Source organism: Dermacentor variabilis, chromosome 3 (genome assembly GCF_050947875.1).
Source record: "Dermacentor variabilis isolate Ectoservices chromosome 3, ASM5094787v1, whole genome shotgun sequence".
Lineage (NCBI taxonomy): Eukaryota > Metazoa > Arthropoda > Arachnida > Ixodida > Ixodidae > Dermacentor > Dermacentor variabilis.
Window position 1 is genome coordinate 129,556,792 of NC_134570.1, and position 125,134 is coordinate 129,681,925.

General features: G+C 44.6%; 4 protein-coding genes and 1 pseudogene across 4 annotated transcripts in view; all 5 read right to left on the minus strand.

The window, feature by feature from the left end:
• The window catches only part of LOC142574744 (glutathione S-transferase 1-like), an 11,172-nt gene extending 2,731 nt beyond the window's left edge, over positions 1 to 8,441 (minus strand). The window contains exons 1-4 of the mRNA XM_075683764.1: positions 8,301 to 8,441; positions 7,360 to 7,418; positions 3,339 to 3,480; positions 1,309 to 1,479 (exon numbers count right to left, since the gene is read on the minus strand). Coding sequence (XP_075539879.1) covers positions 1,309 to 1,479; positions 3,339 to 3,480; positions 7,360 to 7,418; positions 8,301 to 8,441 — 513 coding nt within the window. The remainder of the gene's footprint in view (positions 1 to 1,308; positions 1,480 to 3,338; positions 3,481 to 7,359; positions 7,419 to 8,300) is intronic.
• Positions 8,442 to 15,206: 6,765 nt separating this feature from the next.
• On the minus strand, positions 15,207 to 47,505 carry LOC142576284 (glutathione S-transferase 1-like). The gene is made up of 5 exons (XM_075686338.1): positions 47,365 to 47,505; positions 46,438 to 46,496; positions 40,797 to 40,938; positions 20,234 to 20,404; positions 15,207 to 15,441 (listed from the first exon to the last, which is right to left on the minus strand). Exons 1-5 carry the CDS (start codon positions 47,503 to 47,505, stop codon positions 15,304 to 15,306), a joined length of 651 nt encoding a protein of 216 aa, XP_075542453.1. The 3' UTR covers positions 15,207 to 15,303.
• A 15,995-nt stretch (positions 47,506 to 63,500) lies between these two features.
• Positions 63,501 to 81,072, minus strand: LOC142574745 (glutathione S-transferase 4-like). Its single transcript, XM_075683765.1, has 6 exons — positions 80,932 to 81,072; positions 80,030 to 80,088; positions 76,835 to 76,954; positions 68,144 to 68,270; positions 67,773 to 67,943; positions 63,501 to 63,638 (listed from the first exon to the last, which is right to left on the minus strand). The coding sequence occupies exons 1-6, from the start codon at positions 81,070 to 81,072 to the stop codon at positions 63,501 to 63,503; spliced, it is 756 nt and encodes a 251-aa protein (XP_075539880.1).
• Positions 81,073 to 104,054: 22,982 nt separating this feature from the next.
• Positions 104,055 to 111,127, minus strand: LOC142574746 (TOM1-like protein 2; annotated as a pseudogene).
• Positions 111,128 to 111,515: 388 nt separating this feature from the next.
• On the minus strand, positions 111,516 to 117,507 carry LOC142574747 (glutathione S-transferase 1-1-like). The gene is made up of 4 exons (XM_075683766.1): positions 117,367 to 117,507; positions 116,436 to 116,494; positions 113,569 to 113,683; positions 111,516 to 111,713 (listed from the first exon to the last, which is right to left on the minus strand). The coding sequence occupies exons 1-4, from the start codon at positions 117,505 to 117,507 to the stop codon at positions 111,516 to 111,518; spliced, it is 513 nt and encodes a 170-aa protein (XP_075539881.1).
• Positions 117,508 to 125,134: the final 7,627 nt, after the last annotated feature.

The window sequence follows — 125,134 nt, forward strand, 5'->3', positions numbered from 1 at the left end:
GTCGTACTTTAAATTTTTTCTGACGTATCTTACCTTGGTAACTTCAATTAGTTTAGCAACTTCTTTGCGCTACGTGGAGCGCCTGCGTGGTTGGCTATGCGTAGTACAAAATGCTTTATGCAGCAACGACGGATGACGCTGGACGCCGACGCCGGATTTTGTGCGACACGGGGCCGTTAACGCTGTCGCGTTAAAATTCCCCTCGTCGAGTATTCCGGGGGGGGGGGGGGGGGGGGAACCTGCTCGAATTTCTTGTACCGAGAATGTTCTCGGCAGGTTTTGTTGCCTTTTGATTTTAAAGATCTGCAAGGATGGTGACGTACTTTGGTCCAGGAATCAAATATTTTTTCTCCATTTTTCCAAGCACAAAACCTTCGAGAACATTTTCCGCTTTCATCCACAAGAAAAAAAAGTAAGTTGGTGACATAGGATGTCTGAACTACGTACGGTCGCAGAATTTGTTGCGGAGACAAAGCGAAAACTTTAACGGCAATTCAAGTTCAATTTCCCCCTTCGAATATGTATAGAAAATAGACATGCTCACTATCAATAGTTTGATCTTATACGATGCCTTCAGAAGTGCGCTCTCTCCAGAGATTTGAAAGAAATTTCCTGTCTTCAAAAGAACACCGCATGAATTTCTATAAAATAGCGCTGTTAGTTCGCCCTAAAATATAAAAAAACTTCAGATATTAAGGCAATTTTGGCAGAAAGATTGTAGCAGTTCTCTGAAACGTGCTTGGCTTGCATTAAGTTGAGACACCGTAAAACTATAAACTGCCGTACTGAAGCTTAAGTGCTCCAGTACTACTTTTATCTGATATTACCAATAATTTTTAGTCTATAGGTAAATGTAACTTTACATCTGGTATGCAAGAGAAATAGTCCGTAATGTACATTGGCCTAATTCCGACTTTGCACCTGTTGGTTGCGATAGACAATGGTAATGCCTATTCCTATTCCTCCCTTGCATTGTTGGAAGGTCTAACCCCCAATTGTTTAAAATGTTTTTCATGTTTACTCATATTGGTCAAAAAGCAGATATTTTCAAACTGAAGAATGCCGGTAAATTTGACACAAATTACTAACGTTGGATCAATAAAGACATTTCCAATATACGTTCACATGTGGTCAATATAAATAATTTGAGCATTTCGCGCGCTTTATAATTGGTGCAGCCCTCCGGATTGCGTCCTGGAAATATTACCTCGCGAATGTGTCGCAGTTGAAACTGGGCTCGTGACCGACCATGTTTATGAATCAGCGCGAAATTGTGACTGAGGCGGTGCAAGCACAAAAGACCATCACCTCAAGGGGCACAATGATGCGTGCGGTCAAGGCGATATCGGCGAGTGTGAAGTTGTCGCCGACTGCGAACTTGCCATCACCGATGAGGTGCTCCAGCCCTCTGATGACGTTCTCTTCAAATGCGGTAAGCTCCTCTGCCGTAGGCTTGGTCTTCTGGTGGACTCGAGGACGCTGCACCAAAAAAAAAAAAAATGTTCACATCCTTCGCTTTATGGACAACAAGGGATCATGTATGCGAGTGAGCGCATTGCCGACTGCTCGTTATCTCACGATCGGAAAATGTTCGATACTCGTATTCACATTGTCCAGTACACATTACAGGTGCAGTAAAACCCGTTTGTTTCAAATATATTTGCGTGACGCTTACGACAAGACTATCTCTGCGATTTAAAAATAGACGGGATACGCATCACTAATACATTATGAGACTCACACCAGCAACGGGAAAAAATACGCATGAGAATGAGTGCTTGTCCACTTGTTCTGTTTCAATTTTTTCTATTCTAAGACAAATTGTGAGATTTCCTTACTTGAAATCCCACCGTAGGCAATGGCAGACGCCTTAGTGGAGAGCTCTGAACTAACTTTGGCAATCCAGTGTTCTTCATTGTTTCCATAAACCTAAATACCCAGAAGCGTCCTATTTATTTTCATTTTTCATCCATTCAAATGCCGCAGCGGCGGTACTTGAACTGAACCCGCAACCTCGTGCCCAGCATCGCAAGGAAACAATCGCTGACCCTGCGTCGCGCATGTTCCAATGCACCTTAACTCTTTTTAAAAAAGATTACGTCCACAAGGTTGCTAGTAAATTGCTAGCTAGCCTAATATTAGTACACCCCGCATGTATTCATTCATGAACTTTGTTTCAGGCGTGAATGGGAAAAACGCAGCTTGTACTTTCATTCACCGCTGTCACTGCCAATGTTATCAGAAACCACGAGTACATTTCCACTTTGTCCTGAGCATTAGATTAGCAGCTCCAAAATGCGTAGCACGTAGAATATTCTTATATATAAATAGAAGTCCATATTTACAAACCCTATTAGGCGAACGCAACATTTATGCTTATAGTCATTTTCAGCTGGCATATTGATTCTTCAAGTTATGAAGCAATATAAATGCAAATATTCAATTACGTCTAGTGATGCTTGCTTGCCTGCACGCTTTGTGCCGTGGCTCGAAATTGGCAGCGTCCCACAAATTTATTTATGCAGGGTGCTTGGACATCCATATTCTCACAATGAGAATAACTCACGGCTCTGGAAATTCGCCAACACCCTTCCAAGAGGAATTCCTCAACTGTTGCAAATAGCGGACGTGGACGCTATGGCGTATAACTTTAAACTACCTGCCACATTTAACTCACCGAGGACACCGGACGATTGCGCGCTAAATTACAGAGCCCCATATAACGCCCTATACACAAGAAAAAGTTTACCTACCAATATTCACTTAGGCCATAAGAAACGTCTCAACCTTAAGGTTTTCCCCACATCGTTTCTCGATTCTTTCATATTTAAACTGCGTGCGTAATTTACTTCTCAACGACACCGCTAAGACATGCCCGTAACACTTTCGAGCGCCACTACTCCTGCTTGGAGATAGAGAATCTGTGAAATTATTGCTTGACCTAAGTTATTGCGTGACCTATTCAATATGTATACGTCCGAGCTCTTCAACTGACAATATATTCGAGCTATCTTAATACCCACACAAGACGATTACACCCAGGATATATAGGCACATTACAATTATCAAGCGAATGTAGGTGAAAAATGGGTAATCCACAATGCTGGCATGGTTGCATTGGCGATAGGATGCTAAACGCGAAGGTGCGGTATCAAATCCCTGACGCGATGGCCGCATTTCGAGGAACACGAAATTTGAAAACGCTTTTTACCGCGCCTTGGGTGCGCGTTAAGGAACCCAAGGTGACCAAAATTAATCCGGAGTCGGGTATTAAGGAGTGTCCCGTAGTTATATCGAGGTTTCTGAACACAATAACGGAAGAAAGATAGAGTACTTACGACGAACACTGCCGACTCATTGTGGATTGTAGTGGCGAGGGATGAAAGAATCTGGTCGATGTGGCTGCGAGTCTTGATGCAAGCCGGGTAGAGCTCGGAATCGGGGGCGTACTTGCGTAGCAAGTAGTATGCAACGGCATTGCTGTGAAAGTAAGTACATACGGTGTGTGTGTGCGTGTTTGCATTTCGCAATTGTAGATCGCAAACTACAAGAAACCATTGGAATTTAGAGCTTAGGGCACATCTTGTCATGATCAAATTGAAGACTAACTGTAAAGTGACTAGTGCCTCGTCGGAGGCATCGGTCGCCCAAATCTGCTAAAAATGCATTCTTGTGAGAGTTAAGATCATCCTTAGCTTCTTGACGCATACATTTAGGAGAGTGTTCACTCAGATGTCAATGTATTAACAGCGCACTTTCAATGTTGGTATTTCTAAAACAGTGCTACTATTACGATTACTGTTAAGCAAACTTCACACCACTACTTGTTTACTTCAATTTCGAACGTGCGAAATCTGCTTATAAAGAATAAAGAAATAATTTCGCTAGAAAACATCTCACGAATCATGTCAAAGGTGATGATATAATCATTGAAGCAACATAGCGACACACTGTATAGCCGTCGCCAAAATGCATCATTTATGCGACGTGTATGCTTATGTGCATATGCCTATGTAGCCACAGTCAATGCCTTCAAGGCATTGACTGTGGCTTGGGCTGTGGTTACCCGAACAATTGCTGCTTGTCCATGTGTTTGTAAACTAACCAAGGTCTCTGGTTGGAAGGACGTTACGTCTAACCCACTTTTTGTACTTCCTGTAAAGCCCTTCCTCGTAGAGACGAACGATACCTCTGTCAGCTACATCCAAAATACGCCTTCCAGTGAACCCGTGACTGCGACAGCACCGCCTGTGTGTCGCCTTCACTATGCGAGAATCCTATAATCTCGTGGCCCTGGTCAACTTTACGCGATTCAAACGCATGATGCCCAATGCAAACGGGATGAACTTACACTGACCTCATGTGTGCATGAAAGTGGGCCATAACGACAATGAGATAGTGTGCGCGATGATATTAAAAAAATGAGAGGTAGTGGACACTTTCCAAAAGGTCGATGGTATGGGTCTAACTCAATTGGCTACTCAGGCAGGGCACAGGTCTTCTAATCCCAAAAAGTTTGGATAATCTCACGGTGGGTTCAATGAAAGAGCTTCAACGCCAAACGCACTCGTGTGGCCGTTCCTGAGTGGAAAAGTGTGGTCAACGTATTTCAAATATTGTAACGGTGGTTACAGGCTTTTCCAAAGAGAGCCCTTTGTAGTCTAAATTACTGCTTTTGGTCTTGTCTATACGAATGATGATTGAATTTTCCGCAAATTACAATAAAACTGGGAACAACGCTGGACAGCAAAGAGAGATGCAGTCTATATTTTGCCTTTGTGCTCGTCGCACTCAGGAACACATTCAAAATGTATGTAAGAGCATAATGCGAAGACTCTTTTATTTTAATGTGTAGAATAAAGCTGTAATACTAAATTTCCAGGATTCGGACAATTTTTCAAGTGTAATGCGCTGCATGGAAGCCGGACAGTTAGCCCAGGCGATCGCTTTTACGTACCACGGCGGCCGCAAGACAACCTCGCAGCTGACAGAACGAACGTAGCACTAGTTTTTCACGAGCACTGTTATCAAACGACGCTTGAGAGTAAGAGACATGTTCCCCTCGCCCTCTATATCCTCGGCGCAAGTGAGAAGCGGTGTGCGACGGCGGCGGCAGCGCCGCGATAGCGGAGTGCAGCCGCTGCCTGGCCGTTCACTGCGGGCTCAAGTTTTTGACCCAGTCTGTACATCGATAGATATCGAGAAGTGCGCAACGTTTCGTAAGAACAGTTGCTTTATTTCCCCACATGTAGTACATTTTAGTTAGTCACAGAAGGCTGTTACAGCTCTTCCATATGTGCACTTCGGAGCGTGGAATACCACTATCACAGACGACTGCATAAAATTCTGTTCGAATAGAATAGGCTAATAAAGTGGACAAAATTGAAATCGGACATAAGGCTGAGAAAACCAACCAGACTATAGAAACCGGAAATATTTTTAATTGCTCCGTAGTCTAACGCTGCTCCTCAGTTTAATGTGCGGCTGTTTGTCATCAAAGATATACGTTCTTAAGCAGCTTCTCTGTTGGTGAAGAGACCTTCTATACGTATTAGGGCTGGTGGCAACAGAGATATGCATCAGCTGCATGTAAAACTGCGTCCCGGGAATGTTTTCCACATTTTTTTCCAGCGTGATTAGTTCGATGGAGAGGAACAAGGCCACGCGGCCCTTCCCGGCTGAGAACAGTAGTCGAAAAAAAATTCAAAAACCCGAATAAGGCAATGACATTGGGATCACAAAGAAACATTAACCAGGAACGAATCCATTCCTTTCTTTATGTTCAAGCTGACAGGTGCACACAACTTTACCTGAGCCGACACCTGGAAGCTCGAGACACAAGTGGGCAAGAAGCGTCTTAAAAGTAAGACATTTTGCCTGTAGGCACAAGTCCTGCACTATCACCTTCATGCGTGAGGCAAATTAAAGATATCGCTTTGGATCTTTCATCTTTTTTATGCTGTTTTTTTGCTTTCTCCATAAATATAAAACATCTGCTTGCAAACGCCGCCCTTTTATTATTCCAAGTGCATCAGGGGGAATTGGAGAAGTACAGCATCTTCATTGCCCACAAAGAGAATCCCTGTCAACCCTGTGCTTGGCTTTTTCTGCGGCACGGTCTTTATAGTAGTCCCAATACACAGGCTTCAAAATTTTGGATTGTGCACAAGTAACTGGGCGGCATGTTTAATAACATTAAAAAGCCACTTCAACGCCTTTGCATTGTTCTCATCGTTCCTCACTGGCTCCCACGTAGAGACAAATATTTGCAAGCAGTCATGGCCACAATAAACACTGTGAAGCTGAATGTTGTCCACCACTTCACGTTCTTGGCGTTCTTCACTTTTCTTGGTAGAACTTACGCGCACTTTTATTTTTCTGCTTGTGACGCTTGGGGTGCCTATGCGACTGAAGCTTTTCCGATCGCGCGTGGTACACCTGTGAACATAGTCTCTTTGGCTCCATTAGAATGCCCACACTATATACAGTCGTAAAGGAATTGATTTCTTGACAATCAGAGCAAATTTGATGTACTCTTTGCTAAGCAAGCTTTCTGGCAAAAGGAAAGATTCTGCTGCTCATTTTCTAGGTTGCTTGTTGTCGTTCTTAAATAAATGACGAATTCACTGTTTGTTGCATTTGCACATTTGGGAATTTGTAATATGAATGATGGTTTTCAGGATCTAGACGGGAATTCTATTTAAAACCTTTATGACAAGACCGATTGGTGCGAGGTAGTAATCTCTCTTCTGTCAAACTACATTCTCAGGCCATTGTGCTAGGCCTTTCGACTTGTTTAGAGAAACACGCCGTTATTATTTGGTTCTATGTCAAGTTGGCGAAATATGTGCGCTACCGTTTGAGCGGAGACAACAATATGCCCCAAATTTTAGCTCCAGCGCAGAAAAGATCGGTTCTGTTACTGTTAAAGTAAGCGCTGAAAACACGTTGAAGAATGAAAGGTAATAAGAGATATAGTGAACGTAAATTATATCACATTTCTTGGGAGGAAGGATGTAGATGCTCAAACATCCCATACATCACTTATTATATAGTAAAAAATATATTATGGGGTTTAACGTGCCAAAAACACTTTCTGAATATGACGCACGCCGTAGGGGAGGACGCCGGAAATGTCGACTACGTGGGGTTCTTTAACGTGCACAGAAATCTAAGTACGCAGGTGTTTTCGCATTTCGCCCCCATCGAAATGCGGCTGCCGCTGGCGGGATTCGATCCCGCGACCTCGTGCTCAGCAGCCCAACACCATAGCCACCATTATATTGTTGTGCTACAGTTCATTGGCCGCCAAATCAAGAACAATTCAGCATAGTCTACACATATTGTCTGAAGACTTACCTTTCGTAGACAACAAAGCCTTCATCGTCAAGTGCAGGAACTTTGTGGAATGGATTGATCTGGAATACCGAGAAAATAGATATCCGTCAGCGCAATTGTCTCAATATTCGTATCCAAATGCGTAGATTGAAAGAAGCAAAATGCATTACTTTACGGTGCATTTTCATTAAAACGTGAAATTTTCTTTTAAACTCATAACAAGTACACACCCTGTTGACAACGCGTTGTGCACAAGTTTATTAATTATACTGTAGTGACAACAGTAATTTTTACAACATTTTCAGGTTGTCACACGTTCATGAACAAACATTCCTCGGACTCACGGACTCTGCTATTCCTTTTCTTAGGCCACGCTTATCAACTATCAGTGAATTATTTAAATATTTCGTGAAACTTCAGTGGCACTTAAGTGTAGGAACGCCACAGTCCCAATGAAATACATGCGCTATAAACATTCAAAGGAAAACTACCACAAATTCCAATGACAGCACCTCATTCCCAATGCACAGGCTCCATCCAAACCACGTGCACACCGAAGGATTATCAGTATCTAATACTACGATATGTGCAGAACCACTGTGTAACAACACAAATTACAGCAATAACATAAAAAAACGTTACCTAATGGGGTTGTATTATTTCAGCAGTTGTTTACCAAAAATGAGAACGAAGGAAAAGGAAATCAGGTACTTCTTATCGAAAATATAGGCCCATAGGTTGTAGTGTATTGAAAGTAATTTAATCCACTGCAATGTGAAGAAATTATGAAGTGGAGAACGAGACAGTATTGGAACTTGTGTTTCCTTTATTTTAGATTGCAAACGAGAAGTTCAAATGTAGCACTATAAGCAGGGAAAACAATCTTTGCAGGAACCGGTCATATAGGATGACGCACAAGTGACTAATATCTACCTACACTTAAATGTCTCATTGCGGCATACCTTGAGGTATTCCTCGCTGAACTGCTCCTTGTTGGCGTAGTCCAAGTTCTTGAGCTTCACATCGATGCCCAAATGCTTGGCGAGTGTGCGTACAAAGTTGCAAGGCGGACTGCCAATTATATTGTACAGAGTGATGGCCATGACTAAGATCAAGTGTACGTGCGACCTTCCTTCCACTGCAGATTTACAGCGAATGATGCGAAATTATTTGGACAAGCCCATTTAAATACCAGAAACCCAGGGCTGCAGCAGGCGTAGCACCTGCCTGGCCTTGGTAATACAGGCCTTTAAAACAGCACACGTATCCTGTACAGTGCAAAAAATAGCAAAGCGGCCATTTGCCGGTAACAGTGCTTGCAAAATGTGCAGGTGCTTAAGGTAGAAACGTGGCAATCGCACCGTATAAAAGGCCTGTTTATAGCCATTAAGAGAAATTGAACATAGGCCTCTCAAAAGCAGAGAAAGCTGAAAGCGCCCAACTCGAGCCATACATGTGTTTACCAGTAACAATGCTTTAATTAAAATGAAATTTTAAAAAGCAACTTAAGTACATAGCTGTTTAGGGTGAGAACATGGCAATCGCGAAGTAGAAAAGGTCGGTCTATAGGCATTAGGTGTAACCCAGCATTCGCCTTTGCACAAGGAGGGGAAACAGAAAGCACTGAAGTCGAACAATACCGGTTTTAGCGGTAACGGTGCTTAAAAAAAAACAAAGTAACTAAAGTGTATAGCTGCATAGGACGAAAAGATGGCATTTGAGCAGTTTAAAAGGTATGTTTAAAGGCAATAAACTTAAAAACATTAAGCAATTAAACTCATTAAAGTAACAGAAAAAACAAGCGAGATCTATAGGTGCTCATTGTGCAAACATAACAATCGCCAAGCCTAAGTTGTTCGTTTGTAGGCACATAGCGAAACCAACCATATTCATATGCTAGCGCCAGCTTTATTATTTTTTTTTTGTCAGTGCCTGCCAGATGCGGCCGATGCAACCATTCAACACCCTCTCCTATCATCCTCTCCTACTCTCCCCATCGGCTATCATTCGCGCCTGCTTTACGGTCGGGGCGAGAGTAATATCTACTTGGCGTGTTACGGCAGAAGTTGGAGGAACACTGACACGCGTGATAACCTCAGAGACGCAGGGACGGAGCGTCTACCATTGCACCACCGGAACGGCAGTGGTGCGCCCATGACGCAAGCAGTTGTACATTTACTGAGGGGCTTTAGTCGTGGTATCCAAATAGCGTCGCATCACGGCAACTCACTTAACTTTGTCGCACCAACGGTTTCCATTAGGGAGTGAGCCATTGCACTGCGATGCCTATGAGCCCGCAAAGGAAGTTTAACTTACTGAACCCGAGCCATACACCCAAACAAACAAACAAGCAAACCAACAAAAAAGTTGGAGGACGCTTAAGATTTGCCTTTAAGAGTGAGCACAACAGCATTCAAAGATCCCCGTCTGCTTCTCACGCTTCCTGGCAACTGCAGCTTATGCAGCTGTAATGTTTTCCTGGAAACATTGGCGGCGAATTCGATATACGAAGGCTAGCTTTCTCGTTCTTTTTTCCTACCCCCCTAGGGCGGGCGCCACTGCTACCAGGGATGCGCGGAGGTGAGCGCCATGCAGATGATGTTGCAAGAAACCGAACGGGTCGCACCGTTCCTACTAAGACAGACCTCAAACATCAGCTGGAAAACAGGTTTGTGTATAAGCTTGCGCGTAACAGAATTTAGTTTTCTCGTATATTCAAATTACAATCCTACGCTATCAGGTCTGTAAGTTGTGTGTAAGTAGTACTTTATGAATTTTCTGGCAAATGTTTCTTTGAGAAATTCAGTTAGATCACTAACGCCTATGCGCCACGCGCAGGTCTTGCATAGTTCTGGTGCATGGTTCGGCCAGATCTTACAGCGAAGCTGTGTGTCGGTAGAGTTCAATGGCAATTTTTTGCGTGCGTCGACAAAAGTATCATCATCAGTAGCTAATACCGCCGAAAACATTCATGCCCCCGTAAGCCGTCATGAAATGCAATGGCACGTAGGCCCGCAATGAAGAGGCTAGAAGTGTTGTTGCGTACTCCAGGGTAGCGTATCGTACTACTGCCGATAAATAGCGGCGCCTGCCTATCGAAGCTCGACCGACATTACTTACTGGGTAGCGTGGCGTTGTCGGCGGGCTGCAGGCATCCGGTAGACCATGGCGACGAAGCATGGGCGAGACGATTTCTGGTGCGAAACTTTATTCAAAGGTAGATGAAAGAAAATGAGAAGAGCATGAAGTGATCAAAAGTACATTTCGGAGCCCCTTAAATAGGCTCTCTACAATCGTGGGCGGGATCTTGCTTCCGTCGACGTCACGTGACCGGCACAGAAAGAGGGCCCCTCCTCCTCTGTTTATAACGAGCTTGTTGAAAGGAGAAAGTCGTCAGGCCTTTCCCTGTCCGTCTGTCCGTCTCTTCGGCACGTTGCAGGTTCGTACAAGTTCTCCTCTAGGTCCAATTCGAGGAAAGGGCCTCTCTAAACTCGCGCGCGCACGCGCGCACACCCACACACACTCTCACACACACACACACACACACACACACACACACACACACACACACACACACACACACACACACACACACACACACACACACACACACACACACACACACACACACACACGCGCGCGCGCGCGCGCGCGCACGCACACACTCGAAATGCAGACACTCGAAATGGTCATGGCGAATTAGGAATTGGGAAGGAATTAGAAATTCCTTTCAACACGTGGTGCCAGACGCCAACCCTAAGAGTGCTCAGTGAAGTGAAGCCAGGGGTGGCGCACTCTCAAGCTCACCAAATGGCCACATAGGCCGAAAATATTGACCGCATGGCGCTGGAAATAAAACAGGCATAGTACAGCCATTTGAACTCTGCCTACGTGAGCCTAATATATCCCACTAGAGACGGTACATAAGCATATTTGCAATCCAAAAATTTTATCCCACACTTATCGATGCGTTTTATTACGCCACAAACAATACAAAATTAGCGTTCCTAAGTATACACTGTACTCTTTATTATTAACATGGTTTTTTCTATTATAAACGCAAAATAGGATTCAGCATAATCGACCTCCCACGTGACCTCTCGCCTGGATTTAAATTTTTTACCGGTACGTTCGCGCGCACGGCAGGTACGGACTCATTGGATCGTACACTTCAGCTGGGTGCTTATTTTCTGCTAAAACTACTTTATTGCACTTCGATAGCTTGCGGTATATAACTTGGGCTGAAGTGACGTGATGCGAACCGTGATGTAAGCCCAAAAGCTAGGTTTCGGTCGTGAGCTATGCGGAACAAGTCTGCATCAAAGCGGGAACCGAAATAGGCTGTGACTGACGACGGAAACACCGGTGAGGCTTTTAACATCGCCACTTGAATTCTTATGTAATATTCGTCTCTTTAATTTGCAGGTGGAGACAAGTTTTACATATGACATTATATGGGCGGTCAGACATTACACAAGGCGTCACACATGGGCAGTCAGGACCCTCCTTCGCTGTATTTGAAATAAACCTTTATTTGCGAGGCGATCGTTATACACACAATCAAGAAAGAAAGAGAGAGCAACATCGGAACGCGCGTCACAATTTTCATCTTATTGTAGCCATGACCATGGACGACTGAGTACGCATATCAATATCATACAACGTGTCCCAGCTAATTTTAGCCAGAGTTAAAAAATATGCCAACATCACGTAGCTGGACAAAACCAAGATAATGTTCTTTTCCGTCGCTTGCAGGTACTCAAATTATGTATTTCGTTTTGCCTAATTAGATATTTATTCATAACTAAACGATTAACTTCTAGAATATAATTAGGTGAAAAGTGACAATGAGAAAATTAAAGGGCGACATGAAAAACTCCAGGTAAAGCTTTCTGTTAATCAATACATACTACATAGAAGTGTTTTTCCGAGCGTGAAAGCAGCCCGCGAATACACGCAAAGTGCCTCGAGCGGAAAGTCGCGCGGCAGTTTTGCGTGCATTTGCGGGCTTCTTTCACGCTCGGAAAAACACTTTGATGTAGCACGTATTGAGCAACAGGCACTGTATCGGGAGTTTTTCGTGTTGCCCTACAATTTTCTCATTGACACTTCTCACCTAATTGTAACATTTGATAAGTTGATTCGTTAATTAGGACTAATTATTTAGTTAGGCAGAATGAAAATCATAATTTGAGTATCTCCAAACAACGGCAAACAACATTAATTTGGGTCTGTCCAGCTACGGGCATTCACATATTTTTAAACTCTGGCTAAAGTTAGCTGCGACACCCTGTATATTATTTTCCAGTCTGCTGGCAGCTTTCGTCGTCCACAAAACCAAATAACCATTTTCTAAATTAAAGTGAAAGTACTGAATGTGATGCATTAAACAGTTGCACGCATAATATTTCACTCATAATTCGTACGTGCCGGTTCCAAAAAGTCTTGCCATTCAGTTTGATTCATATTATGGCATTTTTTTTTTCAGCAGCGAAGCAGTGCTTCACGTTCGTGCCGAAAAGGAATAGATCATTTCCAATAGATTCATGTCTTTCCGGCATTCGTATGTGGAACCAGCAGTGGTACTCTTCTATTATATGAATCAGAGCACAGATCTTCTCAGTCGTGAGCTCACTAATACTTCAGCTATTCGCATGCATTGTAGTTAGATAGACATCACTTTTATTGAGAATAGCAATATTTCTTTCACACGCTACGTAAGCAGCCTAGAGCAAACCGTGTACATTTACATGTTTTGTAAAGGGACAAACCATTAGAATAAAAAATTTCATACCTTTTTTGCATTTCATATTGCAAAATTGTGATTTTTCAATTTCTCATGCAGTGAACATTTCTGTTCCAGACATGCATTAAAGAGGACGGCACCAGTGTAATGCAAAACACCCCACGTACTACAGAGAAGCAACTGCTGCTACAACAAGGCGATTTTATGCACTTTGACTGATGATAAAGGTAAACAACACCGGGTTCAGAAATAAATACGCTTGGTGTATGCTGTATTGGCTTGCTTGTTTTGAGAGGCATGTCATTTTTTGTCGCAGATGACATGAATGTTTGTTCGAATTTCCGGCTCAGCATAATTAGTTCAAACAAAAAGGAAAACACTACAATAATTTCGCTAATCTGCCCTGTATCTCATGTGTTACTGTTCTGCCCCAGCAGAGTCTGCACCAAGCACACGTTGCTCTACACCAACAGAAAGAGGCTGGAGCCGAATTGCCAAGGTTCTTACAACAGGAACAAAAAAGCGCATGCAGAAGTATTTAGATGGGATATCAAGTCTATAGAGAACTGTCAAGACTGAAATGAGCTTCAACCATCATTCCACCAGCAAATATATTTGCCGAGTCATCGATGTACCTTAAGAAACATTTTCTAAAAATTTTCGCGTTCAGATGCACCTACGACCTCTGAACAAGCATGGATCACGCTGGCCAGGAGTGTTCCAGTAGTTTAGCCTTCCTTAATCAAGCCTCTGGGGACGTTGAATGCCATTTATGCCAAGCATAATTTTTTCTATGAATGCAAGCTTTTTTATTGCGCATTCTTATTATAGATCATTCATTTTCACACCCAAACATACAGGTCAACGGATTCTTCGTTCGTACCTAATATCAGTCTCTGTCTAGCAGTATAACATATCTGTTGCAAAATTTTCTAGTGTGCGTTATATGGGCAATCCCTCTCCTGAAATAGCTGATGTGGCATGGGCATGTGTATTCTTTCAAATGGGGCCTGAACAACACCTCGATCTTTGTGAAATAACACAGGCCGCCCGTAGCATACGTTCTTTTGCTGTCGTACGCGGAGCTCGCAAGCGGATCGCGAAGTAACATTTCCCTCAAACGCTCTTTTCAACAGACGGTGCTGCCCTCACTCTCTTCTAGGCACATTATTTCGTCATCGTACGCACTATTTCGTCATTCCCTATCAGCTACTTTTGGCCGACAGCTGATATCGAGCTGCTGTCGGATACATGGGATAGATACCACGGCCGCCGCGGGATGCCGCCACGAGTCCACTGGCCAAGCGCCCTGCGGCTCGCTGAGGACCACCGCATTTATCATATGTTTAGCCCGTCAAAGGCACCAAAGGCGGAAGTCGGGGCGTCTACGTTAACCTCCAAGGAGAAATTTGAAGTGTGCCACCTTGTGGCACACTTCAAATTTCACCAGTTTGCATTTCACCAGTTTGCTTCAGAAAGGAGCAGCGACTAGAGAACGTACCATTGATTTGCATTTGGATCTTATTCCTTTTTGCTATGTTTGGTCAAGACGCTCCTGTCTAGAAGCCGAAGTACTTCCCGCATGAGAGTGTTCAGTTCAGTCCCCGGCTATTCGCCAAAAAAAAAACTTGGCCTCGTGGACCGAACGAGCAACTGAGAGCATGTGCTGCGCTAGGTTAGTATAGCAACTGTTCAAAAAGTGTTCTGCCAGGGTGTGAGGACGGCCACTGCTGTGAAGAGTTTCGTTCATTTATTTTAATTCCTGTCACTAGAACTCAACTCCTTCCTTCAATACCAGTACACTTACAAAATTTCCTCTCTTATTCCTCACTATATTTTTCCTTCGCCGCCTTTTAGCTTATTCTACATAAATATTTACCCCTTTATAATTATGTAGTACAAGAGATGCACACTTTTAAAGGAATATTAGCGTCCTCCGTCATTCTCTTATGACCAGGTATTCATTTTCGTTCAAGCAGCAGGTCGCCATGCCGTGTTATTTATTTCAAGGTGGTCGACCACATCCATGCAGTGCTTCGCCTGGAGCCTATGTCCGACTCAGCATGCTAAGAAAGAAAGCACAAGAATACAGAGAAGCACTTTAGAAAGTGCGCTTGTTACCAACATAGCTTGTAAAGATTGCTGCGAACGAATTGGAACGTATGTCTGCTTCATCAACCACAACAGTACTCGGTCGCACTTTATTAGCGTGTCTGGGACTATTTCAGATCAGCCAACTGCCCCTTGTACTTGTCTATGGTTGGCTTGTAAATTTCCTCAAAGTAAGGCTGCTCGCGCTTGACTCGGTCGTAGTAGCTTGCCAGCTTGGGAAATTTCGAAGGGTTGATAAAGATGTTCTGAAATGTAAAGGAGTCAGACAATGAATAGCTTGTTAGGTCAACTGTATGGGCAGCAAAAGTTCGCAACTGAGAAAGACAGTTCGCAGGCACTGGTAGCAATATACATTTCATGCCAACCACGGCCAGACAAAGGCAAAGTAAATTATGTGTGACGTAAAAGAGCTGCACGCTGGAAAGACCGCCGTGTTGTGTCTGCTGAAGAATATGTAATTTTTAGCTACACACCAAATGACAAAACAGGCTTACTTGCTAAACAAGGTGGCGTTGCAGTTTCGTCGATTACAAGCTGCAAGTAGCTACTGCAATAGCAGGCACCTGATATAAGCGAGATTGCTATTAAACTGGAAAGGCTTAGGATTGTGGATCAACGGCGAATGCCTCTACAACATTCGGTTAGCAGACGAGACTGTGCTGTTCAGCAACAGAGTGGGCGAGTTACAACAAATGATTGAGCACCTTAACAGTGTAAGTGTAAGAGTGAGGTTTAAGAATACTATGCAGAAGACAAAGATAATGATGAATAGCCTGGAAATGGGAAAAGAGTTCAGGATCACCAGCCAACCTCTAGAGTCTTAGAAGCAGTACGTTTACCAATGTCAACAGGTAAAGTGACAGAGGACTCTGCTCATGAGAAGGAAAATTACAGTAGAATAAAAAAGGTTGGAGTTCACATGACAGACATTGTCAGATCCTGACGGGGAGCGCACCACTACCTTTGAAGAAATAGGTGTGCATTGAATGCATTGTACCCATGGTAACATATGGGGCAGAAACTTGGAGGTTGGCAAAGAAGCTTGAGTACAAGTTAAGGACCGCGCCAAGAGCGGTGGAACGGATACTTTTAGGCGTAACGTTAAAAAACAGGAACTGAACTGTGTGGGTGAGAGAACAAAAGGGGATAGCCGATGTTGTAATTGACTATAAAGGAAAACAATGTAGCTGGGCAGGCGACGCATTCCGTAGGTCAGATAACCGGCGGACTATTAGGGTTACGGAACGGGTGCCAAGAGAAGGGAAGCGCAGTTGATGACGGTATATAACTAGGTGGTGGGATGAAATGAGGGAATTCACAGGAGCAATTTTGCCCAGTGAATTTGCCAACGACATGGTTGCCCACGACATGGTTAATTGGAGATCACAGGGAAAGGCCTTCGTCCAGCAGTGGACATAATATAGGCTGATGCAGAAGACAAAGATTACGATAATGGGAATGGCAAGACTCAGGTTTTGCTGCATCTTGACCCTAAGTCTTAGAGAAAACGCAGGGGCCAAACAACAGCCCCAGTGTACAGATTGTGGCCTACGGCACAGACCAATCTCATTCTTTGGGAACACAGTTTAGCATAGGTTTTACTGCAGAAGTGGGTTTTCTCGAGGTTTCTAGCATACTTCCATTTCAAGGAAACTACATCATCACCCGACATGCCTTAATGCAGCAATAGTCTTGCCAGAAGCATGACATTGTAACTGCATAAAGGTCCCGTAATTGTTCTCGCAATGTTAACATGCTGCTAAGTGGATGTCGTAAAATATAGGCCGCCTTTGAATAGTGCCAAGACGTAGTAAATATGCAGATAGGATGTGGATTATGTCATCTGCGTGCTGGAGAGATCACATTACTCGTGTTCTCTTGGATCGTCCTCCATCTGTAAACTCACAATATAAATGTAAACGCAGCATTTGAGCTGTTATCATTCATTTTAAGTATATTAGCACAGCAAAGGCCTAATACACACTGCCAGTAAGTTAACTCTTATTCCTAACCGATACGGACCCACAAAAACATAAGACAATAAGGCAAATGGTTTATGATAGATAAGTTTATAATATAACATTATAAATTGCCTACGTTTTCTAAAATTTGCTCCCAAGCTACATCGACAATTTTAACGATATTCCAAGTACGCTGGCGCACATTTAGGGACTTTTATGTAATTGTAGCGGGTATTTTCAAAGAATGTTGTAATACTGCACATGATGCACAAATACGTTGAACTTGCGTATGAGTGTAATCATCTGTACTACCCTTGCAGATGTGCCGGTCACCAGTTACATTTTCTACAAGCTTACGCAAGGAAACAACAAACGCTACCTAAATATCTTTACTGCAACAAAGACTATACGCCTTCAAGCGTGTCATTGTTTTGCTAAACCGAATTTATTTATTTCATTTGTCCTACCGTTTCAAAGTAAGTAACCAGTTTTGGTTGCTCGTTTTTGGTAACTGATGAGAGGCGCTCGTCGCCGAACGCTAATTCTATCTGCCAAGTACCTTGCAGCATTGCCGAAGCCGTGAGGCGTATACACTTGTAATATGCTTACGCAGTGGCATATAGTTCCGGGCGTTACTGTCTGATTATTGCCGGGGGTAGATAGCTTACTTTTTGCTTTGTAAATGATAATTTACAGCGACACGTGATATGTAAATCTACCTTCACCGTGATAATAATGCAGCGCGGAGTCCGAAACTGCCTTCTGAGAGGATTAGCTCACCTTAATGTGTAACCGTCTGTGACACACGGTCACGCCAGCATTTTACTGCCCGTCTCTGCTTCGAACGTTCGCTACCATCACCATATCAGCACTGACACTCACAGACAAAATGGCGCAATGCGTTGACAATACGAGCCTGTTTGTCATCTGCTACCCACACTGGTAGAAACTGTGATGTAGAAAGTGTAGTTTTCATGCTACGCTAGTGTCATCAGAAAACGGCTTTGTGTAGGCAGGCGGAGCTAAAAATTTTCTACACCAGTTGAAGATAATGACGACTTCCTACACTAGCTACATCGTGTAGCCAGTGCAGGAAACAAACTAGCCCTTCTGTGACGGTTTCCGCCGGTAAGCGCAATGAACACGCTTAACTGGATTACGTATCAACATGACAGCACTGACACAGCACAGACCGCCCGCTCCGATCTGTTTTAAAGCTAGAACTACGTTTCAAAATCCGCCATGGTTTAGTCTCATCTCACGCTGTGGCCAATGCATTAGCTATGTTTGGTCGTGAGTATTGAAATCAGCATTTTTGTGTTGATTCCGCTAGGACTACAGAGGAGGCGCCGAGCCATAAAGTTGTTTGACTTCCATTTCGCAAATGGCGCCGCAGCATTAGCCGTGGTGATGCGTTGGCAATGCAGAACGCTATGAAGGCCTAATTGTTCATTGCACCATTCATTTAGTACCCCGCTGTGGTATGGTGCGTGATGACGGTACCGAGTAAACGTCAAATAGGCGCCGTGCAGACGATGCGGTGCGGGCGAACATTTATTTTGCTCGTTGGCCTTTACTATTGTGAAAGGAGGATGGAATGAACTGCCCAGAAAGCATGTGGAAGAAGCAAGGCGCCGTTGCTGCATTTATGCAAACGCCACTTAGGGTGACAACACCAGAACATTTGTTATGTAAATCCACCGACCGTGGAGTATGTACCGACAGGATGGCAAGCAGACGTTGAGCAGACGACGCCGTGAAAATAAACACATATTCAGGAGAATTCACCCTTGCTATTGGCTAAGGAGTCCTGCAGCTTAAATATCGCTGCAAGAACACACTGATAATATAGCTCCTTAAGACGCATGTGCTGTTGCATGAGAGCTTTGTGGTGACTCGCAGTGAGATGCTGCGCTTTTCGCGTTTTTTTTTTTGCCTTCTTATCCATGCTCTCGAAATTTACTCTTCTACCGCAGTTAATTAATATTTGATTGTAATTATATTCTAACCGATCTTTTACTACTTTCTTTGTTTCTATGACATTCAGCCACGGCAGCTTATACTGCGGCTGCAACAGACGCCGTGGAAACCTAGGCTGGTTCAGAAGAGCAGATGTTGGTTGATTTTTCCGTGGAGGCATAATGAATGCAAGAGCTTTACCACTCTATATTCACACGAACAATGATGATTCAAAAACAAGGTTCAGTTCAATAGGTTGTTCTGCAATAGAAAAAGGGAAATTTGAATTTGATGCAAAGTGCAATTTCTCACTCGCAATACGTTTGGTACGCAGACCTGCATTCCTTTAGCAGTTTGATCCTCTAGACTGTTCAGAACTACACGCACTGAACCGATTTGACAACAGTTGTCTGCCGTAAGGAATTAACATGGCTCGTATTAGTACGAAAGCAGCACTGTTATTTAGTCCTGTAAATACTTAATGCGCAAATTTCTATACTATGCATGCGCCCGTTCCTTAAAACCTACTTCCTTTAAATCAAATTGAGACGTAGAAAAAGTGAAAACTACACCATAAGCTTCATCATATCTGCCCCGTATCTACATCATACACTACATAATATATATATATATATATATATATATATATATATATATATATATATATATATATATATATATATATATATATATATATATATATATATATATATATATACATATATATATATATATATATGTGTGTGTGTGTGTGTGTGTAGGACTAATACCTAGAAATGTAGATGTGTACCTCAGTTTGCCTTTTTCCATGCCTATAACGATAGACGATTGTGATACCTATACTTATTGCTCAGTTCTGAAGTCGGACAGTTGATGCCTCCGTTCCTTATTGTTCTTTCATATGTTGATCATTGTAAAAAAAAGCTACTGATTACGTAAACCTCAAATGCGCCACTGACATTTCCAACAACTGATTATCTCTAGTGGAAGAAATGCCTTTGAAATTTCAATACGTCGGTTGCCAACGTAAATCATTTCTGCATTAGGCAGCTCTATAACAACAGGGGCCGTAGAGATTACTTGCAATTGAGGTGGTCATAACACAGTGAAGCATTACCTCGAGTACCGCAGGGATGCGTCCGGCCAACGCCATATCGGCGACGGTGAAAGTGTCGCCAGCCGCGAACTTGTCGTCACCGATAAGGTGTTCCAGCCCTCTGGCGACATTCTCTTCCAATGCTGCAATCTCTTCCGTCGTCGGCTTGGTCTTCCGAGTTAATATAGGAAGCTGCACCAAAAAAAGAAGTCGCAGTTTCGCTCGCTAGGTGAGGCATCGATTACGAGATCAAATTATAGCACAGCTATAAAAAGCAAGGATAGTACTTTTATCGGCTATGTAAACTCGGAAGCGCTTACTTACTAAGAGAATGAACGAGCGTACGGTGTCAGCGCACAAGCAAACATGAACAGACCACATTCGAGGAGTGCACACACTCGCTGTCAAAACGCTGGTGTGAGAAACGGGATAGGAGCAGCAAGCGAAGTGACCCTCGTGTGGTCTACCGCTTCAACAGAAGACCGTCGAGCTTACAGCACGCACAAAGTTATGAGACGTCTGCAGATAATTTTCAAGATACGGCGCGCGTGGCCGCCCCTCCTCCTCCCTCGCACGCTGCCTTCCCGCTTACCTCCATATTGGAGGGCGAGCTCCACTATTGGAAAAGCTGGCGCCGCCGTCGGCGTGACGTGCATTGAGGAATCAGGTGGACACAGCGGCCGTGTCGGTTGTTTCGGAAGCGCCGAAGCCAGCTGAAAACGAAAGTTTAATGTCCCACCTACGCTGCGGTACTGATTAAGTGGTGAGACACTTCCGCTTTGGGGGTGTCGCCTTGACAACACTTGAAAGCACTATAATAGGTGTGACTGCCTTTGGAAGCGTGCAGCATCGTAGGCTACTGTTCGGTGCTGCATTTCCGGACGTACGCAACAGAGTCTGGTGTCAGCCTTATCCACATGTAGCCGCAAGGCAGGAAAAAGCCGCGTGAAGCTTGGCTCGCGAAACTTAGAACCGGCAAACAGCCATCGTTTACAACTCGGTTATGCAGCAAGAACGCAAGGAAAATTTTTGCTACGGCGCCGGGGCTGCCATGGTCGGTGAGTAGGAGAAAAGGCGCAGTGAGATGCTCGCACGCGCCCGTTGCCCGGCTAATGTCATGACGGTTTAATCTATGAACTTGTTGATGCTAGATACTGGCAAGTTCGCTATAATTGAAAGGGAGCAGTAAGAAGCGCATTAAAAGATGCATGGCATATGGTCATGTTTGTGTTATGAATCAAAGCACTGGATTACGGTACAGAAGCAGCGTGAAATCGCACGCTGCAGAATACCAGTAAACATTCAGTGCGACACAACTTGAGAAACGTCCTAGAATTTTGAACATAAAATGAAGGTTGAATGATCGCGACGGCACATCACAGTCACCGTAGGCGTCGAAGTCTCTATCACGAAATTATTTTTAAAGACCTCTGCCAACATCCGTGCAACAATGGTTGATTGTGTATTGTCAAATGCTCATGCTCTGCGGCCTAAAGCTCACGGCACGGCGCGACAACGCGCTCGCAGCGAAAGCGAAGCAATGTGCGCGCATATGCATGAAGATGCCCAGTCTGTCGCTGCGAACCCGTGCGATCGCTGCATTGAGGCTTCATTGTGTTATGCTCCACTTGGTTTTACAGACAGCCCACTATAAGAACATACATCACATAGTTTGCTCGCAGTGTTTGCCTAGCTTTCACGCAAGAAGCCGGTTCGGAAGACTCCATCGTGGCGATCGCGCGCAGTGGTAGTCACTGTACGTATTCGATAAACAGATAGTGTCTGTAAACCCCTCCCCCCCCCCATTCTGTGCTTTCAGTTTTCCCAATAATTTGAGAGTACTTGCGGAAATGTCCAGGAGGCCTGCCACGTGACGGTTTTACTGAGCGCCGTAAGCCAAACCTATCAGGAGCATGCCGCATGATCCTTCATACTACGCAAGAGAGGCGCTACCGACAGATGGCGACTCCGTAAGCCCTCGCCCCGAATATGACGCGCGATATTGAGCTGCATTCATCAGTCACCCTTGCGCGCGGTCGCGAAATGTGCAGTTGCAACCGTTGCACATGGCCGCCCCCCTCTCCCTACATCCCACCCCCATGACCTTTCGCGCGAAGGAAAACGGCACGTTTGCCCTATGCTTCCTTCGTTCGCGCAAGCCAGATGGAGCCGCAATCGGCGGCTTCCCGCGCAGGTTTTCACTCGCATACCGCATGCGACGCGCGGCGGCAGTGTTTTCACCCTTGGACTTCATACAGAACATCACGGCGACGGCGACAGCAAAATTTCGCTTGGAGCGTCCACATTGAAACTTGCACTCGTTTGTGTTGACCGGCTGGCCGCGTTTCATCGACCTACAGAAGCTATCGCCCAGGGCCGGCAGCGCATGCACGTATCGGGGATTTCTCGAATGTTATCTAAGGTTCTATACGCTCTCTGTTCTCAATGAACCTTGCGCAATCTGATTGCATGTGTGCGCCACGCGAATTGCATAGTACTTCCATGAAGACACGCGGGTACGAGCGATTGCTGTGGAACTTTCAATGACTCACGTATGAAAGCCGACGTGCTTGACCAGCTGAGCAGATTTTCGACGACCGCCCACTGTGTTCAGCGCTGTCGTTGTTTGAGTGTAGCATGTTTTGATGGCACATGTTCGTCCAATAAAACGATCGCTTCGTCGCTCACAGTTTTCCTGCTTTCTTCACCATCACTATTATGCGATAATATAATTGCTATCGCAATAACAATGAAGACTTCTTTCGCTTTATTTACATGAAATTGTGATATAGACGAGGGAACGCAGCGCCGGCTGCCGTAAGCGCCACGAAAGAGAAACGTTGCATACTCGCGCTCGTATAATCTGCTGCGCATTATTCCTTAAGTAAGACGACTTTGTTTGCATCATTTGTGGCTAACTTCCTTCGGAGTAGAATAATTTTGAAATTTAGGATGTGTTTCTGACTCAATCGCTGCCCATTTAAAGAAGACACATCTTGAGGAGCGCAATATACGCACGAAGATAAGCAGTTAACCAAATATTCTTTTTGCCGTAAATAAAGGAGAAAGAAGTACCCATAACTCAATGAATCTTTATTTACGCTACAGTCCCCAGAAGGCTATAGAAGAAAAAGCGGTAACTTATCGAGCTCCTGAACCTTACACTGTTCAGCAAATGTGCCAATTAAGACAAGAAGGATATGAAAATTGACCATGAAGATTATACACAGGATTGCAACAGGTACTCTTAAGTTAGCAGAAAGACAAAATACCTTAAGCAGAAAGCACAAGACAATAAAATAAAATTGTTAAAATATACAAATATAAAAGTTATACAATCAGGAAAATTACAAGCGTGAGTGTGTATTCAATGTCCAAACACACTTTTTGCACAATTACTGTGTGCGACATTATCGGAAATGGGTGCATTCGTTGGGAAAGTGCGCTCAGTGCACCACTTTAATAATTTCAGGCTGTTAATGGGCGTTATGTGTGAAACATACACCACACAGAATTTAAGGGTGCTCACGCGCTTCCATATTTCAAGCAAGTAAAAAGCCATAGTTGTCTATTTCCCAGCGGTTTGCACAAAGTCATTGCTGGAGTACGCAATGTGGCCGCAGTAGGATACGGATGTCAACTCCAACTCCAACCTACTACTTCATGTACTATCGCGCTCAATATGACTTGCAACTCAAGAGTCCATTTTTCGTGTTTGTTTTATTTGTAGTCGCTCCAATGGTTGCATATAGGGCCCGTAAGGCAGTATGGCAGCACCTAAACAAAAAATTGCTGAACTCCGTTCCGATTACTAGTAGCACACTGTTTACACGAAAAATGGCACTGGCCATTATTTGTTGATTGCGAAAGCGTCAAATGCTTCAGAGAGTGGAAAATTGGATGCGATTTCCCTCAACGGGAAAGCTGTCAGAAGTGCCGAGCGGTAATTTGCCAGAGTTCCCCTTGTGTGAAGCTGGGGACTTCTTCTCTTCGTTGACGCTTGGCTTCTGCTTCACGTTGTCGCACAGACGAGTCGGCCCTCCGGCGTCGCTGTCTTTCATGAGCAAGCGTCCGCCATGGCCACGCGCCCATGGCGGGAAAGACCGGCTTTTTACTCGCAGGCTCTATTCAGAGAGGCTGTAGCGCCCTCTATTGACTAGCTTCGGTATTATCCTGGCTGCTGTGGGGCCTCTCTTGATTAGTTTTTGTATTAGCCTGGGTGCGTGACTCCCGACGACATTGCACGGATGCCATCCCGGCCCCTAAAGTGCTCCGCACATAAGAGCGGGCGTTTGTCGTCTGTAGCAGCGAAATGGCATCATAATTTTCTCTGCCAGTGGCTACGAAGCCACGTCATGAGCAGGCCTCGATGTAGTTCCCGTTGGCTGCGACGCTGTGTCAAAAGCTCGCCTAGATGGAGCACAGCTGGAGAAAGCAGATGCCTACTGCTGCGATAGCACGCCGGGTGTTGCGTGAGGAGAGTGAGCATTGCCGCGACGCCACGTCACCCTCCCTCTCGCTCTCAGAAGCCGGCGCGTGGCCCGCGTCTCTCTCTCACACCACTAGCTGCTGCGCACCTGCCCGCCTTGGTGGCTGCTGCTGCTTCCTCGGTCTGTCGTCGCGCAAGACGTGGGTGGCATGCTGCGTTGGCACAGCAGGCTGCTGCTGTTCGCTGGTACGGGCGGCACGTAACATTATCCTACCTTACTCGCAGCGCATAACCTGAAGGACAGCTGAGCGGTGTTCAACTGTACAATAATTATTTGGTTTTCATTACTTATGAGAACTGTTAGGCGTCCTTAGATTTTCCTGATAGAACTGAGAGGTGTATGCCGTGTTGTAACTCATATTGAACGCAATAGTACATGATGCCCACGGTGGTGAAGCGGAAAGACAGCTTTTTTTCTACTCTGCCGTTCTCATTTTACCAGTTGCTTCGTTCAATTTATTTCAGCTCACAGCTCTATTATAAATAAGTTGCCATTCTGCATTGGCTTCGTTTACGCTTGAGGTGTATAAGGAAGCTTACAGACTAGAATGCCTGCCTGCCACGCTCTTTAATTGGCACACCGTACTTGTTCAAAAGGCAGGGGCGCAACAAAATTGCACAAAGTCGAGATCTATCGTCCCGTAACACTGTGCAAAGTGGGCTATAGCATGTTCATGAAGATATTAGCTAACAACCTTAAAACCGTATTTCATTCAATCGTGGGCTACCATCAAACATGTAACACTGCAGGAAATTCAATCCAGAAAATACCCACCTTAACTGGTCTAGGCTCATATGTGAAGCAGGAAGCATATGTCAGGTCCCAATAGTGTAGATTGATTTGGCAAATGAATTTGACAATTTAGATCGCAACTTCTTGTTACATGTATTAAAGCACGCAATCAATGGATCTCGCTACCTAAAGGTATGAGCACCTGTTACGCTAATGTCTCAGCTAGTAATGACTGTGTCTCCAAACACATATTTCTCAAAGCGTCGGTAAGCTAAACTCAGCCATTGTCCAAGCTTTTGTTGCCTTTGCAATTGGAGCCGCTATGTGCGCGAGATCGGTAAGACTATGCGTTTCCCAGGTTCACACTGCAATCTGATGAGTGTACGGGCCTATACGGCCGACATCGCCTTTTTCTGTGCTGATATGAAAAGTGGAATGACTGTGCAGTTAGCGGTGCAGCTGTTAACTTCGAAAAAGCTCAGGATTTTGGTTTGAACTATGATGTGTGGTTGTTGTATTCATATAGGAGGTTATGATAGAGGTTCAAATTCCAATGGAGGACAAGCCGCCATTGGAATTTGAACCTGGCAACATTTAACGTTACAACTTTACGTAGTGAGGTGAGCCTAGCAGTGTTAATGGAGGAATTAGAGGGTAGTAAATGAGATATAATAGGGCTCAGTGAGGTTAGGAAGACAAAAAAGCATATGCAGTGCTAAAAAGAGGACACGTCCTGTGCTACGGGGCTTAGCGGAGAGACGAGAACTAGGATTCCGATTCCTGATTAATAAAGATATGGCCGGTAACATACAGGAACACTATAGCATTAACGAGAGGGTGGCACGTCTTGTTGTGAAACTTAATAAGAGGTACAAATTGAAGGTCGTACAGGTCTACGCCCTTCATCCAGTCATGATGAGCAGGAAGTCGAAAGCTTTTATGAAGACGTGGAATCGGCGATGGGTAAATTCAAAACAAAATACACTATACTGATGGGTGACTTTAATGCCAGGGTAGGCAAGAAGCAGGCTGGAGACAAGTCAGTGTGGGATTATGGCATAGGCTCTAGGAATCGCAGAGGAGAGTTATTAGTACAGTTTGCAGAACGGAATAATATGCGGATAATGAATACCTTTTTCCGCTAGCGGGTTAGCCGAAAGTGGACGTGGATGAGCCCGTATGGTGAGACTAGAAATGAAATAGACTTCATACTCTGCGCTAACCCTGGCATCACACAAGATGTGGACGTGTTCGGCAAGGTGCGCTGCAGTGACCATAGTATAATAAGAACTCGAATTAGCCTAGACTTGAGGAGGGAACGGAAGAAACTGGTAGATCAGAGGCCAATCAATGAGTTAGCCGTCAGAGGGAAGCTAGAGGAATTCTGGATCAAGCTACAGAACAGGTATTCGGCTTTAACTCAGAAAGAGGACCTTAGTGTTGAAGCAATGAACGACAATCTTATAGGCATCATTAAGGAGTGTGCAATAGAAGTCTGTGGTAACTGCGTTAGACAGGATACCAGTCAGCTATCGCAGGAGGCGAAAGATCTGATCAAGAAATGCCAATGTATGAAAGCCGGTAAACCTACAGCTACAATAGAACTTGGAGAACTTTCTAAGTTAATAAACAAGCGTAAGACAGGTGGCATAAGTAACTATAATATGAATAGAATTGAACATGCTCTCAGGAACGGAGCAAGCCTAAAAGCAGTGAAGAAGAAACTAGGAATAGGCCAGAATCCGATGTATGCGTTAAGAGACAAAGCCGGCAATATGGTTACTAATATGGATGAGAAAGTTCAAGTGGCTGAGGAGTTCTATAGAGATTTATACAGTGCCAGTAGCACCCACGACGATAATGTGAGAGAGAATAGTCTAGCGGAATTTGAAATCCCACAAGTAACACCGGAAGAAGTAAAGAACGCCTTGGGAGCTATGCAAAGGGAGAAGGCAGCTGGGGAAGATCAGGTAACAGCAGATTTGTTGAAGGATGGTGGGAACATTGTTCTAGAAAGACTGGCCACGCTATATACATAATGCCTCATAACCTCGAGCGCGCCGGAATCTTGGAAGAACACTAACATAATCCTAATCCATAAGAAAGGGGACGCCAAAAACTTGAAAAATTATAGACCGATCAGCCTACTGTCTTTTGCCTACAAAGTATTTACTAAGGTAATCGTAAATAGAATCACGAACACGTTAGACTTCTGCCAACCAAAGGACCAGGCATGATTCCGTAAAGGCTACTCAACAATATACCATATTCACACTATCACTCAGGTGATAGAAAAATGTGCGGAATATAACCAACCCTTATATATAGCTTTCATTGATTACGAGAAAGCGTTTAATTCTGTCGAAACCTCAGCAGTCATGGAGGCATTACGGAATGAGGGTGTAGACGAGCCGTATGTAAAAATACTGAAATATATCTATAGGGGCTCCACAGCCATCATATTCCTCCGTAAGCAAAGCAACTAAATCCCAATAAAGAAAGGCGTCAGGCAGGGAGATACGATCTCTCCCATGCTATTCACAGCGTGTTTATAGGAGGTATTGAGAGACCTCGATTGGGAAGAATTGGGGATAAAAGTTGATGGAGAATACCTTAGCAACTTGAAATTCGCCAATGATATTACCTTGCTTAGTTAACACAGGAGACCAACTGCAATGCATGCTCACTGACCTGGAGAGGGAAAGCAGAAGGGTGGGTCTGAAAATTAATCTGCAGGAAACTAAAGTAATGTTTAACAGTCTCGGAAGAGAACAGCAGTTTACGACAGGTAGCGAGGCACTGGAAGTGGTAAGGGAATACAATCTACTCAGGGCAGGTAGTGGCCACAAATCCGGGTCATGAGACTGAAATAACCAGAAGAATAAGAAAGGGCTGGGGCGCGTTTGGCAAGCATTCTCAGATCATGAACAGCAGGTTGCCACTATCGCTCAAGAGAAAAGTGTATAATAGCTGTGTCCTACCAGTACTCAGGTATGGGGCAGAAACCTGAAGGCGTTCTGCCTCCAGGTTTCTGATGATAACATTAAGAAGTTTGCAGGGACAACGTGGCCACAATTAGTACATGACCGGGGTAGTTGAAGAAGTATGGGAGAGGCCTTTTGCCCTGCAGTGGGCGTAACCAGGCTGATGATGATGATGATGTGAGATGCACAATCACTTTCCAGGTAATCATTGGAAGCAGACCTTCAAGTACAAAGGTATACCCCTCTCTCATACGCTAACAGCAGACCTCACGAACTGCTCGTCGGAATTTTTGGATGTATGTACATCGTCAGACTAACACATAACAGTGGTAGCAGTTGTGCCACATTGAGCTGAGCTGAAGCTTGCAAATAGTTCCAGGCATCCGTGTTTATGTCTTGCAAGTGCCAAACTCCTCACTGCTTATTTTGCAAGCTTTCCATCTCGTGTTTGCTACTTTGGTCCGTAGCTGACGTGTTGAAGCCGCGCGGCGTCATAACCGTTTCCTTCCTCTTGAAAGCGGCGGACTCGGCCCGGCCCACCTCCTCGTTAGGCGACTTGTCTTCCAGTTATTTCATTTTCATTATGTTAATAGGCCATTTTTACAAAAAAATGTTAGTTTGTTTTGCAGCTACCTTACAGAAACAGTTGTTTCCTCTCCTGCCACAGAGACAAGCCTGGGCACTCAAAGAGTCCTAATATCACGCACTTATTTGCACCAGGTATGCTCCAATCCCGGTCAAGTTCTGTCAGAAACTCGCAACTCCAATTCTGTCCCATTTCCCAAATTATTTGAAAGAGAATCTTGGCGGGGAACAGAAATGGATCTTCATGACATAGAGGGTCGAACATACGAGCGGGGACCCGCAAGATGGAGCGTGTCGTTTACTGAACTCCTTGTAAAGATTCAATAACCGAAGCTTAGGTTGTCTCATCTGGTGTTCCAGAGTACTCCAAGTGTCTTCATCTGCTCCTGCTGTTTTATGCGTCTTTTCATACTAGTTTATTTAGTCACCCACTTTTGCAACTTTATTCCAGCCTCTGCGAATATTTCTGTAGTGTGGTCGTATAGTTCACAGGAGGCCTGGGCAGTTGGAACGATGGTGACCATATCGGTAACATAAAAGCAACTTGCTAACATCTCAACTATAGACAGTTGTTTCCGGATACGCGCTGAGTAAAAAGGGGCTTGCCGTCGTGCCTAACGGTACGCTGGTCATGCGGCAATTGTGCACCTGATGCATGTCACATATTCCTCTTGGCATTTTTCGTTTCAAACCAAATGAATCTCAGGGCGCCTCTGACGCACGGTTTGATTCCAATCTTGAACAAGATTTTCTGAACGTGAGCCACGATTTTGAACTGGCGCAGGCGAAAGCGCAGCAACACCTTCCACTGTTATTGCTCAGGTTAGGGCCTCTTTCCAAGAGGCAGCTCAGCAAAATCATTCCAGTGTCATGGGACGACAAATCGTAGGCGACTCAGAGTTTACTCGTGGGGAACAATTCCCTGATTACTTCAAGTTGGGTCATATAGTTCTTTGTGATAATTATTTCTTCCATGACGCGAATTGGGTTCGCATGACCATCCTTAAGATACTGTCTGACGGCTGCCTCGCAGCTAAGGAGAACGTCTTTCTTCTCAAATAGCCGATGAAGGAAGCCGCGAAACTGTTTCATAGCTAGCGCACGATCGTCGTGCAGGTCTGCTTGCAACTCGTTCCCAGGCAGACAATCTTCATATCTGTTACCGCGCAAGTCAATGGTTTCGGGGAAAGCTTTCAAAAACTTGCTTCTCATGGGAGGAAGCCTCAAAAGCCTCTGTGTTCCCTAAGCTATTGAGCTGCCAAATGATGTGCTGTTTTAAGGATACAGAGGCAAATGTCTCCTAATTACGCAGACTTTTGCTTGTGTGGGTGGGTGAACGGGCTCATCATTGATTGTTGGTCCTTGCAATGTCCAGCCTTGACAGCTTCAATAAAAAGGAGAGCTTTCCTGTTACCATCGCAAGCGACGTATTTTCCGAATATCTTCGACAACAGGTCTTCCGCAATAATTAAGCAAACAATTTCTTGGTGAACGTTCGGGAAGTAAAGAGCATCAGCCAATCATGGGCCATGGTTGTGTAGGCCTTTGATTATTTCGTGGTCTTTTGACACTTCTTTTGACATAGCACGTTGCGTCGTCCTCAATTTGAGTAGAACCCTTTTCGCAAGCCTCCAGGTTTCTGCCCCGTAGGTGAGTACTGGTAAGACACAGCTATTATACACTTTTATCTTGAGGATAATGGCAACCTGCTGTTCATGATCTGAGAATGCCTGAAGAAAGTTACTAAGTTATTCTGCATTACCTCTTATCCCCAATTCTTCCCAATCCAGGTCTCTGAATACCTCCTATAAACACGCTGTGAATAGCATGGGAGAGATCGTATCTCCCTGCCTGACGCCTTTCTTTATTGGGATTTCGTTGCTTTGCTTACGGAGGAATATGATGGCTGGGGAGCCCCTATAGATATATTTCAGTATTTTTACATACGGCTCGTCTACACCCTGATTCCGTAATGCCTCCATGACTGCTGAGGTTTCGACAGAATTAAACGCTTTCTCGTAATCAATGAAAGCTATATATAAGGGTTGGTTATATTCCACTCATTTCTCTATCACCTGATTGGTAGTGTGAATATGATCTATTGTAGAGTAGCCTTTACAGAGTCCTGCCTGGTCCTTTGCTTGACAGAAGTCTAAGGTGTTCCTGATTCTATTTGCGATTACCTTAGTAAATAGTTTGTAGGCAACTGATAGTAAGCTAATCGGTCTATGATTTTTCAAGTCTTTGGCGCCCCCTTTCTTATGGATTAGGATTATGTTAGCGTTCTTCCAAGATTTCGGTACGCTCGAGGTCATGAGCAATTACGTATACAGGGTGGCGAGTTTCTCTAAAACAATCTGCGCACCATCTTTCAACAAATCTGATGTTACCTGATCCTCCCCAGCTGCCTTCCCTCTTTGCATATCTCCCAAGGCTTTCTTTGCTTCTTCCGGCGTTACCTGTGGGATTTCGAATTCCTCTAGACTATTTTCTCTTCCATTATATTCGTGGATGCCAGTGTTACTGTATAAATCTCTATAGAACTCCTCAGCCGCCTGAACTATCTCATCCAAATTAGTAATGATATTGCCGGCTGTGTACCTTAATGCATAAATCTGATTCTTGCCAATTCCTAATTTCTTCTTCACTGCTTTTAGGCTTCCACCGTTCCTGAGAGCATGTTCAATTCTATCCATATTATACTTCCTTATGTCAGCTGTCTTACGCTTGTTGATTAACTTCGAAAGTTCTGCCACTTCTATTCTAGCTGTAGGATTAGAGGCTTTCATATATTGGCGTTTCTTGATCAGATCTTTCGTGTCCTGCGATAGTTTACTGGTATCCTGCCTAGCGGAGTTACCACCGATTTCCATTGCACAATCCCTAATGACGCCCACAAGATTGCTTCAACACTAAAGTCCTCTTCCTGAGGTAAAGCCGAATACCTGTTCTGTAGCTTGATCTGAAACTCCTCTATTTCCCCTCTTACCGCTAACTCATTGATCGGCTTCTGATGTGCCAGTTTCTTCCGTTCCCTCCTCAAATCTAGGTTAATTCGAGCTCTTTCCATCATATGGTCACTGCAGCGCACCTTGCTGAGCACGTCCACATCTTGTATGATGCCATGGTTAGCGCAGAGAATGAGGTCTATTTCATTTCTAGTCTCGCCGTTCGGGCTCCTCCACGTCCACTTTCGGCTATCCCGCTTGCGGAAGAAGGTATTCATTATCCGCATAATATTCTGTTCGGCAAACTCTACTAATAACTCTCCCCTGCTATTCCTAGTGCCTATGCCATATTCCCCCACTGCCTTGTCTCCAGCCTGCTTCTTGCCTACCTTGGCATTAAAGTCACCCATTAGTGTAGTGTATTTTGTTTTCACGCTACCCATCGCCGATTCCACGTCTTCATAGAAGTTTTCGACTTCCTGGTCATCATGACTGGATGTAGGGGCGTAGACCAGTACAACCTTCATTTGGTACGTCTGATTAAGTTTCACAACAAGACCTGCCACCCTCTCGTTAATGTTATAGAATTCCTGTATGTTACCAGCTTTATTCGTATCAATCAGGAATCCGACTCCTAGTTCTCGTCTCTCCGCTAAGCCCTGGTAGCACAGGACGTGCCTGCTTTTAGCACCGTATGTGCTTCTTTTGACCTCCTAACTTCACTGAGCCCTATTATATCCCATTTACTGCCCTCTAATTCCTCCAATAGCACTGCTAGGCTCGCCTCACTAGATAACGTTCTAGCGTTAAACCTTGCCAGGTTCATATTCCAATGGCGGCCTGTCCGGTGCAGTGGTGGCGTAGAGGTAGAACACCCGCCTCGCGTGCAAGAGGTCCGTGGTTCGAATTCCGGTGCCGGCAATTTTCCACCGGATTAAAAAAATCCGCGTGATGATAAAATTGCATAAACATGCCTGGAGTGTGGCCTGATCCCGGTGACCAGAACCGGTAACGCACTCCCTCACCAGAGCAGGATTGGCCACCCTGGTGCACTACTTGGCCATCCTATATGAAGGTGCGTCACAATCCTGCGCTGAATGTTCCTTCTGGTAAAATACACGCGCCTCCTCCTTCCTCATGGTGAGCATCATATCCGTAGTTGTGTTTGCACCATAAAACCCTACATAACTGTCCTTCGTCATGGCGTTGTTATTGAGGACTGTGCTGATGCAGAAAAAGCAACAGAATACGGTTTTGCTCGAAGTTATCAATCGCTACGTTACAATCATGCACTCAATGTTCCTTATGGAGAAAGACGCGTGCCTCCTCCATCGTCATGGTGAGCTTCATAGACGTAGTTGCTTTAGCACCATAAAACCCTACATAACTAACTATGCTTCGTCATGCCGCTGTTATTGAGGAATGTGCTGATGCCAAAAAAGCTACCGAAGACGCTTATGAATGAATGAACGTACGGTTTTTATTGGCAGAAGGGCCAGATATGGCCAAAGAGCGCCAGGTCCGCGGTGATGAGTTTGCAGTGTAGGTTTTAGTTCTATGAAGTTGGTGTGGCGTAGTTGTAAAGGGGCCTTAAAATAGTCGCTCTAGAGTGCGTAAAATCTATCTGTAGTAAGAATATGTCGATGACAAATGACGTGTTCTATGAGTATTAAAATCGATTGTAAAAGAATGATGCAAAATATAAAATATATGAGATAGTAAAATTACCTGGAGCAGTGCTGCCTCGCGAGAGCCCTTTAAACACAAGGGCCTATACGCATGTACTATACGAAAGAGCTATCACAGCGGCATCCTCAGAAAGAGGAGACGCTACGAACATGTGGCGCTAACAACATGCAACACAACATCTTTCGGAAAACTTAGGACTGCGTTGGTGGCAAATAGCGGTTCTGGGCCGAGTGAAAATACAGGATGAAGGGGGATGTGCTGCCGGTATGCTAGGGGAAAATGTTTCTTTCTCTCAGATTCGGCTGCCCGAAACTGCAGGAGGACGTGGAAGACGGTCAGCCTCTCCCTGCATCTACCGCAGGTTGGAGGATCATTTTCAGTAAGTAAAATGTTATGCGTGCCAAATGTGTGTCCTATTCTGAGGCGACAGAATACGACATCTGTTCGCCGTGATTTTGTTACGGAGGGCCAAGAACCTAACTGTGGCTTTATCACGTGTAGTTTGTTATTTACTTCTGCGTCCCACATGCGTTGCCAGTGGTACCGCAGTTTCCTTCTTAAGAAAGGCTTCAAGTCTCTGACAGGGACTGAAGCAGTAGGATTAACTGCATGCAATGAAATGATGTGGCCATCTGGTCCGCTAGAACGTTGCCCTCGATGCCCCTATGTCCAGGCACCCAGCATATAATCACATGTTGGTTAGATATATATGCTTTACAGAAGACGGAGTAGAGTTCATTAATTACCGAATTTTTGTGGTTACAGAACGACATCAAGGCCTTCACAACACTAAGGGAGTCGGTATATATAGCTGATTTCTGGAGTTTTGTTTACTTTATATGCTTTACAGTCGACAACAATGCATAGGCCTCAGCCGTAAAGATATTAGTTTCCGGATGCAGTACATCGGATTCCGAGAAGGATGTACCGACGGCTGCATAGGACACCCCGTCGTGTGACTTCGATGTGTCTGTGTAGAACTCCGTGCAGGAGTGTTTGTGCAGGAATTCCCGGAAATGCCTTTGGATTTCAACCTCTGGAGCGTGTTTTGTAACTTGCATGAAAAATATATCGCATTGCATCAGCTGCCATTCCAAAGGAGGTAGCAGCTTGGTTGGATGCATTAGGCGAAGCTCGAGAAGTGGGATATGCATTTCATGACTAAGCTCCCTCACACGCAGCGAGAGAAGCTGTCTTACGGAGGGACGATTACGAAAGAGTGTAGCATATGTCATATCGTTAATGGTATTAAAACACGGATGTTGAGGATTAGAGTGGACTTTCAGAAAATATGTTTGGCTGATGTATGTTCTCTGCAGATGAAGTGGCCACTCATTTGATTCTAGATATAAACTTTGTATGGGACTTGTTCTGAAAGCGCCAGTGGCCAGTCGGATTCCTAAATGGTGGACTGGGTCTAGCAACTTTAGCGCGCTCGGGGCGGCAGAGTGATAAATCACGGCACCATAGTCCAATCGTGATCGAATGAGGCTCTTATAGAGATTCATTAGGCACTTCCTGGCACTACCCTACGTAGTCAGGGATAGAAGTTTCATTATGTTCATTGTTTTTAGACATTTTTCTTTAAGAAGTTTAATGTGTGGGAGGAAAGTGAGTCTGTAGTCAAGTATAACACCTAGAAATTTGTGCTCTTTGTTTACAGGTATCTTTTGTCCGCACAGTTCTAAGCAAGGATCTGGGATCAGGCCTCTCTTTCTTGTAAAAAGAACACAATACCTTTTGTTAGGATTGATTTTAGATCCATTTATGTCTGCCCACTTTGACACTTTGTTCAGGCCATGCTGTACCTGTCTTTCGCACACTGCGAGGTTACAGGATTTGAAAGCTATTTGAATGTCGTCCACGTAGACAGAATAAAAGATGGCCGGTGGTAATGAAGCACGAAGCGTGTTCATCTTCACGATATAGAGCGTGCAGCTGAGCACGCCTCCTCGGGGTACACCCATTTCTTGCGTAAAAAGACGTGAAAGAATATTGCCGACTTTTATCCGGAAGGTACGATTGGACAGATAGCTTTCTATTTGGTTTAGCATATTACCTTGGATGCCCATTTCTCACAAGTCTCTTAAGATTCCGTAACGCCACGTTGTGTCGTACGCTTTCTCCATATCAGTGAATATGGATAAGAAACACTGTTTGTGCACAACTGCGTCCCGGATATTTCCTTCAATACGTACAAGGTGATCAGTTGTGGAGCGCCCTTCTCTGAAGCCACGCTGATAGGGATCAAGCATTTTGCTCAGTTCAAGGAAGTGAATGAGCGGCCGATTAATCATTTTTCCGAATACCTTACAAAGGCAACTTGTGAGGGCTATCGGACGGTAGCTTGCCATTGAGGAAGAATCTTTGCCTTGTTTCAAAACAGGGACACCAATGGCTTCTTTCCATGCACTTGGAAGGTATCCTACAGCCCAAATGGTGTTGAAAAGTGCGAGTCGTGTAACTTGGGTGTCATTGTGTAAGTTTTTGATCATTTCAAACATGATTCTGTCAGTTCCCGGTGCAGTGGTCTTGCATGCGCTCAAGGCAGCTCTCAACTCTGCAATACTAAAAGGACGGTTTTGAGACTCATTCACTCGACTTTTTCTTGTGAATGGCTTACGTTCTTCTATTTGTTGATATTTGAGAAAAGAGTGGGAATAATTGGTTGAACTTGACACACTCTCAAAATGCTCCCCAAGTGAATCTGCCTGGTCTTGCAGGGTATCGCCTTGTGTGTTTACCAAAGGGAGGGAGTATGTTTGTCGCCCTCTTATCCTATTAACCCTGTTCCAGTCTTTGGCCTCATCTGTATACGAGTTGATGCCCGATAAAAACTTCTGCCAACTCTCTCTTCTGGCCTGTCGGCGCGTTCTCCTGCCTTCAGATTTTACTTTCCTAAAGTCAATAAGATTCTCCGAAGTGGGACAGGCGCGGAGCAACCCCCACACTTTGCTTTGTTTCTTACGAGCGATCCTACATTCGTCGTTCCACCACGGGACGCGCCGTTTGCATGCCAAGCCACTAACTTCAGATATTCATTTAGATGCGGCATCTATTATGAAGACTGTAAAATATTCCACAGCAGCATCAATTCCTAACAAAGACATGTCAGCCCATGAGATACTAATAAGAGTTAGGAATTTCTCCCAGTCGGTTGTATCGATCTTCCGCCTAGGAGCCTGTGGTGGATATTTGTTTTCTTTAGATGTTCTTAGTAGTATGGGGAAGTGGTCGCTGCCGTAAGGGTTGTTGGTAACTTCCCATTCAAGTTTAGGCAGTATCGACGGGGAAACTATGCGAAGATCTATTGAAGAACAGGTTCTGTTTGCGAGAGAGTAATATGTGGGTTCCTTCTTATTCAACAGGCACGCACCAGAATACAAACGGAACTGTTCAAGAAGACATCCTCGCGTATCTATACGAGGGTCGCCCCACAGGTAGTTGTGTGCATTGAAATCGCCAAGAACAGCATAGGGTTCTGGCAATTAATTGTATAAAGGACTAAAATTCATGTTTACTTAGTTAGTAATGTGGGGGTATATAAAGCCAGCAAATAGAGATAAGTTTGTTTAGCAGAACAACTCGAACAGCCACTGCTTCAAGGGCCGTTCGTAGCTGCAAACGCTGACACGCTATGCTTTTTTTGAATTACAATTGCAACACCGTCCGATGATGCGATTGCATTGTCGCGATCTTTGCGAAAAGTAACATACTGTCGAAGAAAGTTTGTGTATTTTGGTTTTAATGTGTTTCCTGAAAACACAGCACTTTTGTATTGTGTTTGTGGATGAGTTCTTGCACATCATGAAGGTTTCTAAGGAGACATCTGACGTTCTATTGAATAATTTGTGTTTCCATATTGGAAGTAAATACGTGCTGTGTGTACCGAAACGGGAGTGATGCCTTAGATTACAGAGCTCTTTCGAGGCTCTGTAACCGGGGTGTTCCCCTTTCTGAAGCGTTCGAGGGAGCCTCAGCGCTCCTCAGGCGTTTGGTGCGCCTTGAGGACAGGTGTACTGTTCAATGCCTCTAGTGAGGCTCCGGACATGCGCTCTTGCGAGCGAGAAGCTACCAGAGAGAGTCCCGCCTCGGAGGGCAAGACCCCTGCGCCCACCAGCCCGGAGGTCGAAGGGGCTCCCTGAGGGATTTGGCTGCGCCGGCTGTTGCCAGCGCTGGAAGGGGCCGGGAGGTCGAGGCAGCCTCGGCTGCGCCCACCTTCAGGTTCGATGGTCCCTTCTGCTCGGTTGGCGGAGCAGCGCAAGCTGCAACCACCGTGGGGGCAGATGGCGTATCTGCTGACTCACTGCTTGTGAGTCGGACAACCGCCGGAGGCCGTTGTGACGCTGCTCCCTGACGCGCCACTTCGGCAAAGCTTTTCTTTGGCAGGTAGGCTACCCGCCTGCGTGCCTCTTTGAACGATATATTCTCTTTTACATTGATAGTTACAATTTCTTGTTCCTTCTTCTAGGAGGGGCACGACCACGAGCACGCGGCGTGATCCCCGGCTCAGTTTACATAGTGGAGAGCATTCTCACAACCTTCAGAGATGTGTTCTTGGGCGCTGCATTTCGCACAAGTTTGGCGGCCTCGGCAGCTCTGTGAGCTGTGGCCGAAGCGCTGGCATTTGAAACAACGCAGTGGATTTGGCACGTACGGCCTAACACGGAGCTTGATGTACCCGGCCTCGATTGACTCGGGCTAGACACTTGAACCAAAGGTGCTTCGTCTGAATCTCTTTGCCATCCCGCCTCATCTTAATTCTTTTGACATTGATCACATTTTGCTCACTGAAGCCCTCCAGGAATTCCGCTTCAGTCAGATCAAGCAAATCATCATCCGACACAACACCACGGGTGGTGTTCATTGTACGGTGCAGGATTACTGTTATGTGGCTCTCCCCAAATGACACTAGCTTCGGTAGTTTCTCATACCCTTTCAGATCGCGGAACTCCAAGAGCAGGTCACCGCTTGCCGTCCTCGACACCTTGTAACCTGGACCAAAAACAACAGCCAATGACTTTGAAACAAGGAATGGTGAAATGGTTCGCACTGCTTTCTTTGACTTTTCAGAGTGAATAACATGGAAGCGGGGAAAATTCTGGATTTGGTGTCCGAAAAACTTGAAGACATCTTCTGTGGGCCCTCGTTTCTGAGGGCGATCAGGAAGGTGGGGGAAAGAAGTTTCCATAAAAATATATGAACATTCGGTAACAGCGCCGACCGCCCACCACGGAGCACAACGGGGGACGCGGCAGAGCTTGCACACAAGTCTGCACGACGCCAGTCGTACGCCGACACTATAATCAAATATGGTGCACCCAAGGTTGGATAGCCACACAGGGTTAACACTTGCCGCCAAGGAGAAGAAAGTAAATAGAAGAGAGAAGGAGACAGGAAAGGGGAAACTACGGGAAAGACGGAGGTTGTAGGAAGAGAGAGACAGGAAAAGGCGACTGCCGATTTCCTCCATGTGGGTCAGTCAGGAGGTGCCGTCAATGTGGAAGCGAGGCCGAAGCGGTGTGTTGCCTCCGCCGGGGGCCTTAAAGGTCCAAACACCCAGCATCGGCTCAATCCCCAGAATGCCCTTATCCCCAGACACGTTGAAGCCGCGCACGGCTACACGCGGGAGGGTCCAGCCTTCGTCTGCTAGGGTACGTGGTGTCGCAACACACCAAACGCCTGCTTACGCAGACGCCCCTGCGGAGAGAAGACTCTTTTTCTCGAAGTTATCAATCACTGCGTTTCAATTCTGCGTTGAATGTTCCTTCTGGCAAAAGATGCGCGCCACCTCCCTTGTTATGGGGAGCATCATAGCCATAATTCCTCTTGCGCCATAAAACTATAAATAACTAACTATCCATCGTCATGGCCTTGTTAGTGAGGACAGCAGGTGACGACGTTGGCTGCCTCTTACAGCTGCCGGAATGCTACCGTTCACCGGCGTACGAGACACGTTGCTGGTATGTCGTCTGCTGCCTGCACTCAACCCCGATGCGACAGTATTGGATCAATTGTTAAAGTTCTTCTAACGAGCTCGGCTGGTCATTCGGACTTAACGCCTCGAGTCGACGCCACCGGCAATATTTCATGATTATGTTTTGTGTATTTATTTGGTCAGCCCCTCGCATACCATTGCGGCACACACGAGATATTGGGCAAATGTGCGCAATTCCCGAAAATTGCCCTTTCAAACAAATGGGTGTATCAGTTCCCTAAACACCATTTTGTGAGGTACAAGCGTTGACGTACAGACACGAGAAGCCACCCTTAGGGTTTGAAATTTTTCTTTCCATGTAGAATCAAATACAATAAAAGAAAGTGCAGACAATTGTTTACTTTTGAAGACAAAAATTAAGCAAGTGATGAGAGCGTAAAATGAAAATCATCAAAATTCATTTTTGAATCTACTTGAAACTAAAATCTTAGTCATTAGTAATATATCTACGTTAAACTAAAATATTGCACAATAACAGTCATTTTAATAATCACAGTCATTAGGAAAATTCATTCCCACCTGGTCGCGAACGTAACAGCGAACTATACCCGCCCTGGTTAGTGAAGTGTTGATGTTCGTTATGAAAACATCTATCAATGTTTCGGACTGTGCAGTGACTCGAGTATGTGCCTCGATTGCATTGTAGCAACCGTTAGAAAGCACACATACATAAGGCTATCCAGGCGACAGTTTTGACATAGGAGGTCTATGATGAAGTCGTTCCACAAAATATTCTCGCATTTATTGTCATTAACAAAGTGGAAGAACCTGTCTAAGCACTCGAGGAAGCATTTGAATTCAGCACCCAGAAGCCAGAAGTAGAATGCTGCATGGTTGCAGATTATAATCAATACTTTACTGGAAATGTTTCCAAAAATAAAGTGGGATGCTAGTCCACATTTTACGGTTTATTTTTTCGGGTAGGTATACCACCTCCTTATGGAAGTTATTGTTCCGAAGCTGCCCTGCTACTAGTCGCATTAGCAGCTAGCGCGCCTGTAAAATTAATACTCCTGACCTCTCGAAAAGGTATTCGACAGAGAAACTTTGCTCAAAAGGCATTTGAATTATCTTAATAAAATGACAGAGAGGTCATGCTCCGGAGATTTGAAAACCTGATGGTTACCCACAAAATGCAAGTGAAAACTGAGTACTCACGAGGGCGTCTATCATTGCATTGTGGATTGTAGTGACAACTGCTGAGAGAATTTGGTCTATGCGGGTGCGAGTCTTGATGGAAGCCGGGTAGAGCTCCGACTCAGGCGCGTACTTCCGCAACAAGTAGTAGGCGATGGCATTGCTGTATAGAATTAAGCATATAACGGTCGTGAGTCATATTAGACTGTTAGCTCGAACACAAATTTATTTCCTGAACACTTCAAGCTTGATATTTTTAGATTGATGCTACTCTTACCATTGCCGCTAAGCAAACTTGACTTCTTTAGTCCTTTGCTTCTATTTAGAATATATAACTTGGACCATGCAGTTATAATAAAAGATATCGGCAGAGCCCATCTTGTGATGAATGCCGACCTTAAGGCGATTAACATTGAAGCAAGGTAGTGACACACCGTACTTCCGCTGCTGAGGCGCATGAGCTGCGTATGGAGCCAAGGTCCTCTCTCACGCTTCCCGTTGGACAGCCTGCGCCATCTAGCAACGCAGCCATGAAGTACATACCTGGTGTGTATGTCTATAGGTATATTCATACAATCACGTGCAAATGTCTCTGATGTGCTTTTGATTCACGAGAAACAATTTTGTTGTGATTGGCACATACCCAAAGCATCGAAGACGTTAACTAAAAAGCGGCATATTATCAGCCGCAGCAGCCTATGTGCATGTTTACTACAGGAAGAATGCTTCTCCCAGGGACATGCAATTCTCCCGGTCTTGAGCAGCCTATGTGCATGTTTACTACAGGAAGAATGCTTCTCCCAGGGACATGCAATTCTCCCTGTCTTGAGGTAGCTGATTTCATATTGTGCGTAGAGATTGCTTAATTTCAGTACCCGACATAAATAATTTACTGGCATCCTCGCTGCGCTTCAGTTTCCACGGCACCCATTCTGTAAATCTAATGGTCTATGAATTATCTGCTCCGAGCATTACAAATCCTGCCCACCTCCATATCTTTGCCTTGATGCGAACTACAATATGTGCTATCCCCGTTTGCTCTCTGATCTCTCAACGCTACGACTACGATATTGCGTTAGATGGCTGTTTGCCTGTACAACTTAGCAGCGGTAAATTTAATAATTGCACACTTTCGTTTTCGGCGACACTGGTAAACTCGTTGTCCGGATTTAGTAATGCTTTCCGTATGCACTACATCTCATTTTTCGTCTCCTGTAAATTTTCTTTTCATCATCAAGTTCCCGTCTGTATAATTTAGCTAGATAAATGTGCTCCTGCACAGACGCTAGAGGCTGACTGGCGAACGTGAATTCTAGTTCCCTTATGAGTCTGTTGAACATAACCTTTGTCTTCTGCATAATATTCTTCAGGAAATATTAGTAATCCATAAAAATGAAGACACCAAAGAATTGAATTGTAGGCCCATTAGCTTGCTTTAAGTACTGTATAAAATAGCCACCAAGATAATTTCTAATAGAACCAAGAGAACAGGTTGGCTTGAGGCAGGGATATTGTAAAATAGATCCTGTTCGGGTAATCAACCGGGAAAGCGAGAAACCTGCGGAGTACAATCAAGTTCCCCGTATGTCTTTTAGGATTACGAAAACACATTTGATTCCATAGAGATACCAGCAGTCATGGAGGCATTCCCTAATCGAGGAGTACAGAAGGTATACGTGAATATGTCGGGAAATATCTACAAATATTCTACAGCTGTCCAGCTTTCCCATAGAGAAAAGTAGAAAATAACTAATTAAGAAAGGGGTCCTGGCAAATAGACCCAATCTCTGCAATGCTGTACACGACATGCTCAGATTCCCGCTAGCACACTCAAGTATCAGGATCTGAGAACCCGTTTAACTGAGCACAGCAGCCCTAATCTCTACCTATAAGACCATGTGCTCAGAGAACGAACTTTGCTCGGGTAGAGGAAACTGGCAAGAGATGCATATAGATAGACTAATAGATATAGAAAAATGCGTAATATTCCTAAGAATTTTATTCTTTTATTTCAGCCGCATGTATATTTTATTTAGTCATGGAAAATAAAAGCGTTGCTTTATAAGTGCACCTGTCAGGGTGGAACACCACTATTTCTCGCAGATGACATCATAAATATATTGAAAAAGATCAAAAAAAGAAAAAAAAACAGCTGCTACGAGGCAATTGCAAGGAAGTCTCAAATAAGGCTAAGAAAACTATCGATACTATGGAAAAAGAAAAATACTAAATTTTCCCTTAGACTAACCATGCATCTAGGAGACTGAGTTCAAACGGCATTTTCTGTCATGAATGAATTATGTTCTTAGACAGCTTCTCAGTTGATGCGAAGACATTAGGCACAATTTCGAGGCAGTAGAATTGTCGAAGTGCATCAGAGCCATCAACAACAATTTCCGGATTGCGTTTGCAACATGGCTTTCCCGCGCGATTCAAAGAAAAAAGAGGAACATCGTCAGGCGGCCATGGTAGGCTTCAAAATGTACTAAACAAATGTTCTGAAATGCCTAATAATTAGTGACACTGCGTGATCAAAGAAAAATTAACGAGGAATGTAGCCATAATTTCATATATGTTTTCAGTGACTGCTGCACAAACACTTCTGTGAGCCCCCTGTTGCATGTGGCTCCGTGCACTTGCCGTGCATGTGTCGACCTAGCAGCTCGGAAGACGTGCGGAAAAGAAGCATTGTAAAATAACTGAAAAATGGCCTTGTGCTCTGTGATCCCTTTGTGTTGTTGTTTACCTTGCATTTACATATAAAGCATCGACTTGCAAACGCCACCCCCTTATTAGCCGCTGAAGGAACAGCGCCCATTTGGCGCGTACAAAACTCAGAGAGTAGGGAAATGGAAGCGTTGGGGGTCCAGTGCTTGGCTTTTACTCCTGCTAGGTTTTTGTAGTTGTCCGAAGTTACGCTGTTAAATTGTTAATGATGAACAACTACCCGGCAGGTCTCATTTTTATTAAAACTAAGGCACCACTTCTGTTGTACGTACGGTACCTCGATGCTACTGAAGCACACGTAGCCGAAAGTGTGACAAGTAGCCACGACCAGGCTAGACCGTGAAGTAGGTTCTATGCAGCCTCCACGATATCCACATGCGATAACCACTTCACATTCTGCAATGTTTTTCAGTCCAGTTTGAGCGCAGGGTGTCTACCAACCGGGAAAACCGGGAATTATCAGGGAACTTGAGTAGTCTGGAAATACTCAGGGAAAACTCTGCGAATTTGTGCTTCTATCAGGGAAAATTAGCGGTTACTTTATTGAAAAGAAACGAAAGTCGTGTTAATGCTGGCTCCAGTAACATAGGAATCGCGACGAATCGTCATTGATGCTGTGTCATCGGCAAGAGTAGTTAACTAGAGTTGTTAATGACCGATTTTCCGATCGCCCGATTTTTTGGACATGCTCGATAATGCGCACGGCTTTGCGGCACGACCACTTACTCCCTATAGTCAATGTATATTGCCCTGACTGCAGTTCTGAAATCGCATTAATGAGAGCCACCACCTGATATTGATTTTGGTTATCTCGCCGCCTCGAACCGCCACTCTCGCACGCAGATCCGCTGGCAGCCATAGCCACCACCGCGGCAACATTAGGCCTAGCTGCTTGCGGTGCCATGTTTTTTATTGAAAGAATTCGCCGCTGTCAGCAATGGCACCGACTCTGCCTTTATAATCATCGCGATTGGCTTTGAAGCTCGCAGAGCACAACGCGTTGCGTAATGCCAGTCTTCGAAAATTAGCTTCGCCTCATTACAGTTTTCTTGTGCGGTGAAGCATAACAAGCGTGGGAAGGGGCAATTGTCACTGGATGCAGTATGTATTCCTTAATTATACACGCGTGCACCCCCGTCTCCTGTCACAGTACGAGGACCGATATGCCTAATAAGTGTAATGGCAGGCCTTAAGATCTTCTCGGACATGTCTGTGGCAGTTTTAGCCCTTAAAGACATGCATTCATTTTTTTCGGACTGCCCGATTTTTCGGATGTTATTGCGGCGCCCAGGGAGTGCGAAAAATCGCACGCTGACTCTACAATCGACCAAGATGATGCTTCAAATGATCCATGAGGTGACCGCGTGGCAGAAGGAGGATGAGAACAGAAAGGACCGGCGCCCTGAGCAATTAACGGGAAAGGAAGCGCGCCGCCGCCTCTTTGAAGGAGCTTGAGTTCAAAAAACAAAGTGTTGGCTGACGCCGAGATGCAGGTGTCCCTCATCCAAACCAAAATAAACTCTTTAAAGCAGTAAACCCAATACTGAGATGTTGTGTACGGGCTGAGAGCATGACACGACAGTTGAGGTTGACTTCCCAGCTCCTGAGAGAGAATCTTAGTTGTGACAAAGTTCAGGCCTCATACCAATGAGCTTGCTATCAGTTGGTAGAAATAGCTCATTTTCGCAAATATTTACTTATTTATGCATCTCCTTTTCATTTGTACTCAATTGGCAATGGGTTTTACAAATTTTTTCGCTGTTCATTTTAGTAACACCTTCCTTCTCTTTTCTTTTTCAATAAAATAGATTTTGCTCCTCACTATTCACACTGGAATAAGTCCTTTTTTGCTTCAGCATGCTTACTAGAGAGTGACAGGATCAAACAACATGATGTCAGCCTGTGTTGACATAAAACAATGTTCTTGCTCATTCACTGAATTTTGCAAAGGTCACACTGGAATAAGTCCTTTTTTGCTTCAGCATGCTTACTAGAGAGTGACAGGATCAAACAACATGATGTCAGCCTGTGTTGACATAAAACAATGTTCTTGCTCATTCAGTGAATTTTGCAAAGGTGGTCAGGGAAAACCTGGAAAACGTAGGGAAGTTGGAAATGTCAACTTAGTAGACACTCTGCAGCGTTTCATTTTTTTTTTTTGGTTCGATGCTGATAACGCCTGCAGTGCGCTTGCGTGTGCTGCCTGGGCTTCTCATCGCGCGCGGTACGCCTGTAAACATAGCCTTGTCCAATATTTAGCCTCCAAAGTATTCCCTTGATCATAAGGCGCTTGCTTGAAGATCAATATGAACGCCGTATACCATTCGTTTTCTTCACCCAGTTCTGTGGCAAAAGAAAATTCGGATATTTTTTACCCATTTTGTTGTGGTTGTGTTTAGGTAAATAGCGATCTTGCTGTTTTTCATTGAGTGGACATCCTTGGGAAGTTGGTATTTAGAATAATGATAGTATTGAGAGCAAAGACTGCAATTCTCTAAGACAGCTGCATGAAATAACTAATTTGTGCGACGTGGTGGTCTTTGTTCATCTCCACATGCATTACCAGCTCTCCTGCTTGACATTTGGACAAGTTTACCATAATACACATCTATTATTCGGTTCTATTTGCGAAATAATTTCAGTTGGTCATATGTCTCGTGAGCGAAGACATCAATATGCCCTGATTGAAACTGCGGCACACAAAATCTCGACCCCATTTACCTGATAGTCATACCCAAAAACACCTTAGCAATGAAGGCTAATAACGTATATAGTTATGCTGAATCACGTCAACCTTGTAGGCAATGATGACGTAGGTACCGGAACATCGCTTAGATCTAGTAGTACATTTCTGATTATGTAGATGTGTCTTAGTTTGTTTCACTCCGGATAGAAATAATTCAGCATGGTTACAACATATTGGTTCAAGCTTTACCTTTCATACACAATAAAACCTTCATCATCAATCGCAGGAACTTTGTGAAATGGATTGATCTGGAATACGGACAAAAAGAGTGTGCGTCAGAACCATTCTTCCAACATCCTTGTCAAAACGCATGCACCAATGTATTTAGCCAGGTACACGCTTCCTAAAGAAACTATTCACAATAATTATCCACCTCGTCGGCAATGCTTTGTGCCGGCATATGCTAAGCATGCCGCAGATCCATAAGTTCCATTTTACAGTATTTATGAATTGTACCAAACTGTTAGGGAAACATTCCTCGAGCGCAAGGGCTCTGCTGTTCTTTTTTATAGGCCGTGCCTAGAAGAAACCATCAATGAAATCATTGAGATATTTGATAGAGAAAACTGAAACGGCGCCTAAGTACAGGAACACCAGAACACAATAGAAATACATGATCTGCAAGCACTTCACGGATGACGCCTGCAAATTTCAGCGATAGCGATTCATTCAGAAGGCATACACTGCATCTCAACTATGTGCGCCTTGAAGTATTCTTAGTCGTGCACCTATTGCCAAAAAGTCAGCAGAACGAATGTAATGCCAACGTCGACAACGACCATTATATTGGGCACGATAATACTTAACGTGGTTAAATTCTTTAGGCAGGTGCTTGCTCGAAGGCACATAAAATAATACATATTTCATTACGAAAATAGTATGTGCCTAAGTTCTAGCTCATTGAAAAAAATAAACCTGATGCAATACAATGTGAACAACTGGCGAATTGGAGAAGGAGAAAATCATGAAAATTTCGCTTCGCTTGTCTCAGCTTGCAGTACAAAAATTCAGATACAGCACTACGGCAAGGTAAACACTTTGTGGGAACCGGTCATATACGGACAGTGCGCAATTTGCTAATCTCTAACTGCGCATATTTATGTCGTTACGGCAGACCTTCAGATATTCATCGCTGAGGTGCTCCTTCTTGGCAGCGTCCAAATTCTTCAGCTTCAACTCAATGCCCAAATGATTGGCAAGTGTGCGCACTAAGTTGCAGGGTGGACTCCCATTTATGTTGTACAGAGTAATGGTCATGACTGGGATCAAGGGTTTCTGCTACGCTCCTCCCGCCACACACCCACTGTGAATGGTGCGAGAGAGCGATGGCGAAGGATATTTAAAGGCCACAAACCCCGGGATTCAGCCAGCGCAGCAGCTGAATGGCTTTACTAATAACGACATTGAAAACAACGTACGTGTGCAACAGAGATCAAACAATTGCGGGGCGGTCGTTCACCGGCAACAGTGCTTGCAAAATGTGCAGGTGCTTAGGGCGGAAACGTTCCAGTCATGCAGTAGAAAAAGTATTTTCATAGACATTTAGTGAAACTGAGTATAGGCATCTGCGCGTGCAGAGGAAACGGAAAGCATTGATCCCTAGCGAGAAAAAAAACATATTGCTTCGAAGTACAGTTTGCCCCTAATCACAGGCATCGCTCTGCAGGCTCATATTCGGCAGCATTTGATGCGAAAAGCGCCCTTACGGTTTGTGAAAGATAATAGTTGCGGAAACTCCAAAAGCCATTAAGTTTTCTTCTTATGGCCGGTGCTCTTGTGAGTACCGGACCCGACCACAGGTTTATCTTCGTGCGCGGCTCTCTCTACCAACACAACTTTGATGGCATCCGCGCGACAATTTTTTTCGGAAGTACCGTTACTGGCACAATAGCTCTACAGATGCTTTTAAAAAAAGCACCAGGGAGTCACCTTTATGGCACAATGTTGCCATGAAGCCCGTCTGGTCAGGTGCAGCCGCCAAGCTGGACTGCAGTGGCGCTTGACTGAGCGAGAAAAGCCGTTCACCGTGCTGGGCAAATGCCCACTTTGCCCACTCATTTTGCACTGTTTGTGTTTGTACATGCTTGGTGGGCGTCTTGTAAAAATGTTAGGCTATATATCGTTAGCTAAGGCGACGTACTTTTCGCCAATAGTAGGGAATCCCCCCGGGCAACAGAATTTTGCAGAAAGTGTCTTGCAGTCGCGCAGCAACAAATAAAGCACGCGCCTTATTCTAAAGCGACGTCGCGTGCAATGTAAGATAGGATAACACGTGTTCATTCGTGGTCGTGCTTACCTTTTGATGTAACGTAGTCTACGGTAAAATTTAACTCAACACGAGGTAGTAATGCATCTCATTTGGACGCAGGAGTTTCGTATTAACGAAAGGCACAAAAATTACCAATTACTTATTGAAAACTACCCGTCTGGTTTTAATTTACTGTGCTGAAAAAAGACGGACGTTTTTGCCCTCTGCTATGAATACCACTTCGCTTCTGCTGAGAAAAGTACGTGTTCTGGTGCAAAAAGTTTCAGAAGGGTTATCCGTAGCCTTCGCGTTTAAGTTGTGCTTTAGACTCGCCACAACATCTCCTTCTCTTGTGTGAAACAGTTACTCTCAAAGGTACTCTAACATATAAGACATTGTCAAAATAATCATGCTCATGATTACGATCTGCAACGTTACCTTCAACGCTCTCCTGAGAGCAGAAAACAAAAGCATCAGATGAAGTCTCGTATTCATGTGGTATTCACGCAGCTATAGTGGCAACTACATTTGTCTTCCGTATCGATAGTGTCCTCTTCATCCTCAGCGAGTGCTTCTTCCCCTTACCCTCAATGCCCAATTACTGTTGCCACAATCGCACATTACATAGCCTCTAGTTTCCAGCAACTTCATGACGAATACGATGCGAATACGATTCTTGGCATTGTCCCAGACCAGTTCTTGCCCCGGTTGTCAAACCATCTAGCTCTTTAGCCTTTTGATGGCGGCACATATAAATGCTGCAGAACTTTTGATTTTCTATTTTTATGTGCCATAAACATCAGAATAAGCATACCTAAGGAAAAATATGTTTCACAACCTTTTTCAGAAATAGGGCAACCCTACTCGGAAAACTGGAAGTCGGCTTAAAAGCAAGCCACCTGAAGCTTCGTTTAATCGTGTCATGAGAAGCCAACAAACAAAGGCACCTAGGACAACACAAGGGAAATTACGTGTTCTTGTTAGTTGAAATAAAAAAAAGTATAAATTAATGAAATCGAAAATGTATCAAAAAACAACTCGCCGCTGGCGTGGAACCATTACGCGTGCGATGCTCTAACCAATTAAGCTACCACAGCGCTATAAACTCAACCACTTTCTTTGGTATTTATGCTTTGCTACTAGAACTAATCTTGGGAGTGCTAGCCAGCGCCACCACACACAAACCTTAGCGGAGGATGTCGAAGGTCCTTTCTGCCGCGGACGTCACGAGTATGTGAACTTTTTGGGATAAGGCAACAGGTCAATAAACCCACATGGGCTACTTGAAGGTATCAACGTTTCCCGATTTGAGACCCTCGTTATGTAATGAACGAGAAGAAACGGGGTTAACCGAGGTGCCCGATCTTTATTAATCATATCAAAAGAAGCCCACAAACAAAGACGCCAAGTGCAACACACGGGAAATTACTTGTACTTACTATTCGAAACAAAGAAATTTTAAATTAATGCAATTGAATGTGGATGAAAAACAACTTGGCGAAGGTTAGCAACGATGCCACGTCTTCGCGGAAAGGATGTTCTACATCCGCCGCCAAGGTTTCTGAGTAGTGGCGCTGGCTAACACTCCCAAGGTTAGTTCAAGTAACAAAACAAATACCCAAGAAAGTGGGTGGGGAAACCGTGCCGCGGTAGCTCAATTGGTTAGAGCATCGCACGCATAATGCGACGACGTGGGGTCCTCCCCCGCCTGCGGGAAGTGGTTTTTTTTCATTCACTTACTATTCCAATGTTTTATAATTTCCTTACTTCAATAATTAAATACAAGTAATTTGCCCCGTGTCTTTATTTGGTGGCTTATTCTGATATGATTATTAAAAATCGTGCCCCTCGGTTAACAACATTTCTACTCGTTCATCACATAACGAGGGTCTCAAATCCAGCAACATTGATCGCTTCATGTAGCCCGTGTTGGTTTATTGACCAGTTGCCTTTACCCAAAAAGTTAACGCCCTCGTGACGTCTGCGGCAGAATAGATGTTCTACATTTGCCTCCGAGGTTTGTGAGTGGTGACGCTGCATTCTAAAATCTAGGGAGGGTATCGCAGGAGTGAAGCGCGCCGATTTACTCTTCCAAGCATTGTTTTACTCTCGGAAAAATGTCGAATGCAGTAAAATGCAGTGCTCACTCCGTCAGCAAGGAGAGAGTGAAATGGGAATTTGACTATGCCCTTCTGAGTAAGAGTAGATTGCCCGTTCGGCTCTTGCGGCAATAGAGAACAAAACATAGCGTAAGCTTCTGCTTCAACTGCAGGAGGTTGGCCCCGAACATGGCGACGTATCACTCACGCACGCTGAGCAGAAAACACGCCGTTTTGCTTCTAAGAGAACAGCCAGCCACAGTTCAAAGGAACGCGGAGCGAGCGTTCTACTTTTTCATTCGGAGTTGCTCCACCGAGCGCGCGCTCAACATCGCGGAACAGCACAGCACCGGAGAAAGGGTATGCGTCGAGCGAGCAGCAACGAAAGCCATCAAAGGGAGATCGTGTGTCAGCCATCTCGCGTCTCCGCGAAAAGACGATACTCATTTGTCATTCGTGGGATATTAGAACAAATCGTCCACTGTAAGTGAATTCTAACTTAGGTGCACATACTGCGTATATGACATGCTATGCGAGGAAGTCGTCGCGGCGCTTGACCGACGCGATTGACAACGGACTAGGTAAGCGCGCTGTGTCTCGCGATGTCAATCGGAAAAGCCAGCAGTCGCGATAACTGCATAGAATTTTATCACTTGCGCTATCCGTAATAGCTTTGAATATCTCAAACGCTGCCAGAACCATGGTATGTTCAAGAAGACGTGAGGCGAGAGGACGCTTAAAATAGTTTGTTCACCAGTCCATGAATCCGAGCCTATGCGGAGCGTGCTTCGCGCGCGTTTTGTGTGTATGAATTTATTCGGTTCGGCAGTCTACTGCATGCGGAACGCTGTAGAATTAAGGAGACATATAACAGAAGGCGTCATCTTGCTGGCGGCACGCTTTCGTTAGAAATATGCCGCGTGCTCTACGGTGTCTCGCCCATGGGTAATCTGCAACCACTGAAGTTATGTGCAGATCCATGCTGCAAGAGGTCAGTTGGGCGCGTTATCCTGAAATTGCTGAAAACGCATTAGAAATTCATGTTTTATGCTGAATAAAATATAAACGCCATATAAGCGATCTTGCGCGCGACAGCTACAAGCGATGCTATGGAGATGGCTATCGCGTTCGCTCGTCGCCTAGAAGTCCTACTCCCCGCGAGGGACGATTTTGTGCGACGTCTTCAAAGTGTTATCGGTATGAGGGCTGCAAATACGCGTCGAAAGTAGCGTGGCGCTTGCTCTAGTAATTTAAGTTGATGTATCTAACTGTGGGCTGTAGCATAAAATATTTCTGAAGGTCCTGCAGTAGGTTCTCATTCTTGCACGTATAAAAATTCTATCGTTTGCTCGTCCCGTGCGACAATCGGCAATACTTAAGCGATGTACATCCAGTTCCGGCTTCGCCCTACTGGCTAGTCGCTCATAGCACTTACAGGTGACGAGTGACGAAGTCTAGATTTCTGAAATCGAGCGATCTGTTCAAGCAACTGCCCGTTTTGTCGCTCGAAGTCGTCACTCGTCGCCGTCGCGCATTACCTCTCTCTTATGTGGTTTAGCCATAAGACTGAAGTGTTTTTGCTCATGTGTTGAAGTGGTATGATTATATGTCTCCTGTTGCGGTTTTCGAGCATGGTACGAATCTGAAAGAGTGCTTATGTCTACGAACTCGGTTAATTGTCAAGCAGCGAGTTATGCATCGGCATCGAATATAACGGCTGCTGTGTTGAATTACAATTGCAGAGGCGCTTTGCATACGCTTATCTTTTGGACGTGCCTGTGCATTTTCTAATATCTGTTGGCATTTCATAATTAGGTCATATGAACAGCTAAATCACCCTTCCTAAGGGGGTTACAAGCGTAATGCGTGTATCATTCTACTGCATCGCAGATTAAAATGTGTTTGCTTTATTTTTAGTGGAGAAACAAAGTATCAAAATAAAGTGTTGATTTAATTCCGTGTTACCAGTCGTCTGTCATACACAAAACAATGAGTTGGTCTAATGAACTAATAACTGCGGTCTAACTGCAACTTTTACATGCCTTCAATAATGTAGAAAGCTAATTTTCAAACTGCAGCAGTAGTCGAGCTTTTCAAAAATCAACTCCATTGCCCACTTCATAAATGAAAATAAGTTCAAGCCTTTTAGTAAGCTTACATGGAGGCCGCAGTGAACTTTCTTGTTAGTATTGAAATGTGGGTAAGCTTGCCATAACAAGCCTTGTTGCCCTTTCTTATGAGCACATCCAGTCATATCCTTCAACTGGAGGCGCATATTTTGTCGCTACTAAGCATCATGTTTGTACATATGGTCCTCAAATTATGGCTTGAGCAGTGGAAGAACCAGAGATGGTGCGGGGGGCAAACGGGGCACGTTCTCAGGATGTGTCAAGTAGTGTTTGCGATACACCAGACTAATGACAGACTTATGACGTGTGACAATGACCAATATTCTATTTATTAGTAGGAGTGTTTTACCATTGGTGCTGAACGAAGATGAACTGTCAGCTATTTCTTTCTTGTTGAAACCTAAAAATTGAAGTTTGTTTAGCAGTTTACCGTTTGCAGTCATTGAGATGTTTCACGTGCATTTCTGTAGGAAGACTAAGAGCTGAGGTTTTCTTTTATTGCCATGACCTTACTTCTTAACTGTCTTGATGTTGTTTTACCCCATCTCCTCGTGTTGAGTTTTGCACGCGATATTTTTCCGGCACCCGCTTTAAATAACGCAAGGAGGCAGCTGCAAGGATACAAGGATGTCAAAGAGCCAGCCCAGCCCGACTCCACATAGTGCAGAGGAGCGCGCACCAAAGAATCAAAATACGCTACCATGTAATTTGGCCTGGAAAACTAGAAAGTGCGTATATTAGGTGTGCAATTTCACTAAATCTCAACAAAACATTCAAAATACAGCATGTTAAACCAAGGGTAAAATTCTGACGTGCTCTAGGCAGTCATCTTAACATTTTATATTTATGTAGTGTCTCTGATACGAAAGTCAAAATCAAGTATGCTCTCTGGTGAAAAACACATAGCAGCAAGTGTTATTGAAAAGATAGAAATGTGTTTAAAAGAAAGATGATTAGCTTTGTGAGAAGTCACTGCTTTTTGTCGTGCCTCTCAACCGATATATCCACGTGATAAAAAAATAATGGTACAATTAAATTGCATGTTTGCTTAGTGACATGATACATACTTGCAATGAGCACGGTGCCTGTGTTCACTATAAAAAGCAACAGCTCATGCTTGGTTAGGTGCTAATATACATTTAACATTCAACAGCTTTAGTAGCTTACATTTTACAGCACGTGAATGCAAAGGTGAAAATAGAAGCCATTCTCATTCTGTATTTTAAATGCTAATATGAAGCAGACAGATTTTCACGTCCTACCTTTTATCTATTTCTTACATCTAATTTTAGAAGTATGGCTTCTTCTTAGTTTCCAGAAAGTGGAAGCATAGGGAAAGATAATCTCATGTTTAAGAAGTCATCGTTTACTTGCATGCTCACGAAACCAGTTCATTAGAACCGTTCGTGTCTCTCGAAGCTAAAGCAAGGAGCAATTAAAGCCTTTAAGCGTGTACACTGTGGTACACACCTTACGTCATAGAAGCTGGGGAGTTACTTGAAATTGAAAGTTATTTTTAAAATATAAAATTGTAATTTCTCCTTCTGTGAAATAGTCCCATGACAGCTTCTGGCAGGTATTTCATATTTTGATTAGGGTGACTCAATCTACTTGTCAACCAAGTATGGTAGTCGAGGTAGATATGCGTTCAATGCAAAGAACTGAGAGCATCTGAATAGAACACTTGTTCATCATACTTTTTATAACGTACATACTTTTTATAAGGCAAAATAAAATTAAAGCACTTTTCCACATGGTAAATTTATGGACTTAAGAGAAAGTGCACAGTGAGGCGATGTATTAATCTTCCCAGATACATATGTACTTATGTTGAGACGAAGATTCTGTGAAGTGCGATAATTTTTCTTTAGCGCAGCTTAACCACTTCGGTAGGGAAAAAGCTTTGGTTTCAGATAGATAGTTGATTGTGCACGTATATGCAGAGTCGCACGGAAAATCTACGTGCATGGAAGGGATACGTAAAACAGGATGGTGCATTTCTCGATTTATGATTTGCTTCTTTGTTGGTCTTTTATCGGGCATTTCTTTGCCTGTACTTATGCTTATGTCGACTTTGATGCATCATATTCATCACATCTGGTTTTTGGTTCACATCTGAAGCGATGCAATACTTTAGTTAGATTGCATTTTAACCGAGTTACAATTATTGATCATGTAATTATGCAAGCTGGTCCTCAGAAGTATAGCATTCTTACCGTAATGGGAATAACAAGCTACCATATATGAGAAGAAATTTGATGCGCAAAATTGTAATGCCAATGCTCATTGGAATGTTTTACTCATTTTCTACAAACTAGGTAATATTGTCAATTAAATTTTATTTATTTATGAGAAAGTGTAACGGATTAATCCTTAAAGCACCAGGAAACTGCATTCGTGAAGAGGCCATCCGAATAAAAAATATGATACTCCACTGTAGCGCTTTGAGACCGGGCAGGATATTGCTGCAGAACCACAACAAGACACACTTAGAAACAATGCGGGTCAGCCCATACATGAATAACTTTATATGAAATATAAGCAAAGCTAGCTAGACCTGCGTCCTCACCTGAGAATGTACAACACGTTTCTAAATGCACTGTACTCTCCATCAGGATAGTTCACACTCTGTACAGGACGTTATCAGATGAGCTTCTGTCTTAGAGTATCGTACGCTGAAAAAGTTTCTGGCCAATTTATCTACATTACCAGCCCCATGCTTAGCAGCTCATCTGGTAACCTCCGCCATATGTGCACGCGTTTTGTGCGAGAAATGCTCTTGCTGGCCAGTAATGTGGCGCATATTTCTCTTCCATAATAGTGTCAATACTTTGTGAATTTGCGCAGGTTTGTTCCATGTTTAACTTTCCATTGTATACTTTATTTTTGAAAAGAAGGAGCCACCGTTATTAAAGGGTATTTCTACACTGTAATACTGATGAAACTTCAGAGAATATGCTTATGTTTTATTACAAGAAGTGTTCTAAAGTTCATGACCATCATTGTAATCTAACTTTATGTGTTTGTAAGTATGTTTCTCAAATTATTATGCAGTTTGTCTTGCGACTGATCAATAAAGATTTGACCATTTAGGAGAGAAAACATTTCATTTGCGTAACTCGGCGACAACAGATTACATCCCATTCACCAAGCATGAGTGCAGGAGCTGCTTATGAAGGAATTCCCCATATGTAATTATTTTGAATCCCTTTTAATGTGACCATGGATCTACATCGTGCTTTCACACTATTGGGAAGAGTACTGGCACTCTATTCTGAAAGAGTACAAGCACTCTGATTGGTGGAGTAGAAACATTCGGCTTGGCGGACTAGAAGTACTTGGTTTCGAGGAGTAGAAGCACTCGGTCTGCGGGAGTACTACTACCCCTATGGGGAGAGTATTAGCACTCTGCGGAAGAGTACTAGTACTCCGTTGCGGTGGAGCAACAAAACCCTGTCAGGAGTAGTTATACTGCTCATTCACAAAGATGGTCGATCTATTCTCGAAAAGGCAGCGAAATAGTCGACAAACAAATGCTCCCTCGAAGAGAGTGCCCGGAACTCCCTTTGTTTTTAGAGTGTGGCTAACACTGCCAAGGTTAGTTCTAGTAGCAAAACCAAAATACCCAAGAAAGTGGATGTGATACGCAAGGAAGTGGAAACCGCGCCGCGGTAGCTCAATTGGTTAGAGCATCGCAAGCGTGACCTGACGACGCGGGATCGTTTCCACTTAAAGCAAGTTCTTTTTTCAATCACTTTCAATTCCAATAACTTATAATTTCTTTATTCCAGTTAGTAAGTGCAAGTAATTTCCTCTGTTTTCTTCTTGGTGTCTTTCTATGTTGGCTTCTTATGATATGAATAAAAATAAGCGGGCCCCTCAGTTAACCGCTTTTCTTCTGAGACGCTTCATTTGCAATTTGTACCGACAGCTGTCGTCGTTTCTGAACCACAGGTGTACATTTAGTATACTTACCATAACATGTGCGACGAAATTAAAGCCGCATAGCTTGCATGAGTCTGTCTCTTCTGACCTTGCTTTCAAGACTGTGTGTCACGTGCCAAACGTCTTTTGCTTGTACAGTGTTCCTGCTCTAAACCAAAAAACGTACCGCAGAACACATTTCACGTTGACTTTAGAAGGTAATGCGAATAGCATTACGATCGCAGCATTATTCTACATTTTCAATACAGTGGCACACTGCATTTCTGAAGTAACAATTATTTAAAATATGTAGCGATCATTCTGAGACTTCTGTTGCTTCGGCTATGTGTGATATGCACTGTCTGCGGTATCAGCCTACTTAAGTATGGCACTAATTTTATTTGTCGCCCCTCAGCATCAAGACGAGGGGATGACCGTATGACGATGACGCCGTGACCCCAATGGAATAAGCTGGATACAATTATAAAGGCTGCATGATGGTATGACGACAATGTGATGACGATTCTGAAACAATGGTGATGCTATAATGACCACTGAATGAGGACGACTGGATGAGGACAACGAGATGATTACGCGTTCATGGCGACGATTGCACGATGACGACATCTTAACAACAACCTCATGACGAAGATTCAATGACGACGTTGGCACGACCATGATGGCATCACGACAGTGGTGTGACAACACGTGCACGACAGCGAATGTCTGGCACCAACGCAATCATACTAAAGGCATGACAACGGTAAAATTACAAGGTTTATTGATGACATCATTACAATAGAATCATGAATATCAAGTGGCGTCGATGGATCGCTGAATGTGGTATGATGACGACGGCATGACAACAATGCGTTCTTGTTTTTGAAGTCAATGGTAAAACAACAGTATGACAACGACAGCACGGACAGAATGGTGCGGTCACTACTGAGTGACGACGATTGCGCAACGATGGCAGCATGATGACCCGACCCTTTAACCGAAGGCATCAGGCCAATGGTACGATATCGAATGCACGACGACGACTGTAGCATGACGCAATGACGACCATGGTGTACCATGTAACGGAGACAACGGGCTGACGACAGATGTTTAATTATGGCATAACAACGTCTGTATCATGAAGACTACGACGATGACGCCGTGGCATCCACGCCATGACGAGAGCCGGTAGTCGAAGCTGCAGTGACGAGGGTGGCACAATCGTAATGCCGTCCCGATGACATTATGACAAGAAATGCATGATGACTATATGACGCCGACGGCGTGGTGACGACAGCATGATGAGAGGCCGAATACACAGCTGTAGTGACGACGAAGCTCGTCGTATGAGGCTCGTCATGCCATCATCATTAAACCTTGTATGGCATGACGAGCCTCATATGACTTAGCTGAATTTACGACGAGGAAACGACAACGATGGTGTGACGGCCCCGAGCACTTACCTTAGCTGGCAGTGCGCTTGGTCCCCTGAGGTCGGTGTGAGAGGACAGACAGACAGACAGACAGACAGACAGACAGACAGACAGACAGACAGACAGACAGACAGACAGACAGACAGACAGACAGACAGACGGACGGACGGACGGACGGACGGACGGACGGACAGACAGACAGACAGACAGACAGACAGACAGAGAGACAGACAGACAGACAGACAGACAGACAGACCGATACATAGATAGATAGATAGATAGATAGATAGATAGATAGATAGATAGATAGATAGATAGATAGATAGATAGATAGATAGATAGATAGATAGATAGATAGATAGATAGATAGATAGATTAAAACTGCATGAATGGGGTAAATGATACTGATCCCATGAAAACTGCGCTTGCTGCATGGCATTCAGTGGTAGTCGAAGACACTTCGTATTCGAGACCAAACTCAGCAAAACATTTCTTTTTTCTTTTATGTTGCTTGTAGGCAACGCTCGTGCATAGAGCATTACCCATCTAACCCATAAACAACTTGGGCTTTTTAGTATGTGCCAGGTTATATGTAACTATCAATATTTGGTTGTTACAAATGCATGCTCACGACGCGACCACAACGGCCTCCTTTCTCCGCCCTCTGAGTAAACGCTTCAAAGTCTAATAAAATTTCACGCCCGAGTGCTCACGCAGGGAACACAGATGTAGAGTAAATTCTGGAATATGCAAAGCGACTGCATGCGTAGATCATGTGGCGCAGCTCCTCCTGCGCATTGTAGACTGCATTTTATGAACATAAGGAAACGCGACACATTTCTTCGTCTTTCTTCGCGTGCTATGCGAAAACTTGATTGTCGCTAACCAGCCCCGATGTGTAGCTGGGTTCATAATTAATTATGCGCCGACCAATATTTTTCTTCTTGATAAGCGCGGTGAAAGCTGACGCGCTGATTTATTGCACCTCCCCCCAGGCAACCAGGTGCGAACCATGACACAGATATTACGCAGGTGACTTTAAAGGTGGTTTCATGGGGCATCATGTTATTTCAGTCCAAATCATTGTACACAGTACCTCGGCACTTTATGCACAAAATAAGACAACAACAGTTTTCTACATAAGTTTAATATGTTTGATAACGACAATATGCTTAGATATATTTATTGTGCATTTTTAGTGGTGATAAATATGCTTTTATATTGCCACATACTATAGCGCAATTGTTCTTTATGTGTGTTTGTTCTGTCTAATACATGCGTGTTCGAGTTCCGCCATTGCTTGCTACATAAACGCTTGCAGTAACGTGAAACAAACAAAATAGACAAGTGGAAATTGGACGCAGAAGTACTTGTTTTTCTATGAACCTTAAACTTAAACCTTAAACCTATGAACCTTCCCCCTTACGGTAGGCGCCACAGCTGCCGCGGATGCGCGGAATGGAGTGCCATCCAGATGATGTTGCAAGGAACCGAGCGAATCACTCCGCTCCTACTAAGAGAGATCTCAAACATCAGCTGGAAAAGACCTTTGTGTATGAGCTTGCGTGTAACAGATTTATGTTTTCTCGCATAACGAAGTTACAATCCGACGCTATCATGTTTGTAGGTTTTGTGTAAGTCGTACTTTACTAATTTTTTGAAAAATGTTACTTTGAGAAATTCAATTAGATAACTAACGAATATCCGCCACGCGCACGGCCTACATAGTTCTGGTGCATGGTTCTGCCAGATTTTACAGCGAAGCTGTATGTGGCTAGAGTTCAGTGGCAATTTTTCGTGTGCGTCCACAAAGGTATCATCATCACTGGCTCATACCCCCGAAAACACTAATGTCCCCTTAAGCCATCATAAAATGCAATGGCACGTAGGCCCGTAAGGCAGAGGCTAGAAGTGCTCAGTGAAGTGAAGCCAGGGTTGGGGCACTCTCAAGTTCACCAAATGGCCACAGAGGCTGAAGAAATCGACCACACGGCGCTGCTAATAAAACAAGCGTAGTACAGGCATTTAACGTTAGCCGACGTGAGCCTAATATATGCCGCTAGAGACGGCATTAAGCACACTTTCCAATCTACAAACTTTTTCCCACACTGATCGAGGCGATTTTGTTACACGACAAAGAATACAAAATTATCGTTCGTAATTATGCATTGTATTTTTTATTAATAACTTGGTTGTTTTTTCTTTTATTATAAACGCAAAATAGCATTCAGAATAATCGATCTCCCACGTGACCTCTGGCCTGGATTTAAATTTTTTACCAGTATGTTCGCGCGCACGGCAGGTATGGATTCATTGGTTCATACACTTCAGCTGTGTGCTTATTTTGTGCTAAATCCACTTTATTGGACTTCGATAGCTCGCGGTAATTACCTTGCGGTGAAGTGACGTGTTGGGAGCGGAGATGTAAGCCCAAAAGCTAAGTTTTGGTCTTGAGCCATGCGGAACAAGTCTGCATCAAAACTATGAGCCGAAATATGCTGTGGCTGACGACGGCAATACCGGTGAGGCTTTTAACATCGTCGCTTAGGTTGTTATGTAATATTCGTCTTTTAATTTACAAGTGGAGACGAATTATTCATATGAGATTATATGGGTGGTCAGACATTACAGAAGACATTACACATAGGCACTCAGGAGCCGCCTTCGACGTTCTTCAATTAAACGTTTATTTGCGAGGCGATCGTTATACACACAATCACCAAAGTAACAGAGAGCGACGTCGGAACGAGCGTCAGAAGTTTCATCTTTTTGTAGCCGTGACCATGGGAGACTGAGTAGCTATATCAATATTATGCGGGGCGTCCCAGGTAACTTTAGCCAGAGCTAAAAAAATATGAGAATGCCACGTAGCTGGACAAAACGATGAATGTTGTTTGCCGTCGCTTGGAGATACTCAAATTATGTATTTTATTTTGCCTAATTAGATAATTATTCTTAATTATTGATTAACCTCTGGATTAATCTAGTTAGGCGAAAAGAGTCAATGAGAACATTTTAGAGTGACATGAAAAACTGCCGATAAAGTTTCTGTTAATCAATACGTACTACATAAAGGTGTTTTTCTGAGCGCGAAAGCACCCCGCGAATACACGCAAAGTTCCTTGAGTGGCCATTCGCGCGGCAATATTGCGTGTATTTCTGCGGGCTTCTTTCACCCTCGGGAAAACACTTTTATGTAACAGATATTCAGTAACAGAAAGCTGTATTGGGAGTTTTTCATGTTGCTCTACAATTTTCTCATTGACACTTCTCACCTAATTATACTTTTTGATAAGCTGGTTTCTGATTTAAGACTAATTATTTAGTTTGGCAGAAATAAAAGCATACTTTGAGTATCTCCAAGCCATCGCAAACAACATTAACTTGGTTCTGTCCAGCTTCGTTGCATACGCATATTGCTAAGCTCTGGCTAAAGTTAGCTGGGACAGCCTGTATATATATTTTTCTAGTCTGCCGACAGCTTTCTTCGTCCAAAAAATGCAATAACCATTTTCTAATTTAAAGTGAAAATAGTGGATTTATTGTACTAAACAGTTTCACGCATAATAAGTCACTTATAATTCGTACGTGTTGGTTCCAAATAGTCTTGATGTTCAGTTTGATTCACGTTATGGCATTTATTTTTCCAGCAGTGCATCAGTGTTTCACGTTCATGCCGAAAAGGAATGCATCATTTCCAATAGCTTCATTTCCAATAGCTTTCCTGCATTCGCCAGTGGAACCAGCAGTGTTACCTCTTCTAGTATACGAATGAGAGCACATATCTTCTCAGTCATGAGCTCACTAATACTTCACCTGTGGGCATGCATTGTAGTTAGATAGACATCAATTTTATTGAGAATAGCAAGAGTCTGTGTCGCTGTTCAGACTGTTCCTGCAGTCTGAACAGCGACATAGACTCCATAGAGGCGCGCACCCTAACTGGTGCTCCCCGATCGTTCTTCCTTGCTGTCGCCGTGAGCCAATTGTGCTTGTGACTTTCCTCTGCCGTGATTTTCACAACTTCTTTCACGAAATAATTAAGTGCTTTATTTTTGGTTGCGACGCTTTGCCTAACAAATTCATAATACGAGAGCAAGGACTTTTAGTGGAAACTAGATCAATTTGCATGAATTAGGTTTGCTGACTACGCATTATGGCGCCGTTATCCTTTTCCATCCCACTGAATAAAAGACGTTAGCACCGATTAAAAGTTGACGTTTATTCGTCAAAAATGGTATTCGTACGAATAATGGGAGCTCTAAAAAACATTTCCCAACGCCTTGACTGGAAGTTGGAATTGACTATGCCTATGCAGGTGAATTATACAAACATCACTAGAACTAAATGCTTGAAGCGTTAAACGCGAAGCGTTACGTTTCGTATTTCTTAGTGCAAACTACTCGACTTGAACTTCTATTTGAAGCAGGTTATCAACAGCGTCTCAGTGTTGTCCGTATGATGAAATCCGTCAGGATGTATCATGTGCACCGAGTCACAAAGTGTGTGGGGCCTGCACATATTGTGTAATGAACATAACAGCAGCAGCAGTGCGCTTTGTTCACCGTTTGGTCCTTATCGGCCCCGCCAAATAGATCCTGTTCCTAATTTTTGAAGAAATGGTGGCGGTGCCTAAGGAGAATTTCACCAGTTCGCTTCAGAAAGCAGCAGCGTCTAGAGAACGTATCACTGGCTCGAATTTTCGTGTCATTCCTTTTTGCTATTTTTGGTCAAGGCGCGCCTTTCTAGAAGCCGTAGTACTTCCAGCATTAGAGTCTTTAGTTCAGTCGACGGCCATTCGCAAAAAAAAAAAAGAAAACTAGGCGTCGCGGACCGAAGGAGCAATTGGGAGCATGTGTGCGCGGCGTTACTATAGTAACTGTTCGCAAAGTGTTCTGCCAGGGTGTGAGAACGGCCACTGCTGTGAAGAGTTTCGTTCGTTTCTTTTATTTGCTCTCACTGCAACTAGTCAACAATACCGGTCAACTTACAAATTTTTCTCTCTTACTCCTCACTATATTTTTTGCCTCGCTGACTTTAATTTAATTCTCTATAAATATTTACCCCTTGATAATTATGTAATACAAGCGATGCACATTTATAAAGGAATCTTAGCATCCTCCTTAATTATCTCATGACCAGGTATTCACTTTCGTTCAAGCAGCAGGTCATCATGCAATGTTATTGATTTCAAGGTGGTCGACGTCATACATGCAGTGCTTCGCCTGCAGCCTAATTATGTCCGATTCAGCATGCTAAAAAGGAAAGAGCAAGAATACAGAAAAAGCACTTGAGAAAGTGCGCTTTTTACCAACATAGCTTGTAAATATTGCTGCTAACAAATTGCATGTTATGTATGGTTTATCAACAACAACAGTACTCAGTCATCCCGCCACGCACTTTATTAACGTGTCTGCGGCTATTTCAGATCATCCATCAGCCCCTTGAACCTGTCTATGGCTGGCTTGTAAATTTCCTCAAAATAAGGCTGCTCACGCTTGACACGGTCGTAGTAGCTTGCGAGCTTGGGAAACTTCGAAGGGTTGACAATGTTGTTCTGAAATGTAAAGGAATCAGACATTAAATAACTTGTCAGATCAACTGTATAGGCAGAGAAAGTTCGCAACTGACACAGAAAGCTCGCAGGCGCTGGTAACAATATCAAGTACATTACAAACACGGCCAGACAAAGGCAAAGCAAACTATTTGTGGCGTAAAAGAGCTGCAGGCAGGAAAATACATCGTGCTGTGTCGGCTGAATCTCCTGTATTTCTTTAGCTACGCGATGAAATGACAATGCAGGCTGAATTGCTAAACAAGGTGGCATTGCCGTTTCATCGACTACAAGCTGGAAGTATCTAGGGCAATAGCAGGCACCTAATACAAGCGTTTCAGCTATTAAACTGCAAAGGCTTAGGAGTGAGGATCAACGGCAAATAACTCAACAACCTTCTGTTTGCAGATGACATTGTCCTGCTCAGCAACACAGGAAATTAGTTACAACAAATGATTGAGGCCCTTAACAGAGAACGTGTAAAAGTGAGGTTGAAGATTGTTAGGCGGAAAACAAAGATAATGATCAATTGCCTGATAAGGAGACCAGAGTTCAGAGTCACCAGTCCACCTCTAGAGTCTGTGATGGAGTACGTTTACCAAAGACAACAGGTAAACTCACAGGGAGCTCTGATCATGAGAAGGACATCTACAGTAGAATAAAAATGGGTTGGAGTTCATACGGCAGACTTTATCAGATCATGACTGGGAGCTTATCACTCTCTTTGAAAAGAAAGATGTATAATCACTACATTCTACCGGTGCTAACATATGGGGTGGAAAGTTGAAGGCTGACGAAGAAGCTGGAGAACAAGTTAAGGACCACCCAAGAAGCGGTGGAAGGAAGACTGTTAGCGTAACATAATTAGACTGGAAGAGAGCGGTATGGATGAGAGAACAAAGGGGTATAGCCGATATTGTAATTGACTGTAAGGGGGAAAAATGGAGTTGGGCAGGCGATATATTCCTTTGGTTAGATAACCGATGGACATTAGTTACAGAATGGGTGCCAAGAGAGCGGAAGCGCAGTCGAAGACGGTCGAAAACTGCGCGGGGTGATGAAATTGGGAAATTCGCCGGCACAACTTGAAATCGGTTGCCCAGGACAGGGGTAATTGGATCTCGCCGGGAGATGCCTGCTTCCTGCAGTGGACATAAAATAGGCTGATGCAGATGACGGTGACGATAATGATGGGAATGGTGGATGCAGATTTTGCTTCCTCTTGATCTTAAGCCTTAGAGAAAACGCAGGCGTCAAACAACAACCCAACTGTTGAGATTGTGGCCTACGGCACAGACCAAACCCATTGTTCGGGAAAAAGTTTAGCATAGGTTTTACGGCATAAATGGGTTTTCTCTAGGTATTTCCCTGACAACAATTTCAAAGGAAATACGTCATCACGCGAGATGGCTTAATGAAGGACCAGTGTTGCCAGAAGCGTTGCATTGGAACTGCATAAAGGTCACGAAATTCTCCTCGCCCTGTTAACGTGCTGCGAATTGCAAGTCGTAAAATGTACGCCTCCTTTGAATAGTGCCAGGACACAAATATACGCATGGATGATGTGAACTATGTTGATTTGCATGCTGGTGTTCTCTTGGATCGTCCTGCATTTGTAAACTCACAATATAAAGCTAAACGCGGAATTTCAGCTGTCATCATTCGTTGCAAGTATATTACCAAGTAAAAACCTAATACACACTGCTAGTAAGTTCCCTCTTGTTCCTAACCGACACGGCCCCTACAAAAACATGAAACATGTAGATTAGATTAGTTTGCTATAGCATTAAAAATTGCCTACATTATCTAAAATTTACTACCAAGCTGTAACGACAATTTTAGCGATATTCCAAGTAAGTTCGCGTAAATTTTCGACTTTTATCTCACTGTAGCGATATGTTTCAAAGAGTGTGGTAATACTGCACAAGATGGCACACAAATATTGAGTTCGCGTATGAGTGTAACTATCCGTACTGCCCTTTCAGATGTGTGGGTCACGAGCTGCCTTTTCTACAAACTGAAACAAGAAAAGAACAAACGCTACCTAAATATATTTACTGGAACAAAGGCTATAGGTCTTCATGCGCATTTATTCTTTTATGAAACCGAATTTATCCATTTCACTCCTCCTGCCGTGCCTAAGCAAGTAGCCGGTTTTGGTTCTTTCCTGTCGCTAGTTTTTGGGAACTGAAGAGACGCGCTTGTCGCCGAACGCTCATTCCATCTCCCAAGTACCTTGCAGCATTGCTGAAGGCGCAAGGCGTATATACAAGTAATATGCTTACGCACTGGCATATAGTTCCGGGCGTTACTGTCTGATTATTGCCGGGGCTAGATAGCTTACTTTTTGTTAGTAAACGCCAAATAGGCCCGAGTAGACGATGCGGCGGGGGCGAACATTTACTTAGCGCGTTCGCCTTTACTACTCTCAAAGGAGGTTGCAATGAACTGCCCAGAAAGCATGTAGGAGAATCAAAGCTCCGCTGTTGCATTCATGTAAACGCAACTTAGGGTTACATCACCAGGGCATATTGAACGCAGATCCACCCACCGTGGAGTGAGTACCGACAGGATGGCAAGCAAACGTTGAGCAGATGACGCCGCGTACGTTAACACACCTTGATTAGATTTCACCCTTCCTATAGGCTAAGAAGTCCTGCAGCCCAAATAGCTCTGCAAGAACACACTGAGAATATAGCTGTGTAAGACGCATGTGCTGTTGCATGAGAGCTTTGTGGTGACTCGCATGTGAGATGCTGCGCTTCTCGCGTTTTTCGACCTCCAAACATTTTTTTGGCCTTCTTATCCGTGCTCTCGAAATTTTCTCTTCTTCCGCGACTAATAAATTTTTATTCCAATTACTTCCGACGTGATTCTTCACTAATTTCAGTGTTTCTATGACATTCAGCCAAGGAAACTTCTACTGCAGCTGCAACAGACGCCGTGAAAACCTACGCTTGTTCAGAAGAGGAAGTATTGGTTCTTCTTTTCGTGGAGGGATAACCAATCCAAGAACATTACCACTGTATATTCAGAAGAAGGATGACATAGAAGTTCAGAACAAGGTTCGGCTCAAAAGCTGGTTGTGCAATAGACGCCAGACATTTAAACTTGATGCCAAGAGCAATTTCTCGTTGAAAATACGGTTGGTATGCAGACCTGCATTTTTTTAGCAGTTTGATGCACTTACATTGTTCAGAAATGCACACAGTCAACAAATTTAACAGCAAGTTCTGGCAGTAAAGAACAAACACAGTATGGATCCATACGAAAGCCGCACTGTCATTTTGGTCCTTTAAATATTAAGCGAACTCCAGAAATTTTAGGAAATTTCCGGGAAAAAATTCTGAAATCTCTATACTATGGATGCGCCTGTTCTTTAAAACCTGGCTCCTTTAAATCAAATCGAGACATAGCAAAACTATGAACTACAGTAAAAGAACGCCTAAAGCTGGAAACGTTGGCTAGCCATTCTGAGGCACCTTATCCCTGATTACAATCTGTATAACAAAGCTGCCAAATGTATGCGGGATTGCAACTGGCACACTGGCACACGTAAGCTTGTATGTATATATATATATGTGTATATATATATATATATATATATATATATATATATATATATATATATATATATATATATATATATATATATATATATATATATATATATATTATGTCGCAGCCATTACATATATCTAATGTGTAATCGTTGATACCCAGAAATGTATATGTATACCTCAATTTTTCTGTTTACATGTCGATTACGACAGACGATTGTAATATCTATACTTACCGCTCATTTTTAAACTCGGAGAGTTGATGCCACAATTCCTCAATGTTCTTTTATATGTTGAGCATTGTAAAAAAGCTACTGATTACGTAAAACTGTAATACGTCACTCACATTTACAAGAACTGATTATCTCTAGCCCATGAAAGGCCTTTCAAACTTCGAGTCGTTAGTTGCCAACGTAAATCATTTCTGTATTAGCAGCTTTATAAGAAGGGGCTCCAGAGATTGCGTCCTTGAAGCGCTCGCTATTCGAACGTCCGACAGGCGAAAATAAGGGCCGACTATGTTTACCAGCAAGTGCGAATTTGCAATTGAGGTGCTCCAGAGACGGCGAAGCATTACCTCGAGTGCTACAGGGAGGCGTCCGGCCAGTGCCATGTCGGCGATGGTGAAGGTGTCGCCAGCCGCGAACTTGCCGTCACCGATCAGGTGTTCCAGCGCTCTGACGATATTCTCTTCCAATGCCGCAATCTCTTCGGCCGTCGGCTTGGTCTTCCGACTGATTAAAGGACGCTGCACGAAAAAAAAGTCGCAGTTTCGCCCGCGAAGCGAAGCATCGATGGCGAGATCAAATTAGTGCACAGCTATAAGAAGTAAGAAAGTATATTATCGGCCATATAAACTCGGATACGCTCACTTACTATCTGAATTAACGAGCATATGGTGCGAGCGCGCGAGCAAACATGAACAGATCATATTGAAGGAGCGCGCACACTCGCTGTTAAAATGCTGGTGTAAGCAACGTGGTAGCAGCAGCGAGCGAAGTGATCTTCGTTCGGTCTACTGCTTAAACGCAGGAGCGGCGAGAACATATCGCGCACAAAGGAATCACTCTTCGGCAGATCAGTTTCAAAATACGGCGCGCGCGACCATGCCCCCACCCCTCTCTTTCACTGTGCCTTCCCGCTTCCCATCATACATGGCGCGCGAGATTGAGCAGCACTCATCAGTTCCCCTGATGAAAGGTGCAGTTGCTACCGTTGCCAGAAGGCCGCTCCCTTCTACCTACCTCTCATCCCCCATGGCCTTTCGTACGAAGGGAAAGAGCGCGTTTGCTTTCTGTTTTCTTCGTTCGCGCTAGCCAGATTGAGCCGCGGCCGGCGGCCCACCCCTCGCATGCTTTCACTCGCATACCGCATACGACGCGCGGCGGCAGTGTCATATACCTTGGACTTCATACGGAACATCACGGTGACGGCGACGGCAAAATTGCGCTTGGAGCATCCATATTGGCACTCGTCCCTGTTTGTCTTTATCGGGTGGCCGCGTTTCAGCATCTAACAAATGCTATCGCTCAGCGCAGGCCGCGCCGGCATGCATCGGGTTTCTCGAATGTTACCTATTGTTCTATACGCTGTCTGTTGTGATCAAACCTTACGTAATGTGATTTCATGTATGCGCGACGCGAATTGTATAGTACTTTCTTGAAGATACGCGGGCACCAGCAATTGCTCTGGACATTTCGATGACTCATGTATGAGAGCAGACGTGCTTGACCCGCAGATCAAATTTTCTACGATCGCCAACTGTGTTCGTCACTGTCATTCTCTGATTGTAGCATGCTTTTGATGGCGCATGTTCTTCCAATAAAACGCTGGTTTCGTCAATCACGGTTTAGCTTCTTTTTTTACCACCACTATTATGTGACCATGTAACTACTGCTGTCACAATAACAATGAATACTCCTTACGCTTTATTTACAAGAAATTATGATATGGGCGTGGGAACAGAGCGCCGGCTGTCGTAAGCGCCACGAGACAGAAACATTGGATACTCGCGCTCGTAGAAACCACTGTGTATTATTCCTTAAGTAAGATGACTTTGCATCATTTATGGCTAACTTCCTTCGGAGTACAGTGATATTGAAATTGAGGATGTGCTTCTGACGCATTTCCTGCCCATTTAAAGAAGACACATCGTGAGGAGCTTGGCTTCTGCTTCACTTGTCGAACCGACAAATCGGCCTTCCCTCCGGCGTCACTGTCTTTCGCGAGCAAGCGCCCGCAGTCGCTCGATTCGTGTCAAGTGTTCGGCGTCCACCGCAAGAAAGATCTGCTTTTTGTTGGTAGGGTATATTCATGGAGGCCCCGGTGCCTTCTCTTGACTAGTTTAGGTATTAGGCTCGGTGCTGTGGTGCCCTTTCTAGATTAGTTTCGGTATAAGCCTGGGTGCGTGACGCCCAACGACATTGGACGGACGCATCCTGGGCACCTAAAGTGCACCGAAATTAGGAGCGGGCGTCTGTCGTCTGTAGCGGCGGAATGGCACCAAAATTCGCACTGCCGTTGGCTACGGCACGGCGTCACGAGCACGCCTCGGCGGTGTTCCAATTCCAATGACGCGACGCCACATCAAAAGCAAGCCTCGACGGAGCAGAGCTGGCGAAAGCGGACGCCTACTGCCGCGATTGCGCGCCGGGTGGCGTATTTACAATTGCTGGCAGGTACAGCTGAGCGTGGCACTTGTGGAAACGTCGGTCATTTGCGCGCATGCGCAAGTAACAGCGGGGATTAATGAGAAAGTGTGGGGACTTTTTCCTATTGAATATATGACTCTGCCTAGGCACTACGGAGGAGTTTCTAGGCCGTGTTGTATGCGCTTGTCCCTTGGTGTGTCGACAGAAGTCGCTGGGCGTGGTAGTGCTGAATTTATCGTCGCAAGTTGGCGGCTCGACGTAATTAAATTTATTAAATCGTGTTTTTCACTTATTCAAACAGCACGTCATTTTTTCGCCTGATTAGCGGCGCCTCCAGGACACCAAAACAGCAACGGAGACACCAAGGCTAGAACCCGGTCTGGTCCGTGGATTGGGGCTCGCCGAGGCCTGCGCGTGCCATAGGTGTATAAGATCGGCTGTTCGCTATGGCGGACAGCCAATTTTTTATGCGAACACCCCCTGGCACGCTTCGACCTCCGTGGCCCCAACCTACAAGCCACCCTGCTTCCCGCTTTGATCACCCCGCTACCCCTTGAGACCCCTAGAGATCCTGCGGCGCCCGCTTTATTATAACCCCAGGTGCGCTTCTGAGGCTTCCGTTTCCCGGTTACATGTGCCCTCATGAAGCAGTGCTTGTAAAAAATGCAATTTATCGTCACGACGAAAGAATCGACCCGCGACTTATACAACACCAGTCAGAACTTTGCCCCTTCAGACACAGCGATCGCCAAATGGGGCGTCCATGCCCACTGTCTCACTGTGCGGGCAGCCAGCGGTGGAGCGTAAACAAAGTCGACCACACTCCGCAATGCCGGCATGCCTAGGGGACAAACGCAAACAACACGAGTTAAGAAACCTCCTCCCTGATGCCTAAGCAGAGTCACATGTTCAAGGAGCAAAGGCTCCCAGATTTTCTCTGTCGCAACGGCTCTTACTCGCGCCTGCACAGAAACGTCGAGCGCCGCGAGAAACGCCACGCCCCGCTGTACTTACTAGCAATTGTAGAAATGCCGCCGGGTGTTGCCTGAGGGGAGTGGGCATTGCCGCGACACCAAGTCACCCTCTCTCTCGCTCTCAAAAGCCGGCGCGTCGTCCGTGTCTCTCACCCGTCTAGCTGCAACGCGCCTGCCAGCCTCGGTGGCTGCTACAGCTTCCTCGGTCTCACGTCGCGCAAGACGTCAGTGGCAGGTTGCGTTGGCACAGCAGGCTGCTGCTGCTGCTGGATGGTACGGGCAACACGTGCCGTTCTTGTACCTTACTCACAGCGCATAACCTTAAGGACAGCTCAGCGACGTTCAACTGCACATTAATTATTTAGCTTTCATAACTCATGAGAACTACTTAGGCGTCCTGAGGTTCGCCTGAAAGAACTGACAGGCGTGTATCGTGTTGTAACTCATACTGAACGCGATAGCACACGACGCCCACGGTGGTGAAGTGGAAAGACGTCTTTCTTTCTTCTCTGACTTTCTCTTTTTACCATTTCGTTTCAGCTCACAGCTGTAATATAGATAAGTTGCCAATCTGCGCTGGCTTCGTTTATGCTTAAGGTTTATAAGGAAGCTTACAGACTGAAATACCTGCCCGCTACGTCCTCTAATAGGCAAACCGTACATATTCGAAAAGCAGGGACGCAACTAAATTGCAGAAAGTTGAGAGCTATCGTCCCATATCATTCTGCAATGCGCGTTATAATATGTTCCTGAAGGTATTGGCTAACCGTCTTAAAACCGTAATTCACTCAATCGTGGGCAACCATCAAACGTGTAACATTACAGTAAATTCAATCCAGAAAAATACCCACGTTGCGTGGTCTGGGATCACATGTGTAGCAGGAAGCATAGGTCAGGTCACAACAGTGCACGTTGATTTGGCAAATGAATTTGACAATGCATACCACTACTTCTTGCTCCGTGTATTACAGCGCATAGACACTCAATCTCCCTTCCTAAAGGTATCAGCACCTGTTATGATAATGTCTCGTGCTAATAATGGATGCCTCTCCAAACAGATATTCCTCAAAGCGTCGCTAATAAGGTCAGGCATTGTAGCAGCTTTTATTGACATTGTACTTGGAGCCGCTGTTTGCGCGAAATTGGTAAGCTTCACACTGCATTCCGATGAGTGCACGGGCCTGTGCGGGCGACCTCGCCTTTTTCTGTACTGATATGAACTGTGTAGAGACTGCCCTTGCCATAACGCACAATTTTTGTGCAGTTAGCGGTGCAGCCTTAACTTCGAAAATGCTAAAAAATTTTGTTTTAACTTTCCTATGTGATACCGAATCACTTTCCAGGTAGTCAGTCGAAGCAATAGTTCAAGTACCTACGCGTACCCATCTCTTAATATTTTATCAGTAAACATCGCGAACTGCACATCGAAATATGCGGAAGTATGCACATCATGAGACTAACAGATGACAGGGGAATCAGTTGTGCCACATTGAGCTGAGCTGAAGCTTGCAATATGTTCCTGGCAGCTACATTTATGTCCTGCAAGTGCTACAATGCTCACTGCTTAGGTTGTAAGCTTTCCATCTCGTGTTGGCTAGTTCTGCCGGGGCACGTGTTGAAGCCGCGCGGCATGATAACCCTCTTTTTCCTCTTCAAAGCGGCGGACTCGGCCTGGTTCACCTCTTTGTTAGGCGACTTGTCTTCCAGTAATTCTATTTTCCTTATGTTATTGATACGTTTTTAGGAGAAATGTTAGTTTTTTATGCAGCTACCTGTTTCATCGCCTGCCAGAGATATGCCAATGAATCCTTGGGGTTTCTTAAAGGGGGATTTAGAACGTTTATATGTGCTAAAGGCACCCTTTTAGGTATGGTTTAAATTTCCACTGCCTCGCTCAAAAAATTGCGGCTGAACGTGTACACACATTGTTCCATGTACCATTTTACTGTTTACTGTGCTTACAGTTCATTTACCTAGATGTACTCAAGCGAGTCCGGCTAATCATCATTGCTTGAGGTGTCGGAACCTTATTCTTAAAATTCAACAGACAATCTTTCCTGTCGAGACTTTTTGAAGAAAATGGGGTGTTTCGTCCCTTCGTGTATAACAGTCTTTTGCGCCTGTGCGCTGAGACCAGTGATCACTGTTCTGTGCCTTGAAGGGATGGTGCTAGGGATTCCAACGAGGCTTTGGAATATCGCGGATTATGACGGCAACAAGCCTTCGGTTGAAGTACGTTGCAATGAGGTAAGTCGCATGGTGATCACCGGGAAATAGGTTCGTGTGTTTGATGCCGTGCAGGTCCACGGTATTCCCAAGTCTCATTTGAATCCACAGCAAATCATTCTCCTTGGCAATAAAGGTGTACGATGCCATTCTTGCTTTTCAACGCCTTGTGTAAGTCTCATCCTGGCAAAAGGGCCGACAATTCAAGGCGGAATCGCTGCTTTTGGGTAATTGAAATTCAATACCTTTCGGAAGCAGTAAGCTCCTCCGATATTAGGTGTTCTTTAGCGGTTCGCAGACCATGGCAGGCTACGACAAACTTCAATATTCATGCTGAAACCCTTAGCACCCGCAACCAGCTACTGTGTCTTGACAAGAGGAAGAGAGCGTGAACCAATGAAGCTCAGCCATAGAGCGTAACGGTGTATACTTCTTAGTGCTCGTCTTGTGCAACAGGCAGACTGGAAGCCGAGTGTTTGGGACATTCTTCACGTCTGGCTAAGCAAGCCGCTTCTCACCTCAAAATTACCCTGCCGTTGATAGACCAGACAGAAGTGCCCCGAGGAACTAGGCCATCTCGGTTTTCTTTTAGTAACAGTGGTTACATTGAGAAGAGTCCATGCAATCTAGAATTTCTGTGACCCTGTTTATGAAGAACTGTTGCCATCTTTGAATGACACCTCGGATCCAACTAAGAGCCACCGTTGAATCGGTCCAAAAATAGCATTTTAAAGAATGGATTGCCTGAGTGACATCTATGTACTTCGCAAGTCAGGCACCCATTAAAGCTTTGCTAACTGGTAAAGCCGTGGAAGTGATAGCTGCTTTAGTGAAGCAACTCGAGCTTTCGCCATGAGCAGTTTACACATGCTATTTCGTGGCTGTGCCTCAGGTAAGCAACAGTACCATAAGCTCCGTTGCTTGCGTCCGTAAAATCGTTGATTTCACATGAGCGCAAGGTACTAGTTAGTAAAGAAAGCCTGGACACTCACGGGGTCCTAATATCAGGCACTTATTTGAATCACGTGGCCCCCCACTTTCTTAAAAATTTGGTCGGAATCTCGCAACCCTTATCGTGTCCTATTTGCCAAATGCTCTGAAAGCGAACCTTGGCGCGCAACAGAACTGGAGCTTCAAGACATCGAGGGTCGAACACCAGAGCGGAGGTCCGCAAGATGGACCGTTTCGTTCCCTGAACTCCTTGAAAGCATTCAATAACCGAATAGACGTTTAAACTTAAGTTGTCTGATCTGAAGTTCAACAGTACTCTGACTATCTTCGTTTGCTCCTGCTGTTTTCTGGGTCGTTTCATGTTAGTGTAGTTAGTCGCCCACGTTTGCAACTTTATTCCAGCCTCTGCGAATATTTCTGTAATGTGGTCGCATAGTTCACAGGAGGCCTGGGCAGTAGGAACGCTGGTGACCATGTCAATCACATAAAAGCAGCTCGCAAACTTCTGAGCTACTCGACGGTGGTTTCCGGATACGCGCTGAGTAAAAAGGGGCTTGCCGTCGTACCTAAGGGCACGCGGCTCATGCGATAATCGCAAACCTGATGCATGTCATATATTCCTACTGGCGTTTTTTTTAAACTGAAGGAATCTCAGGGCGGGTCCCTGACGCACGATTTGATTACAATCTGCGGGAACACTTTGAGGACGTCAGCAACTACTTTGAACTGGTGCAGGCGAAAGTGCAGCAACACCTTCAACATATTCTTGCTGAGGTTAGGGCCTTCTTCCAGGTGGCTTTTCACCAAAGTCATGCCAGTGCCTTGGGACGACGCAGCAAAGATACCATTTCCTGACTACTTCACGTTGGGGCATATAGTTCTTCGTGGTAGCCGCATCCTCCATGGCGCGAATTGGTTCTACGTGGCCATCCTTAAGATACTGCCTGACTGCTGCATCAAAACTAAGCAGAACGTCTTCTTTCTCAAATAACTGATGAAGGAAGAAGTGAAACTATTTGATAGCTACCGCACCATTGTCGTGAAGGACTGCTTGCAAGACCTAAGCACGTTTAGCGCCCACTTTCGAACACATTGAGGACACGTGTCTTCCTTGATACTTCGAGCAGCTCACCTTACGTCAATAGCCCTTTGCTCGGTGTCCCATGGCTGTACACCTGAAACAGCAGCCAGCCGTCGAAAGCAGAAGCTTCGTCTCGTCGTTATCAATCGGTGCGTCACAATCCTACGTTGAGCGTATAATTTGGAAAGAGACACGCGTCTCCTCTTTCGTCATCGCGCACATCATAGCCATAGTTGCTTTTGGGGCATAAAGCCCTACAAAACTAACTATCCTTGTTATTGAGGACTGTGCTGATGCCGACAAAAGCTAGAGAAGATGTTTTTCTTCACCTTATCAATTGTTGCGTTACAACCATGCGCTGAATGTTCCTTCTGGCAAAAAACGCACGCCTCCTCCTTCGTCATGGTGAGCATCATATTTGTGGTTGCTTTTGCGCCATAACACCCTATATAACTAAGTATCTTTCTTCATGGCATTGTTATTGGGGACAACAGATGATGGCGTTGGCTGCCTCTTACGGCTGCCGGAAGGCTACTGTTCACTGGTGTACGAAAAATGTTGCTTTTAGGTCGTCTGCTCAATGTACTCAACCTCGAGGCGGGGGTGTTTGATGAGTTGTTAAAGTTCTTGTTCCGAGCTCGGCTGGTAAGTCGCATTTGATGCCTCCAGTAGAATCCATCGGCAATATTCAACGAGTATGCCTTGTGGAATTGGTTTCGTCAGCACCTCGCACAGCATTGCGGCGCAACCCACACATTGGGCAAATGAATGCGCTTCCTAAATATGCCTATTCAATTTATTGGGCCCATTAGTTAGCCTAAACATCCTTTTGTGGTGTACAGGCATTGACGTACAGACACGAGAAACCACTCTTAGGGGTGCCATTTTCCTTTGTATGAAACATCGTATACAGTGACAAAAAATGCAGAGTTTGTATACTTCTCAAGACAAAAATAAAGCAATAAGAGCTAAAATGAAAATCATCAACATTCATTTTTGCATCTACGTGAAACAAATATACTGCACAACAACAACCATTTTACTAATAACAGTCATTATTAAAATCAATTCTCACGCGGCCGCTAATGTAACAGCAAACTATACGAACCCTGGTTAGTCAAGCGTCGATGTTCGTTATCAAAACATCTATCAATGTTTCGGACTGAGCAGTGACCCGAGTAGGTTCCTCGATTGCATTGGAGCAACCGTTAGAAAGCAGAAATACCTAAAGGCTATCCAGGCGACTCTTTTCACATAGTAGCTACGTGTGGAAGTCGCTCCACAAAATAGTGTTACGTTTATTGTCATTAACAAATTGGAAGAAGCGGTCTAAGCACCCGAGGTAGCATTTGCATTCACCACTAAGAGGCCTGTAGTAAAATGCGTGCGGTTGCATATCATACTCAATATTTTGCTGAAATTGTTTGCAAAGGTAAAGTGGAGTGCCATTCATGTTTTACAGCTGATTTTATCAGTAAGGTAGACCACCTGCTTATGGAGTTTATTCTCCCGAAACTGCCCTGCTACTAGAGGCATTGTCCCTGCTAGCAGTCGCATTAGCAGCTCGCGCTTCTGTAAAATTATTACTCCTTACCTCTCAAAAATGTATTCGACGGAAGAACTTCGATACAAAAGTATTCGACTTATCTTGATGAAACTACAAAGAGATCACGAACAGAATATTTTAAAATCTGATGGTTATGCACAAAAAGCAGGTGAAAACTCAGTACTCACGAAGGTGTCTATCGTTGCATTGTGGATTGTAGTGACAACTGCAGAGAGAATTTGGTCTATGCGAGTGCGAGTCTTGATGCTTGCCGGGTAGAGCTCCGACTCGGGGGCGTACTTGCGGAGCAAGTAGTAGACGATGGCATTGCTGTATAGAAATAAGAACATAACGGTCGTTATGTGCAAACCAATTTTGTTTAAACATGAAGCAAGTTAGCCTTAGCTCGAACGCCAATGTATTGCATGAAAACTTCAGGGTCGGATATTTCTAAAATGATGCTACTCTTACCATTGCCGCTAAGCAAATTTGACATCTTTATTCATTGGCTTTTGTTTAGAAGATATTGCGCGGACCATGCAGTTATAATAAATGATTTTAGCAGAACGCATCTCGTGATGAGCGTCGACCTCAAAGCGATTAGCAGTGAAGCAAGGTAGTGACACACGGTACTTCCGCCGCTGAGGCGTATGAGCTGCGTATGCAGCCAGGTCCTCTCTCACGCTTCCCGTTGGACAGGTTGCGCCATCTAGCAGCACAGCCATGAAGTACATACCTGGTGTGTATGTGTATAGGCATATTCATACAATCACGTGCGAATGCCTCTGACGTGGTTTTGATTAGCGAGACGAATTTTTTTGTGATTGGCACGTACCCTAAGCATCAAAGAGGTTAATTAAAAAGCGGCATATTATCAGCAGCACCAGCGTGTGACCACGTTTGTTACAGGAAGGATGCTTCTGCCAGCGACATGCAATTGTTCCTGTCTTGAGGTAGCTGATTTAATAATGCGCCTGGTAATTTCTTAATTTCATCACCCGATATATTTAATTTGCTGGCCTCCTCGGCTGCGCATTAGTTTGAACGGCACCCATTCTGTCAATCTAATCGTCTATGGATTATCTGCCCTATGCGTTACAAATCCTGCCCAGCTCCATTTGTTTGCCTTGATGTGAACTACAATATTCGCTATCCCCGTTTGCTCTGTGATCAACAACGTTGTCTTTTTTTCTTACACCGTTACGACTAAGATTTTTCGTTCCATTGCTATTTGCCCCAATAGGTTAGCAGCGGTAAATTAAATAATTGCACACTTTTCCTTTCAGCGACACTGGTAAACTCGTGGTCCGAATTTGGTAATGCTTTCCGTATGCACTAAAGCTCATTTTTCGTCTGCTGTAAATTTTCTTTTCATCATCAGGATCCCATCTGACTAATTTACTCAGATAAATGTACTCCTGCACGGAAATTACAGGCTGACTGGTGATCATGAATTCTTGTTGCCTTATGAGTCTGTCGAATATAACGTTTGTGTTCTGCATATTAATCTTCTCGAAATATTAGTAATCCATAAAAATGAAGACGCTAAAGAAATGAATTGTAGGCCCATAAGCTTGCTCTAAGTACTGTATAAGATATTCACCAAGATAATTTCCAATACATTCTGGATAACATGTCTTCAGCCAACCAAGAGAACAGGTTTGCCTAAAGTAGGGATGTTGAACATTAGATCGCGTTCGGGTAATCAACCAGGTAAGCGAGAAATCTGCGCAGTACAATCAAGTTCTCCGTATGTCTTTCAAGATTACAAATACGCGTTTGATTCCACATAGATACCAGCAGTCATGGAGGCATTGCCTAATCGAGGAGTACAGAAGGTACACCTGAATATCTCTGGAAATATCTACAAAGATTCTACAGCTATCTAGCTTTCCAATAAGGAGAGTAGAAAATTACTTATCAAAAGAGGGGTCCTGGGAAGTAGACCCAATTTGTCCAATACTGTTGGCAACAGGCTCACATTCCGGCTATCACACTCAAGTATCAGGTTCTAGGAACCCGTTTGACTGAGCATAGCAGGCATAATCCCTCTATATAAGACAATGTGCTCAGTGAACCAACTTCGCTTGGGTCGAGGACTGGCTAGAGATGGACATAGATAGATAGAGCAATAGATATGGGGAAGTGCGTGAAATTCCCAAGAATAATATCATTTTCATTCACCCACACATATATTTTATTTACTCATGGAAGGTAATACCGTTGTTTTATAAACGCACTAATGCTTTATAAAAGAGGGAAAGAGGTGCTACGAGGCAATCGAAAGGAAGCCTCTTATATATGGCTTAGAAAACTTTGAAGATTTTAAAAAAGGAAAAATACTTAATTTCTCCATCGACTAACCATGCATCCAGCAGACTAAGTTGAATCGGCATTTCCCGTCATGAATTAATCATGTTCGTAAACAGCTTCCCAGTTGGTGCGAACACCTTAGGCACTATTTCGAGGCGGTAGAATTGTCGAGGTGGATCAGAGCCACCAACAACGAATTCCGGATTTTCTTTTCAACATGGTTTTTCCCACGCGATTCAAACAAAATAGAGAAACATTGCCAGGCGGCCATGGCATATTTCAAAATATGCTAAAGAAATGTTCTAAAATGCCTAATAATTAGTAACACTTGGTGGTCTCACATTTTTAAAAATTAACGCACTCCTTCTCCTGTACGTGATGCACCCCTCGATGCTGACTAAAGCACACGTAGTTGAAATTTTGACAAGCCGCCAGGACCAGGCTAGACCATGAAGTAGGTTCTATGCAGCCTATACAATATCCACAAGTAGTATTCTCTTCACATCCTGCCTATTTTCTTCAGTTCATTTGAACGTTTCTTTTTCTCTTCTTTGCTTCGCTGCTGATACCGCTTGCAGTGCCCTTGAGTCTAGAGCCTGTGCTTCTCATCGCGCGCGGTATGCATGTGAACATACCCTTGTCCATTATTGAGTCTCCAAAATATACCCTTGTACACATGCGATTGCTTGACAATCAATACGAACACCGTACACCATTCGTTTTGTTCAGCCAGTTTTGTGGCAAAAAAAAAACTGATATTTTTTACCCATTTGCTTGTTGTCCTTTAAATAGTTTCGCGCGGCGAATATGCCTCGTGAGCGGAAACAGCAATATGTCCTGAATGAAACTGCGGCACAGAAAATGTCGACCCCATTTACTTGGAAGTCACTGCCGAAAACACCTTAGCAATGAAAGCTTATGCCGCATATAGTGATGCTAAATCACGTTAAGCTTGTAGGCAACAATGACGTAGATGCTGGAACATCGCTTAGATCTAGTAGTATATCTCTAATTACGTAGATCTGTCTTAGTTTGTTAGACTCCAGATGAAAAGAAATCAACATGGAACCAACATATTGATTCAAGCTTTACCTTTCATAGACAATGAAACCTTCATCATCTATCGCAGGAACTTTGTGGAAAGGATTGACCTGGAATACGAACAAAATAAGTGTGCGCCCACACGATTATCCCAACGTCCTTCACAAAACGCATGCATCAAAGTATTTAGTCACGTACAAACTTCGTAAAGAAACCATTCATAATAATTATCTATCTCGTCGGCAATGCTTTTTGCAGGCGTGTGCAAAGTGTGCGGCAGATCAATAAGCTATGTTTCACAGTATTTGTGAATTGTTCCAAGTGTTTAGAAAAACATTCCTCGAGCGCCAGCGCTCTGCTGTTCTTTTTATAGGCCGCGCCTAGAAGAAACCATCAATGAAGTCATTGAGATATTCCACTGAGAAAACTGCAACGTGCCTAAGTACAGGAGCACCCGGACCCTAGAGAAATACATGATCTGCAAACACTTGAGGATAATGTCTACACATCACCGAATTCATAAGGCGTACACTCTATTCCAACAATGTGTGCATTGAAGGGTTCTTAGTCCTGAACCTATTGCCAGAAAGCCTGCAGAACGTATGTAATGCCAACTTCTACCACGACCAGTATAGTGGCCACACTAATACCTTACGTGGTTGACTTTCTTCAGCAGTTGCTTGCTCCAGAGCACACAAAAAGAACATATTTCACCCCAAAAATATTGTGTGCCTAAGTTCGAGCTTATTGGAAAAAAAAAGCTAATGCAATACAATGTGAAGAACTGGCGAAGAAAATCTTAGAAATTTCGTTTCGCTTGTCTCAGCTTGCAGTACAAAAATTCAGATGCAGCAGATCGGCAAGGAAAAAAAACTTTGTGCGAACTAACCATATACGGACAACACGCAATTTGTTAACCTCTAACTACGCATAGCTCTGTCATTGCGGCAGACCTTGAGGTATTCATCGCTGAGGTGCTCCTTGTTGGCAGCGTCCAAATTCTTCAGCTTCAACTCAATGCCCAAATGCTTGGCGAGTGCGCGCACTAAGTTGCCGGGTGGACTCCCATTTATGTTGTACAGAGTAATGGTCATGACTTGAATCAAGGGTTTGTGCGACGCTCCTTCCGCGACACTCCGACAGTGAATGGTGCGAGCGAACGATGGCGAAGGATATTTAAAGGCAACAAACTCAGGCATGCAGCCAGCGCCACACCTGAATGTCTTTTCTTATGACAACATTGAAAACGGCGCACGTGTACAGCAGAGGTCGAACAATGGCGGAGCGGGCGTTCACGCGCAACAGTGCTCGCAAAATGTGCAGGTGCTTAGGGCGGAAACGTGGCAATATATATATATATATATATATATATATATATATATATATATATATATATATATATATATATATACACATATATATATATATATATATATATATATATTTATATTTATATATATATATATATATATATATATATATATATATATATATATATATATATATATATATATATAAACAAGAAGTAAAAGTGAGCATAGGCCTCTGCGCGTGCAGAGGAAACGCGAAGCATTGAACCCTAGCAAGAAATAAAGATATTGCTTTGTAGTACGGTTTGGTCCTGCTCACAGGCAACGCTTTGCAGGCTCAAATCCGGCAGCATTTCATCAGAAAAGCGGCCTTACGGTTTCGGAAAGATAATAATTGCTGGAACTCCATGATATGATTAAGAAAAAGTGGGCTTCTCGTCTTGTTTCTTCTCGTTCATTACAGAATCGGATCTTGAGTCCGGCAGTATTGATGCCTTCAGGTAGCATGTATGGGTTTATTGACCAGTTGCCTTATCTCAAAAAGTCCATCTACTTGTGACGCCGGCGCCGTCACAAGCGTCTTAGGGTTGACCCCGAGGCTTACAAACTTCGGTGGCACATCGTCGGTGCGTTACAGCTGTGGTGCCTCAGGACACATTGCTCGTTTTTGTCGCAGGCGGCGACAGACAACAACATATGGCCCACCACCAGCTTGGCCTAATTTTAACGTGACAGTTATGACGACCATTGGCCGAAAGGCCCTTATACTGCAAACACTACAGGCGCACCATCCCTGAATAGCTTCCGTTAATATAGTAGAAAGAGTGGCTTGCCAGCTTCAGACCGCAGCATGACGACCATAACCAGTCACCAACGCCATTCAGCGTCACCACGGCGACGTGCTGCGTCACCACTGCCGTCGGGAAACTAGCCGGCGAGGCCAATGGCGGTAAGGCCGCCGGACAGTCTGCGTCTTTGCGAAATACTACTCCTCTGCCTGCTATGATGGTGAAGAACAAAGTGCCTCTGTTAATTGGTAGCATACCTGGAACAGCAATAGTGCATACTGGTGCTACCGTTTCCGCCATGAGTGTGACTTTCAAAGAGAGGCTGGGTCGGAAATTTATGTTCCCGTGGAATGATGGTGTGACGTTTTGTGGTATCAGTGGATATCGAGTGCCTAGTTCCGGTCAGTATTTGTGTTACAAGTGTTTTATTCGCAGGAGATCTTAAAAAAGAATTTCTCGTACTACCGCGGTGCGCTCATAACGTGATTCTCGGGATTGACTTTCTTCAGGAATGCGGTGCATCTGTTAACTGTGGCACCGGCGAAATTACGTTTAATAGCTCATTTCTCGCCATCCTTACCAGAGAAAAACTATTGTGTTGTTTCGAACGATTCGCTGCTACTTCCTTGGTTGCTGTCAAACATCCCTGTCAATTTCGCTGCTGCAGAACTTTCATCGTTTGACGCGCAAGTCCAGCCACTTCTGTCTAGCTGCGCAAAGAAAGATGTACTTATACCACGCTCTCTCGTGAGAGTAGTGATTGGCACCTCAAATTTTTTGGTTTTCAAATATTCTTGCGAACCTGCTGTTCTCCCGCGTTAAATGAAGCTCGCTGAATTTGACGAGATTACTAACAGCTCCATTACAGTTCTAAGCGAGGAGGAGCAGTCTCATACTAGCGATCCCGACCGAAGCACTTCTGGAGAGCCGATCCTACGAATGACCAACGAGGAGCTGCCCTCACATGAGCGCCACGCTCTCGCACAAGTTTTGTGGGCTCATCTTTCTGTGTTCGATTTCACACAAGGCGACAAGCAGGCTTCACTCTCGCGTTCTTGTGCTCGCCACAGAATTGACACCGGATCTGCATATCCCATTCGGCAAAAGCCTTACCCCATTTCTTAAACAGAGAGGACACTTATCGTGGAACAGGTGAAAGACATGCTACAGAAAAGTGTTGGTCAAGAGTCCTCTAGTCCGTGGGCAGCACCAGTAATCTTAGTAAAGAAGAAGGATGCATCGTGGCGGTTCTGCGTTCATTGCAGAAAACTGAACGCGGTCACCAAAAAAGTGTGTCCGCTTCCTAGAATTGATGATGTCATCGATTGCCTACCTTCCGCTGCCTACTTTACATCACTGGATTTGTGATCGGGATATTGGCAGATACCCACGCACCCAGTCGATAAGGAGAAAACGGCCTTCGTGACAACAGACGATCTTTATGAATTTAACATTATACCGTTCGGTCGTTGTAACGCGCCAGAAACATCCGAACGGTTCATGGACACTATCCTCCGAGGACTTCAATGGGAAATTTGTTTGTGCTGCCTCGATGATGGGATGATTTTTGGCCGCACATTCAGTGAGCATAACAGCCGTCTCACTCTTGTTCTGGGTTGTGTCAAAGAAGCCGGCTCGATCTGAAATTCCAAGAAATGTCGTTTCGGAGAAACCGAGACGACAGTACTTTGGCATCTGGTCGACGAAAACGGTGCGAGGCCAGATCCACGGAACATTGAGGTAGTCAGCTCCTTCCAAGCACCGAAGTCAGTGCGGGAGTTGAGGAGTTTCTTGGTCCTGTGCTCGTATTTTCGCCACTTCGTCCCAAGATTCGCCTACATGGTGTACCCCCTAACATGTTTTCTCCAAAAAGTCGTCCATTTCAACTGGACCGCGGCTTGCGACGACGCGTTTCGCCAGCTAAAATTTCCACTAACGTCAGGGCCCATATTGCGTCACTTCGATGCATCCTCACCTACGGAAGTGCACGATGATGCCAGTAGCATTGGCATCGGTGCCGTACTCGTGCAACGTCATCAAGGAGCTGAACCCGTTGTGGCCTATGCTAGTCACTCTTTGACTAAGGCGGAACGCATTAATTTATTTATTTATTTATTTATTTATTTTATCTATTTATTATTACCATCAGGGCTTACAAGAAGCATTATAAAGGGGAGGGGCTTTAGGATATCAGTACATATAAAATAAATACAAGGTGAAGTGAAGAACAGTTATACCGCAAATAAAATACAGCAACAACAGGTAAATGACCACAAAAGTAACAAAGCAAAAATAAACACTTAGAAATCAAGTAACAAAAATAGAAAAACGAAAACACGCAATAATAGTAATGAAAGAAAAAATAGCAATAGTTGACAACGCGGTAGTGACGCACTTTTGAAGTAGGCTTATAATTCGTTTGATAGTGCTCTGCGAAAACGGTCTGTATCTGTGATAGCGACTAGTGATGCAGGCAGGTGGTTCCACTCAAGATATGTTCTCGGCAAGAACGAGTATGAGTAGGTAACTGTGCGCTGCGCAGGTACATGAACTTTGAAGCGATAATCAATACGTGCAGAGACTTAAGATACTGGTGTAATGTACAGGGAATTGAGCTTGTGGTTATGATAGTAGATATTGTGAAAAAGGGAGAGACGAGGTAATGTTCTTCGGGAAGAGAGAAGGGGAATGCCAAGAGAAAGTTTCATGTTAGTAACGCTAGAAGTACGGTGATAATTGTTAAGAATGAAACGGACCGATCGATTTTGCACACTTTCAAGGATATTTATTAGAGTAGCATGCCCAGGGTCCCATTCCAAGCATGCGTATACGAGGTTAGGTCTGAGATAAGTGACGTGTAGTTGTTGTTTTAGCTTTGGTGGAGCTAAAGAAAAGTTACGTCTGAGATAGCCAAGCATGTGGTTAGCTCTCGACGTGATGTATTCGATGTGCCTTTTGCATGAAATATTGTTAGCAATATGCACGCCGAGATATTTGTAAAAAAGTACTGGGTCAAGGGGAGTATCATTAAGTATGTAGGCGAGGCAAGCTGACTGGTTACGGGAAATTCTCATTGTTTTGCGTTTAGAAGTGCTTAGTTCCATTAGCCAAAGCTTTCACAATGCTGCAGTGTTATTGAGATCATCCTGGAGTGTTAAAATATCGTTAGTGATTTCAATCTTGCGGTATATAAAACAGTCGTTAGCAAATAGACAAATGGAATTCGCAATTTGGTTAGGAAGATCATTGATATAAATTAAGAAAAGTAAGGGTGCTAAAACAGAGCCTTGAGGTACCCCTGAACCGACCGGAACTTCAGGAGAATCATGATCATTAATGCTTACATATTGTGTACGGTTAGAAAGAAACTGTCGAATCTAGTTGAAGACCAGGGGAGCTATATTTAGCTGGCCGAGTTTACTAGGAGTAAGCGGTGGTTAACTCTGTCGAAGGCTTTTGCAAAATCTAAAAAATATACAGTCTACTATAAAGCCGGCGTCTAGAAAAGTATGGAGGTCGCTACAAAATGTTATTAACTGCGTTTCGTATGAGAAGGACTTACAGAACTCATGTTGATTGTTATGAAAAAACCGGTTTGATTCCAAGAAGTTGACAAGATGAGAGAAAATTATGTGTTCAAATATTTTACATGGTACTGATGTCAAGGAAATAGGTCTGTAGTTGTATGGTTTATGGGTGTCGCCGGACTTGTGAAGTGGAATCACCTTTCCTTTTTTCCTGTCTCTTGGCAAGGAGCTATTGTTCAGAGATTTTGTAAAAATCAAATTTAATATAATGGAACTATATTCGGTAGTACCCTGCAAGAATTTGGACGTAATGCTATCAATACCGCACGAAGAGGATCTTTTTAGATTGTTAGTAATAGAGCTGATACCAGATTAGTCGACTAAAATCGGTTCCATTGGAAAGAAACTAGGTGCTATGAATGGTGGAAAGCTGCTAGAGTGAGTGCGGCAAAATGAATGGGTGAAAGGGATGTTAAGTGTAGACGCGCAATAACGGCTTGGGATTATCTCACCTAATTCATTAGTAAGAGTTATACCTTGACTATCGCGCCTTTTCACGACCTTCCGAAAGCGTCTCGGATTCGTTCTCAGTAACGATGGAAGCGTGGCGCTATAGAAATTAAATTTAGTTTCTTCTAAAGCATTGGAGTAGAGTTTTGCTGCGACGGTATAAGCGGACCACTTGTCAGTAGTGGACGATTGTTTTGCAGCACGGAAAAATCTGCCTTTTTTGTTAGATAGTCGGTTAAGGTGTCTGGTGTAGCAAGGTGCGTTAGATGATTGATAAAGCTTTCTTGAAGGAAGGTATTTTTTTATTAGGTACATTGCTTTATCTTTAAGTGATGGCGACAGTTTTTCGACTGATGCGTCGGTGTAAGTTATATAAGAACTGTCGAGGAAGGAAGAAAGATCGGTGTTGATAGCGCCAAAGTTCAAAATAAGGTTAAAAAAATAGGCTGCAAAACTGAAGCGTTTAAAATGTCATTTTTCTCCAGAACCATAAGCCAATGAAACAAGCTACCGTCCGATGTCGCAATGACTCTATCAAATGATGTATTTTCAATCTCTATACGTGCATTGAAGTAAGTTAGTGTTTTTGTGTTTTTGTGTGTATGTGCGAGTATGAAAGCATTCCAGGTATATATTTCGTTTTGCCTGCTTTATTTATTGGTTCTGTGTTTCCTTCTCCCCCCCCCCCCCCCCACTGTAATGCCTACGGGCGCTGTGGGTATTGTAATAATTAAATAAATACGTAAAACACAGTATCGGGGGGAGGGGGGGGGGCAAATTATGCGATATGTGACAGCGACAAAAATAATTAAACAATGAAAAAAACTACACGCAAAGTTATTGCTTATGTAGCATTTGTTTTGATGGAGCGTAAGCCAACACAGTGAGAGGACTCTTGTTGGGCTTGTTGGCGTCTGCTTAACGATATATTTTAGCATGAAGGCCTAAAAGACGACAGACACAAGTCACAGCGTCTGTGACGTGTGTTTCTGTGTCTTCTCTGTAACTGTGCCTTCGCGCTACATTATGTCGTTAAGCGCACTCAATACAAGTTAGAGTGGGTCTCTGATGTAATTCAAGTAATAATAACTGCTACACGGGGTGCTCACTTACAGTAGGAATATACACTTTGCTTTTCCATACGGTCATGATCGAAGAAGGCTGCCTGAAATCGTTCTCCCATCAGGAGAAAGATTAGCGTGACAAATATGGCTCGAAAATTTGACAGATTTTTAACAATATGCAAAAGTACTGGACGACGGGAGAGTAATTTCTCCATGAGTGATTAAGCAATTTATTTACGGAGCATGACACACTGAGATTTCAATTTCTCATTGTTTGAGGCCAGCTTAAAACCAGAAAATTACATTCGGAATGGCGTAAGAAACAAGATTATGTTATTTAAACTAGAATCATTCTGTTGCTCTCCAAGAAAAAAGTGGTATGTGCTTTTAGGTGTGTTTTAAATTAGGATTGTTGGCGCGACTCTTCCGGCACTTATATAGTATGTTTGGGAACAGCGCCATGAATAAGACAAGGCCCAGACATGATGGGCGCAAACTGACAACTTTTACTTGAAAATGCATATATTATTTTTGATTGATGGGTGCCGCTGTTGTGCAATGCTACACGACAAATGTTTCCGCTTTCTGCGCAGTGACATGAAATTAACATGTTGATGATATACTAAAAGATCCGTAAAAATATTTTCCTGCATATAGACCAACTGTAGTCCTTGTGGCGCCTATGTGTTTTCCGTAGCCAGCACTAACCAGCACTACCAGCACTAACAGACCTTACGCGGCTGCACCCAAACCCTCTTGTAAAATAGGCTCACAAATAAATTTTCTATCCTGTTGCACCAAAATCAATGTAACATTATGAAATAATAGACGGAACAGACTGCTCATTCACGTGTACATACGACCGAGTCATTTAAGAATTTTAACTTAGATTAAGATGGCGCCCTAACGCACGCAGGGCCTTTCCTGTGAATTGCGAGTGACTAGAAAACTTTGTGCGTTCCTTTATCTTTATGCCGCTTAAAAATCATTCAACATTGCAAACTTGGTGAATAACAGCATAAAGCGGCAGGACTGGCTACGCTGTAAGCCTGTGCGTGTACGCTAACGTTTGTCCAGCGTCGGCTTGCTTGTACAACATAGTTGCCGCTGGTGCCAACAAGTCATGAAAAAAGGAATACGCCTGTGTTGCGTTGCTCGACTGGTCACCACAAAATCAATGCTTCTCTTGTCCATCTCCTGAAATACCTAAATATTTCTATGCAGCACAAATCGAGGTGTTTGCATCACAAAAACAATTAGCCTATTTGGAGATATAGTTGCTACGGACCCCATCCTGCACTGCTGATCAGTCGCTGGAACGATATTCGACTGCACTGAATATTTCTTGATTTGTCTCCGCCCAAGTTCACATAAATGGGAAGTGTAGCAACGTGATGGCCAGTGGCTGCTGCAGTGTTCTTCTGTTTCATCTTTTACTGAAAGCTAAAAATTTGTAATATCATTGGTAATATTGTATGTTTCTTTTGATTATTATGATATTAACGATAATCAATCAGGTAACTATTTTAATAGATGTGTCGTCCATCGGTATATCCCAATTTGAGGTCCTGAAGAAAAGGGATACTGAACCCGCATGTCCATGAGCCACAAGAAAATCATTCCTGCGCCTAGCATTTTCATCGGAATGTTTGTGTTGGCTTTTGGGGGTTTTCTTACTTACTACATTGAATTACCAAACATAAGCACATTCATTACGTGCTCAATATGCGTTTGGGAACTGTTCCATGGGTATATTTTTTCACTATCATAGGAACCTGGTAACAGAATTGGTTGTGGCATAGGGTGTCTCTGGTGTGCACCTTACATAACAAAACCGCAGTCTGGTTCTCACTATTGTATTCTCACAGATTTCTCACTAATTGTGTTCACGATATGCAATTCATGAGAAATCTGCTTTATAAATGTATTTTAGGTTTGATGCTCCTTACATATACATTAGGTGAATGTTCAAAAGCAACATCCAACATCCAAAAGCATTTTATTCTCACAGATTTCTCACTAATTGTGTTCACGATATGCAATTCATGAGAAATCTGCTTTATAAATGTATTTTAGGTTTGATGCTCCTTACAGATACATTAGGTGAATGTTCAAAAGCAACATCCAACATCCAAAAGCCACATCCACCGGACTGTCGCGTAAAGCACTTAAGTACGTTTATTGCGATTTTTTGCAGTGCATTCCGGTCTCAACATCTGCTCGCTAGCACATAATAGAACAGCGCAATGAACTTACCTAAACGCATTGTCCGATGTCCCGGCGGATGTGGCTGTCGGCCGTAGGGAGGATGCACTGCTTGCCGCCAGTTCGCCCTTGGCAGATGTAGGGGGCGAAAATGTCATTTGCCGCATGAGCCCAACTGCTGCACACAAAAAGAAAGTGTGACGTGATATCAAGCAAGTGTACCCTAGCACATCTCACTGTTGGCGTTGCGGTAAAGAGAAACTTCTGTTTCTTGATATCAACTCGATGGGTTCAGTGGCACGTCCGACGTGCTTTTAGAAACCTCGCACAATTCCCTTAGGTGAATGAGCACTAGTAGGCTGCAGAAAGGCGTCAGCTGTACAAATATTGCAATCTGAAAGGCCAAATACACATCTTGCGACAACATACACGGCCTCAATGGTATTATCTGTCATTGGAGTTCGCGCGTTGCCGCCAAGAAAAATTGCGCCAATTCAACAATCCAGTGTTGCTCCGCACTCACGTAAGAAACGAATTACTAAAATAATGTCATGAGTTACGCGTGCAAGCAACGTACTTTCTCGCCTAAATATCTGTCCCCGTACCGTAATTGACGCAGAACAAACCACCAGTGGGAGTAACACTTTCGCGCAAACTCTGAGAAAGGTAGCGTTCCGATCCCAAGAAATCATTTTCGTCCAAGACGATCTTTGAATGAAAAGGTACTAACATTGTTCCCCGAAACAAACTTTGTTTTTCAACATTTCTGCACAAGATGGAATTGACAGAGATGAATGTATTGCGTCCTCAGCCCCGTTGGTCGCTCCAGCTAGTGTCCTAGCAGTGGTGTTGACAAAGACTGAGGATGAGCTGACGGAGAGCACTCTGGTGTTCTTGGTGTGCTGGGAGACAGGGCAGTTACGGAAGGCCCAGCGGAGGCTGGTTCGAGTAAAACCTAAGCGCTAGCTCCAACACTGGGACTTCATCGGTCTTTAAGAGCCAAGCCGCTGTAATGAGGATTGCGCTCTCTTCTTCATTAGATTGGCCCCCTGAAGAAAGAGAAGCTTTCCTGGTCACTCATGGTAACGGTTCAATAATGGGATGATAGTATGGTTTGAAGCGGTTGACGTGCACGGTCTTGCAACCACGAAGCTGAATGTCGTAAGGCGGCGAGAGAGGCTCAACCAACTAGTTTACCGGAGACGTAAGGTCGTCGATTTGGTAGGGCCCGTGATATTCCGCCCGAAGCTTCAGAGATTTACCAGGAGCGTGATATCTTATCCACCGCCAAACAAGGGAGTCAGTGTGGAGAGTTGGATTGGCCAGACCATTGTTGTGTAGATTCTCTTGATGAGTTTGACCTTCCATTCCTGAAGTACAAGGAAGTTGGCACTGCCGCACGTACTCGGCTACACTTCTCATATTGTCCCACATTCGGAGGCGTCTCGCTAGTATGGAAGCACTCTATCCAACGTGCACGAGGGTTTTCTTCCTTATAAACGACAGTATTCCGAGTAGCCGGTGCTCAATCGCGTTGCGGTGTTATACACACATGTTATAAAAGGAGGAACCATGTCGGAGTTGGAGTTCGCGGACACGGGGTATGTGCTGAGCGTTTCCATAAGAGTCCTGCTGAAGCTCTCTGTTAATCGATTAGCTTAAGGACGTTATGCAGCTTCTCTGTGCCCGATTACGTGACACTCGGTAAGGAGGGCCTAATTCAACCACTAGTGGAATAATCACACGCCCTCTGTCACTGACGACTGCCCGAGCTGCATTGTGTTGAAGTATGACGTCTGCAGGATGAAGAAGGCAATCTCACCGCGCAGCTGGGATGGTGACATCGCGCATGAAGCGAAGTAAGTATGAGCAGAGGCCGATAATAATAATAATAATATTTGCGGTTTTACGTGCCTAAACCACTTTCTGATTATGAGGCACGCCATAGTGGGGGACTCCGGAAATTTCGACCACCTGGGGTTCTTTAACGTGCACCTAAATCTAAGCACACGGGTGTTTTCGCATTTCGCCCCCATCAAAATGCGGCCGCCATGGCCGGGATTCGATCCCGCTACCTCGTGCTCAGTAGCCCAACACCATAGCCACTGAGCAACCACGGCGGGTGAGCAGAGGCCAATGTGACTCCGTTTGGCCTTCAGTGGTGTCAGCCGGGATGCGGTGGTCGTGCAACGCAAACGCGAGCAATCGAGTCCGAGCATCACTACGGCCGCTTGGTTCTTGAAGAGAAAGGAAGCTGAATGGTAGGCGGGGCCGCAGTGATACTCAGAATTTCTTCGCTGTTAAACTATTTAGTATATTACGGCAGACGCCGCTCTTCAGCTTCCAGGCGTGGAAGTTGGTATGCCAATAATAGTATTGCTCTTAGCAAGCACAGCATACGTGTTTGATAGTTACGGGGTGTGGAGTGCAAATAGCTAGTATTCTTAATTCTGAAATTGAATGCAAAGGTGTTGGACAGATTCACCTTTTATGAAATCAAACACAGAGATAGGCGCTTCTCTGAAAGACATCTACTGGTAGTTTGACATCGGCAGAACGTGACAGCAAGCAGCCTCCGTTGTGTCTTCTAAGTTTTATGTTTATTGGCAAACAATGGAATTAAACGTTTACTACGTGTAAAGCACCACTTTTGTAGAGCGTAATCTTGCCATACGAAAACTAGGCAACGAGAAATATGGCTGTTTTCACAGCCCCGATGCACTAGGTGAGAGGAAGACATAAAGAAAATTATGCAGATCCCACGCGCTATGAGAACCGACGTAAGGGAAGCTTTCTGTTCTGGTTGCTTTGATCGATGATAATTAGCGGTGATGTTGGCGGCGGATGCTTATTTTCTTCAACGTTTAGTGTAACACGAGAGTGGTGCTTAGATAAACGCTACCTTGCGTGTACCACTGCTGTTTCTCTGCGTACCACACAGAACACGCAGGGAAAGGTATTTTCTTGAGGCGTTGCTCTGCGTCATATTTTATAACCTCTAAGAGGGTTGAGCGTTGTCCTCACCTCACATGGCACATCGTGGTAGAAGTATTACACTTGAATAGGATTATGGGGATGTGCGTGCTAAAAGCACAATGTGATTGTGAACCAAGCCATAGTGGTGGACTTCGTATTAATTTTGACACTGTGATGCTCTTTAACGTGTCCCAAAACCTAAGTGCACTTGCATTTTCTATTTAGCCCCCGTCGAAATGCGGCCGTCGCGGTCGGGCTCAAATCCGCGACCTCTAGCAATGCCACAGCCATAAGACCACCGCGACAGACGCAGAAATGTTGATTTGACGGTAGAGTGATTCCGCAGTGTCGCTTGGACCCTGCGGTGCGCTTTATTTGATGCGGTTATGCTTCTGCACGCTCTGTGTGATTTGCCCGCGTGACATATTTGCATGGTGTTTATTTTTCAGAACTAGCAGGAACATACTGTACCATACCTCGAAGGTAAGGTTATCTAGTTTCCCCTCAAACGATGTCGTATAGCAGTAGGTTTTCCTTACCCCTCACCCCCCCCCCCTTGGTATGGAAACTTCCTCTTCTCCTCTCTCCTTTCTACAGTTTTATCCACGTCCTCTATGGACTCGTACGCTAGTAGGAAGGCAAGCGCTAAAGTTTCTGCAGTGGCGTTGAAGCCGGTCCCGGATAATTAAAGCTGTCAAGAGGCTAACGATGTGACGCCCCTGGAGTTCCAGAGGGCATTGCGCACATTCGACACGATGGGGTTCAAACGAGTTTCTTGCGTCGCCTGGCTCCTGTCTTGTACACAGTGTGCCAGGCAGCAGCAGCAGCAGCAGCAGCAGCAGTGGGAAAGTCGAAGAAGCAAAGAAAGCTCCACTTTAATAAAATTGGCTCTAGCGCCCGAAGCTGAAGCAATATGAGCGATAGATATGCTTAGTTTGCCCTGAATACATCTCAGAACGCTGTTGGGATGAGGATGGCCGCCACCCATTGAACCACTTAAGACTTACAAATGTCCAACAGATGTCAGGAATGGGACATTCAAAGGTCCCTAGGACATACGTCAAATTCCTGTGGATCATATTGGTATATCCATGGAATCATCCCATGCACGCGAATTGAAATTCATAGAAACGTCCCATGAACGCCTGAGGGATGTTTAAATATAGATTATTGTGATTGCATTACCCCGAACACTTCCTAAGGACAATTTTCTGAGGATGTAGGACGCTCCTGGGACATTTTGTGTTCCCAGTTGTACAAAGGACGCTTGTGGGACTTTTAGTTGTGGATTTAGGATATCCACAGGGCGTTCATATTGATTATAAGTTAATAGCGACGTTCCTCATAAGGTTCCCTCGCATGGCAGCAGGTCTTCTGCATTTTACATACCATTAAAAAGGTAAGCTCGGCCTTGCTTTGGGTGGGCTCGTGGGGCAATGATTAAAAAGAACTCTGTGGCTGTTGAAGTTCCATCCCAGCAGTCAATAAGGAGTTGGTGGTAACAACTTTATCGAAGATCCCGCAAATTCTTGGCCTGGGCCTAGGCCGCCCCAAGGAGTTACGGTGATTCTGTCTCCAAGCCGCGTCACCGCAAGCTTGCTTCCTCGGTGCCCCATACAAACTTGCTGAGCTGACAGCCACCAGAAAAGACGGCATAATTTCAACTCCGTGGAAAGATAAGAGGAATTATGCTGATGTCTCTACGTCAGCATGACTTTGTCAAACGAGCTGATGGCAGTAACAATAGCGCAGTTTCTTCCGAATGGGGACGGATGGGTTGCAATAGCAAATCAGCAGACAGCTATAATAATTAAATTAGGCAGCTGTACGTGTTTTCGCCAATGTAAATTATAGTAAGCCCTCACTTACTCTATCAATTATTAACTATGGTGCCGTGCGCAAAAACAAACAGAAACATGTCCCGCTCGACGACGGGGGAAATTAGCTGTCGGAATGCTGGCGGGGTGATTTGAAACAGCAAGCGACAAGCGAGCGTTTCTTCCTGCTTCGAGCCACCACGCGTTTCGAGAGCTTGCTGAGCTGAGTTTACGCAACCTTTGACACTACAGTTACGCGGCAACAGTGCTCAGGAAGTAACAGCAGACCGATGTGCACGTACCCTGCATGCACCGCATCAGCGCAGTTTCGCCTGGAGCGTTCCTACAATTTCTATCCCAATGAAAAAAAAGTCAGGCGAATGTTGCCTATAGCTTGGCTAAATATACAATGACAATCTGGGGATAGAACAATCTCGTAATATTGTACAGTACATGGTGCACACATGCCAGAACATGTGGTGGCGCCAAATATAGTAAATGCGAGGGTAAAGGACAGTGCAGCAGCTCGATTGACGAACCGCCATGTGTGAGGGGTGCTGCCATTGCGATACAAATGCCTACAAAGGTTCCGTTGTTCGAGCCCCACGCGGTTTTACGATTACTCTTGCAGTTTCGATTAAGCAAAGAAAATTGAAACAGCAGACGAAGCTTAAGCGACACGGGTAATCGCCGTTAACATAATTAACAGTCAACCGAGACAAGCGTTCCCGATTACTAAAGATACAGTATGCGAACGAGCAATAGTTGAATAACTATCGTAAACGTTTCGATTGTTAGACAGCTGACACGTAACCATCACCTCACCATTATAATAACATGCTTCCGACGACGTGCAAGTAAGCAGCAGTTTAACAAGTCGCCGCCCAAAAGTTTTGTGATTTCGATAAACGCACATGCACAACATTGCTTGGCACAAGCCATGTAGGAGCATAAAAAAACGCATGGGAGAATTCAGCTGCGTGGCCAGCCAACCTTCACGTGCAACAATTGCATTGATCGTGATACGAATTGCTGCAAAAGTTTAGTTATTGCACGATTACGCTGTTTTACGTTTCAGTCGCGGTTACGCAAACAAAGCGTAAACGGCAGATGGCGCTTAAGCGCCGTCGGCCGGCACCACGGTTAATCAGTGATGGCTGCCGCGTGACACTAATTTAAAAGTCAACGGAGAAACGTTCCCCACTACTAAGAAATACGATCACGTGCGAACAAGCAACAGTCTAAGTAGTGTAAACGTTTCGATCGTTATGAAAAGCTGAGAGGTAAGCTGTATCTTAGCATCATAACAGCATGCATCAAACCATGTGCAAATAGGCTGAAACATTGCAAATCGCCCGAAGGTTTCGTTATTCCTACACCCTGAACAGCGCCCTTTGACAAAAACAAATACCAGCCCTTAAGACACGCGTGGTTATATTCAGCAGCGCGACCAACCATCACGTGCTGCAAGTTCTCCGATCGCGATACAAACGGCATCAAAAGTTCTGTTATTCCAAACGTGCGCAGTTTTACGATTACTTTCGTAATGGCGATTACCCAGAAAATACGCCAGCAGCACAAGTGCGAAGTTTAAGCCCACGGCTACCATTATGAGTGCGTGGCAAAACAGACTATTGAGCAAAACTCACTGTTGCGAACTGAAAAAAAATACGACCATGTACGAACCAGCAATTAAGTCAGCGCCAACGTTTCAATCGTCACGTACAGCTGAGGAGTAAACTTCACTTGATATGACCATCATACTAGCAGACGATAACGTGTAAGTACGCAGAAGCCTAACATGTTGCCTAAAAGTTTCGTTATACCAAGAAATGTGCACGCCGCTGTTTGGCAAGAGCAACATACAAGCCCTAAAGACAGACGTGCTAACATTCAGCAGCGCAGCCGGCCATTATGTGCAGCAAGTGTTGAAACCATAAGACAAATGCATACAGAAGTCCAGTTATTCCAACCTTACGCAGTTGTACAATTGCTGTCGTCATCGCGCTTAAGCAAACAAAACGCAAAAGAAGCTCCAGCGAAGCTATACCGGGAAGTGCGTGTCGGGAATTATTATTATTATTATTATTTTATTATCATTCGCCACTGTTGATAATATACACAACGATAACTCTCGTGTACCCATCCTGTGGGCTACATGGTAGTAAGCGTTTATATAGTTACGTATTCATAATTTTTTTGGTGCATCTCGGCGTTGTAGAGAAACAATATACGACAGAGTGCAGGATCGGCCTGTCGAGGTGGCAACGTGCAAGTTATTTCAGCCCGACACCAACATCTTACATCTGGTTGACAGTGGTGGGATCGACTTCCAAAACCTTACATCTGGATGGCAACGGTGAGATCGGCCTACGGCTCGTATATCGGCCTACGACTCGGGAGACAGCAACGGCAGCTGACGGACATTGGCACATGGTGACGGACCGGCATCCTGATCAAGTTGGAGGCGACTTGGGATTGACCACCTCTTGCAACTGACTAGGTACGGCGGAGAAGGACTGGTGGTATGGTGCTGCTTCAGTGGGTAAGCGTTTGGTTTTGGCTGTAAGATTTACAAGGCTTCAATTTCTCTGTTTTTGGATTTGATTCACTGGGGATCTTTTACTTCTATTTTGATTTGCGTGGGTATCGCAGCAAGTATTGTGTGACAGCAGAGCCAAAGGTTAAAGTAGCGACCATGGTCCTAATGTGTTTGACGGGAGCTGACCTGTTGTGATTGTGTGAAGAGATCGAGGTAAACGTAGAGGAGGACTTGACGGAAGCAGTAATTCGGAAAACCATTCTCGCAAGTAACAATGATTTGAAATTCATAGAACAAATTGGTAAACAAATTCTAAGAAAAAGACAGGAACAGGAATCAATTAAACAAGAATGCCAAGAGCGCGAGCGAAAACGCCAAGAGGTTGAAATTGAAAAAGAAATGGCAGCAGTGAACAAACCGGTACAAAATTTGCAGCAGTTAAACGCACGAAGTCAACAGCGGCTTGAGAAATCTGTAGGCTGGGCGCAGCGAAAATGGGAGGAAGTCGACAGCAGATTTCAGTCGAAAGCCGAGGAGAGTAGTAGTACCTGTGAGATTAGCAGCACATTCATAGGTGAACTCGAAGTGATAGCAGCTAACGATGCTTTCGTGGCAACAGAGACCGTTAAAGGCCGTAGTGAGAGCGACGAGGTGCTCTCACTACGGTCACCGCGCGTCACCGCGAGTGTGCATCGCATCTCATGGTAACGAGGTCGTTAGCGAGGTACAGGGTACTGTTGACCCGACGGACACGAGCAACCATGTCGAGTCAGAATCGCGTGCCGAAGTGAAGTGCCAGCTGGACGATGCAGTTGATGGCAGCTCTCAGGATTACGAGCTGCGTATCTCAAGACCAAACAACTGCATTGTTCAGGGATCGGTGCAGCTCTCCACCAGTGTAGGTAGCCAAGAGAGGGATGATTTAGTTAAAGATCATTTAGACTGTACGGGTAAGAGACCGATCCAGACTGACGAAATATGTACCGGCCAGCACGAGGCGCGAGAAGGTGACATGAGAGGGAATTCAAAGAGAAAGCGCCGCAGAAGGAAGCGCGGCAAAAATCAGAAAGCCGTAGATAAGGCAGCGCAGCCAAAAAGGGCGAGAGGCGCAAAAACCCAAGACGCGAGGAGAAGAAAGGTGCGGTCGTCGTTGACGATATTGACGTTCGTTCGTGACGATATTGACGATACACGTTCAAGCCACCGGTCAAAGAGAGACCGAGAAACATGTTCTGCACGGACGCGGACAAAGGGCACGTTGCAGTTAAGTTCCTCGTCGTTCACTCGTTCTTTTCGAAGTTCAGCGTGCAGTACAAAGAAGCGCAAGGTGGCAAGACGAGACCAGGTGGTAGGGAGTCGCGAAGCGGTCAGTCGAGTTCGTGATGACCGAGGGGCGCCAGGACACAAATTGGCAGGAGACTATAACGTCTTGACGGAGCTGATAGTGCGTCAGCCCTTTTGTTGTTCCTGGGTAGCCAGAGTAGCTTTCGAACCGCGACCACCTCGGGTACGGCTCAAAAGCATGAGTCAGTCGTAAGCGTTTGGAACGGGTGGCCAAGAGAGCTTCCGCAAAAGTAAAACATGTTGTTTTGTTTTATTTTTGAGGATTGGATAATTTTCGCGATTTGAGACTAGGATTTCTTTCAATGTGTAAGGTTTGAGCTTTGTTTGTGTTTTTGTTCGAGAAGCTCCGAGATTGGAAAGATGCGTTTCAGGTAAACATTTAGTCTCGCGAGGTGTTAATTAATGAGTATATATGCTTTTTTGTGTGTGAGTAACCTGAGTGTCAAGGTTATCGGTGAGGGGCCTATCGTAACGTGCGTGTGTATTAGTTAACCTTCTTTTTTATGTGTTTTTTTATTTTCTAAGATTAAAGGCGTAGAATTTCAGTAAGTGCGTAATTTGCACTGAAAGGCGTTCTTAGTTTCATTAGCGCATGTCCTGTGTGGACGGAAGGAAGCAGGTTTATGACTGGGTTGCTCGTGTGTGTTGAGGGCAGCCGTATTCTGTCTTCTTTAGTGAACGTGCGTAGAACTAGTTGATAGCAGACGCATTTTTTAAGGGTTCTGTGGTGTGCGTGAGCTACGCACGTTTAGTTGCTCTGTTAGGTTGCGTGTCTTGAATAGACTAAAGGAACAAATGTGAGTAAGCATGATGAAACGTTTGCGTAAGACGCAAGTACGCGTTCGGAATAGAAATGCAAAGCTAGCGCGTTTGTGATTACGTACCTAAGGAGTTGGACAGACTGTTCAGTGGCAACAGTACGTCAGATAAGTACGCCACTGCGATAGGATAAGAACAGGCTGTTCGTGAAGTTAGGCTGCTTAAGATATGTTCGGGTATTGGTGGTTGGGAGCCTTGGGTTCAGTTCTGTGTAAACTTGTACTCTTGTGCAGCGCGACGGTCGGGTTTGGTCGAACTCAAGAGCAACGTGAACGCTCGCTTTGGCGGCACGAAATTTTGGGGCAAAATTTGGGGTTTCCCTGTTGAGTGGCTTGCATTGAAATTTTGATAGGAAGCCTGGTGGGTTAACAGCTGATTCCGGTCGTTTGCACGCTGAGTGGTATTGTGTTGCCGGGATCGACTCTTCTGTGCCAGTTGTTGTGAGATGATTGAAGGCATTCCAAGTGCGCAGGGGTTGCAGAGAGCACAGCCATCATCTTGCTCGCCAGCCATTCTCTTCTTGCCCAGTGGTTACCAGCACTGGCCAGGCGAGATATTGTGAGACATGGAGGAGCTGTTAGGATCGGCTTGCCGAGGTGGCAACGTGCAAGTTATTTCAGCGCGACACCAAAACATTACATCAGGTTGGCAGCGGTGGGATTGACCTCCAAAACCTTACAAGGGTAAGCTCCAATGTTCGCAGAAAATCAGTATGATGCGACCAAATGCAGCATTGCTAGAGCACAACGGATGGTCACTCACCGATTAATGTTACCATATCCCCAAACTATGGGGACGAGCAGTGCCGGGCATTCTATTACGCACATACACAACGACACGCTAGTTCAAAAGTTGCAGGGCTGCTGATAGAAAAACAATGACTCGAGGAACTGTCACTTACCTCTTGGTCGCCATAAGACGCACATGCGCCGCGGATATGAACCTCCAAAGCGCAAATCAAGAAGATTTCCCGGAACAGACAAACGTTCGCGCTGGAACTGATGAGCACATGACGCAACCACCTCGTTCAGAAAACACGCTTGCACTGAGCGCGGAGCACACAAAACATGACACATGACCACCAGAACGGCGAAGATATCCAATAAAACGGCGGCGTTAAATTATCTGACAGACTACGTGTAAATCGTCGCCCAGCGTGCATGCAACAGAGAACGGCGATTCGACTGGTTAAAGGCAATTATTGCTCTCTTGCACGGCAGGCGTTGCAGCCGTTGCAGTATTCGGCTTGCGCGACATGCTCAGAAAGAGTAAGACACCATTGATTCGGTTACGCCTTGAGGTGCATGGTAATGCGCAGCTGTTACGGTGCCCTGCCCAGCGCTTTGTGACATTTGCTCCCAATATGCATGTACAGTTTCAGCCGTTCATTGCAACTTCTCCATTTATCGTCTTCAATGCAAGCTTGATCCTGAGTGTGGCAGCCTCATGTTGCTCGCTCACATGTCTTTTCTGAAAAGCGTGGGCTGAAGACAGCAGTGGCAGAAACTTAACATTCCGCGATATGATCACGTAGAACGCGTTAGATTGTGTGTGTTGGTGCCACATATTCCCCGTATCGAACGTCCCTTTGAAAACATCCTCCAGACGTCCATGGCGTTAAAGTTTTGGAATTTGTTTGGATCAGAGAAGTTCAATTCTGTGGATGTCCGAATGATGGCTTAACTAAGGCTTCCCCAAATTATTGCCCTCATGCTATCTACTGAACGTCCTAACTGCGACTTTGACGTTCGGATCCAATTGGGATATCCAAAGGATATTCGTAGTCCAATGCGCAGCAGCGCTTCAGTGTTCCACCTCCGCGGTGCGTGCGACTGCACCGAAGGAAATGTGTCACAATTTTTCAGCACCAAACAAAATGGCAGATTGATGTTGCTTGACATTGACTTTCATTTCCACTCTGCGCAGTGTATGCGCCGCAGTTCTATATCCACACAACTGCTCACCAGGAAAGCTACTGTGCACACAACGCTCATGCCAGCTGCGGAAACCAGAAAAATGGCGTTGTTAAGGCTTAACTGATTCGACGGAGCGTGACAGCGCGTGCACTTTGCTTTGTCGCTTTCGCCAGCGAAAATTCGCTGCACGCTTCCGAAAACCTTCTAATTCTTTAAGCGTGGGTCACAGACGCGTCTCAATACCATGACAGCGCGACGGCGATGGCGCGAATGCATCTCGAGCGTACCTATAATTGCTGTGGAAATAAAAGTTGTTAACTCATTCTTTTTCAGCATCAGCAGCAATATCAGTTAGTCTTCGCGAATACCACACTAAGCGCACAGTGCCCACCTAAATAGTGTGCAGACCCACCTTTAAGTAATTCTGATTGTGATGCTTCTTATTCACAGTATTGAAGTTCTATACTTTATCTTACTATTTCTTGCACCACCGTGGAATCAACATAACATTTTGTCCAATAGGATGGCAGAAATCTGCTCAGAGTGCGTTAATCAGCGCCGCGTCGCCAGCTCAGCGTCTACTGTACCGTCCTGCACGGTTGGTGGATTCATGCTACAAACAAGTTTTGGCGTTTGATTCATAAGCTGCGTGGGCTTCAACGTGGAAATAAAGAAGTCCCCGCTCATCTTTACTCTTTACAGTTCCTTGAAGCCTCCATAGCCAGTAGCAATGGCAAACGCGAGTGCAAATGCCGCAGAGTATGCTTGGCGTCTATTTCGCTATTGCTCGCCACCGTTATTCCATCCCATTCTAGAGTGGCGTAGTCAATTCATAATTCAGCAAAAAAAACTGGATTTTTTAAAGAATCGCATCTTCAAAACATAACCATTGCTAATACTGTGGCGCCATCTGCTAATGGAACCACTTTTACTGCTTGGCATCACTTCTAGAGCACTAGTAGCGCCAGAGCAAACATCTGACCACAATAATAACGACCAAACATACCTGGTGATTTGTCCTCAGCGTACGATTCGACAAACTGATGAGTGATTTTACTCTTTATTTCTTGCTGTTACGGTAGAGAGGCAACAACAAGCGTAAGTTTCGAACAAAGCGAGTTCTGGGCTGCATGGGCTTTGCCACGTTGCTACGTGATCAGGGTTAGGGAGGCTATTACGGTTGCCGTCCTGCATGCGCAAAGACCTGAAAATGTTGCGTACCGCTGTAATGTAGCTTGTCCTGAGAAAAATGAAGCTCTCTAATCCCACCAATACTCAGACATTTACACCCGGAACTATATTACGCTGCGCAATGATATTGCTTGTATACACGTCGTACCATTGGTAATCCTAACAATACTTGGGCAATAGAATACAAGTCGCCCATAATGTGAATCGCTATACTGCGAACGATTTCACACGGTGGGTTACTGCACACATTAAGAAGGGTGTAAGCCATCGTGGTCATAAGGCGACGTATCAGTGTTCTAAAGGTAAGGTTGCCCATGCTAAGGCACCAAATGATGTCTGGTGTCGATCCCAGCGTCCTACAGTAGCAATACTCAGCAATACTTATGACTGCCGTGAGAGGCTGGGTTGGTGCGCTTCGCGAGGGCGCCGCCTAAGTTCCTAGCGGGACTAGAAGCTGGAGTTGTCTATATGGTAATTTTGTCTAACAGGCGCTTTTGGACATTTATTGCGTTATGGCGACTATGAAGAAATCCATCAAGAAGCTTCACTTTCACAGATTCCCACAGTGTGCGGTGTGCGGAAAAATATTTCCGATGCACCCTAAAGCCGCGATAACTTCCCCTGGTTACCATTCGTTTCTCCTCGCCCGCACCAGCAAAGGCTTATTGCTAGCTTTTGGCCACGTAGTGGCTGTATTTGAGAGCAGTTCGCCTGTTTAATTCAGAACAAAATCGCCCATAAGCAAGAATTCATTGGGCTGCATTTGCATAGTTCATATTGCTTTTTCCTTTTCCTTGCATATGCTGGACTTTTCCGAAAACCCTACTGTATCCGGCATGGGTTTCTCGCGTTTAGTACGAAGGCCGTGACTGTTGGGTGAAACGCTGGGCAAATGGGACAGAAGGGGCACCGAAGTGCAGAAGGCACTCCGTGTAAATGTAGGAAGTGTTGGGAAATGGCTCAGCCATGGTACGAGGAGCACAACGGCTGTGTCTGATTAGGTTTCCTCCTATTTATTTATTTCTCTCCAAATAAACTCAGTTCTTCCGTACCAAACAAGTCACAAATTTTCCTTTCTTATTTCACAGTAAAATTATGTTCTCGACCTTTTTATGTTCCTCACCATAAATAATTACCTTTTGAATATTGTATTATATAAGAATTGGAACTTGGTTCAAGTATTCTGATCCTTTCTGTTGTATTATTTCTGATCATCAAGTATTCACTTTCATTCAACCAAAAATAGCAACCCCTTTATATTTATTTGTAGCTGGTCTAGCACACCTGTGCGATGCTTTTCATTAAGCATAAACGTGCCATTGGGCAGGCTAAAAGCGTGCACGGGTGTGCGAATAGTGGCTTTTGTGACCGAGTCAAACAGGAATAGAATGTTATCAGGATCTAATCCAATTTTGAATACTTCTGCAATAATGAAAACGAATTATTTGAATTATTATAAAACGGCGTTCGCATTCCAGTATTAAAGTTTCCAAGTTTATGTCATTACATGGCGCGCTATAAAGTGTTGTTTATAATAAACCAGAAACGGGGCCATAGGAGCAAAGGCGCAGTTGCTTCACAAGCACGGGGTTCTTCAGAGAGGGCGAAAGATCACTGCACAGCCTGTGAAGTATGGCTACCTATGTGATGCCGCTTGCTCCATTACGCAAGTTGTCAGGTTTTATAGCTCTACATTGCACGCAGGAACGAAACTTTACCGCACCATTGCTGCAATGCTGTGCTTAATTGGGCGAAGTAGATGTGTTGAACTATTCGGAAAATATTGGCAGTCAAGAAGAGTGACTATTGGATTCGAAGAACTAATCCGAGAAGACGTTATTCGGTTCGTTGTTCGAAAGTTCCGTATATTTGCCCACCCCAACTAAGCATACCAGGATATAAACTAAAAAAAAAAGCACAGAGAAAGACATACAGAAACAGATGCCACATTTCTACCCGTAACAGATGTAGCGACCTCCGCGAATATACTTCGAAAACAAATATTATTTATGAACAATAAAGTACCCCTGGAACATTCGTCTAGACATTTTATTACCGCTTCTAAAGCTATCTTAGGCTATCGAACAGCTGTTCGATGCTGTAGATGACTGGCCTGTAAATTTCCTCAAAGTAAGGCTGCTTGCGCTTGACTCGGTCGTAGTAGCTTGCCAGCTTGGCAAACTTGGAAGGTTCAATGACCTTGTTCTGAAATGCACATGAATCGTAAAATGGTTAACTTCTAAGTTTAATAATAGTGCAGATAAATGCTTCAAATTTATTTAGGCAGCTCATAGGCACTCGCAGAAACGTCGCCTTCATGAGAACCACCGACGGACAGTGCAAGGATAAAGAAAGTGCAACATGAACTAGCTGAAGATAGAAAACACCAAGCTGTTTCGTCTACGCTTGGCATCGCACTTCATTCAGCTGTACCCGGATTGGCCTAACAGCATTATCTGCTGAACAAGGCGTTGTAATCGTTGCGTTTGTTGCAAGGCACCAGTCGCAAAGGCAACAGCATACGCGTACTACAAGCTAGGCAAAGTACGACACCGTGAAGAAGTAGGCTTATGGAATCATCTTCAGAAAGCCAAGGCGGGCACAACAGAATAGCTGCCAAAAGGAGGCAAGAAAACAGCTGCACCCCTTACCTCCATTGAAGCGGGAAAGCATGGACATCGACTACCTATATTTCGGTCAAACACTCGCGTAATAAGCCTGCTAATGTGCCCAATAAATTTAAAATAGACTTCCCATGGAAGACATCAATTTCCTTTGTGCCGACAGAAGGCCCATGAAACAAGTTTTAGAGGATAGCATACACATATTAACGCGGTAGCGTCACAGCCTTGTGTCGCAGAAAATCTGGCGTCGCTGTCACGCGTCTAGCATCGACCGAATTGTGAGGTAAAAATCATTGCGAACCACGCATACCCAACCATGGCGGACCTCCGTGTAGCGCAGGTACGTTACTGAAGTAATTGTCATCCTCAAAATAAAATGCGTCAGAAAACTTGGAAAGTACGACTTAAACACACTATATATACATGACAGCGTAACTTGAATAAATAAGAAAACATTATTTCGTCACACTGAAATCAAACACAGGCTCCTTCCGCAGCGTTTCTACAATTCATAGAGCGGCACGCCATTTCCTTGCCACACCATCCAGATGGCGCTCGTCTTCACGCATCCGGGGCACAAGCAAAAGGCCTAGTTTATACAAGAAAGCTCGCCTTCGTGCATAGCGTTATTCTCAGCGTTTCCCGGTAAACATAACGTTCACATAAGCTGCAGTTGACGGGAAACATGAGAAGCAGTCAGTTATTTCGAATGCTATCACGTTCCACTATCACAGCGAAGCTTAAGCATCCTCCAATTTTTTTCATGCGGGAAAACCGCCTGCACGTGTATTTTCCGGCTAGAAACCTGGGGCGCTATTATGTAAAACTATTCCAGGCATTTCTATTCCAATTCTGCAATCAGCCCGCCGCGATTGGTAAAAACTTTTTATGGGCCAGCCTCAGTTCACCTGTCTGTCATGCAACGTCACGGAAACCGCGATTGCTCACTATCCGATATGACGTGTACACAATAATTATGCATAATTTGACCGAATAAAGGCAAAATAGTTATTTCTGATTCTACGGCTTTTCGCCATTAGCCCTCGGCTACTGGTCAAAAGTTTCGGGCTGCATCCACTTCACCTGCATGTCACGCGGCGTCAAAAAACCGCAAAAACTCACCACGTCAAAGTGACATGTACGCGTTAAAGGTGCAATAATATGCCGAAAAAACTTGAATTTTCTTCTGAATTCGGAAAGCAATAAAAGAGGGCTACCGCTGATCGCTCATGCACTGGCTACTCGCACCTGTCGGAGAGAATGGATTTATTCGCGTATAATAAAACTTCTGGCGTGGCCGTGTAACGTTTTCGAGTACTTTCAGAACGTTTTCGACCGCGTTCTGCCAACTCATCTTTGCTGAGGATCCGATTTAGTGTCATTCTTAAGCTTCTGTTGCATTCCGCCGCGATTTTCGACCAGCCACCGCCAGCTGAGCATGAGAAAGCGGACCAGTCGCAGACGCCGGCACCGCCCTCTTCATCCGGTTATCGATATTCAGTGCAGTGGCTCAGCCCTGTCGAATCCCTCTCCACTTGAGCGTGCTCCTCGCCTCTTGTAAGCCAATTAGATAAGACAAGTCACTCAGTGTAGGCAATGTTTTTCGTTTTTCAAGCAAACAAAAGTGACCTCCTATGAACAAGCAGAGCGTTTGATTGGTCGGTTCAGCCATCTACGGATCTCGCATTCACAATAGAGTGTCCCTATAAATCCGAACAAGGGATCCATAGAGATTCCGAAATGTCATCTTGTTTTGACTTTTTGGCCTTGGTCAGTGGCATGCTTCTTTGTAAACAATGCTTTTACTTGACTAGACAGTGCTACGTGGAACTCTTGGCTAATACTATCGTACGTGGCTGCAACTCCCTAGAAAAGTAGAATGCCACAAGGCGGTCAGCTGTTTGTTTATTCTGCTCAAATTACTTGTACCGAGAATGTTCTCTCCAGATTTTGTTGCCTCTTGATTTTAAAGAACTACAAGGAAGGTTACACCGAACTGGAACGGAAATTACGCGGGCAACCCTTGAAATGCAAACCAACCTCTATTCTCAATTTTTTTTTTTGCTTTTTCTGCTGTTTTAAACTCAATTCTTGTCTTTGGTTGTTTTCTTTCGCCTGTTTTTGTACTCGATCCGGCACGTGCGTCGACTAACGCCTACTAGCTCTTTGGGCCACACGCGCTTGCTGTTGCGTGAGAGCTTTGTGGGCTCTGAAGTTTCGATGATATTTTAACGCGACAGGCGCCAAAGACCTCGTGTCGCAAAAATCCAGTGTCCAGCGTCGATAGCCTTCTCGCGAAAGGTTATTCCGATCCACGCACACCCAATCACTCTTGTATCACCAAAGTTTCTCATACATTATCTTTGATCCTTTACGAGGTTATTCCTCGAAATGTCCAGAATGACAGCCCGCAAACAATTGTCATGAAAAAAAAACACTGACAGCCCATACCCTTTGTGTTAGATCTTCTAAGACTTGAATATTAAAAGTACAAAACAATAACAGGAGATCAGCCCATGCAAGAGGCCGCGTTTGTACCAGGAAGCTCACCTTCGTGCATAGCGTTTGCCGCAAGCGTTTCCCAGTAAACATTAGGATTACAAAGCTGCAGCTCCCGGCAAGCGTAAGAAGCAGTGATTTTTCAATGCTATCGCGTTCCACTATTAAGGGCGTAGCTTAAGCGTCCTCAAAGTTTTCTTGCCCCTTGCGCATGTTGTAAAATACTCTTCTTTCATACGTAATAGACACTGCAATGCCATGTGTTGGCACAGCTATTCTTGGCTACTTTTGGAGTTTCTATACCGCTTAACGGCCGAACGTTTTCTAGGGACGTACTCTGGTCCAGGAATCAAATACTTTTTTCTGCATTTTTCCAATCCCAAAACTTTCGAGAACCATTGTCCGTTATCATTCTCAAAAAAAAAAGGAGTTGGTGACATGCGATGTCTCAACTTGGTACGGCCGAAGAAATTGTTGCGGAGAAAAGGCGAAAACGTTAACTGTAATTCCATTTCAATTTCTCCCTTCGATACGTTTGGAAAGTAGACGTGTCAACTTCACATTAGTTTGATCTTGTACGATGCCTTCAGAAGTGCGCTTTCTTAAGAGATTCGAAAGAAATTTGCCGTCTTTCAAAGAACACCATATGAATTTGTATAAAATAACACTTTTAGTTCGCCCTAAAATATTACGAGAACTTAAAATATGCAGGCAATTTTGACAAAGATTGTAACGGTTCTCTGAAACGTGCTTGGCTTACGTTAAGTTTAAACACTGTAAAACTCTGAATTACCGTACTGGAGTTTAAGTTCTCCAGTACAATCTTTATTGGATATTACCAATAATATTTAGCCTTTGAGTAAATGTAACTTTACATCAGTTATGCAAGAGAAATCTACTGTAATGTACATTGACATAGTTCCGAATTTTGTACATGCTGGTTGCGATAGACAACGGTAATGCCTATTCCTCACTTGCACTGTTGGAAAGTCTAACCTCCAATTGTTTAAAATTTTGCTACGGAACAGTATTCCCAATGACAAAGAGGCGAGCAGTGAGCAGACGACGAAGACGATTAGAGGCTAGCGCGGGCTGTTGCCTCTTGGTCAAGTGCGGCGTATTCCCTTGTAAATATACTTGAATATAGCTTTTCATCTGCGTCTTCCTACGTACGATATCTAGTGCAGGTGCGGGGTAGAGAGAGAGAGAGAAAGGCAAAGGAAACACAGGGAGCTTAAGCAGAGATTATCTCCGGTTGGCTACCCTGTACTGGGGGAGGGGCAAGGGGATGTAATAGATGAGAAAGAAAGAAGGATAAAAAAAGGGAAAAAACCTAAGCACACACACGCACGTACACACGAACTATTTCTGTGGGCACTGTCACACAGCCCGCAAAGGCGTTCCTAGTCTTACGCAGTGTCACCGTACAGTCCTACGTCACACAGTGTATAGCCACAATTTGTCAGAAAGTCCCGTGTCTTTCAAGTAACGAAGCAGCGCCTTCATAGCGGATCGCGCTGATGTTCGCGTAGGCCAGGTTCCAAGGATTTTGTTTTCAGTCATTGGGCGTTTGTCTAAGGTGGCTGAGAGGAGTGCTCTTTGTGGGTAAAAATGAGAGCACTGACAAAGAAGATGCTCGATCGTTTCGTTGCACCCGCAGAAGTCACACAGTGGGCTGTTGGCCATTCTGATAAGGAAAGAGTAGGCATTTGAAAATGCTACTCCAAGCCATAGACGGACAAGAAGGTTGCCGTCACGTCGTGGAAGCTCGGGCGGAATTTGGAGCTGCAAAGTAAGGCCCAGGGTATGGAGGCGTGCACTTGTGAAATCGGATGAATTCCATTGGGCTATTGTCAAGTCACGCGCAAGTGCGGCAAGTTCTTTTGCTGCGTCGGATCTCGAAAGAGGAATGGCAGCACAGTTGACGCCGTCATGGGCAGATCAGCTCGATCATTGCCATGTATGCCACAGTGACTAGGCAACCACTGATATATTATATCGTGTCCTTCATCGACTAGTCGATGGTGGACTTCTCTAATCTCTGCGACGAGCTCCTCATGTGATCCATGGCGCAGTGCTGAGAGCACAGTCTGTAGGGCTGCCTTGGAATCACAGAAGACTGACCATGCGTGGGATGGTTCCTCCTTAATGAAATGAAGAGCCGCACGCAGAGCTACCAGTTCAGCAGCTGTCGTTGATGATACATGTGACGTCTTTAGCTGTATTTTGACGGACCGTCTTGGTATCACCACAGCAGCAGCTGCGCTTGCAGATGTGACTGAACCATCGATGTAAACGTGTACGCGGCCACTGTGCACCTCATGTAAATGTTCTAAGGTGGCCTGCTTAAGGGCAAGCGACGGCATGTTGACTTTGTTCATGATTCCTGGGATGGTGAGGCGTATGTCAGGTCTGTGCAGGCGGTGGTGGTGTGGTGGTGGTGGTGTGGTGTCGTAGTAGTGGTGTGGTATGGTGGTGGTGGTGTGGTGTGGCGGTGGTGGTGTGGTGGTGGTGTGGTGTGTGTGAGCCTCTTGCGGGGTAGCATGGTGGGTCCGCTGATGGATGTCGTTGTTGTCATTGTGGATCCCGCAGTCACGGGAGGAAGCCCTACTGTCGCAGCTGCTCGTTCTGCTAGGAATCGGTCAAACTCTGTGCTGGTAATTGACTGCTGCCCCGTCTCGGAGGCTTTTCCCTAAGCCACTCTTCCATCTCGTCGAAGTCTCTCTCTCTGTGGCTCTTATGTAGGGTTTCCACTTCCACCTTCTGCCCTCTGACTTGTGCAAGTGCCCCGAGACTGCTGCAAGCTGGTCAATGTTGGTGTTGGCAGCGTACGTGCTGCAACTGGGCTTTGTGTCGCTGCTATGCCAGGACTGCGCAAACATGCCAGACTCGTCGCCCGAGGGTTTGGCCGCCGGGTTTTAACCTGCCTCTCCTGTTCCAGCAGGTCCCAACGCAAGCTTCTGGAGATCACTGGTTACATCTGGCTCACCCAGGTCGATGAGAGGTGCTGCATCTGCAGCGGATGAGTTCTCATTCTGTGCAGTGGCCGTGGCTGAAGTGTCCGTGACCTGTCCCGTAACAATGGCTGTCCTCCGCTTCTCGAAGCGCTCGTAACGCAGAAACAGGTTGTTTATGTCATTATTGATGCGAAGCAATTCCCCTGTGACTTCCTCGTTGGCCATCTTTGTAATGAGCTCCACCAGTCTCGTCTGCATGGCATGGCACGTTATCTGCAGCTACTGAAGCAGCTCCCACTCGCTGCACTGCTCCTGACCGGGCACCAGTTCGGTCAGCCCCTCGCCGAAGACTGTCCTGTTGCGCTGGACGATGTCCAGCGCCTCGCGCAGCTTGTTCAGCTGCTCAGGTGTGAGACCCACGGGGCTTGGTGACAGCGTTCCCGACTCCACCTCGCTCTGGACCACGGGTCGGCCGTGGGCCGCATATGGGTTCACCTGAGGTAGCGTTGTAGGTGGTGGTGCCGTCAGCGTAACACTCCTGTGTTTTGTAGATGGGTGCCATGGTGTCCAGGTCTACACTACACACTTGTTCTTCAGGTCAGTCTCCACCTGGATGACACCCTGCATGTCCGGGTGTGTGCGGAATGCATTTGCCCAACACTGTGTCGGGCTGAGCTCCTTCTCCTGCACGGCGGTGGGCGGGTCATTCTTCGGGCGAATCATCTTGACCAGGTCCTGGACAAAGTCTTTCTGCGACACCAGCAGGTGGAACCGACGGCCATAGTTCTTCACACAAGTCTCCAAAACGGTGAGAGCGTACATGACTACTGTGTAGTCCTCGACCGCATTCTGCATGAGCCTCTTGCGTATCGCGCGGATTGCATCTTTTGGCCCTTCATCGGCGTCGTTGACAATGTCGCATATCTCCATGTTGAGTGCCCAATTCTCTGAAGCCAGCGAGGAATCTGTTGCTTGCTCTATCTTCTGGCCTACGGCCGTGTTGAAGGGGTTTCCCCCAACTTGGGCCAAGAGCGCGGACATTTTTGTGAACTCCGCGGCTCGTCGTATATTTTGAGATCCGCAGCGCGTAGTCGCAGCACACACAACGCAGGTGCTTATCGCACTAAACCAACGCCGTCCATTAGCAGCACGGCAAAACAGTTGCCTCGTTCTTCTGTTTCCATGTTTACTCATACAGGTCAAAAAGCAGATATTTTGAACCTGAAGTATGCCGGTAACATTCGGCACAATTTCCTAACTTCGGATCAATAAAGACATGTCCCATATGCATTAATAGTTGGTCAATATAAATTATTTGAGCATTTGGCGCGCTTTATAATTGTTGTAGACCTCCAGATTGCGGCCTGCAATTATCGGCTTGCGAATGTGTCACACGCCAAAGTGGGCAGGTGACTGACCATGTTTATGAATAAGCTCGAAATTATGACTCAGGTGGTGCAAGTACAAAGGATTATTACCTCAAGGGGCACAATGATGCGTGCGGTCAAGGCGATATCGGCGAGGGTGAAGTTGTCGCCGACTGCGAACGTGCCGTCACCGATGAGGCGTTCCAGCCCTCTGATGTCACGGTGTTGAAATGTAATCTCCTTTGCCGTAGGCTTGGTCTTCTGGTGGACTCGAGGACGCTGCACAAAACAAGCGTAAACATATTTCGCTTTATGCACAAGTGATCATGTATGCGGCTGAACGCATTGACGACTGCTCTTTATCTAACGATTGGGAAATGTTCGATATTCGTATTCACATTGTCGAGTACACATTCCAGGTGCAGTAAAACCAGTTTGTTTCAAATTTCTTTGCCTAACGCTTACAGCAAAACTATTCCTGCGATTGAAAAATAGACTGGAAATGCGTCAATAATACATTCTGAGACTCACGCCAGCACCGGGAAAAAATACGCATGAGGAGTGCTTGTCCAGTTGTTCTGTTTCCATTTAGTTATTGGCTATACAAACTGTGAGGTTTCACCACTCGAACTCACACTGTAGGTAATGGCGGACACCATAGTGTAGAGCTCTAAACTAACTTTCGCAACCTGGTGTTCTTCATTGTTTCCCTAAACCTAAATACCCACAAGCGCCATATTTATTTTCATTTTCCATCTATCCAAATGCCGTAGTGGCGGGACTGGAACCGAACCCGCAACCTCGTGCTCGGCAGCGCAAGGAAACAACAGCTGAGCCAGCGTCGCGCATGTTCGAATGCACCTAAACCCTGGGTAAAAAAAGATCATGCCCACAACGCCGCTAGTAAATTGTTGGCTAGCATCATATTAGTAAACCCTGCATGTATTCATTCATGAACTTTATTTCAGGCGTGAATGGCAGAAACCCAGCTAGGGTGCATTCGTACTTTCATTCACCGCTATCATTTCCAGTGTTATCAGACACCACCAGTACATTTCCACTTTGCTCACAGCATTTTATAAGAAGCTCCGAAGTATGTAGCGCGTACCACATACTTACATTGAAATAGAAGTTCATAATTAGAGGCCCTATTAGGCGAACTCCCCATTTATGTTTATAGACGGTTTCAGCTGCCAAATTGATTCGTCAGTTATGAAGCTATATGAATGCAAATATTCAGTTACGTCTACTGATGCTTGCTTGCCTGCACGTTTTTTGCCGTGACCCCAAATTGGTTGCGTGCCGTAAATTTATTTAGGCAGGGTACTTGGACATACATATTTGCGCAATGAGAAAAACTCGTGGCGCTGAAAATTCGCCAACACAATTCAAAGAAGAATTCGTCAACTCTTGCTAATAACGGACATACCCGCTATGGCCTAACACTTTAAACTACCTGTCACATTTAACTGACCGAGGACACCTGATGATTGCGCGCTCAATTACAGAGCCCCGTGTAACGCCCTAAATACAACGAAAAATTTACTTACTATTATTCAGTTAACGCGTCAATAACGCCTACACCTCAAGGTATTGCGCGCATAGTTCCTCAATTCTTTCATACTTAAACTGCGTCCGTAATTTACTTCTCAAAGACACTGCTAAAACATCCCTATAATGATTTAGAGCACCACTAGTCCCGTTAGGAGATAGCGAAGCTGTGAAATGATTGCTTGACGTAAGGTATTGCCTCATCTATTCGAAATCTATACGTCCGAGCCCTTCAGCTGACAATATATTCGACCTATCTTAATATCCATACAAGATTACACCCAAGATATATAGACGCTTTACATTTACCAAGAGAATGTAAGTGAAAAATGAGCAATCCACCATGCTGGCATGGTTGCATTGGCGTTAGGATGCTAAACGCGAGGGTGCGGTATCAAATCCCTGATGCGATTGCCGCATTTCGAGGAACACGAAATGTAAAAACGCTTTTTACCGCGCATTTGCTGCGCGTTAAGGAACCCCATGTGGTAAAAATTAGTCCGGCGTAGCGTATTAAGGCATGCCTCGTAATCATATCCAGGTTTCTCAACACAAAGACGGAAAAAAGAGATAGTGTACTTACGACAAACACTGCCGATTCACTGTGGATTGTAGTGGCGAGTGATGAAAGAATCTGGTCAAAGTGGGTGCGAGTCTTGATGCAAGCCGGGTAGAGCTCCGAATCGGGGGTGTACTTGCTGAGCAAGTAGTATGCAATGGCGTTGCTGTGAACGTAAGTATATTCTGTGTGTGTGTGTGCGTGTTTGCATTTCGCAATTGTAGACCGCAAACTCCAGGTGGCTATTGAAATTTAGAGCTTAGGGCACATGTTACCATGAACAAATTGAAGACTAACAGTAAAGTTACTAGTGCCTCATTGGAGGCTTTGGTAGCCAAAATTAGCTAAATATGCATTCTTGTCAGAGTTAAGATCATCCCTAACTCCTTGACGCACACTTTTAGAAAATCGTTCGCTCAGATGCCAATGTATTTAGTAGCCCACTTTCAAGGTTCCAATTTCTAAAACAGTGCTACTATTAGCATCACTGTTAAGCAGACTTAGCACCACTACTCCTTCGCATCAATTTCGAAGATACAAAATATGTTTTATAAAGAATAAAGAAATATTTTGGCCACAATATATTACACGATGAATTTCGACTGTAATGCGGTTAGCATTCAAGAAGTGGAGCGGAACGCTGCATTTTTACCGCAAAATGGGTCATTTATGCGGCGTGTGTGCTGATGCTCCACTCTCTCGCGTCCCTCTGGAGACGCTGCGCCATTTAGTGACACTGTCGAGCATTCTAGCCAAGACGCATATGCCAATACATATCAATGAAAAATTGTGTCTATAAAAATGACGTGCGTTTAATAACGCCCCGTACTGGAGAAATGTTTAAGATTTATTTTGTCACGGCAGAGCGGCTCATACCCAGTAACACAAGCTGGCGTGTTGGTAGGTTAAGCCCAATCACTACCCACTCACTCGAGTTGGCGAGGTTCAATGAAAACTGTCTGAGGTGGAAATGAATACGTACATCGATAGATATCGAGAAGTGCCTAGCGTTTCGTAAGAACGATTGCTTTATTTTCCCACATCTACAATTTAATTAGTCACGGAAGGCTGTTTCAGTTGTTTCATGAGTGCACCACCGAGGGGGCAACCCCACAATTTCTCATAGACGACAACGTAAAACTCTGTGAGAAAGGAATAGGCTAATAAAGGAAACGAAAGGGAAATCTTACATATGGCTGAGAAACCAACCAGACAATGGAAACCGGAAAGATTCTTAATTACTCCGTAGTCTAACGCTACGCCTGAGTTTAATGTGTGTATGTGCTTTGTCATCAACTATATACGTTCTTAAACAGCTTCATTGTTGGGGAAGGGACCTTCGATACGTAATAGGGCTGGTCGAAACAGAGAGATACATCAGCTGCATTTAAAACAGTGTCCGGAGAATATTTTCCACATTCTTTTCTAGCACGATTAGGTCATTGGAGAGGAACAGGGCCACGTGGCCCTTCCCTGCTTCGAACAGTACTCGAAAAAAAAAATTGAAAGTGCGAATAGGGCAATGACATTGGGTTCGTAAAAAAAAATTACGAAGAACGAATCCATCAGTTCTAATTATATTTGAACTGATTTCTGCACACAGCTTTACCTGAGCCCACACTGGCATGTGTCACTGCGAACATGCCGTGCGTATCCCAACTTAGAAGCTTCATGCGCGAGGCAAATTAAAAATATCACTTGCGGCGTTTGATCTATTTTATGCTGTTTTTTTTCTTTATCCCTAAATATCAAGCATCGGCTTGCAAACGCCGCTCCTTTATTGCTCCAAATGCAACAGGGGGAATCGGAGAAGTATAACATCTTCATTGCCGACAAAGAGAATCACTGTCAACCCTGTGCTTGACTTTTTCTGCTGTACGGTTGTTAGAGTTGTCACAAATCCCGCTTCAAATTTTGGATTGTTCACAAGTAACTGTGCCCCATGTTTAATAACATTAAAAAGCCTTTTGCACGTCATTGCAGTGTCCTCGTCATTGCTCACTGGTTCACACGTAGCCACAAATATTTGCAAGAAGCAATGGCCATGATAAACACTGTGCAGCTGGTTGGGCACATTATATCACGTTCTTGGCGCTCTTCACTTTCTTGGTTGAACTTACGCGGAGCTTTACTTTTCTGCTTGTGACGCTTGAGCTACCTATGCCTCTGCAGCATTTACTATCACGCATAGTACTCCTGTGAACATCGCCTCTTTGTTTTCGTCTTAATGCCCGCAGTATATGCGGTCGTAAAGGAATTGATCTCTGGACAATCAAGATAAATATGACATACTGTTTGCTGAGCAAGCTTTCTGACCAAAGGAAAGATTCTGCTGCTAATTTCCCAGGTTGCTTGTTGTCGTTCTTACATAAATGACGATTTCGCTGTTCTCTATTGCATTTGCATACTTAAGAATTTGTTATTTAAAAGAATCATGGTTTTCAGAACCTAGATGGCAATTCTATTAAACACCTTCATGACAAAACCGATTGGTGCGAAGTATTAATCTCTCCTCTCTCAAACTTCATTCTCAGCCATTGTGCCAGGCCTTCCGACAAGTCTAGAGAAATACACCTCTATTATTCGGTTCTATTTCCAGTCGGCGAAATATGTGCGCTGCCGTCTGAGCGGAGACAACAATATGCCCCCATTGCAGCTTCGGCACAGAAACAATCGGCTCTCTTACTGTGACAGTCAGCGATGAAAATTCCTTAAGGAATGAAAGGTAATAATGCATATACTGAGTGTAAATTATACCACGTTTCTGGAGGACGAGGACGTAGATGCTCAAGCATCCCATACATCTCTAATTGTATAGTTGTTTTACAGTTCCTCGGCCTCCGTATCAAGAACAATTTAGCATGGTCTCAAAATATTGCATGTAGACTTACTTTTCGTAGACGACAAAACCTTCATCGTCAATCGCTGGAACTTTGTGGAATGGATTGATCTGGAATACCGAGAAAATAGGTTTCTGTCGGGGCAATTGTCTCAACATTCGTCTCCGAAGGCATGGTTTAAAAGAAGCAAAATGCATTACTTCAGGGTGCCTTTTCGCAAAATATGACATATTCTATAAAACGGCTCATAACAATTAAACACCCTGTTGACAACGCATTGTGCAGAAATCTACTAATTATACTGTAGCGCCAGCAATAGTTCTTGCAGCACTTGCAAATTGTCACACGTTCTTGAACGAACCTCGGGCTCAAGGACTCTGTTTTTTTTTTCTTAGGCCACACGTAGAAGAAACTATCAATGATGATATTGAAACATTTGGTGAAACTTCAGCAGCCCAGAAGTGTAGGAACGCCACAGCTCCAATAAAATAGATGCTCTATAATCATTGCAAGGAAAGCTACTACAAATTCCAATGATAGTACTTCATTCCCAATTCATAGGCTCCATCCTAACTATGAGCACACCGAAGGATTCTCGGTACGTACTACTACGAAAGGTGCACAACCGCTATGTAACAACACAGATAACGACGACATTAATAAAAAAATAGATAATGTGGTTGAATTATTTCGGCAGTTGCTTACCTAAAAGGAAAAGGAAATCAGGTACTTAAGGTCGAAAATATATGCGCTTAGGCTGTAGTTTATTGAAAGTAATTTAATCCACTGCAATGTCAAAAAAGGGCGAAGTGGAGAACGGGACAGGTGTTGAAAATTTTGTCTAGTTTATTTTAGAATACAAACGAGAAGTTAAGATGTAGCACTATAAGCAGTAAAAACACTGTTTGCCGGAACCGGCCTTATGAGATGACGCACAAATGGCTAATATCTGTCTACACATATTTATCTCGTTCCGGCCTACCTTGAGGTATTCTTCGCTGAACTGCTCCTTCTTGGAGTAGTCCAAGTTCTTAAGCTTCACATCAATGTCCAAATGCTTGGCGAGTGTGCGTACAAAGTTGCAGGGCGGACTGCCATTTATATTGTACGGAGTGGTGGTCATCACTCAGATCAAATGTACGTGCGACCTTCCTTCCACCGCAGACTAAAGCGAAATATGCGAAGTAGTTTGGAGAAACCCATTTAAAGACCACAATTCCAGGGTTGCAGCAGGCGTAGCACCTGACCGGCCTTGGTAATAAAGGCCTTGAAACCAGCACACGTATGGGGTACAGTGCAAAAAATAGAGAAGCGGCCGTTTGCCGGTAACAGTTCTTGAAAAATGTGCAGGTACTTCGGATGCATACGAGGCAATCGCGCAGTATAAAAGGTCTGTTTATAGTCATTAGGTGAAACCGAACATAGGCCTCTCAAAAGCAGAGGAAGCTGAAATTGCTGAACTCGAGTAATACATGTGTTTACCAGTAACAATGTTTCAATTTAAATAAAACAAAAGCAACTAAAGTGCATAGCTGTTTAAGGTGGGAACATGACAATCGCGAAATGTAGAAGGTCGGTCAATAGGCATTAGGTGAAACCAAGCATTAACGTTTGCGCAAGCAGAGGAAACGGAAAGCACCGACGGGTGTTTAACAGTATCCGTGCTTAAAAAAAAATTAAATTAAACAAAGTAACTAAAGTGTATAGCTGATAGGACGAAACGATGGCATTCGTGCAGTACAAAAGGTTTGTTCACTGACATTGAACTTAAAAACATTAAGCGTTTAAAATCCTTAAATTAACAGAAAGAACAAGCGAGGTCTATGACTGCTTATAGTTCAGACATGACAATCGCCAAGCGTAACTTTTCGTTTGTAGGCACACAGCGAAACCTAGCATATGCATATTCTAGCGCTGGCTCTATTCCTTTTTTTTTGCGAATGCCAGCCAGACGCGGGCGATCCAACCATTCACCACCCTCTCCTATCGTCCTTTCCTACTCTTCCCGTAGGCTAGCGTTCACTCCTGCCTTACGGTCATGGGCGAGAGTGTTATCTAGATGGCGTCTTACGACAGAAGTCGGAAGAAGACTTAGAGACGCGTGATAACCTCACAGACGCAGGGACGGAGCATCTACTCCGCCGGAACAGGATAGGCCTGCGTTTAGATGCACGCTTGAAGAAAGCAGTCGTACGTTTATAGAAGGGCTTTACTTTAGTCATGCCATCTGAGTAGCGTCTCCTCGCGGCAACTCACTGAACTTTGGCGCAGCAACGGCTCCTATTGCGGAGTGAGCGATTGCACTGCCACTGAAAAAAATAGAGGAGGCGATACCTATGCGCAAGCAAAGGAAGTCTGAGTCACTGAACCCGAGCCATATAAAAAAAAGGTTGGAGTGCGCTTGAGCTTCGCTTTTAAGAGTTGAACACGACAGCATTCTAAGACCCCTGACACTCCAAATCTTCCTGCGCGCTGGCTGACAGAATAAACGCATTAGCCACACCATCTTTTGGGCACCGGGGCACACTGAGATTGAGGGCAATCAAAGGGTTGATAGGATCGCTCGCGAGCATACAAACCGAGCGGACCTAAACAGTGATCCTGACGATTTCATGACAGTGATTCCAACGTACTTGGACATACTAAATTACCACAGAGGGACGAGAATCAGATATCTCCCGCCCCACAATACACTCACTCAACAACAGGTAGTTTAATGGCGAAAGCTGCACACACGAACTTTCCCAAATTTGCAAATTTTCCCAAGTCAGTACAGGGACACATGCCCATGGTGTGGCGCAATACCCACACTTTATCAAGTCATATGGGAGTGCTATACGAATAAGGCATTCCACGAAATATAATATCTGAGGGCGTAGCAGTGGGAAAGCGTGCTGTCCAGCGGCAACCTTAGCCTCCAACGGAGGCTGGTGGAGCATGCCCGACGAGCAGCCACGCTCAGTAGTGCCCTGGAATAGGGGCGCCAACCATGCAGACCTGAGGTCGTCATCAAGCGACAGAAGATGAAGACATCCGGCCTGACCGCAGAATTACTCTTTCTAGAGCAATAAAGTTTACTTCCTCCTCCTTCTCACGCTTCCCGGCAACTGCATCTAATGTAACTGTAACATTTTCCTGGGAACATTGGTGGCGAATGCTACTTACGAAGGCGAGCTTTCTGGTTGCTTTTTCTTCCCCCTTACAGCGGGCGCCACCGCTGCCGCAGATGCGTGGAATTGAGCGCCATCCAGATGACGTTGCAAGGAACTGAGCGGGTCGCGCCGTTCCTACTAAGACAGACTTCAAACATCAGCTGGAAAACAGGTTTGTGTATGAGCTTGCGCGTAAGAGAATTATGTTTTCTCGTATATTCAAATTACAATCCTACGCTATCATGATTGTAGGTTGTCTGTAAGTCCTACTTTACGAATTTTCTGACACATTTTAGTTTGAGAAATTCAATGTGCTCACTAATGCCTATGCGCCACGCGCAGGGCTTCCATAGTTCTGGTTCATGGTTCGGCCAGATTTTACAGCGAAGCTGTATGTGGCTAGAGTTCAATGGCAATTTTTCGGGTGCATCAACAAAACTATCCGGCACCCCGACGGGCCGCAAGATACTCGACGAGATGGGCCTCAATCCTGTCGACCAGTGCCCTGACGCCATGCGGATTCCCAGCGGCATCAGGTCTCAACTGCACATCGCGCCCCTGCCCCGCAATATGCACCCCGCAAACAACTTCGGCAGACGTCGGGCCAGGGGTAGAGCTCTACTCGAGCATGTCCGCAATAACCACATTGAGGCAAGCTTCGTGGATGCCGCGGCATATGTCCAACAAGAGGCATTCGCCGTCTCCATCGCAGACTCCAATTCAAGGCTCACTTGCTGCGCTACGGTACGCACTTCAAGGCCCGTGGTAGCCGAACAGGTTGCAATTGCGCTGGCTGTGCTCGATGGTCGCAGAGAGGCAATATATAGTGATTCCAAGGCAGCCATTAAGGCCTACCAAACCGGCATGGTCTCCCCCCAGGCCCTCCGCATTCTCCAAAGCGCCAAAAGTATCTCTCCGCATTCTTTATTTTGGTTTCCCGCTCACTTGGGGTCGATTGAGGGTTCTCCCTCTAACCCTAACGAGGGCGCACACGAGGCCGCGCGAGGACTCACTGACCGCGCCGCCTCAGCAGTCCCTCAGCCCCGCGGGGAACCCTTGCTTACGTTTAATGAGATCACTACGCACTACTATCTGTCAAGACGGGTCTTCCCCCTCCCGCACCCCGCCTTATGTAGGGCGCGGGCGGTTACCCTTCGACTTTTACAAGCCCGTGCGTACCCTAACCTCGCGGTTTTTCATGCCATATACCCCGAAAGATATCCCAGTGCGGACTGCCCTGCCTGTGGACTAAGGGCAACATTGGACCATGTGTTGTGGGAGTGTGAAGCCATCGGCTCCTCCTTCAGCGAGGATAGGTGGGCTGCGCTCTTGGGCAGCCCCGAACTCAACGACCAAACCCTGGCCGTCCAGAGTGCCCGCGATCGGGCCGTCAAGCTCGGCTTGGCGGTCCCTACGTGGGACTAGCCGGGTGGCGCGGGATCTCCCCTGCGTCTTCTCTGGACCAAAATAAAGTTACTTCACTCACAAAACTATCATCATCAGTGGCTCATACCCCCCCCCCCCCGAAAACACTTATGCCTCCGTAAGCCATCATTAAATGCAATAGCACGTTGGCCCGCAAGGCAGAGGCTAGAAGTGCTCAGTGAAGTGAAGCCAGGGTTGGCGCACTCTCAAGCTCACCAAATGGCCAAAGAGGCTGTAAACATCGACCACACGCGGCTGCTAATAAAACAAGCATAGTACAGCCACTTGAAGTCTGCCTACGTGAGCCCAATGTATCCCGCTAAAGACGGCATATAAGCACATTTTAAATCTACAAACTTTCTCCCACACTTTAGAGACGTTTTTATCACATGACAAATAATCTAAAATTATCCTTCCTAATTACACTTTGTACTCTTTAGTAGTAACTTTGTTGTTGTTTTTTATATTATAAATGCAACATAGCGTTCAGCATAATCGACCTGCCACGTGACCTCTAGCCTGGATATAAATTTTTTACTGGTATGTTCGCGCGCACGGCAGGTACGGGTTCATTGGTTCATACACATCATCTGGGTGCTTATTTTGTGCTATTGCACGTCGATAGCTGGTGGTATTTGACTTGCGGTAAAGTGACTTGTTTCGAACGGAGATATAAGCCCAAAAGTTAGGTTTCGGTCGTGAGCTGTGTGGAACAAGTCTGCATCAAAGCGGGGGCCGAAATCTGCTGTGACGGACTACGGCAATACCGGTGAGGCGTTTAACATCGTGGCTTCAATTGTTATGCAATATTCATCTCTTTAATTTGGAGGCGGAGACAAGTTATACATATGAGATTATATGGGCGGTGAGACATGACAGAAGTTATGACACATGGGCAGTCAGGACCCTCCTTCGATGTTTTTGAATTAAACCTTTCTTTGTGAGGCGAACGTTATACACACATTCACGAAAGAAAGAAAGAGCGACGTCGGAAGGCGCGTCACAATTTTCATATTATTGTAGCCGTGACCATGGGAGACTGAGTAGCTATGTCAATGTCATACAGGGCGTCCCAGCTAATTTTAGCCAGAGTTAAAAATTATACCAACACCACGTAGCTGGACAAAACCAAGATAATGTTGTTTGCCGTCGCTTGAGATACTCAAATTATGTATTTAATTTTGACTAATGAGATAATTATTCTTAACTAAATGATTAACTACTAGAATAATATAATTAGGTGCAAAGTGACAATGAGCAAATTATGGGGCGACATGAAAAACTACCAATAAAGCTTTCTGTTAATCAATACATACTACATAGAAGTGTTTTTCTGAGCGTGAAAGCAGCCCGCGAATACACGCCAAGTGCCTAGAGCGGAAAGTCGCGCGGCAGTTTTGCGAGCATTTGCGGGCTTCATTCACGCTCGGAAAAACACTTCGATGCAGCACGTATTGAGCAACAGACAGCTGTATCTGGATTTCTTCGTGTTGCTCTGCAATTTTCTTACTGACACTTCTCACCTAATAATAATAATATTTGATAAGTTGAATCGGTAATTAAGACTAGTTATTTAGTTAAGCAGAATGAAAATTATAATTTGAGTATGTCCAAGCGACGCCAAACAACATTAACTTGGTTCCGTTCAGTACGCGGCATTTGCGTATTTTTAAACTCCGGCTAAAGCTAGGTGCAACAACCTGTGTATTTTTTTTTCCAGTCTGCCGGCAGCTTTCATCGTCCACAAAACCAAATACCCATTTTCTAAATTAAACTGAATATACTGAATTTGATATATCACACAGTTGCAGGCATAATATTTCAATCTTAACTCTTACATGCTGCTTCCAAATGGTCTTGCTGTTCAGTTTGATTTACCTTAGGGCATTTATTTTTGCAGCAGCGAAGCCGTGTTTCACGTTCGTGCCTAAAATAATGCATCATTTCCAATAGCTTCATATCTTTCATTCAATTGCCTGTGGAACCAGCAGCGTTATCTCTTCTAGTGTATGAATCAGAGCAGAGATCTCCTCAGTCGTGAGCTTAATAATACTTCACCTATTGCCATGCATCGTAGTTAGATACGGATCAATTTTATTGAGAGTAGCAATATTATTTTAATACGCTACTTAAGCAGCCTAGAACAAACCGTGTACATTTGCATGTTTTCTAAAGTGACAAACCATTACCATATGTATTTCACACATATCTTGCGTTTCATATTGCAATATTGTGCTTTTTCAATGTATGATTCAGTGAACATTTCTGTCCCAGACATGCATTAAAGAGGACGGCACCAGTGTAAGCGAAATGCAATAGAGACCACGCACGAAAGAGAAGCTACTGCCTGCTACAACAAGAAGATTGTATGCACTTTGGCTGATGATAAAGGTAAACAACACCGCGTTAAGAAATAAATATGCTTGGTATATGCTGCATTGACTCGCTAATCTTGAGAGGCATGTCATTTGTTTGTAGCATATGACATGAATGTTTGTTCGAATTTCCGGCTCAGCATAATTAGTTCAAACATAAAAGAAAACACAACATGAGTTTCGCTAACCTGCCCTGTATATCACGGTTTACTGTTCTGCCCCAACAGAGTCTGCACCAAGCACATATTGATCTACAGAGACAAAAAGAGGTTGGAGCCGAATTTCGAAGGCGCTTACAACACGAACAAAGAAGCGCATGCAGAAGTATTTGGATGGGATATCAAGTCTGTGGAGGACGGTGTCAAGATTGAAATGAGCTTCAGCCATCATTTCACCTGCACGGATATTTGCCGAGCCATCCAGGTACCTTAACAAAGATTTTCTAGAAATTTTTTGCGTTCAGATGCGCCTGCGACCTCTGAACAAGCATGGATGACGCTGGCCAGAAGAGTTCCATCAGTTTTGCCTTCCTTAATCAAGTCTCTGGCCACGTTGGATGCCATTTATGCCAAGTATATTTTTTTCTATTAATACAGGCTGTGTTATCGTCCTATTCTTATTAGAGATCATTCCTCTACCTCATCGAAACGTACAGGTCAACGGATTCTTCGCTCGTACTTAATACCAGTCTCTGTCTAGCAGCATAACACATATGTTGAAAAAATTTGTACATTGCCATGGGAAATCCCTGTCCTGAAATAGCTGATGTGGCATTGGCATGTGTCTTCCATCAAGCGGGCCCTGAACCGCACCTCGGGCTTGGTGAAATACCATAGGCGGCCGCGGGTAGCATACGCTGTTGTGAAAATTTCAGGCAAGCTTTGCTGTCGTACGCGGTGCGTGGAGCTCCAAGCGTGTCGCGAAGTCATCTTTTTCTCAAGCGCTCTCTTTTCAACAGAAGGTGCTGTCCTCGCTCTCTTCTAGGCGCACTATTTCGTCATGGTATGCACTATTTAGTAATTAAGGGCTTCAGTTTTTATTGCAACGTTTTCCTTAACAAGTTCATAGTACGAGAGCCAGAACGTTAGTTGGAAGCGAGATAAATTTGCATGAATTATTCTTGCTGACTGCACATTCTGGCCGCGTTATATTCTTTCCCATCCCACGGAATAAAATACATTAGGATCGATTAACACTTCCCGTTTATTCGTCATGAATGGTGTTCATATAATTCATGGAAACTAAATAACAATTCCCAACAACTTCATTGGGAATTAGAATTGGCCATACCTATGCAAGTGAATTATATACACATGAATAAACCTGAAAGCTTGAAGCGTTAAACGCGAAGCGTTACGTTTTGTACTCCTCAGTAGAAATCTGCTCCACTTGAAATTCTATTAGAAGCAGGTGATCAACAATGACTCAGTATCGTCAGTATGATCAAATCCGTCAGAAAGCATCATGTCCACAGAGTCACAAAGTGTATAGGGCCCGCAAATATTGTGCATAGCACATTACAGCAGCAGAAGCAGTGCATTTTGTTCACCGTTTGATCCTTATCCGCCTCACCATAAAGATCCTGTTCCTAATTTGTGACGAAATGGTGGCTTTACGTAAGGAGCATTTCACCAGTTTGCTTCAGAAAGGTGCAGCATCTAGACAACATATCATTGGTTCGAATTTTCATGTTATTCCTTTTTGTTATTTTCGTTCAAGCCGCTCCTTTCTAGAAGCCGTACTACTTCCCGCATGAGATTCTTGATTTGAGTCCACGGCCATTCACAAGAAGAAAAAG

Coding starts and splice junctions, on each gene's coding strand:
- LOC142576284 (XM_075686338.1), bottom strand. CDS start 47,505: ATGACCATTACTCTGTACAACATAAATGGGAGTCCACCCTGCAACTTA. Junction 46,497..47,364: donor TCAGCGATGAATATCTGAAG/GTCTGCCGTAAC, acceptor TCCGTATTCCAG/ATCAATCCATTTCACAAAGT. Junction 40,939..46,437: donor GGTTTTATTGTGTATGAAAG/GTAAAGCTTGAA, acceptor AATTCTATACAG/CAATGCCATCGCCTACTACT.
- LOC142574745 (XM_075683765.1), bottom strand. CDS start 81,072: ATGACCATTACTCTGTACAACATAAATGGGAGTCCACCCGGCAACTTA. Junction 80,089..80,931: donor TCAGCGATGAATACCTCAAG/GTCTGCCGCAAT, acceptor TTCGTATTCCAG/GTCAATCCTTTCCACAAAGT. Junction 67,944..68,143: donor CCAGCATTTTAACAGCGAGT/GTGCGCGCTCCT, acceptor TTTTTCGTGCAG/CGTCCTTTAATCAGTCGGAA.
- LOC142574747 (XM_075683766.1), bottom strand. CDS start 117,507: ATGACCACCACTCCGTACAATATAAATGGCAGTCCGCCCTGCAACTTT. Junction 116,495..117,366: donor TCAGCGAAGAATACCTCAAG/GTAGGCCGGAAC, acceptor TCGGTATTCCAG/ATCAATCCATTCCACAAAGT. Junction 111,714..113,568: donor GTGAATCGGCAGTGTTTGTC/GTAAGTACACTA, acceptor TGTTTTGTGCAG/CGTCCTCGAGTCCACCAGAA.